At 47.7% G+C, this 144,179-nt stretch overlaps 1 protein-coding gene and 1 long non-coding RNA gene across 2 annotated transcripts; one reads left to right on the top strand and one right to left on the bottom strand.

The window, feature by feature from the left end:
- The first annotated feature begins 51,849 nt into the window (after positions 1 to 51,849).
- On the top strand, positions 51,850 to 141,731 carry CPLX2 (complexin 2). Its single transcript, XM_081513752.1, has 4 exons — positions 51,850 to 52,001; positions 136,412 to 136,530; positions 136,666 to 136,841; positions 137,600 to 141,731. The coding sequence occupies exons 2-4, from the start codon at positions 136,500 to 136,502 to the stop codon at positions 137,795 to 137,797; spliced, it is 405 nt and encodes a 134-aa protein (XP_081369878.1). The 5' UTR covers positions 51,850 to 52,001; positions 136,412 to 136,499; the 3' UTR covers positions 137,798 to 141,731.
- On the bottom strand, positions 112,376 to 119,237 carry LOC145514846 (uncharacterized). Its single transcript, XR_014060501.1, has 2 exons — positions 116,351 to 119,237; positions 112,376 to 115,620 (listed from the first exon to the last, which is right to left on the bottom strand). It is a non-coding gene; the product is annotated as an uncharacterized LOC145514846 (long non-coding RNA).
- Positions 141,732 to 144,179: the final 2,448 nt, after the last annotated feature.

Here is a 144,179-nt window from a genome sequence, read left to right as displayed (position 1 = left end):
AGGCCTGATGATGTTCAACTGCTTAATCAACCAACTCTGAAGCTAACTTTTCCTCTGGAAGTAAAATATGTGTTCTAACAAATATTCTTATTGCTTAAGCCAGTTAGAAATGGGGTTTCTCTCACAACCAAAAGAATTCTAACTGATACAAACACTGGTATTTTATGTTCCAGGTTCAGATCACTACATCAATACATCTGCCAAATGGTCCACTTGGTCTGTGATTATGCAGACAGTCCCTTGCAGATAATCAGCTGTAACAGAGAGTCCCATTTGTCAGCCAGTGTCCGTTGGTCTCTACTTCCTTAGGAACAGAACCTAGATTTCACTGAGGGTAGCAATGTGCCCAGTTAAAAAAAAAACTACATTTCCCACTCTCCCCATGTATGTAGGTGTGACCACATGACTAAGTTCTGGCCAATGATGTGTGAATGAAAGTGAATTGTGGGCATTCCAGGAAGGCTGCCTCAAGGAAACTGATTCAGCTAAAGTACACTTCTTTCTAACATCACATTTTATTTATTTGTTTCTAGTAGTCAGTGATGAAAGTGAAAGCGGCTCAGTCATGTCCAACTTTTTGCGACTCCATGGACCATGGACTACATAGTCCATGGAATTCTCCAGGCCAGAATACTGGAGTGGGTAGCTGTTCCCTTCTCCAGGGGATCTTTCCAACCCAGGGATCGAACCCAGGTTTCTCGCATCGCAGGAGGATTCTTTACCAGCTGAGCCACAAGGGGCTTCCCTCATAGGTCAGTCGGTAAAGAATCGGCCTACGATAGAGGACACCCCGCTTCAACTCCTGGGTCGGGAAGATCCACTGGAGAAGGGATAGGCTACCCACTCCAGTATTCTTGGGCTTCCCTTGTGGCTTGATGAATTTCTGGACCTTCCATACCAACCTTGCACTCCAACTTCTTTGACTATTTTATGTAGTAAAGTGAATCCTTGTGTGTTTAAGCCCCTGTTTCTTTGGGATTTCTGGTACAAACAGCCGCACCTAATCTTATCTGATACATATCTAATTGCAAATTCCTTGTTCTTTATCAAGAGGCTGATGTCTGCAAATACATAAAAAGGTGACTGAAATAATTTTCAGATACACAAAAGACCTAAGATTTAATATGATCTTTATTGACACTCAGATTCTCCAAAGAAACTTAGAGCTGTTGGGAGGGTGAAAATGGATCATTTATGTCATAAACGTAACTCAGAATCCAGTCCACACAAAGCACCCAAGCAATGACCTGTGTGTGCTCAGTCGCTCAGTCATGTCCAACTCTTTGTGACCCCAAAGACTGCAGCCCGCCAGGCTCCTCTGTCCATGGGATTCCCCAGGCAAGAATATTGGAGTGGTTGCCATTTCCTTCTCCAGGGCATCTTCCCAACCCAGAGAGCGAACCTACACCTCCTGCATTAGCAGGCAGATTCTTTACCACTGAGCCACCGGGAAGCCCAAGCAAAGATGACTTCTAGATTATTATTGTTATAGATAGTCCAGCCCTCTGATTTGATCCATGAGGAAATGGAGATCCAGAGAGAGGAATCAACTTGTCCAAATCATGTAGCTCAGCAGTGCAGGCAAGACTAGAATTCATATTTCGACACTCTTGCTTCAGAGGTCTTTCCCCTCTCCTAAGCCTTTTGCAAGGTTGGAAGCTCCACCACAGAGGCATTGTGCAAGGGGCCTTGGATGCCCACATCCTTCCAGGGACACTTCCTGCAGTTATCTTGGTCCATTAAACTTGCAATACCAAAACACCACAGTCTCGGTAGCTTACAAACAGCAGAAATTCATTTCTCAGAGTTCTTGAGGCTGGAAGTCTAAGATCAGGGTGCTAGCATGGTCAAGGGAGGGCCCTCTTCTGGACCACAGGCTTCTCAGCATGTTCTCAGAGGGAGGAAGGGGTCAGGGAGTGCTCTGGGGCCTCTTCTATAAGGGTACTAATCCCAGTCATGAGGCTTCCACTCGCATGGTCCAATCACTTCCCAAAGGCCCTGCTTCCCACACCCTTCCCCTTGGGGAATAGGATTTAACTTTGAATTTGGCAGTGGGAGTGGGGAGGGGAACACAAACATTCAAACAACAGCACCCCTCTGTAGGCAGTCAGCTCTGCTGAACGATTCTTAGTTTTCTTCCAAGTTCAGGATTCCATAGCTTTTTCAGAACCAGAATGAAGAAGAAAGATTGAAAGTCTTTCCTTCTCCCATCTGTGTCCTCTCCTGTCTGTTACCACAATGCCTATGAGTGAGTATAATGTGTGATGGAAATGAAAACAAAAGTGGGAAAAGCAAATAGTTGAAGCCTCAAATTTTACTGAAACCTAGAACACAAGTAGAGGGCAATTATGACCTCATTCCTCCTTTCTTTGTGGTCTTTGCTTGCCTTCTTTTCAATCACCCTCTCTCCTGTAGACAAGGCGGGAGCCATGTGGCTAACACAGTCATGGAAAAGGGTCTAGAGGTGTCAGGTCTCACCTGAAGACCTAAAGGGAAGACTGGAAGTCTCCAGAGGCTGTTTTGATGTTGCCTTCCAGCCAGAGGGTAGCTGTTATTGGCAGAACTTTATCAACATTTCCTTAGTGCTGTTAATAAGGCAGCCAGCTTTCCCCAAGCTGACGAATTTTAAAAGAAGCATAAAATAACTTTAAAAAAAAAAAAAAAAACCTGAAGCTGAAACAGTAATGAATGTTTAAAAGCTTGCCTCGTTTGAAGCTTCTCACTGGAGCAGATTAACCCATTCACTGATTAGGGATTCAAAAAAAATGATTATTAGCAGATTCCAAAAAGCATGTTAGACATTAAAATATCTTCAACCATTTAATTCTTCAAAGAACCCTATGAGGCAGGAATTGTTGTCACCATCCCCTCCAACCCAGTCGTAAATACAGGAGCTGGACTCACACGTGGGCTCGTGAGACAGCAGTGCACAACTTGGTATCCATCCTGGGCACGGCCGTGATCTGGTCCTTCACCCCCGTCCACTCTGGGATTCAGCCAGGACAGATGGCCCATTTAGCCTGCCCAAAGACAATCTTTTGTACTTGCCTGTCAGCTCACAAACCTTCCAGCTTGACTAGCAAGGTCAGAAAGCTCTTTGGGGGTGAGGAGGGAAGAGAAGCGGGTGCCGTAGGCATGGGCTTGGGCCGTCTCCTGCATCCTGGTTCCCATTGGCTCAGAGGAACAGGCTGCCGAGCCCCAAGAGAGTGAGGGAAAGCTGGTCTTGGTGGCCCCAAGGGCAGAACTAGAGACCCCAGAGAAGAAGCCTGCGCTACGTGCTAAGTCGTTCAGTCATGTCTGACTCTTTGCGATCCCATGAACTGTATCCCGCGAGGCTCCACTGTCCTTGGGATTCTTCAGGCAGGAATACTGGAGTAGGTTGCCATTTCCTTCTTCAGGGGATCTTCCCGACCCAGGGATCGTACCTGCATCTCTTATGTCTTCTGCATTGGCAGGTGGGTTCTTTACCACTAGCGCCGCCCACACAGAGCAAATCTGAGCTCCACAGAGGTTCAGCTTCTAGCAGAGCTATCCAAATACTCAGGAATGAGTTGCCTGTCCCTAGAGGTATGCAAGCAAAGGCCACCAGACTGCCACCTTCATGGAATGCAATGTGAGGGATCCTGGCACTCAGTGGTATCAAAATAACCCTTGTTCCAGGGGAATGTACCACAATCAGCATCATGCCCGCATGAACTGAGCACCTGCTCTGTCCCACATGCCCATCCAGTCCCAACGACCCTGTAGGTCAAGGTCATTGGACCTATTTTATGGACCCTCAGAGAAGATAAATGGCTTGTTCAGGGTTGCACAACTTGACACACGTCCTGTTGTCTCCCATACCTGTGCTTTTGCCACTCTGCATCCTGCTTGAAGTCAGTCCCATTGGTGGAAAGCAATCTTTCCATAGGGAAGAGAGATCCTGTCTTCATAACATCAAAAATCACTACAAGCAATTCAAAGTTAGCTATATGCCAGGCACTCTTCCATGCACTTTGCAGAAATTATCTAACTTAATCCATCTATGAAATTATCTTTCTCCATTGACTTATGAAGGAACTGACTTTCAAAGTTGAAGTCACTTGCCCAAGGCTACAGCTGCTGGCCAAGTCAGCCTGACTGTGAGCTTGAGCTCTGCTTCATTCTGATACTTATTGTTCAGGCAGGGCTCCTCTGGTGGCTCAGATGGTAAAGAATCTGCCTGCAATTTGGGAGACCTGAGTTTGATCCCTGGGTTGGGAAGATCCCCTGGAGGAGGGCATGGCAACCCAACTCCAGTGTTCTTGCCTGGAGAATCCCCATGGACAGAGGAGCCTGGCAGACTACCGTTCATGGGGTCTCAAAGAGTCAGACATGACTGAGTGACTAAGCACATTCAGGCAGGGGGCAAACCCAGCAGGCATGCATGCGGAGCAAGAGGAAGACAGCAGAGAAAGGGGAGGGGATGGGGCTGGTCTGGGGCAGCCATGTGAAAGAGCAGGGCTCACAGGGCTGATGGGAGGCTGGGGAGGTCACTTCCACACTCACACCAAGCCCGGCTGTAGGATGAGAGAGGCTCCCCAAGTTCAGGTGGTTTGTATGGCTAGCTGTGTAGCCTTAGTCAAGTCACTGTCTCTCTCTCAGCCTGGAATAGCCCAGAGTTTAAAGCAGAGCTCCAAACCCAGCAGAGATGAGAGGACAATTTGGGAAACTAAGGCAATTAGACAGAGTTATAAAAAGCTAGGTCCACTCACCAGTTTGCCAGATGGGAGTGCTTACTTATCCTCCGTGGCCTGGGGGCACTTGGGAATGGGATCCTACTGCTTGCAAAGCACTGGGTCCCAACTATTCAGAGAAAGAATTGAGGTGGTGGCCAGATCCCAGATATTCACGCACTTTGACTTTTTCCAGCCAGTACCTGCCAGGAGCCCCGTTTCCAGCCAGCTTCTACGGAGTTGATCTTCTGGGTCTCTTTCACTCATTTCTTTATTCATTGGGCACCACACCCATTCTAGAGTTAGGCACGTTCATCCAAACCCTTGCTGACTCTAGGATGAGGCTGTTATTCCCCATGGACCAGGTGAGAGGAAGCGATTTAGATATGGTCACATGGCTAGGAAGGGGGTGGGTTCTCACTCGAGCCCACGACCTTGCTGCCGCAGGGCCAGTCGCACCTCCCCGTGTCTGAGATAAACCCGTAACCCGGGGCCTGCTGCTGGAGCCATGTGCGTGCGTGTCTGAAGGCCCTGGATTTCCCCCCGTCCTGGCACCTGTCGCAGTTTAGCGGGTTACCATGGTATCGTTCCCCCCCAGCACCCAGGGCAGCGGGGACCACCATCTGTTTACACGGCTGTCAGAGGAATTGATGTCATACGAAATTGTCAGCTCAGCAGGATGAGAGGAGGAAGAGTGGGCGGCTCTGAAAGCTTCCAAGCCATCAAAACTCATCTTGATCAAAGCCATGAGCAAGTGGCTGCTCCCCTGGGGGAAACGGAGGGAAAAAAAAGGGTAGGCTGAGAAAAAAAATTTCCCTGGAGGAAGAAGCAGGTAGCAATAGTAACGGTTAGTATTATTCTTTCCATTTTTACACTCATTTACAAATCGTAAGCTCATTTTAGCATCTCACAGCCCTGGGAGATAGGTATCACTACTAGCTCCATTTTACAGATGTAAAATATACAACTGAGGCTCAGAGATGTGAAGAGCTTGCTCGAGGTCATAGCAAACCAGACGACAGTTTCAATAGGAAAGAGCTCCCTGGCTCTCAGGTTAAGAGGCTGAGAGTTGCTTATGGTCAAGATGAGAGGCAGACCTGCCACAGGGGGCCCTGCCCAGAGATGCCCTGGGCAGTTTGTCTGTAGACCATACCTGCAGCAAGTGGGAGAGAAAGGACATGAAGAGAACGGGCTGAGAACCGGGAGTCCCGTTCTCTAATTATAGCTCTGACAGAGCCAGTGCTGCAGTAGAGGACAGAGCGGCTGGTGGTTGCCCAGAGCTCAACTAAAAGGCATTAAATATCCCTAGAAATATAACTGGAGAGTGGAAATCTGTTCTTTTCTGCTCAGTATCTACCCCTCTTCCTCAGCCAACCTACTGACTCTCCTCTGGGAATCAAAATCCTCTAGCCCCACTCCACTGGGGTTTGTGAGAGGCTGACCCACCCTAATTTGGGCACCACGAAGCATCACCTCTAAATAAATCTTGACCAAGTATTTAAAAAATACTAATTTGAAGAAACTATTAGTCTGCTTAAGTGACCCCTTTTCTCCAGCTAGCCTAAGTACTTTAAACTCTGGTAACTTTGGAAAAATCCTGTTCCCTCTCTGGGCCTCAGTTTTCTCATCTGTAAAGTGGACACTCTCATTTGCATTTTGCTGATGAGGAAAAGGAAACAGTAAGGGGACCGAACTTGATCAACCCGCACAGTGGAAGGGCGAGGAAGAGCTTGGAATCTCCCGTCTCTCACTGGGGATCACGGTCCTCCACTTCCAAATAAGTAAAGGTTTTCAACTGGGAAGTTTTTCTTCCTCTAAAAACATATCTGTCCTTGTTGCTTATTTATTTTATACACCTGAAACTAATGTAATATTGTAACTTAATTATGTGGGCTTTCCTGGTGGCTCAGACAGTAAAGAATTTGCTTGCAGTGCAGGAGACCCAAGTTTGATCCCTCAGTCGGGAAATCCCCTGGAGAAGGAAATGGCTACCTACTCCAGGATTCTTGCTTGGAGAATTCCATTGACAGAGGAGCCTGGTGGGCCACAGTCCATGGAGTGGCAGAGATATACTTCAATGCAAATATATATTCATATGTGTACTTATATATCTGCACTTCTTAAAGACACAAACAGAAATATTTATGGGTGAAATGATATTAGGTCTGTGGTTTGCTTCAAAGTTGTATGGAAGAGAGAGCATGGATAAAGGTATAGATTAAACAAGAATAGCCAGGAGCTGTTGAAAACGGGGTAATGGATATATGATGGTTATTAAATACTTCTCTACGCTGAAGAAGCTGAAGTTGATTGGCTCCATGAAGACCTACAAGATCTTCTAGAACTAACAACCAAAAAAATGTCCTTTCCATCATAGGGGATTGAAATACAAAAATAGAAAGTCAAGAGATGTCTGGAATAACAGGCAAATTTGATCTTGGAGTACAAAATGAAGCAGGGCAAAAGCTAACAGAGTTTTGTCAAGAGAACATGCTGGTCATAGCAATCATCCTTTCCCAACAACACAAGAGATGACTCTACACATGAACATCACCAGATGATCAATACCGAACTCAGATTGACTATGTTCTTTGCAGCCAAAGATGGAGAAGCTCCACACAGTCAGCAAAAACAAGACCAGGAGCTGACTGCGGCTCAGACCGTGAGGTCCTTATTACAAAATTCAGGCCAAAATAGAAGACAGTAGGGAAGGCTGATAAGCCATTCAGATATGACCTAAATCAAATCCTTTACGATTACACAGTGAAGGTGATGAATAGATTCAAGGCTTTAGATCTGATAGACAGAGTGCCTGAAGAACTATGGACAAAGGTTCATAATATTGTACAGGATGTGGTGACCAAAACCATCCCAAAGAAAAATAAATGCAAGAAGACAAAGTGGCCATCTGAGGGGGATTTACAAACAGCTGAGGGAAAAAGAGAAGGAAAAGGCAAGAGAGAAAGGGAAATATATACCCAACTGAATGTAGAGTTCCAGAGAACAACAAGGGGAGATAAGAAAGCCTTCTTAAATGAACAGTGTAAAGAAATAGAGGAAAACAATAGAATGGGAAAGACTAGAGTTCGCTTCAAGAAAATTAGAGATACCAAAGGAACAGTTCATGTAAGGATGGGCACAATAAAGGACAGAAATAGTAAGGATCTAACAGAAGCAGAAGAGATTAAGAAGAGGTGGCAAGAATACACAGAAGAACTATACAAGAAATGTCTTAATGACCCAGATAGATTTCAATTTCTTGGGCTCCAAAATCACTGTGGGTGGTAACTGCAGCCAGGAAATTAAAAGACTCTTGCTCCCTGGAAGAAAAACTGTGACAAACCTAGACAGCACATTAAAAAGCAGAGACATCACTTTGCCAACAAGGGTCTGTATAGTCCAAGATATAGTTTTTCCAGTAATCATGTATGGATGTGAGTTGGACCATAAAGAAGGCTGAATGCTGAAGAACTGATGCTTTCAAACTATGACGCTGAAGACTCATGAGAGTCCCTTGGATGGCAGGGAGATCAAGCCAGTCAGTCATAAAGAACATCAAGCTTGAGTATTCACTGGAAGGACTGATGCTGAAGCTGAAGTTCCAATGCTTTGGCTACCTGATTCGATGAGCCAACTCATTGGAAAAGACCCTGATACTGGGAAAGATTCAGGGCAAGAGGAGAAGAGGGTGACAAAGGATGAGTTGGCTGGATGGCATCACTGACTCAATGGACATGAATTTGAGCAAACAGGAAGAAAGTGAAGGACAGGGAAGCCTGGCATACTATAGTTCATGGTGTCTCAAAGAGCTGGACACGACTTAGCAACTGAACAACAACAACTAATTCTGTATAGGTTTGATATGTCCAAAATAAAATGTTAAAAAATAAAAATAAGCCTCCTGGCTTGCTATCAGTGTGGGCTGCTCTGACATGTTTCAACATGCTCCACCATAACCTGGGACAGGGCCCAGCCCAAGGGAAGTGAAAGAAGTGTTCCTGGATAATTGATGGAGATAATCACTTGTGCTTTTTGCTCAAAGAGAGGTTTTTCTCTTCCTGCATCTCACACAAGTTGGCAACTTTGTGCTCCTTGACGCAGAGGGAGGCTGAGGCAGGGCAGGAGGCAAGGCTGCTTAGGTCTTCAGTGAAGGGCAGGCAGAATTTTATTGTCAAGAGAGGAGCGGGAGAGGCTTTCTCAGTCTGGACAGGGCTCCACCTTGACTAAGTCCCTTGAATCCCATGGGCAGCATAGAAACCTCAGAACCACCAGCGCTGCTGGAGCCAGGACTAGGGATGTCTCATCATGGTGATTGACAGCCACCACTGATGCCCACCCAGTGAGAGTGGGGATCCCTCAGAAGCTTTGACAAGGCCTAAGAATGTGTGGCCTTTGCCTTAAACCAAGGGGCAGGCTGCTCCTCTAATGACCAACACTGACCTGGTCTGTCAAATGAGTTGGGGGGTTGAATTTTAATTTAAACCAAGTTAAAGAAAATGAAGGAATATAGAAAGGTGTGCACCTGACAAGGATGGTAAAATAAAGGAAGAGGCTTTGGAGACCAAAGAGCAGGATTCTGACCTGGTGCTGCTGCTTACAGGCTATGAGACCTTGGCCAAGTTATTTCCCTTCTAGAGACTCAGACTCTCCACCTGTAATACGGAGACCACAGAAACAACACGATGGGCTTACTGGGAGGAGAAAGATGAGGGCATGCCCTGTGTGGTGCGAGACACTTGCCACTGCCTTCACCCTCCCTTACCCCACCCAAGCCCCCACCACCCTGCCTTTAAGAAGAAGCCATTTAAATGGAACAGTAATTCACATGCAGTCATCAGAGGCTAATTCAGAATTTATTTTTACTCCTTGATTGAATAACAGTTTAATGGCTGGTATCTCATTTTCTTGGTTGGCTACACAGAGTGCTCTGGAGTCTTCTGCACATAGTCAAGATGCCCCAGTTAAATCCATACATGAGAACAGGTCATCTCTAGAGTCAATAGCCCAGTTAAGAAGCATCTTGCCCCCTCAGTATCCACACAGCAAGGAGGATGAGATTCACACTGACAATTCTTGATTTCCCCCATACTTGCTCCTCTCCTGGACTACTCCATTACAGGAAATGGAACCCCATCCCCTCTCCCACCCCCAAGCATCCTTGGTTATCTCCCTTCCTCACATCTCCCCAGCCCATCCATCCCCAAGTCTTCTGACTGCACCCCAGCCTCCACCATCAGCTCTCTTTGCTCCATTTCCGCTCCACCTCCCAATTCAAGCCGCCATCTTCTATTTTCTAGAGCCTCCTCATTAGTTTCCCTGCTTCCCCTGTCCCCACTCCCTCCCTCACATGGCAGCCCGAGTTTTTTCCAAATATAAACCGAAATATTTAAAATATTAATCAAAATCCTCCAAAGGCTTTGTACTGGACTTAAAATAGAAGCCCACTCCTTATCCTGGCATACCAGCGTCTCCTATCCACTGTTCTGTCCTCCCACCTCATCTCATTGATCATGGGCCCATCTTTGTTCACTCAGCTCCAGCCCCTCTGGCTTTGTTCTGTCTTTTGAACACACAGGCAAAGCTTTTTCCTACTTCCAAGGTCTTTGTATCTTCTTACAGCTGCCTCCTTCTCATTCCTCAGGTGTCAGCTCAAAGTCCCCTCCTCAGAGAAGCTTTCCCTAACTGCTTCATCTAAAGGAGTCCTCTGACCCCCATAACTCTTTGTTTTTTAAATCAGCCAAAGACAGCCACTGTATATTGGCCCCTAGGTTATTTCTTTGAGACCTGTTAGCTCAAAAGCCCACCAAACTCAAATTTTTATACATCCACCAATTTTTAAAAACCAACAGGCAGATTTTAGTCAATTAAGGCCTGACTGATTTTCATACTCCACAAAACTGCACCTAGTATCTACTGGTCATTGACAAGAGAGGGCTTGAGTTTAAGACCAAAGCTACTGGGACTTCCCTGGTGATCCAATGGTTAAGACTCCATGCTTCCACTGCAGGGCGACTGGTTTCATCCCTGGTCAGGGAACTAAGATCCTGCGTCTTGCATGGTGCAACCAGAAAAAAACAAAAGCAAAAACTAAGCTACTATTGCTCTTCCGAAGTCTCTGATCCACGGATTCCTCACCCTGATGCTGAGTGATGCCATTTAGACTTAAAACCTCATCTCTGGCCCCCCAGGAGTTCCCCTCTGGATGTGGCCTCCTTGCCATGAGCCTCTGGACAGACTCCTGCTATGAGAGACTTCACACCATATGCAACCCTGGCTAAGCACCATGTTAGTATCTCTCACAGTCACATCTTTTTCCTTGATGAGGCCCAAATTTCTTAAACCACAAATACTTTTGTCCACTACTCTATTTTATTTTCTTCATAATACTTATCACTCTGAAATTACCTGGTTACTTGGCTTGCTTGCCTTTTGTTCTCCCTTATTAAAATGTAAAATCCATGTAATCAGTCAATACTGATTGAAAAGGATATTTGCCTTCACTAGTAATCAAAGAAATTTCAGGGTAAAGTAACGACAGGTTATTTTTTCACGTAAGTTGGTAAAATTTCTAAAGTTTGAGGGTGCTGCATATTGCAAGACTATAGGGGGAAGGGGTTACTGCATATTCAGCTAATGAGAGTGTGAATGAGCCCACCATCTTAGAAGGTAATTTCTTCAGCAAAGTACAACTAAAAACCCTGAATGTTATACATAAAACAAACATTAAAAGATGGAAAGGTGAGAGAAGACAAATTGGCTAGGGACTTCAGAATCCAAGGAACAACAGGATGGTAAGTTCTCCAGGGTTTTTTTTGTTTGTTTGTTTGCTTTTGCTTTGGTTTGGGGCTTTCTTGTTGTTTGTTTTGTTTTGTATTGTTTGCCTCATACACTCCAGACTTAGAGCTGAAGAAGCCAGCAACCAAGAAATGCCAACAAGCATAGATACAAAAAGCTCAGCAAAAGCTTGCTTTCTCTAGCCAGTGGGCTGGGAAAGGGACAACTGAGAAAGACAGAAAACTTTTAGACTCTATTCCAGAAAAATCATCGTTCCAGTCTCACCCATACCAACCAATCAGGGAGCCTAGAGTGACGTCTTCATAAGGCTAGAAGAATGTGCCCCAATCTGCCACCCCATCAACCCAACTGATGTCAAAGAAAACCAAGCAGGGGGCAGAAGTGAGCCCACACCCCACCCGTGATGTCACAGAGGCCATATAGGGAGCAGTAATACGGCACTCCTATTTCTACCACCCAGGAAGGTGTCAGTGGAGTCCAGCGTAGGGGTCTGGAACTTCCACACCCAATAAGCAGCAAAGAGGAGTTCCCACCACCTCAGGTATCAAAGAGGCAAGACAGGAAATCTGGACTTCCATCCCCATCTGGCAACTACACAATAGCACCTACTTTCTCTTGCCAGAGGAGTTTCAAAAGAAACAATCTAAAACAGAAAGTGTAACCAAGATTCAGAGTCTCATAACATAATACTGAAAATAACTAGGTTTTAATCAAGTCACTTATCATACCAAGAACTAGGAAGATCTCAAACTGAACAAGAAAAGGCATCAACAGATGCCAAAACCAGCATGAAAAAGATGTTAGATATATAACAAGGATCTTAAAGTAGCTGTCCTAAAGATGCTTCAACAAGCAATCATGAATATGCTTGAAGGAAATTAAAAAATAGAAAGTTGGAAAAAGGAATACAGAGCCTCAGCAAAAGGTAGATAACTATAAAAAAAACCAGATGGAAATTTTAGAACTGAAAATACAGTAACTGAACTTAAAAACAAAACTCAGTGGATGAGTTCAGCGGTAGAATTAGAGAACAGAAGGAAGAATCAGAGAACTTGAGAAGAGAATAGTGGAAATTACCAAATCTGAACAACAGAGAGAAAATAGTTTGAAAATACAATTAAAGGAACCTTGGAGACATATGAGATTATAACAAATATCTAACATTTACATCACTGGAGTCCCAGACAAAGACGAAATTTTCTGAACTAATCAGCTGTGGTGATAGTAATATCAGATAAAGTGACTTCATAACAAAGAAAATTACCAGAGACAGAGAAGGACATTATATAATGATTACAAGTCAGTTCAATAATAAGATAGCAGTTTTAACTGTGTATGCAACAAAAAACACAGCTGCAAAATATATGAAGTAAAACTGGATAAAACTGAAACAAAAAGACCAACTCTAATGTATATTTGGAGACTTTAACATATTCTCTCAATAACTGAGCAAACTATTGGACATAACAATTAGGCAGAAAATCAATAAGGATATTAAAGAGCTTAACAACAACAACAAACAGGGTCTAATTGACATTTATAGAACACTCAACACCAGCAGAATACACATTCTTTTCGAGTGCCCACACGTCATGTACTAAGATAGACCATACTCTGGGTCATTAATACTCAAAAAAATAAAAAGGCAAACAAGCAAAAAAACCAATCTCAACAGATTTAAAACAACTGAAATTACACAGAGTGTGCTCTTCAAACACAATGAAGTACACCTAGAAATCAATAACAGAAATATAGCAAAAAAATCTCTAAACATTTGGAAGATAAACAACATTCTTTCAAAGAATTCATGAGTCAAAGAGATAGTCTGAGGGTGTCAAAAAGTCCATTGAGCTGAGTAAAAATGGAAATAAGATATATCAAAATTTGTGGCACAGTTCAGGGTAAGACAGAAATTTATAGCACCAAGTGCTTACAATGGAAAATAAGAAAAGCCTCAAATCAGTAAGCAAAGCTCCTACCTCTAGAACTTAGAAAAAAAGAAAGCAAAATAAACCCCAAGTAAACAGAGAAAAGGAAATAATAAAGAGGAGAAATAAATACAACTGAAAATCATAAAAAAAAAATGGGGAAAAGTCAATGAAAGAAAGAGCTGGTTCCTTGAAAAGGTCAATAAAATTGACAAACTTCTGGCATGACTAACAAAGGGGAGAAGGGAGAATGAGGACTAAAGGTAGGGATATCACTACAGACCCTTCGGACATCGAAAGGAAGAGAACACTGTGACAACTCTTCACACATAAATTGACACCTTTGATAAAGTGGATCAGTCCTTGGAAAGCACATAGTACCTCCAACTCATCAAATATTAAATAGATTATTTGAATAGCCCTAAGGGCTTCCCTGATAGCTCAGTTGGTGAAGTATCCACCTGCAATGCAGGAGACCCCAGTTCAATCCCTGGGTCAAGAAGATCCACTGGAGAAGGGATAGGCTACCCACCCCAGTACTCTTGGGCTTCCCTTGTGGCTCAGTTGGTAAAGAATCCGCCTGCAACGTGGGAAACCTGAGTTCAATCCCTGGGTTGGGAAGATCCCCTGGAGAAGGGAAAGCTACCCACTCCAGTAGTATGGCCTGGAAAAGTCCATGGACTGTATAGTCCATGGGGTCACAAAAGGTCAGACAAGACTGAGTGACTTTCACTTTCAAAATTATTAAAGATATTAAATTCATAATTTAATATTAGAACTTCCAAAAATGGAATCTCCAGATCTGGACCACCAGAGGGTTTTACCAAACATCTAAGAAAAGTTAACATCAGTTCTCCACAATCGCTTCCAGAAAATAGAACAGGTGGAAAAACTTAACTCATGTTATGAATCTACTATTACTCTTATACCAAAATCAGATAAAGGCAGTACAAAAGTTTGTTAAATATAGACACAAAGAGCTTAACAAAATATTAGCAAATAGAATTTGCATTATATGAAAAGAATTATACACCAAAACATTGGTCTATATTTGAAAAACAATTAATAAAACCTATATGAACGGCCTAAAGAAGAAAAATCACAGGATATACCAACTGATCCAAGAAAGGTATTTGATAAAATTCAATATCCATTCATGATGAATGATAAGAACTCCCAGAAAAACAGAAATGGGGGAAACTTCCTCAATTTGATGAAAGCTTCTACACAAAATCAATAGCTAGCATTAATGTTGAAAGCCCAGTGTATGTTTTCTGCTAAGATTAAAAAACAAGGCCAAGATGTCTGATCTCATCACTCTTCTTATTCAACACAACGCTGGAAGTTTTAGACAGTGCAATAAAGCAAGATAAGGAAATAAAAAGAAGGCATGAGGCCAGAAAGTAATAAATAAAGCTGTCAGTATTTGCAGATGACATGATCATAATTTTATATGTAAACATTTCCTGGGCTTCCCAGGTGGCACTAGTGGTAAAGAATCTGCCTGCCAATGTAGGAGACACAATAGGCACGAGTTTGATCCCAGGATTGGAAGATCCCTTGGAGTAGGAAGTGGCACTCCACACCAGTATTCTTCCAGGGACAGAAGAGCCTGGCAGGCTACAACCCATCGGGCTCCAAAGAGTCAGACATGACTGAGCACACACAAGCACACAAATATTTCCAAGGAATTTAAAACAAACAAAAAACCCAAAAGGAAACCTATACCATTTTGAGTATAAATGAGTTTGGCAAGGTCACAGGATATGAGATAAACATACAAAAATCAATTGTATTTTTATATGTTAGCAATGCACACATGGATGCCAAAATTAAAAACACAATGCCAGTAAGAAACACTTGGAAAAAGAGAAATATTTAGGCATAAATCTAATAAAACATGTATGGAACTTGTGCACTGAAAATTATAAAATGCTGATGAAAGAAACTGAAGATCTAAATAAATGGAAAGACATACTCTATTCATGGAGTGGAAGACTTACTAGGTCAATTTTTTCCCAAATTAATATTTAAGTTTTTAAAAAAATTATTATCAAAATCTAAGCAATATTTTTGTGGATATAGATTATTCTAAAATTTATGTGGAAAGACAAAGGAACTGAAATAGTTAATGCAAGTTTTGAAGAGAAGACTAGACTGCGCTGGCGGCCCAGTGGTTACAGTGCTGTGCTTCCATCTCAGAGTTTCATCCCTGGGCAGGGACCTAAGATCCTGAGTGCCATGCAATGAGGCAAATAAATAAATAAAGTGGGAAAAACATTCTAGCTGATTTGAAGACTTATTATTTAACTATAATAATCAGGATTGTATGGTATTGATAGAGGTATGCAGTTCAGTTCAGTTCAGTCGCTCAGTCGTGTCCAACTCTGACCCCATGGACTGCAGCACGCCAGGCTTCCCTGTCCATCACCAGCTCCCGGAGTTTGTTCAAACTCATGTCCATCAAGTCGGTGATGCCATCCAACCATCTCATCCTCTGTCATCAACTTCTCCTCCTGCCATCAATCTTTCCCAGCATCAGGGTCTTTTCCAGTGAGTCAGTTCTTCGCATCAGGTGGCCAAAGTATCAGAGTTTCAGCTTCAGCATCAGTCCTTCCAGTGAATATGCAAGAATCAAAGAGGAGAATAGAGAACTGAGGAACACACCCACATAAGTACACTTAACCAATTTTTGACAGAGGTGCAAAAGCATTTCATTGGATTTCAACAAACAATACTGAAGTAATTGGACATCCATAGGAGAAAAAAAAACTCAACCTTAATCTCATCACTTATATAAAAATTAACTTAAAATGGATTTCAGTGTTCAATGTAAAACTATAAAACTTTCTGAAAAAAAAAAAAAGAAAGAAAAAATCTTCAGGGCCTAGAGCCAGGCAGAGAGTTCTTAGATTTGATGTGAAAAGTCAAATTAATAAAAGGAAAAATTTATAAGTTGGATGGATCTCATTAAAATTAAAAAAAAAGAAGTTTCTCTGTGAAAGATCCTGTTAACAGAATGAAAAGACAAGCTACACACTAGGAGAAAATATCACAAACTACGTATCCAACAAGGATGGGTATCTAGGGTAAAAGAAGTATATATGTATTATATATATATATATTTGAGAAGTTCCAATTAATATATAATAACGTTATATATACCATATAATATACCCAATCAGTAACGCTGAAGAAGCTGAAGTTGAACGGTTCTATGAGGACCTACAAGACCTTTTCAAACTAACACCCGAAAAAAAGATGTCCTTTTCATTATAGGGGACTGGAATGCAAAAGTAGGAAGTCAAGAAACACCTGGAGTAACAGGCAAATTTGGCCTTAGAGTACAGAATGAAGCAGGGCAAAGGCTAATAGAGTTTTGCCAAGAGAACGCACTGGTCATAGCAAACACCCTCTTCCAACAACACAAGAGAAGACTCTACACGTGGACATCACCAGATGGTCGACACTGATATCAGACTGATTATATTCTTTGGAGCCAAAGATGGAGAAGCTCTATACAGTCAGCAAAAACAAGACCGGGAGCAGACTGTGGCTCAGAATATGAACTCCTTATTGCCCAATTCAGATTGAAATTGAAGAAAGTAGGGAAAACCACTAGACTATTCAGGTATGACCTAAATCAAATCCCTTATGATTATATAGTGGAAGTGAGAAATAGATTTAAGGGACTAGATCTTATAGACAGAGTGCCTGATGAACTGACGGAGGTTCATGACATTGTATAGGAGACAGGGATCAAGACTATCCCCATGGAAAAGAAATGCAAAAAGGCAAAATGACTGTCTGCGGAGGGCTTACAAATAGCTGCGGAAAGAAGAGAAGCAAAAACCAAAGGAGAAAAGGAAAGATATACCTATTTGAATGCAGAGTTCCAAAGAATAGCAAGGAGAGATAAGAAAGCCTTCCTCAGCAATCAATGCAAAGAAATAAAGGAAAACAACAGAATGGGAAAGACTAGAGATTTCTTCAAGAAAATTAGAGATACCAAGGGAACATTTCATGCGAAGATGAGCTCGATAAAGGACAGAAATGGTATGGACCTAACAGAAGCAGAAGATATTAAGAAGAAGTGACAAGAATACACAGAAGAACTGTACAAAAATGATCTTCATGACCCAGATAATCACAATGGTGTGATCACTCACCTACAGCCAGACATCCTGGAATGTGAAATCAAGTGGGCCTTAGAAAACATCGCTACAAACAAAGCTAATGGAGGTGATGGAATTCCAGTTGAACTATTTCAAATCCTAAAAGATAATGCTGTGAAAATGCTACACTCAACATGACAGCAAATTTGGAAAACTCAGCAGCGACCACAGGTCTAGAAAAGGTCAGTTTTCATTCCAATCCCAAAGAAAGGCAATGCCAAAGAATGCTCAAACTACTGCACAATTGCACTCATCTCACACGCTAGTAAAGTAATGCTCAAAATTCTCCAAGCCAGGCTTCAGCAATACTTGAACCATGAATTTCCAGATGTTCAAGATGGTTTTAGAAAAGGCAGAGGAACCAGAGAGCAAATTGCCAGCATCTGCTGGATCATTGAAAAAGCAAGCGAGTTCCAGAAAAACATCTATTTCTGCTTTATTGACTATGCCAAAGCCTTTGACTGTGTGGATCACAATAAACTGTGGAAAATTCTGAAAGAGATGGGAATACCAGACCACCTGACCTGCCTCTTGAGAAATCTGTATGCAGGTCAGAAAGCAACAGTTAGAACTGGTTTCAAATAGGAAAAGGAGTACGTCAAGGCTGTATATTGTCACCCTGCTTATTTAACTTATATGCAGAGTACATCATGAGATATGCTGGGCTGGATGAAGCACAAACTGGAATCAAGATTGCCGGGAGAAATATCAATAACCTCAGTTACGCAGATGACACCACCCTTATGGCAGAACGTGAAGAAGAACTAAAAACCTCTTGATGAAAGTGAGAGAGGAGAGTGAAAAAGTTGGCTTAAAGCTCAGCATTCAGAAAACTAAGATCATGGCATCTGATCCCATCACTTCATGGCAAACAGATGGGGAAACAGTGTCAGACTTTATTATGGGAGGCTCCAAAACCACTGCAGATGGTGATTGCAGCCATGAAATTAAAAGACACTTACTCCTTGGAAGGAAAGTTATGACCAACCTAGACAACATATTAAAAAGCAGAGACATTACTTTGCCAATAAAAGTCCGTCTAGTCAAGGCTATGATTTTTCCAGTAGTCATATATGGATGTGAGAGTTGGACTATAAAGAAAGTTGAAGTGAAGTGAAGTGAAGTCGCTGAGTCATGTCCGACTCTTTGAGACCCCATGGACTGTAGCCTACAAGGCTCCTCTGTCCATGGAATTTTCGAGGCAAGAGTACTGGAGAAGGTTGCCATTTCCTTCTTCAGGGGATCTTCCCAACCCAGGGATCGAACCTGGGTCTCCCACATTTCAGGCAGACACTTAACCGTCTGGGCCACCAGGGAAGCCAAAGAAAGTTGAGTGACGAAGAATTGATGCTTTTGAACTGTGGTGTTGGAGAAGCCTCTTGAGAGTCCCTTGGACTGCAAGGAGATCCAACCAGTCCATCCTAAAGGAGATCAGTCCTGAGTGTTCATTGGAAGGACTGATGTTGAAGCTGAAACTCCAATACTTTGGACATCTCATATGAAGAGTTAACTCATTGGAAAAGACCCTGATGCTGCGAAGGATTGGGGGCAGGAGGAGAAGGGGACGACAGAGGATGAGATGGCTGGATGGCATCACCAAGTCAATGGACATGAGTTTGGGTAAACTCCAGGACTTGGTGATGGACAGAGAGGCTTGGTGTGCTGCGGTTCATTGGGTCGCAAAGAGTCAGACACGACTGAACAACTGAACTGAACTGAACTGAATATATATACATATCACTCTGTTGTAATTGTTCTATATCTCAGCTCTATTATTGTTAATATCCTGGTTTTGATACTGTACTATAATTTTGCAAGGTGTTCCCATTGGAGAAACTGATTGAAAGGTATATGGGATCTGTGTGTATCATTTCTTACAATGCATGTCAATCTACAGTTATCTCAAAATAGACAGTTTAATTAAAAAATAATTGTTTGTAGCATTGCTTGTATTCAAGGGAAAAAACTGGAAGCAGATTACATATTCTTAAGAAGGGGAATGGTTGTCTATAACATCAGCTCCATAAAATGGAATATTGTGTAGAATGTAAAGAAAAAAGAAAGAAAACTCTCACTGACCTGAAAAGCTATGTCGCAGAACTCTTTATGTAGCATGGTACCATTTATATTAACATTCACACACACACAGAGTGTGGCTACTGTGTAAATACCCACACCCTACATTCTCAATGACAGCAATATTACCAAGGGTCAAAAATCGATTTGAGGGAGGCTAAGAAGTCTTACCCTTCTTGTATATAAAGCACAGATATGCATAGAGTACATAGCAGATAAACAATATAGTAAAAATACTTCATGGGTGAGAGGAGATGTGTTCAGTATTTTTTTTTTTTTTTAGTATTTAGGGAAAAAAAGAAAGACTCTTTAGGGGGGCAATAGTGAAAAAAAAAAGTTAAGAATTCCTAGCCGAGATCAGTATTTCTCAATCTCAGCCCTACTGACATCTTGTGCTAGAGAAGTCTTCATTGTATAAGGCTGTCCTGTCATTGTAGCGTGTTTGGCAGCCTCCCTGGCTTCTACTCACTAGATGCAGGTAGTACCAACGCCCAGTTGTGACCATCAGAAACGTCCCTGGAAAGCACAATTGCCCCTGGTTGAGAACTACTAGACAAAGGAAGTCACAGACCAAACCCCAGCCGTGGGGCAGACAGTGCAGCAGGAGTGATGGATTCACAGCACTTTCATTTTTGACAAGGAGAATATATTCAGGGCTTATTTGTGTGATTAAAAATTAATTTTTCAAAAATGACTTTAACTGGGAAATGCAGTCCTAGAGGGAGAAAAAGACCGGAGAAGCCCTTGGACCTGGATGTAACCCCAGTCCATCCCCTCCTCGCTCCAGGACCACCAGGAAGCCCCTGCGCCCACTCCCACCCTCCACCCGCCCTGCCCCGGGAGCCTCTGTCTGCCCCTCCTCTCGCGTGTGCAGTCCCGTGCTGCCCTACTTGGCACCCGGATCCCCACGCTCAGGCTGCTCTCAGTCAGGAATGTAGTCTAACACGTACTCATCCCTAGACCCCATGGTCCTGTCGTCCAAGAAGCCCAAGTCACTCCCGCGCGCATTCAGAGTGCTCTGCTGTGATGCCACAGAACTGTCTCCCCACGCAAGACGCACACACCGTTCCCGGCTGTTCACAGAACAGAGTGGAGATTCCACACTGACTGCCCCTCACCCTCCACCTCTGTGCACCTTCCTCTCAGCTGGGCTCCTTCACCCTCTTAATCTGGTTGGCTTAGCAAATGGGAGGCACCAGCAAAGGATGGGGTGGGGAGGAGACGGGGGTGGGGATTGAGTCTCTGGCTTCCTTCCAGCTGCCCCCCACCCCACCCCACCCTTAGGCAGTGCTCCTCCTAGAGTCACAGCTCTGCTTTGGTTCAGTTTGGTTCAGTTGCTCAGTTGTATCCGACTCTTTGCCACCACATGGACTGCAGCTCGCCAGGCCTCCTTGTCCATCATCAGCTCCCAGAGTTTACTCAGTCTCATGTCCATTGAGTCAGTGATGCCACCCAACCAGCTCATCCTCTGTCATCCCCTTCTCCTCCTGCCCTCAGTCTTTCCCAGCATCAGGGTCTTTTCAAATGAGTCAGCTCCTCGCATCAGGTGGCCAAAGTATTGGAGCTTCAGCTTCAGCATCAGTCCTGCCAATGAACACTCAGGACTGATTTCTTTTAAGATGGACTGGTTGGATCTCCTTGCAGTCCAAGGGACTCTCAAGAGTCTTCTCCAACAGCACAGTTCAAAAGCATCAATTCTTCAGCACTCAGCTTTCTTAATAAACTCTCACATCCATATATGACTACTGGAAAAACCATAGCTTTGACTAGACAGACCTTTGTTGACAAAGTAATGTCTATGCTTTTTAATATGCTATCTAGGTTGATCATAGCTTTTCTTCCAAGGAGCAAGCATCTTTTAATTTCATGGCTTCAGTCACCATCTGCAGTGATTTTGGAGACCAAGAAAATAAAGTCTCTCACTGTTTCCATTGTTTCCCCATCTATTTGTCATGCAATGATGGGACTGGATGCCATGATCCTCATTTTTTTAATATTGAGTTTTAAGCCAGATTTTTCACTCTTCTCTTTCACTTTCATCGAGAGGCTCTTTAGTTCTTCTTCACTTTCTGCCATAAGGGTGATGTCATCTGCATATCTGGGGTTATTGATATTTCTCCTGGCAGTCTTGACTCCAGCTTTGCTTCATTCCAGCTTGCGCCGCAGCTCTGGTAGAGCTCCAGTAGCCATTTCTCCCTCTTGTCCTCTGTCCCCTGAGGGTGGTGACAGCCTCCCTGGTGATGCACCACCTCTTGTCAACCCTTTAACCTGGTCCCCATCCTGTGAACGTTTCCTTCACTGAGCCCTTTGCAGTTGTCCTCAGATTGTTCCTGACAAGGCCCTGATCTGACACACATAGCCAACCCCACAACTCAACTCTGAGCTCCCAGGGCATGAAAACTGTGTGTTTTCATTCTGCTTGGTTTTGTTTTTAGTCACAGAACTCCAGGGGCGGTCAGCACTGATAAGAGCTAGAACATGGGTACAGCTCAATGCAAGTTCACTGAATAAATGGATGAAAGAATGAAAAATAGGTGGATAGATGGATTTACCAATGGATGGAAGGACAAATGACCAGACAGATTAGTGTATGGATGGGAGGATATTCAAACTCTACTTTTGCAAACATGAATAACCAACAGAAATTCTTGAATATTCACAGCTTGCCAGGCATCACACCAAGCCTTTTATGTATCTTCACTCAACCTCCATGACCAGCCTATGAGACAAGAGTATCAACATGAGGAAAGGGAAGTTTGGAAGGGTTGGGTCGCTTGCTCAAGGTCACAGTTGAGAGGTGACAAGACTATAGGATTGAATCCCACCAGCCTCCAGAGCCTGCAATCCTGATAGCAAAGGGATATGGCTGGATTACTCCTCCAGGACCCCAAGGTCCACTGCTGTCCTAGGGATGGTCGCCTGGGCCTCTTCTGTACTATGCCTGTCCCCTACCTCCAGGCCCTGGGTGGTCCTTGCTCTTTAACCAGTGGGCCTAGCTTCAGTATGCTTCCCTCTGAAATCGCTCGTTACCCTGTCCACCCTGAGCGTCTCTGAGGACATCTGGCTTGCATGTGCAGGGTGCAGAGAGGTACCAGGCTGCTTCCACTCCAGCCAACAAGCCCTTGTTTATGTCTTGAGCAGGCAGGAGCTTTGCAGGTCTTTGGGCTTCTGCTCAAAGGAAAAACCTCCTCCCCGGGAAAGAGCAGCCTGGGACACCCGTTTCCTGTGGAGTTGCATCCTGGAGGTAAAAAGGCCCAGCCTAGGAGACACATGTCTCCTAGAGAAGGTGCTGGAACCTTCCCCTCTGAACGCCGGTAAACCTGGACTCCTGGTGCCTCCTGGCTGGGCCATGGCAAGAAGCAGATGGGAGGTCATCCACCTAAGCTGCACGGGTAGTAAGCAGTCACCACCCTCACACCCTCAGCCTGCCTTGTTCACCGGCTCACGTTTCCCCAAACCTTCCTGAGAACAGTTTGATTTGGCCATCTTTGTGAGGATTGCAGGGGTGCTTTCCTTCCCATCTGGCAAATTAGGAAACTGAAGCAGAGAGAGCTTCAGAGAGCTGGCAGAGGTCACACCGCAGGACAGAGGCAGGGTGGGGCTCAAGCCCTGGGAGACCCCTGCCACTCCCCAGCATCCCGCATCCCCCACTGCACCTGCTCAACTTGGTAGTGGAAGCAGCAGGCATTCTTTATTTCCTTCATTATTTATGCACGGCACGTTTGGAACAGGGCCCCTGGTGATTAAAGCGCCTCAGGACAGAAAAGCCGAGCTGAAACATGAGTGAAAACGTTAAGAGGAAAACAAAACAGCAGCATCCACAGGGCTGTCTCCAGGCAGAAGCACAAGAGAGCCGCTGAGGACACGACCTCATCCTGGCACCCAGGAGGTGAAGGCTTCACTTTGCACCCAACTTCTGGGTTTGTCATCCCAGGACCAAGTCAACCACCATCATCATCTACAATGGGAGCATGAGCCCTAAAGTTTTGGGATCAGACACACCTGATTCGTATCCCACTTTTGGCTATGTGACCTTGGGCAGATGAATCAGCCTCTCTGAGGCATGGTATGCTGGACCTTGGTTTCCAGGGCAGTTGGGGAGTATGTGAAATGATGCAGATGAAGCCATAAGCAAAAGACCTGCTCCACTATAGCCTCACTAGGTAATAGATTTCTGTTCTTCTTTTACATTCTAAAAAGCTCTTTAACCCACATTTTAGGGAAGGTGAGCATCCAGGCTCTGCATCAGGTGGTCTAAGAGGCAGCCTGCCTCCAACTCTAAATGTGTGAGTGGGGAGAAGTTTATATAACATTTCAAAGCCTCATTTTCCACGTTCTTCAGATGGCACTAACAGTAACCTCTATCCCCAGGTTTGTGTGAAATTTACACGTAATAAACTCTTAGGGGCTTGTCACAGTACCTGACATAGGACAAGCACTCCATAACTGTTATTAATATTTTCCATCTTTCCAACATGTCCACTTGTTAGTCAGGATGCATATTATCTCCCCTTTTTGCAGGTGATGGAAGGGAGGCTCAAGGAGGTGGGATGGTTTGATCAAGGTCACAAAGCCAGGAAATGGCAGGGTTGGAACTCTGCACTGGGCTCCTGACTCTAAGTCAGTGACAATCCGTGACAAGAGTCCTAAGGCGGTTCATTTCACAGGATCCTGTGTCCTTGGTGACAATATACAGCCTTGACCTACTCCTTTTCCTGTTTGGAACCAGTCTGTTGTTCCATGTCCAGTTCTAACTGTTGCTTCCTGACCGTTTTTGGGTTCCAAAATCACTGCAGATGGTGACTGCAACCATGAAATTAAAAGACACTTACTCCTTGAAAGGAAAGTTATGACTAACCTAGACAGCATATTAAAAAGCGTAGACATTACTTTGTCAACAAAGGTCCATCTAGTCAAGGCTATGGTTTTTCCAGTGGTCATGTATGGATGTGAGAGTTGGACTATAAAAAAAGCCGAGAGCCAAAGAATTGATGCTTTTGAACTGTGGTGTTGGAGAAGACTTTTGAGAGTCCTTTGGACTGCAAGGAGATCCAACCAGTCCATCCTAAAAGAGATCAGTCCTGAGTGTTCATTGGAAGGACTGATGTTGAAGCTGAAACTCCAATATTTTGGCCACTTGATGTGAAGAGCTGACTCATTTGAAAAGACCCTGATGCTGGGAAAGGTTGAAGGCAGGAAGAGAAGGGGATGACAGAGGATGAGCTGGTTGGATGGCATCACTGACTCAATAGATATGAGTTTGGGTAAACTCTGGGAGTTGGTGATGGACAGGGAGGCCTGGCGTGCTGCAGTTCATGGGGTCGCAAAGAGTCGGACACGACTGAGCGACTGAACTGAACTGTGTTCTTGGTCGGCTCTTGGTCGGCTCTACCAGAGCTGAAGACTGGAAGACACCTTGCTAAAAAAAAAAAAAAAAAAGCCTAGTACACAGCTTCAGGCTAATTTGGTTTCAAACCCTCTTTGCAGCTGTGTGACTGTGGCTGGTACACTTAGCCTCCCTAGTCTTCAGCTTCTCGTATTTAACTTGGCAGTATAATTACTGCCTTCCTCTTTGGGGTCGACATGAGCAGGAAATGACGATGGGGGTAAAAAGGACCAGCACCATGCCAAAGACACAGCAAGGCCTCCAAAAATGCCATCACTCCCTTCCCTCTCCCCATCAGTGCATCTGTTATTGCCTCCCCTGGGGCTCCTGGCACCAGCTTCGCTCCCAGCCAGAGGGACCGGAGTGACTGACAGAAACTGACATTCTGGCTGACAGAGCAGCTTCATCTCCATCAGCCTGTCCTCCCATCTCAGGCACCTCCCTCAGCAGCGTCCTTCCACCTGGTCACCGGCAGCTAACGAGGCCATGAAGGAGGTGGAAGAGCCAGCCCCGACTCCCCAGGTCCTGCCTCTCTCTTTCCCTACCTCTGTCTTCCTCCCAACTCTGACTCCTCTCTCCTTCCCCTCACCCCCCTTGAAACTTTCAAGGAAGCACCCTAAGGCCGCTGATGATGATTCAAAAATTATTAACATCAAAGAAGTACCAGATGACTTAATTCTACAAATTCAGGGGATTCTCACTCTGATCGAAGGATGCTGAGAATGCAAAGTCGAATAGGACATCACTGTGCAGTTGGGGAGCTCCTGAGAAAAATGATGCATCAACAGAATTGTACAAAACTAGAGAATGTTCCGTAACAAGAATTATAACACCTGTCATTTATTTACTAGGCTGTTTGTATGTGCTCCTGTTGAAGACCATACCTCAGGTTCAGAGGGTTTGTGAGTATTGCCCCAGGTCACACAGCCAGCAAGGGACAGAACTGAAATTCAAATTCAAGTCTGTCTGGTTTCAAAACTTGGGCTCCTTCTACTGCAAACCTATCTCTGGATGTCCAAAACCCAAAAGAGTTAGTGTACAATATGGAAAGTGAAACAGTGCAAATGACAGTGTAAGACTTTGCCTGGGGAGGGGGCAGGAAACACTTCACAGAGCATCCTCATGAACTGGGGATGGTGGAAGGATGGTGATTGTATATGTATCTCTCTATACCTGTGTCTGTATTTCTCCTCTTCTACCTCTGTATGTCTGTACCTACTGTCTGGTCTCCCAGCTCCTAAGCTCCCCGAACAAAAATGTCACCTCACTCTGCACTGTGTATGGTGACTATAACTGAATTCATATAGCTGGGGCTGGGAGTTGACTGGTTAATCAAAAAAGTCCATTAAAGCAGGAAAATAATTTAGATAATAAAATATATGCAGCCTGTCTTAGTCCAATCAGGTTGATATGACCACATACCCTAAATAGGATAGCTTATAAACAAAAGAAATTTCTCACCGTTCTGGACGTTGGGAAGTCCAAGATCAAGGTGCCAGCGCAGTTGTGTTCTCGTGAAGGCTCCCTGTCTGGATCCTAGCAGCACCTTCTGGCTGTGTCCTCATGTGGTAGAAGGGTCTGCGAGCTCTCTGGGGTCTCTATTATGAGAACACTAATCCCATTCATAAGGACTTGGGCACTAGGATTTCAACATACAAATTTAGTGGGGGGCGGGGGGTGGGACTCAAATACTCAGACCCATACTACTGCTAAACATGTTATTCTAAGTTAAAACATGTAAAATGTACATGTATCAGAAGAATATTTAGATGGAAGCCTCTGAGGCCTTTAAGAATAACCCTGTTGATAGAATTCTGCCTCTCTTTTCTCCATAAACTGTAGCCATAATATGTCTAACATTTACACTTCAGGCACTCTCAAAATGAAACTAGAAAAAACAACCTGAGTGCAGAATATTTCTGAATTTTTATGCTTATTTCCCTAATATTTTACAGGTATCTCACCGACATAAAATTGGACAAAAAAGAAATTTTAGTAACTGACCTTTATGGAGTGTTTCCAAAAGCATTCAACTAGTTCTCAAAGAAATAGGACTTCCCTCCCTATATTTTACTCGTATTGAACTCCTTCTTGTAATTATGTTCTTTAGTTAAATATGATATGAACTGATAAAATATGAATGCAAAAAAGACAATGTGGTTGTTTCTGTGAAAGCTAGGTTAAATACTAGGAAATACTCCATAAAAATGAGTTATTTCAAGGTAAAAATACAAATGGTTCCTGCTACACTGCAGCTCAACTGGCAGAGCATAAAGACTTGTGTCAACTCAACTGGAGAATAAGCTACTGGCCTTGGTTTTTGCCTGCCGCCATCTTCCGGTATTAGGGAAGAGTCGTTTATCGAGGTAGATAGTTAAGTGAAAGCCAGACACTCTTTTATACTTCTGACCGCCTTCCCACAGTGTCCATGCTGGGTGGGGACCTGTCCATGCTCTGGCCTGATCCTTCTGTCCCTTCTTCTCCCAAAAGGGAGGAAAGAACTAGCAGGACCCTACAACGCTGAATAGCCTATTTTTACCAGTGGGTAGGGTCCATGTGCCAGGAAAAGGCAGCTCACTGTCACAGCCATCTCTCTTCCTCTCACTTTCAGGGCTCTCAGCTCTTGTCTCCTGCCTCACACTAGCAATAGGAAGTCATCAGGGCATTTGTATGAGAGGCTGGAGAGAGAAGTGGATCTGGTAGAAGATGAGGCTGGGAAGTAGGAAGGAGGCAGGCATTTGTCTGGGAAGGTCCTGGCTACCAGGCTCAAGCATTTGGACTTTATCCTCCCGGCAACAAGGAGTGATTGAACACGAATCTGTGCTCAAGAAGGTCGCTTGAGCAGTTGACATAGAGAAGGGAGAATTAGAGGAGAATGGAGGCAGGGGGACCACTGAGGAGCCTGCCGCAGCCACCTGGGCAAGAGATGAAGAGGTTTACACTAGCCTGGGGAGTAAGGTGGGGTGGGGGTGCCCACGCCAGACCTAACAATGGATTAGACACAAGGAATGAGAAAGTCTCTGGTCATGCCCAGGTTTCTGTCTTGACCAACTGTCCCCACCCTGCCCCCAGTAAGAGGGGGACGGGAGGGGTGGGGGCAGACTTAGGGTAAGGAAGATGAGGGCCTCTGTGTCGGCCATTTAATACGCTTGAGGGGCAGCCAGAAGATTTCCAGAGATGCTCAGACCTACTGAGGAGATGGCCTCTTAGAAGCAGGGCTGTTCTAGCTGCTTAAATCAAGTGAAAGCCACTCTAGGCCTTGAGGATATTTGATTGCTCTTGCTCGATTCAATAATTGGCAGCAGAACAAGTACAGTGGGAAAAAACACGGTTTTGAGATCATCCAGATCTGGGTAGAAATTCCCAGCTCTGCTAATATGCATTCCATGAGGCTTTGAATATGCGATTTCATGTCTCCAAGCCTCTGTTTCTTCATCTATCAAGTGGAAATAAAAATACATCTTCATGGACTTGGTGCTGCACTGTCGTGTGCTTAGTTATTCAGTTGTGCCTGACTCTTTGCGACCCTGTGGACTGCAGCCTGCCAGGCTCCTCTGTCCATGGGGATTCTCCAGGCAAGAATACTGGAGTGGGTTGCCATGCCCTCTTACAGGGGATCTTCCCAACTGAGGGATCAAATCCAGGTCTCCCGCATTGCAGGTGGATTCTTTTCTTCATGGAATATGCTGAGAATCAAATGAGATCACGAATGTAAAGTTCCAAACTAGTACTGAGCACATAATAGTTGTTCAATAAATGGTACTAACCAGTCATTAGTGGTTTGTAGTCTAGAAAATGTCATCTATTCTTTTATTAATCCTACAGAAATCCGAGAGTTGTAATTCTAGAGTGATGGGTCTAGTAACTCCAAGGGATTTAAGATATTTATTCCTCTTGGTTCAACAAGATTTTCTGGGGCTCCCCTGGGTGCTGAAAATCTAGGATGAGCTTCCAGAGTTTGCCACGTTTCTCCCCACTGCACACACACATCCAAGCAGACAATCACAATCGCCAAGGGGGGTTCCCCTCGATTGTGTAAGAGCTCTCAAAGGCTGAGTTAAACAGACATTGCATGCTGGGCACTGGGCACATAGAGAATAATTGTGCCAAGCCTGCACCCTGGGGGCTTAGAGCCCAATGCTGGGTATCAGTGAGTCTTGAATGAGCTTTTTCTCCAGGAACCAGTGTCCACCCCCGCCTCAGGCTCCCTGCCCATGCATAATGCTGCCAGCCCATCTGTGTCCTTGAGGACATGCTGGGCTCCTGACCCAGGCAGCAGCTGGTCCACTACCTGCTGCCCCCAGCCCGGCACTGGTCCAACTCAGAGGCAGTGAGGACAGAGAAATCGAATCTGAGTGCTGGGAAGGAACGTGGAACTCATCCAGGCCATGGAATGTGCATCTCACTGACCCTGGAGCCAGAAAAAGCCTTGATTCTCAGAGAACTCGGCCCTCTACCAGCTCTGCGGGTGGTGGCAGGCACTTTTCACTCTAAGCTTGTTTCCTTATCTGTGAAAGAGACATAGTACATGTCTACTTCATAGGGTTACTGTAAGGATCGTGTAAGAGACACATTATTCGAACTATTTTGATTAGAAATGACCAACATTCATTGAATGCACGGAGAAGGCAATGGCACCCCACTCCAGTACTCTTGCCTGGAAAATCCCATGGACGGAGGAGCCTGGTAGGCTGTAGTCCATGGGGTCGCTAAGAGTCAGACATGACTGAGCGACTTCACTTCACTTTTCCTGTTCATGCACTGGAGAAGGAAATGGCAACCCACTCCAGTGTTCTTGCCTGGAGAATCCCAGGGATGGCGGAGCCTGGTGGGCTGCCATCTATGGGGTCGCACAGAGTCGGACACGACTGAAGCGACTTAGCAGCAGCAGCAGCAGCATTGAATGCAACTCAAGGGGAAAAAAATGAGGAGGCATTTATTGGTTCAAGGTGTAACTGTGAAGAGTCAAGGAGACATCTAACTTTAAAAGCCAGGCTGTCGAGTGACATCATCAGAAATCTCTCTCTGTTGCTTCCTCTCTCTTCTACTGTTCTCCAAAATTGCTTTATTGTCAAATAAATATTCCCTTGAAGCAACCCTAGACTTATATTCTACCAGCAGAGAATGTTTCTTTACCAATAATCTTAAGATTGGGAAGGGCTTTGCTTGGCACACTTTAGGCTAAATGTCTACTCTTCAAGCAATCACTGTAACCAGGGAAGTACCATATTTCCATTGGTCAAGCTTAAGCAGCGGCCATGTTTGAAACCCTGGATTCCAGGCTGGCTCAATCCCACCCAGTTCCAACAAGGACTGATGGTGGAGAAAAAAGTGTACAAAGGAAAGTGAGAAGGCTGTTATAGATAAGATAATTGTACTGGACATGTCAAAATATAGACATCAATAAACATGCGCAGGGTTTATTCATTTTCAACAAACAAGGTTAATTTTCATCATCAAAATCATTATTGTTACTATCACTGCCATCATTACTAACATCATTGTCGTCACTGTCACCCTCACAGGCACGTGATAAATCATACTTGCGTGCTGCTATGAGCCACTGCCCCCGTGTAGCCCCTTCTACAACTACTCAGGAAGAAGGCTCTTTGCACTCAGAGATTCTGAGAGCCCGAGGCTTCCCCTGTTTCCCTGCCCCCTGAAACTGTCCAGCCCCTGCCTTCATCTTTCTCCAGGTTCTAGGCAGATCTGCTCCAGAGGTGGTATGCTCTTGCCCAGCATCAGGTACCAGCTTTTACTCTCATCATATCCTCATAGCTGCGGCCCACTGACCACCATTCTACAGACCCAGTTCTGCTCCAGTTCTGGACAAGTCAGGAAGTTTGAAAGAAACCCAGCTGCACCCTCTAAAGCACAGCACACGATACCACGCTTCTCCCTCCAACTTTAGGACCTGTTTCCGTCACTGGAACTTATCCCCAGTCCCTAACCGACTATCTGCATTGGGTGAGTACATCAACAAACCTTTGGTTGCAAATAACAGAAAACCTCATTCAAATTGACTTTTAAAAATAAAAGGAATTTATTGGCTGATGGACATTAAAAATTTGAGAAGTATTTCAGGCTTCAGGCAAAGCTAGCTCCAATAGCTCGGTGACATTACCAAAGATCTGGTTTCTTTCCCTCTGTTAGCTCTATCATCTACAGTGCTGCCTTCATCCCAAAGCTGCTACCCTAGTATCCCCAAGATAGATTCAAGTAGCTCCCTAGGCTATATGTTTCTACTTTTATGACCAACAGGGAAGAACAGCTCTTTGTCACAGAATTCTTAGCATAATTCTAGCAAATTAATTCTGATTGGACCAGCTTAGGACCAAAGCCCATGCTTGGTTGTTGTAAGAGACCCATGGTGGGGTCAATCCCAAGCAAAGCACATATCTGGAAATTTGGAATGCTGTTAACATTGAGGAAGGGGAAGGTTGCTGGGCAGCAGTCAGATGATGTCCATTACTGGATATTTTAAAGAGCTGTGCTCAAATTGCCCCTGGAGGTGAGCCCAAGCTTTGCCTACATTCTTGGAGACATCCTGCCCTCTCTTTTCACTTAAACTCTCTTTTGGAGTTGGGAGCCAATTAGTTGAAATTCTTTATCTTCAGCCTGAGTAAAGAGCATTTTGAGTTTCTTTTTATTCCTCTTGCTATTTCTCTGTAAGTTTGAAATCATTTTCAAATAAAACTTTAAAAAAATCTATAGTGAATGACCCATGTTTTGCTCCCATAGGTTAAGTTCATATAATCTTGATATCTGCTTTATCTTTGCTGAGGGAATAATAGAAAAAGGGGGAGTATTCAGCAAAGCTGTTCAGAATGTTGGGCGCACTGGGAAGAAACTTCTAAGCTTTGGTTGGCTGGCTGTGCATAAAGGAACAAAAAAAGCAAAGCCTTTCAAACAAAGATTAAGATATGGGACCTCAAAAATAAAAACCTCCAAAGTGGAGCTAAAAGTTACTTTATCAGGGCCACATCTCCTGCCTCAGTTACCCCACTGCTTAATATGGGGTTGATGAAAAGGGACTGGCTTATTTTCCCCTTTTCCAGTGAAAGTGTTTGTAGCAGATATACTGTGCTCGCCTCATTATTTAGGTTGAAGGAAGAGGCATGTAACTTACCTGTTTAGTTCCCCAGTTCTTCGATTAAGAGGGGTGACACTCCAGCAACTGTACCAAGATCCTGCAGCTGAGGAGCCTCAACCACAGCTGAACCTGAGTTAGATGACGTGATTCAAGACCTTGAGCTTGCACCTAACCACATAATAGATGAGATTTAGGGATAGTACTAGTAGGAGTGAATATATTTTGCATATGGGAAAAACAAATGATTTCTGATTAGAGAGTAGACCATGGTGGTTTTCAAACATGACTCCAAAATTCTTTGACATCCGTCCCATTGAGAGCTTGGGTCTATGTCTATTCTTTGATCAAAGGCAAACTTAGCAATTGGTTGACCAACAGAGTATGGAAAAATTGACACTATTTGATTTTTAAAGCTAGACTAGAAAAGGTGTGCAGCTTCTGCCTGGTTCTCTTGAGATGTGCACTTTTGGAATCCAGACATGAGGAAGGCTGACCAGGTTTGACAAGGTCAAGTGGAGAGATATTGGGGCACTGTCAGTCCTCAGTTCCAGCTGAGTGCCCAACTGACCATCAGCACCAACTTGCCAGCCATGTGAGTCAACAGTCTCAGGGTTGAAGTCATCAGCCCCAGCCAAGTATCCCCAGATGATGCTACGTGGAGCCGAGACCAGCCTTCCCCCAAACCCTGCCCTAACTGTGGATTAGTGACCTAAATAGATGATTGTTTCTTATCAAACCACTAACTTTTGAAGTGGCTTATTATGTAGCAAAAGTAAGTGGAACACCATGCAAATGGATGCAAAGGCACTTCAAACGAGCATAATTTTGATATCAAAGTATTAAGAGACACCCTTGGGAAATTTTTTTTAATCCATGAATATTTGTTCAAAAATGAGCCTCTTGATAAATGTACTGCAAGAGTCAAGTGAAAGATAAAGAAGGTTGTAATGAGCTGTCCAATTTTACTGAAAAAAAAAAATAAACACCCTTAAATTCAACACCTGATTCAATTCTTATTTGTCCTTAAAGCCAACATATCGTTTTCATTATGACCTCTGTTTTGTTAAATATAGGCTATCATTCATTTTATTTCATTTTTAAACCCTTGACAAAGTCCAAATCAAATCTATTAGCCTGCATTTATTACTAAATGGTAGCCCCTATTTGAAGTGGTTCATGTTGAGTGGGGTATTTTTTCTGGTCCCCAGTTAATCTTGAGAAACCAAGATCCTCTTCAATTAGCTTGACCATCCCATGTTATTGCTGTGTTCCTTGGCTACCAGACTTGCTTTTTCCTTAGCACCATCAGACGAGGATGCTCCCTAATCTCTCAGGATACCCTCCCGCCGCCAGCCTGCCCATCCTTCAGTACATGCCCCAGGCCTTCCTCACGCCCACTGGGAAAGGGCACAGGGACAGCTGTCTCTTTCCACAACCCCACCATCACCTACAGTAGCTCATGCCCTACCCCCCCGGTCTGCTTCTCCATGTCTCTGCCTCCTTAGTTCTTAGTCTTTCTTTACCCTCTTCTCTGTGCTATCCTCAGCTTTCCTCTTCATTCCAGATGTCTGCTTGGATGATACCAGCCTCTCCCAGGAAATAACCCAGACCAGTTCCATCCAGTCCCCAACACCAGTTCACAATGATTACATTTCTGTCAGATTGGCCCCATTTACCACCCAGAGAAAGAAGTAACAGTTAACCATGCATTCGTTCTCAAGGAAAACTGAGATTGACAAGCTACACTGCCTTGGGGTAAGAGGTCTGTGAATTGGATTTCACATTAGGAAATTCCAAATCCAATCTTTTTTCATCAAACCTTGGGGACTCAGAACCAACTATATAGTGGTTAGAATTCTTTATGTTGAAAGTATCAGAACATCCAACTTAAACTGGTTTAAACAATAAAAGAAATTTGTTGCCTCACATAAATTGAAAGGGCAGATGTTGGCTTAATTTCAGGTAAGGCTTGGTTCAGGCTCCCAAATGATGCCACCAAGAATCTAATTTCATTCCATCTCTCCTCTCTGCCTACTATAACAATATCTTCATTTTAAAGCTAGCTAATCCCTTGTCAGAAGACATCTGTCAGTATCTTCAAAGATTACTAAAGTTCACTGGCCAACAGCTCAATATAAATCTCAGAAATGAGTCTTTATCATTACATTAATTCAGCTCCATCAGAGCGACCATAATCCTTCCCCCAACCCTGGTCCCCAATACACACATGCACACACGCACACACACACGCACACACACACACACACAGAGGAGCATAAAAGGATGCAAAGGAAAAAAATAAACACTTGTCTCACCTCTCAGATAATTCTGGAGATATCAGTATATGCTTTTTCAGCTTCTTAAAATATATGTTGTTGTTGCTGTTGTTCAGTGGCTCAGTCATGTTCAGCTCTGGAACCCGAGGACTGCAGCACGTCAAGTCTCCCTGCCCTTTACCATCTCTTAGAGTTAGCTCATACTCACGTCCACTGAGTCGGTGATGCCATCCAACCGTCTCATCCTCTGTCATCCCCTGCTCCTCCCGCCTTCACTCTTTCCCAGCATCAGGGTCTTTTCCAATGAGTCAGTTCTTCCCATCAGGTGGCCAAAGTATTGGAGTTTCGGCTTCAGCACCAGTTCTTCCAATGATATTCAGGACTGATTTCCTTTAGGATTGACTGGTTTGATCTCCTTGCAGTCCAAGGGGCTCTTAAGGGTCTTCTCCAGAACTACAGTTCCAAAGCATCAATTCTTGGCACTCAGCCTTCTTTATGGTTAAACTCTCACATCCATACATGACTACTGGAAAAACCATAGCTTTTACTATATGGACCTTTGTTGGCAAAGTGATATCTTTGTTTTTTAATGTGCTGTCTAGGTTTGTCATAACTTTCCTTCCAAGGAGAAAGCATCTTTTAATTTCATGGCTACAGTCACCATATGCAGATTATATACACACCCACATATACATTTGTACACAATAAAAATGTTATACATACTTCATATTATACAAAATGTTTACTATATACACTCATTTTGAACTTTTCCCCATGTTAATATTCTTTTACCATATAATTTCTAATAGTACCATCTAATTCTGTCCCTGGATCAGTACATCTTTGCAGGCTTTCTAATCACCAGTGTTTTTATTTAGAATCTCTAGCTAATGCTTTAGTTTGCTATTGTCAAAAACCTTTATAAAATTATTGCTAATTTTATGAGCCATGATAATGACATTATGGTTATTGGTAAAAAAGGAAGAAAATGTTCTTATTGGTAAGAGGCACAAGCTAAGTCAAACGGTAAGATTCTAGGACTTGCTTTAAAATACTCCAGGAAAAATCAAAATTAGGGGGACAGTAGATGGAGGTTGCTGAACAAGAGAAAAAGCGTTGAGTCTTGTTGGCCCTGGTTGGCTGACTTCCATTATGTCACTGGCTGATCCTCGTGTAATTTCTATGACGAAGGAGATGAAAGATACTGATGACACATGAGATGAGAGATGAAAGCTACTCTTATGAAGGGGAAAGTAGATGTTGGATGACTAGAAATTGACTCCAGACCACAAGTCCTACACACTTCCTGAATGGAGCGTGTATTAAGGTACTTAACCGCCCCCAAGGTGGTGATAACAATTTAAGTCTCACACTTTTTCACGTTTTACCATGTTCCTTTCCATTCAGTACCTTCTTGGAGCCTCACACTTCCTCTGAAAGGTAAATACTAGTAACCCAGTTGTCCAGATGAGCAAACAGATATTCAAGCCAAGAATACATGACAAGTCAGCAGTGGAGATAGACTTGAACTCCTAAATTCTATATTTTTTCATGAAAGTGCCACTGACTTCTTACAAGATAAATTTCTAGAAAACCAAATTCAAATCTGCCCCTAAATGGCAAAACCTGGTCCAGGCCTAAGTTCTTGGTCCTTGTCCTCCCCTCAGTACACAAATATATGCACTGTGACAGCCAGTTTTATGTTTATGATTCTGAAAACCCTGAATTCCACCATCTGTGAGTCTAGGGGATGATATGTCCTGCCTTAAGGCCCCCTGACAGCTCTGTTTCCCATTGGGCAGTTTCACTGCCAGTATCCAAACCAACTCCACTGGACTCCAGTCCTTTCTTCTGTTCTTGCCTTTACTCATTCAATGTTTATCGAGTATCTACCTAGACCCAAAGACCTCACCATAGCAGTCAAGCTCCCCCACTTCTATTTCTCTGACTCCCCCTCTGACCACTTTCCCTTTGCTCACCCCAGTCCAGCCAACTGGATTCCTCAGATGTGCCAGGCACACTCCCACCCCAGGGCCTTTGCAGTCCCGGTTCAATGCCCACATGGCTTGTTCCCTTGCTTTCTTCAAGCTGTTGCTTAAATAGCACCTTATTAGTGAGAACTTCTCTGACCCACCAGAAAAAATATTAAAATCCCCAGCACTTCGTAACTCCATCTCTGCTCAAAAATTTCCCATAACAATGTCAAATGTCTTACTCATATATGTGTATTGTGTATCTCCCTTCCCATGAGAGAGTGAGCACTTCAAAGGCAGGGATTGTTTTGTTCATTGATGGATTTTAAATATCTGAAACCATTCTTGACACATAGTATATGTTCAGTAAATATTTGTTGAAATAATGAATTCTATCAATATAGCCATCTCTAGACATAGATGATACCAGCCTCGTGTCTTCTGACATCAGAAGATACGGACGAGACTCTCCAGGGGAATCTACTTGGAGCTCTTCTGGCTCTTAAGGTGCTCCTCTTTCATCCCCATCACAGAGGGAGGATAGGGTGGTACCCAGAAGGACACTGACTCCAAAGATACCTTCTCTCTTTCTCTCTTTCAACCTAAATCTTTTTATGCCCTTAAGTTTGGCAAAACTTGCTTCCAAATGCTTTGGCCACCAGATGTGAAGAGCCTGATGCTGGGGAAGATTGAAGGTAATAGAAGAAGGGGACGACAGAGGATGAGATGGTTGGATGGTATCACTGACTCAACGGCTATGAGTTTGTGCAAGCGCCGGGAGATGGTGAAGGATGGGGAAGCCTGACGTGCTGCAGTCCACGGATTCGCAGAGTCGGACAGGACTGATGAACAACAACGACGATGACAAACTTGCTTCAGAATCAATTAGTATGTCTTTCATGGGTGGACTGGTACCTCATATTGCCCAGGGGTGCTTGGCACCTATATTTTATTTCTGGCTTTTGTGGTGTCAACAGACACTGAGCTATAACAGGCCATCTCAACACCCTGTGATTCAACACATCATTGAATTTTCACAAGGACCCTGCAACACAGATGTTCTTATCTCTATTTTGTGGATAGGGAAACTGAAGCTCAGAGAGTCTACCCTCTCTGGTCTCTGAACCCAAATAAATGCTCATGAAGTACTTGTCTCTCATTTGCCCTGGAGAGCTATGGGTAATGCTGTCTTCAGGCCCTGGATGCCACCCCCAGCCAATGAGTCAGGGTCTGATTGTCTGCTGATTTCTCTGTAGGACTCTGCCTCCCACCCAGTCATTAGAACATTCTCTACCTTCCAACCAGGCAGTGCCAGAGAAGTTGCTGACCCCGATCAGCTGGACTGCTTGTCCATTGCTGCAATAAGCAGCTTGGTGGGGAGATAAATGGATGTGATTATTAGCTCAAATGAGGCTTAGGGATTATCTCTGGATTTTCTCTATCCCTATGGCAGACACAATGGAGAGGGGAGGGACTGTGATTTCAGGAGCCAGGGGAGGGGACTAAAGTACCTTGACTTGAATTGTACCAGCTTGAGGGTGAAGTGGGTTTGGGTTTGGATCCAAGCTCTGTGACTTTGAATAAGTCAGTTCACCTCTCTGAGCCTATTCCCTTTCTCTGTACAGGCAGGTGGAGACATACTCAGAATGTTCTTCTCCACCAGGAGAAGATGACTCTCAAAGTTCTGGTTTGAAGGATTTTAAGAGCAAGCTGAGTTTCTATTCAAAACAGCAATAATAATAGCAACCAACATTTACTGAGCTCTTTTTATATACAAGCACTTTACAGGCATACTACCATTTAATCCCCTCGATAATCCTAAAAAATAGATCCTATTTTATTCTCACTTTAGGTATGAGGAAACTTGGTTTCATGTGGTTTTTCCAATGTCACAAATTTCATAAGGGATAAGACCAAGCCTAGAACCCAAGTTCTATTCCCCTAAACCAAATTTAAACCCTCTACTAAATGCCTCATTTTCATGTGCCACAAATTCTGTGGAATTGTTCTGACATGGGCTTGAACTGGCTTCATTAGTGCAATCTTTTTTCAATCTGATTAAACTATTTTTATGAGGACTGACTATACTATGAGCCCCTCTGAGTCCCTATTTCTTCCTCTGTAAACTGAGGGTGATAATACTTTCCTTCAAATGGCTGTTTTGGGTTGAATGAGATAAGTGCTCAAGAAATATCAGTGTTTCTCCTTTTCCCCTCAAAAATTAGGAGAATTTCCCTCATAAATTGATTTGATGAAATAATGACAGCTGGGATTTTAAGAACATCAATAAAAATAGGAAAATAAGTCAGGCGTGAAACTGATAATGTTGGGAATTTTCATGTCACACAACACTACAACTTTTGAGATGCTGTTCACAGCACTAACAAGAGTTGGATGACGTGGAAAGCAGAGTGGAGAAGGTGTCACTCTCACTGAGTCAAAAAACGTTCCTTGAGCCACTTTTTCCAGCACTGTGCGCTCAGAGATAAAAGCAATTGACTTGCTCTCATGGAGAGAGCAAGTCTTATATTCTGGTAAGAGACACAGAAAACAAATGTTTCAAAGGGCAGTAAGTGTTATTGAAAACAAAACAAGGTAATCATATAGAATGTAACTTGGGATGAGAAGGGGCTATTTTAGAGAACATAGGCAGCTAAAACTTCCCAGAGAAGACATTTGTAAAAATGTCTGCCTATCGAGGAATTCTCAACAATGGAAAGAGTTGAGGTCCTGAGCTGTGAATGAGAGGTATATATTCAAGGAATGAAAAGAAACTGTGCAGCTGGTGTGGAGTGAGCAAGAGGGTAAGTGGTGGAATAAAAGGATTGAATAACAGATAGGAACCAGATCATATGAAATCTTTAAGGTTATGATAGGAAGTTTGAGTTTTATTCTGGATTCAACAGGAAAGATGTATTAGAGATGTAAGAGGCTAATAACTTGATCTGTTTCATACTTTTAAAAGCCACATTGGGCCCAAACAAATATGAACACTTGATTTATGACAAAGATAGCATATAGAACAGTGCAAGAGAAAACGGTCTTTCTTTAAATAGATGGTGCTGTGTCAGTGGCGTAGCCATACAGTCAAAAAAATTAATCTTAACCCCTACTTCATACCGTGACTAAAATCAATTCTCTGAGGGTTGTAAATCTAAATATAAAAGATAAAGCAATAAAGATGCTAAAAGATAACAAGGAGAATGTTTCCATGATCTTGAATGGGCAAAAATTTCTTAAACAGAACACAAAAAGCACTAACTATAAAGGAAAATTTGATAAATTAAAAATAAAGCTAGAAAATTTGTTCCTCAAAAGGTACCATCAAGAGAGGAAAAAGGCAAGTCACAGGCTGGGAGAAGATATTTACAATATATGTAGCCTGAAAGGATTCTTACCCAGATACGTAAAGAATTCCCATAAATCAATAAGGAAATGACAGATAACAGAATAGAAAAGCTGATAAAAGAAATGAATAAGCATTTCACAAAAGAAATTTTCTAAATTATCATTAAATATGTGAATAAGTACTTTATCAGCCATTCAAATTGAAACCACTGCATATTAACTGCATGCATAGAATGGCTAGAAGTAAAAATAGTTGACAATGCAGAGTGTTGTCAACGATGTGGAGCAAGCAGAACTCTGAAACACAGCTTTGAAGAGCGTGAATTGGTATCCCCATTTTGGAGAACTTTTTGGAAATAACTACTAAAGTTGAATATATACACACACCTCACACATTCATTTCATTCATGGGAATATTAAAAAAAAAACTTACCTATATGTATCAAAAGATCTACACAAAATTTGGAAACAACTTAAAAATCCATCAACAAATTGAGATATAGTCATATAGTGGAATACTTGTTGTTATTCAGTCCCTAAGTCATGTTCAACTCTTTGTGACCTCCATGGACTGCAGCACGCCAGGCTTCCCTGTCCTTCATCACCTCCTAGAGTTTGCTCAAACTCATGTCCATTGAGTCGGTGATGCCATCCATCCTCTGATATCCCTTTCTCCTCCTGCCTTCAATCTTTCCCAGCATCAGGGTCTTTTCCAATGAATCAGCTCTTTGCATCAGCTGGCCAAAGTACTGGACTTTCAGCTTCAGCATTAGTCCTTCCAATGAATATTTAGGATTGATTTCCTTTAGGATTGACTGGTTTGGTCTCTTTGCTGTCCAAGGGACTCTCAAGAGTCTTCCGTACCACATTTTGAAAGCATCAATTCTTCAGCACTCAGCCCTCTTTATGGTCCATCTCTCATGTCCATGCATGACTACTGGAAAAATTATAACTTTGACTATCTGGGCATTTGACAGCAAAGTGATGTCTCTGCTTTTTAATATGCTGTCTAGGTTTGCCACAGCTTTCCTTCCAAGGAGCAAGCGTCTTTTATTTTTATGGCACAGTCATCATCCACAGTGACTTTGGAGTCCAAGAAAATAAAGTCTGTCATTGTTTCCACTTTTTCCACATCTATTTGCCATGAAGTGATGGGACCAGACGCAGTGATCTAAGTTTTTTGAATGTTGAGTCAACTTTTTCACTCTCTCTTTTCACTTTTATCAAGAGGCTCTTTAGTTCCTCTTTGCTTTCTGCCATTGGGATGGTGTTATCCGCATATCTGAAGTTATTACTATTTCTACCTGCAAACTTGGTTCTGGCTAGTACTTCAACCAGCTTGGCATTTTGCATGATGTCCCACTCCAGTACTCTTGCCTGGAAAATCCCATGGATGAGGGAGCCTGGTAGGCTGCAGTCCATGGGGTCGCTAAGAGTCGGACACGACTGAGTGACTTGACTTTCACTTTTCGCTTTCATGCATTGGAGAAGGAAATGGCAACCCACTCCAGTGTTCTTGTCTGGAGAATCCCAGGGACGGGGGAGCCTGGTGGGCTGCCGTCTATGTGGTCGCACAGAGTCGGACACGACTGATGCGACTTAGCAGCAGCACTCTACCTAGAGGTTAAATAAGAAGGGTGACAATATAGAGCCTTGACATACTTCTTTCTCAATTTGGAACCAGTCTGTTGTTCCATGTTTGGTCCTAACTGTTTCTTCTTCACCTGAATACAGGTTTTTAAGGAACAGGTAAGGTGGTCTGGTATTCCCATCTCTTGAAGAATTTTCCCTAGTTTGTTGTGATCCACACAGTTAAAGGTTTTAGCATAGTCAATGAAGCAGAAGTTTTTCTGGAACTCCCTTGCTTTTTCTATGATCCAGTTCAGTTGAGTTCAGTTCAGTCGCTCAGTCATGTCTGACTCTTTGCGACCCCATGAACTGCAGCATGCCAGGCCTCCTTGTCCATCACCAACTCCCGGAGTCTACCCAAACCCATGTCCATCGAGTCGGTGATGCCATCCAACCATCTCATCCTCTGTCGTCCCCTTCTCCTCCCACCCCCAATCCTACCCAGCATTAGGGTCTTTTCCAATGAGTCAACCCTTCGCATGAGGTGGCCAAAGTATTGGAGTTTCAGCTTCAACATCAGACCTTCCAATGAACACCCAGGATTGATCTCTTTTAGGATGGATTGATTGGATCTCCTTGCAGTCCAAGGGACTCTCAAGAGTCTTCTCCAACACCACAGTTCAAAAGCATCAATTCTGCGGCGCTCAGCTTTCTTCACCGTCCAACTCTCACATCCATACATGACCACTGGAAAAACCATAGCCTTGACTAGACGGACTTTTGTTGGCAAAGTAATGTCTCTGCTTTTAAATATGCTATCTAGGTTGGCCATAACCTTCCTTCCAAGGAGTAAGCGTCTTTTAATTTCATGGCTGCAGTCACCATCAGCAGTGATTCTGGAGCCCAAAAAAGTAAAGTCTGACACTGTTTCCCCATCTATTTCCCATGGAGTGATGGGACCAGATGCCATGATCTTAGTTTATGAACGTTGAGCTTTAAGCCAACTTTTTCACTCTCCTCTTTCACCTTCATCAAGAGGCTCTTTAGTTCTTCTTCACTCTCTGCCATAAGGGTGGTGTCATCCGCATATCTGAGGTTATTGATATTTCTCCCGGCAATCTTGATTCCAGCTTGTGTTTCTACCAGCCCAGCGTTTCTCATGATGTACTCTGCGTATAAGTTAAATAAGCAGGGTGACAATATACAGCCTTGATGTACTCCTTTCCCTATTTGGAACCAGTCTGTTGTTCCATGTCCAGTTCTAACTGTTGCTTCCTGACTGGCATACAGGTTTCTCAAGAGACAGGTCAGATGGTCTGGTATTCCCATCTCTTTCAGAATTTTCCACAGTTTATTGTGATCCACACAGTCAAAGTCTTTGTCATAGTCAATAAAGCAGAAATAGATGTTTTTCTGGAACTCCCTTGCTTTTTCAATGATCCAGCAGATATTGGCAATTTGATCTCTGGTTCCTCTGCCTTTTCTAAAACCAGCTTGAACATCTGGAAGTTCACGGTTCACGTATTGCTGAAGCCTGGCTTGGAGAATTTTGAGCATTACTTTACTAGCATGTGAGATGAGTGCAATTGTGCGGTAGTTTGAGCATTCTTTGGCATTGCCTTTCTTTGGGATTGGAGTGAAAACTGACCTTTTCCAGTCCTGTGGCCACTGCTGAGTTTTCCAAATTTGCTGGCATATCGAGTGCAGCACTTTCACAGCATCACCGTTGAGGATTTGAAATAGCTCAACTGCAATTCCATCACCTCCACTAGCTTTGTTTGTAGTGATGCTTTCTAAGGCCCACTTGACTTCACATTCCAGGATGCCTGGCTGTAGGTGAGTGATCACACCATCGTGATTATCTGGGTCGTGAAGATCTTTTTTGTACAGTTCTTCTGTGTATTCTTGCCACCTCTTCTTAATGTCTTCTGCTTCTGTTAGGTCCATACCATTTCCGTCCTTTATCGAGCCTATCTTTGCATGAAATTTTCCTTTGGTATCTCTAATTTTCTTGAAGAGATCTCTAGTCTTTCTCAATCTGTTGTTTTCCTCTATTTCTTTGCACTGATCGCTGAGGAAGGCTTTCTTATCTCTCCTTGCTGTTCTTTGGAACTCTGCATTCAGATGGGAATATCTTTCCTTTTCTCCTTTGCTTTTTGCTTCTCTTCTCTTCCCAGCTATCTGTAAGGCCTCCTCAGACAGCCATTTTGCTTTTTTGCATTTCTTTTCCATGGGGATTTTCTTGATCCCTGTCTCCTGTACAATGTCACGAACCTCTGTCCATAGTTCATCGGGCACTCTGTCTATCAGATCTAGTCCCTTAAATCTATTTGTCACTTCCACTGTATACTCATAAGGGATTTGATCTAGGTCATACCTGAATGGTCTAGTGGTTTTCCCTACTTTCTTCAATTTAAGTCTGAATTTGGCAATAAGCAGTTCATGATCTGAGCCACAGTCTGCTCCTGGTCTTGTTTTTGCTGACTGTATAGAGCTTCTCCATTTTGGCTGCAAAGAATATAATCAATCTGATTTCGGTGTTGACCATCTGGTGATGTCCACGTGTAGAGTCTTCTCTTGTGTTGTTGGAATAGGGTATTTGCTATTGCCAGTGCGTTCTCATGGCAAAACTCTGTTAGCCTTTGCCCTGCTTCATTCTGTACTCCCAAAGCCAACCTTGCCTGTTACACCAGGTGTTTCTTGACTTCCTACTTTTGCATTCCAGTCCCCTATAATGAAAAGGACATCTTTTTTGGGTGTTAGTTCTAGAAGGTCTTGTAGGTCTTCATAGAACCGTTCAACTTAAGCTTCTTCGGCGTTACTGGTCCGGGCATAGACTTGGATTACCGTGATATTGAATGGTTTGCCTTGGAAACGAACAGAGATCATTCTATCGTTTTCGAGACTGCATCCAAGTCCTGCATTTTGGACTCTTTTGTTGACCATGATGGCTACTCCATTTCTTCTAAGGGATTCTTGCCCACAGTAGTAGATATAATGGTCATCTGAGTTAAATTCACCCATTCCAGTCCATCTTAGTTCGCTGATTCCTAGAATGTCGACATTCACTCTTGCCATCTCCTGTTTGACCACTTCCAGTTTGCCTTGATTCATGGACCTAACATTCCAGGTTCCTATGCAATATTGATCTTTACATTTATGATCCAGTGGATGTTGGCAATTTGATCTCTGGTACCCCTGCCTTTTCTAAATCCAGCTTGTACATCTAGAAATTCTCAGTTCATGTATTGTTGAAGCATAGCTTGAAGGATTTTGAGAATTACCTTGCTAGAATGTGAAATGAGTGCAATTTTCTGGTAGTTTGACCATTCTTCAGCATTGCACTTTGGGATTGGAATGCAAACTGACCTTTTCCAGTCCTGTGGCCACTGCTGAGTTTTCCAAATTTGCTGGCAAATTGAGTGCAGCACTTTCACAGCATCACTTTTTAGGATTTGAAATAGCTAGCCGGTATTCCATCACCTCCACTAGCTTTGTTCTTAGTAATGCTTCCTAAGGCCCACTTGAGTTCACACTCCAGGATGTCTGACTATAGGTGAGTGACCACAGACACCATTGTGGTTATCCAGATCATTAAGATCTTTTTTGTACAGTTCTTCTGTGTATTCTTGCCACCTCTTCTTAATATCTTCTGCTTCTGTTAAGTCCTTGCCATTTCTGGACTTTATTGCACCCATCTTTGCATGAAATGTTCCCTTGGTATCTCTGATTTTCTTGAAGAGATCTCTAGTTTTTCCTCTATTGTCTCCCTCTATTTCTTTGCATCATTCACTTAAGAAGGCTTTCTTGTCTCTCCTTGCTATTCTTTGGAACTCTTCATTCAGATGGGTATTTCTTTCCCCCTGTGTAGTGGAATACTACACAGTGATGAAAAGCAACATGTTGCTGACAAAGGCAACAATATGAATGAATTTCACAAACATGGTATTGAGCAAAAGATGCCAAATACAAAACACATGGTATATGATTTTATAAGTCAGCAACACTCATCTATAGTGTCAGAAGTCAGACATGCGGCTACCTTTGAGGTAGAGTAAGCAAGTAATAACTGAGATGCCATGAAAGGGACTTCCAATGTTCCATTTTACTGTCTGGATGCTGGTTGCACAGTTGTGATCACTCTGTGGTGATTAACTGAACAACTGTTTTCACAATTTTTGTTCTTTTTTGTTCGGGATAAGCGTTTTAAAGATCACACTTGGGAGCAAGAGTGGAACCAGGGAGATCAGTTTAAAAGCTTTTGCAATAGTCCATGAAGAAGATGATGATGGGGAGGACAAGATGGGATGTGTTGAAGAGGGAAAGAAGTAGACTAATACAGGATTTATTTTGGTGGGAAAGCTTGAATGATCTGCTAATGGACTGGATGCTGAGGAGAAGGAAGAATTTAATAGCGGCCCAAGCAGCTGAGTAGATGTGGAATCACTGGCCTAGATGAGGAAGACCAGGAAAGGAAACAGCACCACTAGTTGTCTTCATATATTACCTCGCTTATTTCCCCACCAACCTGCCTTAGTGACTACATTTATCCCAGATTTACAGAAGAGGAAACTGGGGCTCTCAGAGATTAAATAATCTTCCAGGCTTACACAGGCAGTCTGGGAGGAAACAGAATAGGAAATTTTGAATCTGGAAGACAGTCAGGTATATTGTTGGAAACTATAGACTCAAGTCAAATAGCCAAAGTTTGAGGTCTGTCTCTGTCAGGCAAATCTCATGACCTCTTTTTTTCTTCATCTCAGTCATACCTACCTCACAGGGTTAATATATGTCAAGGGCTATAAAGTGAAAAGAAAAGTGAAAGTGTTAGTTGCTCAGTCATGTGACTGTCTACTATTCCATGGACTGCAGCCTGTGAGGCTCCTCTGTCCATGGGATTCTCCAGGCAAGACCAAACCAGGGATCAATCCTGGTATCCCACACTGCAGACAGATTCTTTACCATCTGAGCCACCAGAAAAGCCCCAAGTGATATAAAGGAACCTAATATAAGTCAGTCATCTGTAAGTTAGCCATTATCAGGGTCCATGTGGACATCCCAGAGGGGTGGAGAAACAGAAGGTAGATTTTGGTTCTTGAGCCAAGACTGAGTTTCATTAGCATGGTGATTGCCCTTTAAAACACTGAAACAAACAACGTCATGTAATGTTATTGCCACATAATAGAGACCATCGGGACCAAAATTCAGGAGCCAAAAGACATAAAGAGCATACAACAGAGGAAATCCTTGCTTGGCTGGGTGTTGGCTGCCTAGGTGCCAATTTTCTTTTTGGTATGTTAGAGAGGAAAATTGTTGCAATTATTCAGCGACCATTTTGGATAACTAAATTCCAACCTCTTGAAGGTGCCTGGAGGTAGGCGGCCATAGGTTTTCATTTTCCAGAGTCAGTAGTTCAAAGAATTCTACACTGTTGGATTAAGTGATGCTTCTCATCACTTCTCTCTTACTTGAATTATTGCAGCAGCCTCTAAACTAGATTCCTCCAATTTTTTCCTCTTCAACAGATACTTACTTACTGAGCTCTTACATTGTACCAGCTTCTCTGCTAGGTACTAGGAACAACAAGAAAAGCCCAAGGATATGGGGCCCTCATGGAGCTTCAGGTCCACATCACTCTAGAGCAGTATTTCTGTTAGTATTATAGAAAGCACTTTGAAAATTATAAAGGACTTATCCAGTGTTGTTCTTGCGAGATGATCAAAGTGATGATGGCAGTTATTAAAGAAGAGCTCTTGCTTTTCAATGACTCTCTGCTGCCTGTAAGGTAAAGGCATACAGTCAAGTCCAAAGTGCATTCCAGACTCATTTCCCATCTCTCATCCCTTCCATCAGCCTTAGTCTCCATTCACACCAAACCAAGTCCCTTAATTTCCATACTTCAAGGATCTTGTATATTCCATTCCCTCTGACTGAAATACTTTGCCTTCTGTCTGCCTAGAAACTCTTAATCCTTCAAGACCAAATCTCAACCTCCCCTCCCCATGGACACCTTTCATCCCTTCTTCCTCTCCTTCTGCCACACTCTCTACAGGAGTGCTTCTCAAAGGGGTTAAGATACGATAGAATGACCTAAAGATCATCTTCAAATTTCAGGCCATCCCTGCTCACCAGACATTCAGATTCAGTAGGTCTGGGGTGAATAATGGCTAAGAATTCAGGCTTTGAGTCAAACAAACGTAAGTTAAGCCCCATCTGAGCCATTTACCAGCTTAACGACCTTAGCCAAGTTAGTCAACCTCCCTAAGGTTCTGTTGCATGCTAAGTCGCTTCAGTCGTGTCCCATTCTTGCAACCCCACGGACTATAGCTCACCAAGCTCCTCTGTCCAACGGACTTTCCAGGCAAGAATACTGGAGTGGGTTGCCATGCCCTCCTCCAGGGGACCTTCCTGGCCCAAAGGTTCTATTAGTTCTGAAAAAAATGGGGATAGAAATAGGTAAGAATGATAAATGGAGACAACATGTGTAAAACACTTAATATAGTACCTGATACCTGGAAAGGACTGAACAAATTGAAATTGTTATTGAAAAGAATTTCAGTTTATTCTGCACCCAGCAGCCTATTCATTTCTTTTCCAACTCATCCATCTCCAGGTTGAGAACCACTACTGTTATTCATAAAAGTGCACTGAAAATTGTTGAAAGTGTTAGTTGCTCAGTCGTGTCTGACTCTTTGAGACCCCATGGACTGTAGCCCACCTGGCTCTTCCATCCATGGGATATTCCAAGCAAGAGTACTGGAGCGGGTTGTCATTTCCTTCTCCAGGCTCCATGTCTTAGTTTTGATCCCAGCACACAGCACAGCACCAGGAAAGTCATCACCACTTACAAGCTGTGTGATCTTGGTTAAGTGAGTCTTCCTCTTTTGGCCTCAGCTATGTTTTATGTTGGGGAGAACAATCTCTACCAGATCAGGTTGCTATGAATATCAAATGGGATTTTGGGTATGAAAGTGCTTTCTATGGTATGGAGAGGGGAGCCAATGTGGTGAAAAGAGACTGTGCATATCTATGGCCCTCCACTTCCTCTTCTTCCCCATCCCACAGAATATCAGTGTAATCTTCTTTCCTTAAATATTCTTGGTTAATTTACACCTAGTGAAGATTGCATAATGACCTGCACAGTAGCTAAAATCTTCCCAGGGAGAAATGGACTATAGATGCATTGGTATGAGGTAAGTGCCCCTCGGATTGCTAATCACTTAAAATACTGCATGGAGTAAGACATTCATGATATTTGCCCTAGTCTCAATTCCAGTTGAAGGAAAGCCAATGATCAGCAAGAAAACCTACAAATAAAATAATGTCAGAATAATAATTAGTAAGAAAAATGAAGCAGACAATGTCAAAGAGTAACTCAGAAAGCAAACATTAGTGTGGCCAGTAAAGGCCTCTTTAGGAGCAAGACATTTGAGGTGAAACTCAAAAGACAAAAAGGACTCAGATCAAGGTTCCAAGGGTCCAAAATAGAGAAAACAGAAAAAAAGAGTTTTTTTTTTTTTTTAAGTTTTAAAAGACAGCTTAGTGGAACTGGATCCTTCAGTCACTCTGGTTTGCTCCAAATGGGACCTACTGGATATGTGGCTCTTACCTATGGGTTTGGCTTCTTCCCCCTGGCTGGATAGGAGATGCACCCTAGGTCTAAATTTTACTCATGGCTTCATATTTTCAGAGCTTCCAGAGAAGTCTACTAATCTGCCACACCTTAAAACTAGTTGGGCACGATCTGTATTTCACTGGTATGATTAGCTACAATATCCGTTCCCTTTCTGGGAACTACAGATCAGATACTATGCTACAAGTTGATGCTCTGACTAACTTTCAGCCCTTAACGCTGAACAAATACAAATTAGAAAGGTGTTTTTACAAAACAGATTGGCCTTAGATATTCTCATGGCTGCACAAGGAGGAACTTGTGCCATTATTCATACCCAGCTCAGTTCAGTTCAGTTGCTCAGTTGTGTCTGACTCTTTGCGACCCCATGAACCGCAGCACACCAGGCTTCTCTGTCCAACACCAAATTCCGGAGCCCACACAAACTCATCTCCATTGAGTCGGTAATGCTATCCAACTATCTCCTCCTCTGTCATCCCCTTCTCCTCCTGCCCTCAATCTTTCCCAGCATCACGGTCTTTTCAAATGAGTCAGCTCTTCGCATCATACCCAACATGAGTACTAATGTTATTCACTTTACTAAACACATGAACAAGATGATTCAGACTATGGATTCTCCTGAAGCCTCAGTCACCTCACTTTGGGAAATGTTAACTAGCTCCCCATGGTGGAAAACTATCTTAATTGTAGTAATTCTACTTGTTCTGTTTTTGCTATTTGCCTTACATCTGTAACTGTAAAACGGAGTTTGTTTCTAACCGTCTGAAAGCTTTTAGGTTACAAATGGTTGTCCAAGCTCCTACGAGTGCCACAACTTCCTCCAACTATTACTTGGGGCCCCTGGATCAGAGACCCTCAATATGAGGGTTAGGAGAATATGTTGCCTCAACAATTTGGGGACAGCACCCCATCATAGCAGGAAGTAGTTATGGAATGAAACGACTCCCCTTTCCCTTGGCAAAATAATTCTCCTAAAAGAAAAGGGGGAAATGAGAGAGTCAATTTCTAGGCAGGTTGATAAGAAGTCCAGGGGTCCCCGAGGAGAGAGGGGTCTGGGGTTCTCAAGGAGGAGGAAAGGACAAGCATCTTTTTTTCTCTACATTCCTTAGTCTTAGTAACATAAAACATTTTTTTCTTTGAGCCCTGAACTGATGATTACACAAGGAACAACTCAGTTTAAACTCTGTACTAAGGATTATATAACAACAATGTATCCTCCTTGAGGACAGTTTCTCCTTCCTGAAAACCTTCTGGCTAATCCTGTTATCTTAAAATGTAAATTATGGGAGTGGGTCTAGTAAGATCTTTACTTGAGAATTTCTTTTGATTTATTGTAGTAACCAATTTAAAAATTATATAGTTGCCTTGCTAAGACTAGCAAGGGGGCACTCTCGGTCCCCCTTCTGATGTCTATGTCAGAAGCTTTCTCTGCCCCTTGTCTTACTTTAATAAAACTCTGCTACACAAACACACACACAAAAAGAGCAGCTTGGTACAAAACAGAAGTTGCTGTAGGTGAAATTACTGAGTCAGGGAAGAGTTGATGGTGATGAGGCAGGAAGGCTAGGCAGGGATGCTGCCATGTGGAACTTTGCAGGCTGTGATTTTATATATATATATATTTAATATATACATATATGTATATATTACTTTCCTTTATAAGATTGCTCACTTGAATATATATTCATATGTTGAATGAATTATATTTTGATAGAGTCAATATATATGTATATATATTCAAATGGGCAATCACATGAAGGAAGGGAAGTTACTTTGACCTGTTTGTCATGTGTGCGTTCACTCAGCATATATAATTCAACTATTCTATTGTATATCAATCACCATGCTAGGAGACAGAGATACAGAGAAAGACAAAATATGAAACCAGTTTTTATGAGCCTGGTAACAGAGGATATAGATACATAAGTAATTACAAAACAGTGTGACAAGAAGTCTAGTAAAGGAATGTAGAGGCTGAGGGAGCTTAGAAAAGAGAGTTGATTGTGCCTTAGAGGTTAGGGAAATTTTCATTAAAAATGAAGACACTGTGACTCGCAGACAAAGCATAAGTAGTAAGGGGGAAGAACGTTTCAGCCCAAAGGAGCAGCAGGTGCTAAGGCACTGCAGTGATCCTGTTCAGAAGGAATGCTCATTTGTCCTGACAAGAACACAGCTGGGGAGGAGGCCCTTGGTCTTCCTGGTAAAAGATCTTTAAATTCCACACCAAAGAGCTTATATTTTACTATTGATGCTAGTGCTCAGTAGCTCAGTCGTGTCCGACTCTCTGTGACCCCATGGACTGCAGCCCACCAGGCTTCTCTGTCCATGGGAATTCTCCAGGAAAGAATAATGGAGTGGGTTGCCACGCTCTCCTCCAGGGGATCTTCCCAACCCAGGGATCGAACCCAGGTCTCCCGCATCGCAGGCGGATTCACTGTCTGAGCCACCAGGGAAGCTTGTATTTTATTACAGATGTAGGATAAATAGGGCAGGTTAGAAAGCTCTCTCTAAGGAATGGTAGATGATGGACTGGAGTTAGGTACTAAAGGCAGTTGGACCAGTGAGTGGAGTTTGCAGCAGAGCAGGTACAAGATCTGCATTTGGTCGCTGATCCCAGAAACGAAGAGGGGAGGGAGAGATGTTTCCAAAGCAGGATGCCCTTTGTCCCTTAAGCAACAGGACCCTGCTGTCTCTAAACTTCAGACAGAAATGACTCTGGGGAGCTCCCCCATGCCTCCCTCTGGGTTACAGACACCTCTGCTGGCGCCCTCTCTCGTCCCCGTCGCCAGCCCCCGCCTCCTTTCTCAGGAAGCTTGGGTCTCCCTGGGAGCGGGTCTGCCCTTGGGGGAGGCCTGTCGACTCGGCGCCCTGCAGCCCGACGGACATTCGGGGCGGATCGAAGAGGGGCTCGGCGCTCCCTGCGTGCACATGTGCTAGCCCGGGCAGGAGGGAGCGCCTCCGCGGAGGAGTCCAGGAAGGGGGGCAGGGAGAGGCGCTCCAGAACCTCGGTCCCGGGCTCCCTGGTCGGCCGCGGTGGAGCTGCAGCTTCCAACAGGTTCGTAGAACTCGCGCTCGCTCTCCGTTGCGGAGCCGCCACCTCCTCTGCTGGAGCAGGTTCGCGGGAGAGACCCTAGCCATAGGCCCCGCGCCGCTGAGCTCCCTGAGGGCGGCTTCCTCCGCCCTCCTTCCTTCTCCGGGTAGCTCTGCGCTGCCGCCGGCTCTTCCGGGGCGAGGCGGAGGGCGCCACGGGCTCCAACTCGCTTCAGCACCACCTCGGGGACACCTCCCGCCCCCCGCCGCGTCCTCTCCCTGGGGTCAGCTCTTGCACAGGCGAACCGCGCCCGCCTGGCAGGCTCCTCTAATGGTTCGGTCTGGGTTCAGTACCACGGTCGCGGAGGACAGTCCTCCGCCCCCGCGGGCTCCGTTCCCCGCGTCAGCACCGTAGCGGCGGACAGCTCTCGCCGGGCGCCAGCTTCCTAGCGAGCCGCGAACAAAGACAGGGGGCTGGCTGGGGCCTCCCGCGTTCCTTAGGAGTAGGTGATTACCTCCGTGGGGGTCTTTCGACTTCCCCCAGAGCAGTGCCAGAGGCCATCAGGGGAGGGGGCCTAGTCATATTCGCGCGTTTCTTGCCTTGGGTCTGCAGTTCGCCAAGGCCTGGCGATGCAATGGCGGGACGCAGCTGGAAGTCGGAAGGAGGATGGGAGGGGAGCCGGGCACAGAAAGGTCCCGGGCTACAGTTGGGCAGGTTGGGCCTAGGCTAAGAGGAAGGAGTGCGCCGCCTCCTCTTTCTTCCAAATCCCCACCTCCACGCTAGCTCCCTCCGCGGACTTCCATCGGAGAGCCTAACACAGATGCCTACGGCTGGCAGCTGCAATCACTGACTCCGACTGTCCCCGGAACATCCCTAGAAAGTGTGAGGCTGAGTTTCCGTGGGGGGAAGGGGGCCGAGAAACCGCGGGGAAGCCTCACGAAGCCGGCGGCTACACGCTCCCCCTCCCTCCTGCCTAGGGTTCCGCCCCCACCTCCAGAGTGAAGCCCGCAAGGAAAGAAGGGGGAAGGAGGGGACCTGGGCAGCAGGTTGTGAAAATGGCTTGACTCTGAGAGGTTGCAAGTGGCACGAAAAGAGGATGGGAAGCTGAGAGTTTCCCAAACAGGGAGGCCAGTTCGGCGACAGGAGATCAAACGTGGAAGAGGAAACCTTTCCTCTGCTGAAGCAGGGAGGGCCCTGGAATCACGTGATCCTCGCTGACTGAGAGTCTCACTGGGAGATGGGAAGATTGAGCTTAGGGGGCAAAGGTAATTTGCCCAAGGTCACTTAGCAATTTTGTAGAAAATTGAGCCTAAACTTCAGGCTCCCCAAATCCTGGACTTCTTGTGTAAGACTGATAGAGAAGTCTTAAAATACCAGATGTGCAGAGAAAGGCCAAGTAGTTTTAGTTGAGTCCAAATCTCAGCTCTGTCATTTACTAGCCTGTGACCTTGGAAGTGACCTTCTGAGAAGACAGATTCAAAGTACCCACTTGTAGTGAGGCTTTAATGAAATACCTATATAATGAGATTAGGGCAGTGCCTGGCACATAATAAGTGTTCAAAAAACAATAACTACTACTCCTGATATTATTCCCTCTGTAAACATGTGCTAAGGACTCTTATGTGCCCTGGATGTGAACTAGGGAGACAAAGGAGTGTCCTGAAAAGGACACAGACCGGCACAAGAAGCAGAACAGTAAGCAGTTGCGATACGATATGATATGTGCTGTAATTAAGGTGAGTATGTGGGGCTGTGAGATCACAGAGGCAGGAGTGATGAGCTGTGAGGAGAGGAAGAAAACTACCCTGAACACATGGAACTGTGTGTAGAGGCCTCAAGTGGGAAATCACAGCCGTCAAGGTGATGTCACTGTGACAGAGGGTCCTTAGGATGGGCACTAGGAAATGAGAGTGTAGAGAAAGCTGGAGTCAGTCTCCAAAGGCCCTTTTGTGATGAAATATTTCAAACATATTTTTTAAAAATAGAAAGAACAGTATAATAAACCCCCCACATACCCATCATCTAGCTTCAACATTTGGGCAATTTATTTCATCTGTACCCACACCCACTCTCATCACACATACATGTACAAACACACACAAACACAGACTTATTTAGAAGCAAAGCTAAGACATCCTGTCATTTCTTACAGAAGGATTTTTAACATCAGCAACAACCTCTGCCATTCAAATGCCATTCCACCTTAGAAGTCACTAACTCGAACCATGACTTTCTCTTCCTAATGTCTTCTGAACATTCCTGTTCCTTAGTATAAAGTTTTGAGAGAAGCCCACACTATGGTGATAAGCCACATGCTTTAGAGAAACTATTTTAGGAAAAGCAAAGGGTATATCAACTCTCTACAGATTTGCCAAGCCAGAATAATTTCTACTACCTATACTGTGATGAGAGGCCAGTGACTACTGGCAAAGCTGATCAAAAGACAAATAGAGCCCCATAAAGAAGAAGAAGAAAGTGAGATTCCCTTTCAAAGTCATCTGAATCATAAGCTCATAAATATAGAAGGTATGAAGTCAAGGAAATCATTGATTTGGAAATCATTCAACCCAACAGCCATATTTTACAGATGAAGAAGGCAAGGGACAGAGATGGGGAGGAATGTATCCAAGTTTCTAGAGGGCTGAGACCAGAGCCAAGAACTTTGAACTTAAAAATCAAGAAGTTCTATTCAGTTCTCCATTTTGCCCCAAAGATTAGACCTTAGAGTTTCTCAGTCCCTCCACTTGAGATGCCATTTCCTTCCCCATCTCAAAGAAGCTGGAAGGAAGAGGCAGAAGTAGGGCAAGAAGGGTCCTTTCTGGTTCTCAAGAGGATGACAATGTGTGACAATTGGTCTCTGAGGTACCCTGACACAGCTCCCTCTTATATCTTTTTGGAGAAAGTTGAGGATGATGGTACTTCTGTTCTGGCTGCTGCACGTTAGCAATAGCTCTGCAGTCAGACACCTAAACCTTAATTCTGTGCATTTGTGTCCATCCTGCCTGCTTTAACCAGAATCATGTGAAGACTTCCCATTTGCCCTGAATTTGGCTGCACATCCCTCTTGGCTACAGATAGCCACGCCTTTGGGGTGTTAAATGAGTAGCGTTTGGCCCACGCCCTGGCAGCCCTCAGCTCTTGTGCCTTCCTGGAACATGATGTCTCTCCTGTTATTGATGAAATGTGATGGCTGTGATGAGTGTGTGTTCTCCCACTGGGCTCTGGGCACTTCTCAAGTCAACATTTTTGCTTTGCAGGGATGTCCCTGCCTGCAAAATGGTGAGGGCAATATCTCACAAGTTTCCTTGAGTCTTAGTTGGACAAATTAAAACATGTATAAGAGGTTTAAGCATCCCTGATGAAGAAAAGTCAGCAGAGAATAGTCAATAAAGTGGCCTTATTTCTGGGAGTATGATTGCAGGTAAGACATAGGAGGGTAATGAAGATCATGAATTTCAGCTTGTGAAATTATCCCAGCTTTTAGCTTGAGATGAGACCAAATTAGATAAATTATATTATATCATCCAGGCTTAGTTGAATTGTAGCTCCCCAAAGAGACCTTGGAGAGCATCTACTCTTCCTTCAACATGAAGGAACATTGAGTGGCTATTATATCAGGCACTGTTCCATGTGCTGAGCAAGACACTCCAGACCCCTGCTCTCATGGGGCTTACAGACTTGGAATAGACACAGTCATTAACAATAAGTAAAAGGCAAATATGAAAACATTTAAGCAAGCAAACAAACAAACAAACAATAGGGGAGGTCTGTCTGCAGTGGTGACATGGGACTGAAGCCCAAATTACAAAAAAAGTCAGTCATGTGTGGATGTGGGGCAAAACATTCCGGGCAGAAGAAATAGCTCAATAGAGCATTTATTGTGAGCCTGGACTGTCTGCAGACAGACAGGAACCAAAGTGGCTAGGAGCCAAGTGAGTGAGAAGGAGAGTGGCAGCAGGTAAGCAGGCGTGGGCAGGGACCAGACCATGCAGAGCCTTCTAAGTGCAATGGATTGTCACTGGATGGTTCAAGCAGTGGAGTGATAGAAACTAGTTTTGTTTTTAAAAGCTGCCTCTTGTTGCTGCACGGAGAGTGGATGATCTGGGAATGCTGGTCTGGGCAAGAGGGAGCAGAGAGGGTGAAACACAGCCTCCCCCACTGAGATGCTCAGCATCCAACAGAGAAGAGAATACACAGACCAGAACAATAGTATTCCATGGGAAGGGCTACTGTGGGGAGATGTGCAAGGCATCAAGGGAACCAGAGACAAGAAGAACTCATTCAACCTCGGAGACATCAGGGAAGGCTTCCTGGAAGTGGGCAATGTCTGTTGAATTGTATCTAGAAAAGGAGATAGTAGGATTGGTGTCCGAAACAGGCAGAGAGGGAATATAGTGGCAGTGGGATGCAGGGAGTGGGTGCCAGCCTGCCTGGGTCCATTTAGCAGCTGTGTATCCTCAAGCAAATTACCTACCTCTCTGTGCCTCAGCGTCCTCATCTTTAAGATGGAGATGAGAATTACAACACATTTCAAGGTGTTTCTGTTAGGATTAAACAAGTTAAATTATGTGAAGCATTTAGACAGTGTCACTTAGGAAGTGACAAATGAGTGTTGGTCAAATAAAAATGCGGCCAAATGGAGGTGGGAAGGCAGGGAACATGTGCTGGGAAAGTTCAACTAGAGCCCAACAGTGAGGAGCCTTGAAGATCAGGCCAGGGAGGCCCATCTTGGTTTGCTTGTTTTTTGTCTGCAAGCCAGTGGCTGTTATGGCTGCTCTGGGTCTCTGTTGGGGCACTCGGTCTTTCTCTAGTCGGGGTACGTGGGCTTCTCCTGTTGCAGGGCATGAACTCTAGAACATGTGGGTTCAGTAGTTGTGGTGCATGGCCTTAGTTGCCCTCAGGCATGTGAATCTTAGTTCCATGACCAGGTCCCCTACTTTGGAAAGTGATTCTTTACCACTGGACCACCAGGGAAGTTTCCCATCTTGCTTTTTTTTCTTTTTTCTTTCTTTTCTTTTTTTTTTTTTTTGCAGTGAGAAGTCATCAAAGTCTCCTAAGCAGGGGGGATTAGGGGTGGAGAATAAACTAAAACCCAAAGCCCCAGAAATAGAAAGGAACCTACCCAGAGTCACACAACCAGTTACTAGATACTGTCATCTGTCTCCCCTACAGATCCCCTATTGTAGGAGGTCAAGGACAGTATGTATTTTATTTTGTTCTCCATTATAGCCTCAGGGTTAGAAGAATGCCTAGGATATTCTCAGTAAATATTTGTAGATTCACTGCTGAACCAGTGAACAAATGGGGCAGGGAAAGTCAGAGTCCTTGAATCCTCGAGAAGGTCAGGGCATTTTGGACAGTGGAGAAACTGCTCTCAGGAAGATAAACTCCTGAAGATGTTGCCTTAGGGGCCTCAAGCCCCTCCAAACCACAGCTTCCTCTGTGACAGAGACACTGCTGCCCACAGTCCCCCAGGCACCCCCCTCAAACTGCAGCAAGCAGTGCTGCATGGGGTTCAGAAGTTAATCTTGGTAAAGTGCCTGGAAGATGAGAACCGTTCCCCAGACATTCAGTGTGGTAATTGCCAATGCAGAGAAAATGTATCTCTCCATTGGCAAGAAGCAGGACTCTATGTTCCACAAAAACCAGCCATTAGAATTCCTGTCTCTGACTTGTCAGATAGCTGTGACAGCCGGGCAGGCAGGTAGGGTCTTGCAGTTCAAGCAGCAGATGGCAAGACACTCAGAGGCACTCAGATCCAGTTTTCACATTGCTGACTGCCTCCTCCGAGCAAGGCACGGAAGTGGGCGCTTCTCCAAACTGGAGAGAACCCCAGCGCCAGCCCTTCCTAACTGGGTGAACTTGGGCAAGTCCTTGCACCTCCCTGAGCTTCAGGTTCATTAGCTGTGAAGTGGGGACACTATAGCCAGTCCGCCCAGGCCGTTTGACCTTTGATTCTGACAGTGTGGGCTTAGGGTTGTACTTCATTTCACAAATGTGGAAACTGAAGCTCGGTATATGGCTCATTGATCCCTCAGTACTTACTGAGCAACTGTGATGGGCCAGTAACTCTTGTGGGAGCTGGAGAGTCAGTGAAGAATAAAACAAAAACACATTCTAGTGAAGACAGAGGAAACAAGCGAGTAAACAAATATAATTCCACCAAGTTATATAAGTGCTAGGAAGGAAATAAAGGAGGAAGTGTGCTAAGGACAGTGGGGCTGTTTATGTAAGGCAGGTTGGTGAGGCTTGACGGAAGAGGCATTGAAATCAACATCTGGATAGGGAGAAGCAGCTGGCCAAGAAGCAGGTGTCCAGGCAGAAAGTGCAAAGGTCCTGGGGTAGGAATAAGCCTGATGAGATCACAGGACAGAAACCTACTGAGCAAAGGGGAAGGTGGTAGAGAAGAGGGCAGAGCTGGCAGGGCCTTGAAGACTGGTTGAAACAGAGAGGTGACAGAATCTAACTTCTGAGTCATTTACCTCCATCACCCTAGCCATAAGGGACCTGATGTGACAAAGCCCACATCAGAGAGATCCCTGGGCATCTTCATGCCCACAGTCCCCACTGCTGTCTCCAGAGCAGGTCAGCCAAAGGGCAAGCAAAGTGATGGATTCTCCTGCTGGGAAATAAATCCATCAGCTGGCTGGCTGCCGGGTGGGCACCGCAGTGCCTCGCAGGCAGCATCCTAATGCCACAAGGCAGGAGAGGGAGGGAGAAGACACAGGGCCAGCCCAGGCTGGGGGGTGGCAGGTGGGAGAGGCACCCGTCTTAGGTGCAAAATGTAAGGGGATGCTAAAAAGCTCAGCCATCAACACAAATATCGTTTTGTGCAATATTTTTTAATAAGATTAATGCAAAAAATCTATGATGGTTAAAATACAAAATATTTTCAAATAAAGACAGGATTCCAAAAGAGATCAAAAGATGAGTCATTCATGTGCAGGATGTAATCCTGACCCTCAGATGCTCACTCCCCTACAGAGACACTTCCTGGGCCAGGGCCCTGTTCCCACAGGGAGCTAGCATCTAAAACTAGTCTGTTCTTGAAGAACTGAAAGAAACAAACATCTCCAAACAGGGACTCAGAGATCACCGCTTGCTTCAGTTGTGGAGACAGAGCTCAAGCAGGGACCACGCAGCTTGGAGGCACTGCTAGGCCCATAACCCCCAGGACACTACATTAGTCAAGCAGTTCAAACCCATGTCTTGTACATGGTGGGATCCTGAGCAGGTCAGGCAAAGGGCAAGCAAAGTGATGGATTAAGTAAGGCACATTGCCTCTCAAGCCTCAGTTCCCCATCTGTGACTCTGGGGCCAATTAAACCTGATTCCCAGGATTCAATAAGATTAAGTCCCCTGGTGGCTCAGAGGGTAAAGCATCTGCCTGCAATGCAGGAGACCCGGGTTCGATCCCTGGGTTGGGAAGATGCCCTGGAGAAGGAAATGGCAACCCACTCCAGTACTCTTGCCTGGAAAATCCCACGGACAGAGGAGTCTGGTGGGCTACAGTCCAGGGGGTCGCAAAGAGTCGGACACGACTTCACTTTCACTTTCACTTTAAAGTCTTCTAGGACCTAGCTGGGCCTTCCCCGGTGGCTCAGTGGTAAAGAATTCGTCTGTGATGCAGAAGACGCAGGAGATATGAGTTTGATCCCTGGGTCAGGAAGATCCCCTGGAGGAGGGTATGGCAACCCACTCCAGTATTCTTGCCTGGAAAATCCCCTGGACAGCGGAGCCTGTGGGGCTACAGTCCATAGGGTCGCAAAGAGTTGAACATGACTGAAGCAACTGAGCACGCACGCACGGGACCCAGCTATTCCAAGTGTGATCACAAACCAGGAAAGTCAGTATCTTCTGGGAACTTACTAGAAATGAGAATGTGCAGCTGCTTCCCAGACCCGTGGAATCAGAATCTGCATTTTAACAAGACTCCCTGGGAGGGGGTGGCATGCTTGTGAAAGCCTGAGAAAGTGTTCAATTCTTGGCACTTGGAGGACGCACAAAAAATGACAGGGTTGCCCCAGTACCCACCAGACCCTGAGTTAGATCCTGACCTGAGGCAAGAGGAAAAACCCAAGATGGAGAGGAGAGATGCTGGTGTGGCCACCTCATTAAATTTTGAACGGTCAAGTTTTGAAGCCAGGGAGTCTGGCTGAGCTCCTTCTATACTTAACCATGGAGGCCCTCCCATTTGTTCACCTGGAAAATGGGGATAATAATAGCTACTTTATTGATTGTTGTGAATATGAAATTGTTGTGCTAAAGATCACTGAATGCTTGCTCTTGTTGCTGGTGGGGTGGGTAGCATTTAATACATCATTACTGAGCACTGTCCATGTGATGAAATAGGTAATATTCATATAGCTCTTTGTCATTTACAAAGCACTTTCCTACATACCATCACCTGACTCTTAACCCTTTGGGTGAGATAGCATTTATAGAGGAAAGTACTCTAGGCTCAGCAATGTGCAGTGACTTGTCCAAACAAACCAGAATTTAAATGCCTGGAGTCCAACACTAAAATCCATGCCATCATCAGAGCATCCAACCAACAACCACAGAAAAGATTAAACACTGGAATAACTGGAATAAGACAATATTATACGCTAGAGATGGTCTTGTTCAATCTCCTTACTTTACTGAAAGGAACGCTGAGGCCCAGGGAGTGGAAGATGCTTGACCAAGGTTACTCAGACAGAGCACCAGCCCTGCGGTCAGAACACAGCTCACGAGGTTCTCAGTCCAGGGCCTTGTCCAGTGTCCAGACCCACATCCTTCATCACATAGGCCAACCTCCACCTAATCAGCCCAGGGGTGCTGGCAGCCAGGGTTGCCAGGCAAGTCCAGTGGACAGGAGGGACCCCAACTCCTCCTTCCACTCCAGCCCGGCCAGAATAGGGGAGTGCAGAGGCTGGAGTTGCCAAGGTGAAGCCTGCAAGGTTGCTAGGACACATCTTGGGAGCAGTCAGGTGGCAGAGGAGGGCTCAGCTGGGCTGAGGCTGGGGCAGAGATGAGGACCTGACACACTGGTCCTCTTGGAGCTGCGGAAGGACTTCCAACTCTCCAGGGTGGATCAGCCAACCGGAGGGGTGACTCACAGAGAACCCCACATCTCTGTCCTAAACACAGAGCCCAAGCCTGGAGGCTGAGTGGCTCTATCCTCTACCCTGCGCCTCATCAAACACAAGCCTTGCTGCTGACTCCTCCCATCCCCCAACCGCATCACCTCTCTCCCAGAGGAGCTCTCTAGAGCGCAAAGCCAAGCCCTGCAGGGCCCTCCATGATCTTCGGGGTGAAGCCCACACCCTGCTAAACTGAGCCCCCCAACCTGGCACCAACAATCTCCCAGCCTCATCTTTCTTTCTCCCCAAGGCTCTAGCCAAACCTAACTCCTCCAAGTGCCTGGGAAGACCATGCTCTCTTGATGACTCTGCAGATATTCCCTCTGCCTGCAAAACCCTTCCAGCCAACTGTCCTCTAAGCCTCAGCTCCAGACTCTTCATCTCAGGGAAACCCCCTCACTGTCTCCTGGCGGTGTGTCTCCTCTGAGCAACACCCCCTCAGGTGGCTGTCACACCGTATTTTAACTATCCATGTTCCTCTTTGGGTCCCAATTAGGTTGTGAGCTTTTTAACACCTCAACTCTAAAGAAAACTTGGTTCCAACTGTGCAAGATTAACACTTGTCAGAGCATTTGTGCCCTCCTCTGTGATGAGGAGTATGACCTTGGCCTTGCCAGGCTAATGAGAAGATTAGAGATTGTGGATGTGAAGGACTTGACACAACTCAGTTACACTGAAACTGCTGTCAGCATCCTGTTGCTTATGTCAATAACATTAACACCCAGCGTAGAGGGCTCACTTGTAAACCTGTGCCAAATGGGTCCCTCACCTGCTCAGCGAATATAATCACCATGGCAGGAAAGCTCTGGAAAGAGCAAAGCCCCATTCAAGTGTGAGTCATAATAACTCCAGTAGTTAACACACTTGATTCCCACAAGTCCCTAGACCTGTGTCATCCCAACACACTCTCTGTCTACCCCTTACTCACTAAACAAAATTTATTAAGTACCTGCTCTGTGCCAGGCAACATGCTACCTCTTTGGGACTCAGCAGTAGGTAGACATGAAGCACTTGATTGCAACACCTACATTTCTCTCCTTGCCACCGCCCCCCCACCTTTTTTTTGAAGTACAGGTGATTTACAATGTTTTGTTAATTTCTGCTATACAACAAAATGATTCAGTCATACACATACTCTGTTTTTATTGTTTTCCATTCTGGTTTATTCTAGGGGATTGAATATAGTTCCCTGTGCTGTACAGTAGGACCTTGATGTTCACCCATTCCGAATGTAACAGCTCATATCTACTGACCCCAAACTACCTATCAGGGTCAGACTCCCAACTCAACATACAGACCCTGTTCAGAGATGCTCCCGGCAGCCAGCAGGCCCCAGCCAAAGACCCCCACCCCACCCCACCTCACCAGTGAGGAAGAAGTAACTCTGCCCTTTTGCCAATCCAGCTACTAGCTTTAAATTCAAATACTGTCAGCCTCCCCAGAGCAGGCAGCCTGCCTGCCCTTTTCACTGTGGTGTTACCAGCGTTTAGAACAGGGCCTGGCATAGTCATTCAGCCTCTTATTTACTTGTTCATTCACTCACTCAGCAGATATTTATCAAGTCCTGCTAAGTGCCAGGCTCTGGGGACCCAGCAGCAGGGCCCTTCCTCTCTTCGCTCCTGTCTCAGTGGAGGCCTTGAGGGGGCAGAGGGAATTCTGTTAGGAGAAGATAGTGCCGGGAGCTGTTGAGACCCCGCGGGTTAGGTGCTGTGCTACCCAGGGTGGTCCCAGAAGACCGCCAATAACGTAAAGGGCCTTCAGTCGGCTGACCTATTGGAACCCCTGACCTGGGCCAACCCCCATCCCCAGCTCTGTTGCCAAGACCGGAATCTCCACTTCAAGTGTCACAGCAAGCAGGACCCTGGCAGTGGCAGGAAGAGAAAATATTCGAGGAGGAGGTGACAGGTTGTACTCAGGTCCCTGCAGTGGCTGAGGCCTTGGTGTCCAGCCCAGAGAGGAGCTGACTGCAGCAGGAGAGCCAGGGTGAGGGCTGCAGGGTCTTGCCCGGCTCCATACTCACCCCTGTGCAAACCGGGCAGGTCAGCTCCCCTTCCAGTCCCTGTGTGCGCACCTATGACGTGAGAGTAGAATGTCGACCTGGTTCTTCCGAACTGTGTGAAGGCAGATATAGCAAGTTTGCTGAGCATTGCTCGATCGACAAATACTTACTGGGTCCCCTTTGCCTTTTTAGGTATGTCTGGTACCGCCTAGAAGAGAGCCGAGGAAGGTAACTAGGATTTCAGGGGCTACCATGTAATAGAAATCTTCACGGGCATTATCTTATGTAACATCACCACCAATAATAAGAGGCTTCCCTGGTGGCTCAAACAGTAAAGAATCTGCCGGCAATGCAGGAGACCCGGGTTCAATCTCTGGTTGGGGAAGATCCCCTGGAGGGGCGCGTGGCAACCCACTCCAGTATTCTTGTTGGGAGAATCCCATGGTCAGAGGAGCCTGGGGGGACTACAGTCCACAGAGTCACAAAGAATTGGACATGACTGAGTGACTAACACTAATATCAATTAACCAATAATAATAACAAGCACCTATATGGCACTTAATATATGAGGTTGGTGCTATTAGTAGCCCCATTCTATACAGGAGGAAACTGAGGCTCAGAGAAATGGAATGGATTTCCCCAAAGCCAGAATTCAAACCCAGATCTGACTGACTGTAAATCCCATCCATTGACACCAGTCAAAAATCACAATGAAGCCAGAAAGCACTGTGGTCAGTGGTACCGCAGCAGCATTGCCTGAACCGGTGACTAAGACGGATGGCTGCTGTCAGGAGCAGGTGAGGTGGGGTCAGGGTTGGGTCTCCTGCCAAGCAAGACCCCATCCTGAACTGCCCAGCCCTTTGCCAGAATCCAGAGGATCAGTGTGGCCTCAACAGAGGCAAGGGCTCATCTTTCAGAGCGGTCTGGGGAGGGGTGCCCATTCAGGAAGCCGCCCCACCCCCTGCAGCCCTCTCCCCTCCGCCCTTACCACCCTCTCTCCCGCTCCGGGAAGTCTGTGGGTCTCCAGCATGCTACCTGCTCTGCCTGGTAACTGAAGGCTCCTGCATCTCAGCTCAGCCAGGAAGCAAAGGTAAGAGTGCTGTCCGGGCTTACGCCCATAAGTGGGGTTCAGAGCGCCCCCACTCCTGGTGAAGGTGGCTGTGACATTACTTCCCCTGGTGGTCACCAAGAGCACTCTTCAGTGGGAATGAGATGGGCCAATCTGGCAATGTGTTAGAATGGCGCTAGCTTACATTACAACAGAGAAGAACTTCTCTGTATGCGCTACCTTATTCAATGATGACCCTCCCTTCCCCAAAAACACCTTGAGGTGTTATCCCCAGGTTACAGATGAGGAAACTGAAGCAAGGCAAGGACGTCCCTGAAGACGGACAGCTGCAGGTGGCTAAGCCTGAGTTCCTACCCTCTTTTTCCTGTCTGTATCCCCAAGTGCTCTATGTACCTTTTAGGTGGTTGGTATTTGTTTGACAAGTGAATGAGTGAACAAATGAATTGCCTAAGATCAATGGCAGGGCAGAGCAGAGCTGGAAGCTTACTCTCCTCTCACTCCCAGTTCCTATGCCTTTTGTTGAGCTTCTGCGTTGGTGAGCTTAACACTCCCCTCTGCACCCCCACCCCAGGATCTCAAGCGTCTCATGTGTGATGTTCATTACCCCCACCCCCGCAGCAGACAAAAGGATGAAAGGTGGGCCAGTCAGCCTTGGTTCCTCTTCCAGGTGGCCCCCAAGCTTGGATCACACCCAGCATCCCTTCATCCTTCCACCTCGCCTCTTCCTCACCACCCACTACCAGTAATCCAACGTGCATAGTTGTAAACTTGTTTCTTTAAATAAACAGTCTTGAGTTTCATACCAAATAGTCTTTTAAGAGGAGGAACGTCTCCAGGCCACCTCGTATTTAGCATACACTGAGCCACATATTTGCACAGAGAGAGTGTGTGTGGATATAGAGATCGCTTGATCGCTATAGATATCATTGCTCATCCAGATGGGAGCTATTTATGATGCTGAGTCACTCGCAGAGAATGCCACTGAGGGATTCCAGGCTGGGCTCTGAGCCCCAGCATCACAGACCTCGTGGCTCTTTGCCTCATCCTCACTTTTCACAAATGAGAGAGACAGAGACAGAGTGGTCTCTCCCACCACAGTGCAGGGACAGAAGGAGACGTTTTAGCCAAAGTATATGCAGATTTCTCATAACCAAGCCCTATTCCAGATCCTCATCCTCCATCCAGGACACCACAACCCTTTCATCTAGTCCAATTTCTTGATTGTATAGGAGCAGAAACTGGGAGCCAGAGCGGGAAGGGGCTCGCCCAGTGTCCCACGGCAAGTTGGTAGTGGAGCTGGTCCCATGGCTCAGACTCTCTGATTGCTGTCTGGTGCTCCCTTCCACCCCCAGCCACCTTCTTCGGTTTCTCTCCGAGGTCATGCCGTCTCACAGGAGCTTCTCTGTAAACTTAGAGCTGTTCCTCAGCGTTCCCTTTCGTGGGCTTTTCCAAGAGGGGAGCTGAGTCTGGCTCGTTTGGATACCCACCATGCTTAATGCAGGGCCTGTATACACTAGGGGCTCAATGCTAGTCCACCGGCTGTTACATAAGACCAAACTTAGTACCAATTCCTGGGGAATCCTAGTTCTCTGTTTGAAAAAGCACCCATTTATCTCCACCCTCTCTTTCTTGTCTCTAAGCCAGTTCTCTATCCATGCAAAAATAGACTCCCTCCCACTCACCACCCACCTCTGCCCAGTTCTATAATGAATCAATTTTATTAATAGGCTTTGGGATGAAAACTTAACGAAGGCTTTTTGTAAAAGTCACCCTTTATCTCCGTATATAGTTCACTTCTCAAAGCATTCTACTAAACTGGTCAGGTGGGATTTTGCCTCACATAAAATATTCATTAATCCACTCTTTTCCTCTATATAGAATGTGTTTGTTTAAGCATTCAGGGATCTCTATCCTTTATTATGGATTCTACTCAATTGTTCTAAGAGACAGTGGGATGAGACAGAAAGAGAACAGGCTTTGGAATTAGGACTGAGTTACATCCTGGCTGACCACTTAATGGTTCTGCATCCACACTGATTGCTGTGAGAATTAAATGGTATAATGGCTGTAAAGTATCTGGCACATAAAATGCTCAGTACATGTTTGTGAATGAATAAATGAATGAATGAATTACTCAGGACTCTGATGAATAAACTATCCTACTCTGAAGTGTGAGAGACCACTGACTCTGCAGTCTGAAGTCTTGAAGTCAGACAAGTCCAAGGGCAGTTTGAAAAGTCTTGTGGCACCGACCACAGGGATTAAGCTACTGGTCGGACTGTCTCCAAGCCAGAAAGGGACGTTCTTTCTGTGGCCCCTTCGGAAGGTATTCATTTCCTCAGGAAATTTTGTGCTGAATCTAGGTTCAAAATAGAAAGCTCCTTGAGAGTAAAGATTGTGTCTTGTTGTCAGATTCCAACTTTTCCCAAACAAGAGCTTGACTCAGGGTAGTAAGACAAAGAGATATTCGGTAAGCATGCACTGAGGTATGAGTATGCAGTAATTATGCATTGGACTTCGAGGAGATCAATCCTAAAGGGAATCAACCCTGAATATTCATTGGAAGAACTGATGCTGAAGCTGAAGCTCCAATACTTTGGCCACCTCATGCAAAGAGCCGACTCACTGGAAAAGTCCCTGATGCTGGGAAAGACTGAGGACAGGAGAAGAAGGGGATAACAGAGGATGAGATGGTTGGATGGCATCACTGACTAAATGGACATGAGTTTGAGAAATTCCAGGAGATAGTGAAGGACAGGAAAGTCTGGTGTGCTGCAGTCCATGAGATCGCAAAGAGTTCAGACCGAGCGACTGAACAACAACAACAAATGCATTGAGTTGGGTTGAATTGAGTAGAATTAACTTGAGTTGACTTGGCTTGAACTGACTTGTTTTGCATTTGTCAATGGACTCAAATTAAGGACTACCAAGGGAGAAGCTTCCTAGAACTTGAGCCTGATTTAGACATGGTCCGTCAGCACAGGGGAGACCCCAGGTGTGATGTTCTGGGGACATTCAGAGACTTCCAAAGACGGAGGCATTTCAGAGAGGACAGGGCCATTGCCAAGACTGAGGGAAAAAAGTAGTCAGCCTTGGCTTGGTCGGGGGCACCACAAGACTGAATGTCCTTTAGGAATCTTGAAAACTTATTGGCACTCTATGAGGATCTTTCCATATTTTAGGGCAACAGAGTCTTCTCTTCCTGGGAGACAAAGGACTTTGGGGGATACCCGCTTCAGTGGGAGGTGGACTCTAGCTTTGAGGGGCCAAATCAACTCCACCATAAGGGGAGAAAGCCTGTGGCAGCCAGCAGTTAGGCAGAGCCCCCATACTGCAGATGCTGGCAGAGGCGTAAACTGGTCTTCCTGCTGGAGTGAAGGTTTGGGGTTCTGAGGGAGTATGAGTCTAACTCTAGACTTCCATCAGGCAGTGGTTACTAAAGGGAGCAGCGATGCAGGAACATTAGTGAGTAATCAGACAAGCCGTCTGGCATTCCAACATTGAGGTCAGCCGGCACTGCTGGGGCCCCTTTTGCTGGCTCTGTCTCAGTCACCACCCATCACAGGATGTGGCCCGGCATCTGAGGGAGAAAAGAACTGAGGGCACACATGAGACTCAGGTGAACCGTGGCTGCTCCAGCCTTTATTCTGTTAAGCTGTGCCTGTGACTCCCTCTCCCACACTGGCTTGAGAACCCATCAGGGGCGCTGCATCTGTCCTCCTCATCCCCCCTGTGCCGTCTGAAGATCTGGGTACAGGGTAGACATCAGTGTTCAATGAGTGAATAATTAGGGCAGAGTAAGGCTTACAGTGCCAGTGGAAGATTTCAAGAGGGAAAGATGGAAAATTTCAAGATTTCAGGATGGCAAAAGCCCAGGGTGAAGACATCCAGCCAGAAAAGATAGCATAGATGCAAAAGTTGTCCCTCAGAAGTGTAGCTTATAGGGAAGATTGGACTAAGTAGAGTCAAGAAAGGGTGGTGCAGTGCTGGCTTAAAATCATGTTCCTCAGGGTACCTGGCTTCTGAGGCAGACTCTCAGGGACCACCATAGGATGAGTTTGAGCAAGGAAAATTCCCATGACCCACCCTAGACCATGACATTCAAATTTTAAAAACTGCAATTTTATCTATTTTATACATTGGATTGGGCTCCCCAGGTGGTGCTAGTGGTAAAGAGAACCCATCTGCCAACGCAGGAGACATAAGATGCAGGTTCAATCCCTGAGCCCGGAAGATCCCTTGGAGGAGGTCATGGCAACCCACTCCAGTATTCTTGCCTGGAGAACCCCATGGACAGAGGAGCCTGGTGGGCTACAGTCCGTAGGATCACAAAGAGTTGGACACAACTGAAGTGACTTCGCACACATGTATATTGGGTTTCCATACATTTTCATTTTTAAAGGATTCTTTGGATTGAAAAAAATCATTTGGAAAACACCAATGTTGAAATAGTCTAGGCATCTGCATTAGACTGTCTGGATGCCAATCTCAGCCCCTAGACTTTCCACCTATGGACATCAGCATGGGGCCCTTCTGAGCCTCCACATTCTTATCTGTAAACCATCCTTCTTCCAAGGATATGTGAGCATTAGCTAAGATGCTGTAGTATTTCCCAAAGGCTGGTGCACGTGTGATTGATGGTGTGTGTGATGGTTTTAGGTGGTATAGTGATAAACATTTATTATTTTAATAGCTCACAATTGATGTATGTTAGAAAAATATAAGCAGCATATTATACTCCATGATTTATGGAAATAATATAGCATTTCCTTTTAAAATAAAATTCTGTGCTTTTTGAAAGCCAAATCGATTTAAAGAAAAACACTAAGTAAATGAACAGCACTGATAACAGCACAAATCATGAAGGTGATACATAAATGACTGGAAAGTGGCAAAATTTGAAATGATGTATATAAAACAACTATCATAGTGCCTGTCGTTTAGGGAGGGCTCAAAATGGTGAATCCTTATGCCTTTCTGTACCTTGCTGGGATGGCTCAGCCTAGAACCAAAGCTCTCCACTCAGGCAAAGTAACTGTCCAGGCCATGTCAGTCTGGAATCCAGTGTTTGATGGGCATGGGACAGGCAGCAGTGGTCAATTTCATGCAGACAGCAGTGGTCAATCCCCAGACAGCAGCAATTGTCGGGTCCTGGCAGGCAGCTGGCCACAGGATCTTGAAGCAGACAGAGACTGCTGAGGCAGCATCCACGGGTGCCAACCATGAGTGGCCTATGAGATTACTTGGAGAGTTTTTCAGGCACAAGTCAAATACCCCGGGAGAGAGTTACTTCCTTTTCAGCTGATTCTATCAAGGAGGAAGTCTCAGTTGGAGGGTAGCATCTCCTTGAGGCCTCTCTAATGCTTGTTGATCTTCACTTCCAAGACAAGAGACCCAGTCTTCAGCTGCCAAGAGTGTCTGGCTGAAAATGAGTAACAATATTGTCTTTTCCATGTATTTTTTACTATTACTTTCCATGTATAGAACACAATACATTCTGTTTATGAGAAGGATCTCATGTTCCCTTTTCACATACATGTTTTAAAGGTTAAAAAGGGAGTGTGTTACTTTTGTTCAGTATAAAGGTTATAAAAGTACAAGCAGGATAGAGACATAGAAACAGGTAAAGGTAGTCCTTGACCAAGAAAAAACCCAGCCTGGCGGAGGCAGAGCTCCAGACTCCAGGCCGGCCCACAAGCAGGATGTCTTCTGACTTGGCCACAAGCTTTGGGGCAAGCATTGTCCTGGGGAGGGCAGAGGAGGCCACATCCTGAGAAAGAGTCAGATTGCTGGGCAGATGACTCTGAGCTGCCAGGCTGCCCAGGGTAGCAGCCAGATAGTAGTCAGTACAGCTAGGGGTGACCCCAGAGGGTGGGCCTGGGAGGGATCCCAGGCCTTTAGTTCCTAGTGAGACTGGGCCTGCAGAAGATGGCTCTGACAGAGGGGGAGGAAGGAGCTGAGGATTGGGAACAGGTAAGGCCTGACTCCACAGCCTGCACCAGCTAGGTGTTCAGGGGAAATCTGGTGTGAACCCAAACCATTCATACCAGCCTTTGAGAGGGGCTGGGTATGAGTTAGGGTGTGTTGGTAGCAAGCAACAGAAACCAATCAGCCTCACTCAAACAGAAGCAGGGATTATTAAGAGATTATCAGATAGCTCCCAGAATCAAAGGCCAGGCTGGTTGTCAGACCCAGGAAAGGATCAGGGCCGGAGCAGACTAGGAGTTTGGGAGCAGGAACTGAAGTCATTTTTTCCCAAGTTTCCCTTTGGGATACATCAGCCACAACTGTTGTCTCCTCTTCGCCTCAGTCTTTTCGTGATTCACAGCCCCAGGAGGGGCACAAGCTGGCCTGCCATGTGTCCCGTGTCCTCCTCTTGACCAACAGAGAGCATGGAGGCTTGATTAGACTCACTCCAAGTTTGAACACCGAGGAAGGGATTGTTCTCAAAAAGAAAGTCAAAGGACTATTACTAAAAGGAAGAGGAATGGATTCTGGGCAGCCAAAACCCAGTAGCGCATGTCTTCTACAAGGGGTGGAGGGGTGGGGTGCAGGCCTGACTCTCTGAGTCATAAGGGGGCTTCCTTTGTCCCACCCTGGCTGGACCAGGGTTCATCTCACTCTGGGGTCAAGGTCAGCTGAGGCAGGAGCCTCTTGTGCTTCCCATGAGGAGCTCCTGGAGCCTCTGATGGTCTGGGAGAGGGAGGTGGCTAGACAAGCCTGGCTCATAGCTCTTCAGACTTTTCATGGCTGAAAAGGATCTGCCGGGTTGAGAAAGTCTAATGAGGATTGCTTACTCAGGGGTTGCAAACCGAGCTGTCTGCTGGCTGGCAGGGAGCAAATGCATGAAGGTAATCGAGATGACCTGAAATAGCCATGCCTGTCTAGAGGGGACGCCACTGCCAGCTCCAGCCAGTTATTGGAGCTGGATGTTTTTGGGGGATGCGGGGCTGAGCTGTGCCTTCACTGTGGTGCATGTGCTCTTCACTGTAGCATGAAGACTTTGCCTAGCTGCGTATGTGGAGGCTTCTCGCTAGTTGTGGAGCATTGACTCTTGAGTATGCAGGCTTCAGTAGTTGTGGCAGGCCAGCTTAGTTGCCCTGCATCATGTGGGATCTTACCTCCCTGACCAGGGATTGAACCCTCATCCCCTGCATTGGAAGGTGAATTCTTAACTACTGGACCACCAGGGAAATCCCTTTATCCTGAGTTTTTAAAGTGAAGCCCCACATCCAGAATTTTACGAGACTCCTCATTTTTAAATAGTAGTAACATTTAAAATACCATGCTGACCAAATGGTACAAACCACCAGTTTGCTGCCATTGGACTAACTTCTATTCATCCACTATGACCCAGCTGAGAAGGGACTTCCGTGACTTGTTCCTCCTTCCACTTTCTCCACCCTTTCTTTGGATTCCTTGTAGATGCTGTATTTCTTCTTGTCACAGTACTGACAACTCTGCATTATAAAAACTCATTTGTTTTCATCTGCTGTCTCGTCAAGGGTGAGGACACCCACCATGTCTTACGTCTCTTCCCAGCACTGTGCCTGACACATAAGCGGTGCTGTGGCATTGCTGAAAAGGGGGCTGTGGGGACTGCGTTTGTCAAGGTGGCTAGGTTATTCAATAGTAACAAATTAATCCTGAAGTCTCTGTGGCTTAATGCAACATAGGTTTGTTTCTCTCTCCTGTAAAGTCTGCTGTGGGACCTGCAGCTCTCCAGGCAGCTTCTTTCCGAGCGGTGACTCAGGGAACCAGACTAGCTCCATCATCAGGGAGCAGGGGGAGAGAGCCAAGGGAGAACTCACACCCACTCTTATAAACCTCAGCCTAGAAGTGACACTCACCGGCTCTCTTCACAGCCATTGGCCAGAATGAGGTCCATGACCAGTCTCACTATAAAGGCCTGGAAATATGGGTGGAAGGCAGCCAGGGCCCGTCATTCACAGGAAACAATGGGACTCTTAAGGTCACTGCATGGAAATACCTCTTAATTTGTGACATCCAGAAAAGTAGGAAAGAAGTAGGGAGAGATTTCATTAGCTTGAGCTTTTTTTCCCAATCAGTAAACACTAGGAACTGGAAATCAAATTGGTGGAAAGTAGAAGTCAAACACCAGTGAGCAAACCATTTATCGTGAAATCACATCTGGGCCCTTGGCATCTCATCTGAGGTCTGTGATGGCCTGGGAATGATTGCCGCTACTCAAAAGGTCTCTCTTCTGTGATCAAATGCCAATGCATTCAGGGATCCTGACCCTTGCTGCCACCCTTGGCCAGAAACTCAGCCAAGGTGGGTCAGTGGGCACCCCCAGAGGCTCAGAGACACACATCATGTCTTCTACAGGCTGGGCACAATGCAATCGCAGATATTTCCATGGAATGGGATCACAGGATGGTAGATATGCTCTAGAAAAAGGACAAGCTTTGGGAGCCAGAAACACCTGGGTTCAAATTCTAGCTCTTTCCTAATAAGTTAAATTCCAAGCAAGACTCTTCACTTCTCTGAACCTCAGTTTCATCATCTTGGAAATGGGGACAACGGTAACACCTTCCTCCCAGAACAATTGTGCAAAGTCTATGAGGTTACACATGTCAAGGGCCTGGTACACAGTAGTACCTCAACTGACATCATTTCTTTTTCCCCACTGGGTTGAAAGGACTGACTCTAACCTATCAATAGCACTCCTGAGTGCGGTCAGCGAGTTCCCATTTGTATGCCTCTGTTGATAAGAAGTTCACAATATGTCTGGCCCCCAGCCCCCCAGCATCCTGCTCCATTTTTGAACCACTCCCATGGTATTTGTGATGAGAGGATCTGATGTCCCTGGGGACTAGAGTTTGAGGGAAAGGTGCCTGGCCCAACTCTCCTCTTCAGATGACTGATCACTACCTCTGCCCCTAGGAGAAAGTAAGTGCAGTGAGAATGAAGGAGGTGAGGGTTTCAGAGAAGGGGAGTATGTGTCCATTTCCAGCTTACAGACAGAGGACAGAGAAACTCATCACACGGGAGACAGGATTCCAGAGAAGAGAAATATCTGGAAGACTGTCACAGGACAATGATGGGGACCTAGCCTGGGATTAAATGAGGGAAGCTACAAGGGAGCCAACAGGAGTTCAAAATAAGAATGAACATTCCTTTATTCATTTCGCAAACATTCACTATCCTCTATGTCAGGCTCCATGCTCAGCACTGGAGCCATGAATCAGCCATAGGCTCTGATATTGGGGAAGATCATGTGATAATAATATTAAACCCACATGATGGGATTTGCTGAGATAAAGGGGAGCATGGGGACTGTGAGAGCTCAGAAGAGGGGTCCCAGGCCCACCTGGAGATGAGAGATTTAGGAAAGGATGAGGAGGTGGGCAAAAATGGGGATGCTAGGCAGAGGGGCAATATAGGAAAAGACACAAAGATAAGAAACATCCTGGCCTGTGGAAAGACCTACACACTGTCCTGCTGCTTAAGGCAGGGAGCGATGATCGGGTAGCCGGAGCAGGCAGCAGAGGGCCTGGAACGACAGCCTCAGAGCTGAGACCCTCCCCAGACCGGGAGGGAGGCTTGGAAAGGTGAGAGGCTTTGTGGAAAATTGTTATTGCAATACAACCTATATTCGTAAAAGTGGTCATATCATATATTTACAGCTCAATGTATTTTCACAAAACGAACATACCCCTATAACCAACCAAGAAACAGAAACTTAAAAGCAGCATACAAAGCCCCCTTCACTCACCTTCTCAGACACCATCCCCCGCAAAGGAACCCCTGTCTCAACTTCTAACCCCATTGATTAGCTGGCTTGTTTTTGAACTTCATGTAAATGAAATCATGCAGTGTTTGTGTCTGACTTCTTTCAATCAATATTATGTTTGAGATTCTTTCATGTTGTTGCATCATGTTACATTCTTTCACAGTGTTCCTTCTCATTGCTAAATTTTATTCCATTGTGCAACTGTACCAAAATTTGTCCACTGTTCTTGTGCTGATGGGCATTCAGGTTGCGTTCATCTTGGGCTCTTATGAAAAGTTCTGCCATGTAGACTCTTGTACGTGGCTTTGGATCAACATTTATCTACATTTCTGTTGCATTTATGCCAAGAAGTAGAATCAACGCATCCTAGAGGATGCAGGTTCCCCGTGGAGAACAAACATTTTTGTCCAAAATGGTAGTCCAAATTTACAGTCCCTCCTGTAGTGCATGAACAGTCCAGTGGCTCCATATTCTCATGAACACTTGACATTTTCTGACTTTTCCATTTAAACCATTCTTGTGAGAATGCACTGATTGTAATTTGCACTTCCCTGATGACTAGGGAGGCTGAAAACCTATTTGTAGGCTTGCTGGCCATTTGACCATCATCTTTCCTGAAGTACTTATTCAAGTCCTTGGGAGGGAAGAGACAAGGTCTACGTTGCATTTCAGAAAGTCATCTTGGGTGGCCAAGTAGGATGATAGAGATGGTAGAAGTAGGTTCTCTGAAATTTCTGGGTGATACCAATGGCATCTCACTTAGGTACTGGACTTCATCTACTTCCTCTGCTTCTTCAAATGCCTCCTTATCAACCTCTCACAGATGAGGTGACTGGGATAACAGGGAGAAATGACTTGCCCAAGATTTCACAGTTGGGGCTGAGAGTGAAGCCCACAGATGGGGGCCTCAGATCCTCAGTTCATTTCCTCATCAGTCTCAGACTAGAGTGGGAAGTTGTGGGAGAAAAAAAAGAATAGGAAAAAAAAAACCAACAGAAAGAAAAGTAAACAGACAACTACAAAGACACTTATCTCACTCATTTTACACAAGAGAAGATTCTCTCTCCCTTTCCCCTCTTCCTTCCTCCTTCCTCCCCAGAAGTCCAGCAGAGGGGAGCAGCCATCAGAAGCCGAGTGCCCACCAACCCCGATATTGTGTTGGATGCCCAGTGACGTGAAAGGAGGAGCGAGGCCCACCTGAGTCGGATCCCAGCCTTCTACTGCTCACTGTTGGCCCCAGACCAGTCACTTTACCTCCCTGGGCCCTAAGCTCTTCGTCTGATTCAATACCGCCTTCCTCAGGGCCTGTGGAGGGGACCCAGCGAGCCAACTCCCTGCCTGGCGTGAGGTAGCCCCAGTCTAGGTGACACATGCCCAATTCCTTCCCTTGAGCCTTCCAGGAATGGGGGCAGGGCTCCCCATCCTGCCCACTGCCCCGTTCTTTGACTCCTGCCTTCCTGAGTAGCAGGAGCAGCATCCTTCTGTCTCCTGCAGCAGCAACAGGCTCCCAGAGGGGTCCCTCACTGCTGGAGAGCAGGTGTGGCAGGGGCAGGAAGAGCGCCCCTCCCCTTCCACCAGGAGCTCCATTTCCCCACAGCTGCCCACACTCGGGCTGACAGCCACACAATTAACCCCAGAAGGGCTTTTCTCTTCTCAAGGGCTCTCAGCTCAGAGCCCAGATGCCTTTATTTTGGGAGCCTCGCTTGGTAAAGTGCTTTGTCAATGCCACCTCCAAGCAACCCTCCCACTCCCAGCACACACACACACACACCACACACCACAGTACCATCCTGCCTGTCCTTCCACTCATTAATCCACTTGGCATTCAGTGAGCATCCCAAACACTGAACTAGGCATTGGGACACCCACAAGGTCTCTGTCATCAGGGAGCTTTCCCTTCAGGGGAAGAGATGGATAATAAACAAGCAGATGGGTACTGTAAATAGGATCACTTCAGATGGTACTCAGAGCCATGACATGGGGAAAGGGGAAGCTTTGATGGAGGGGGACAGGTGGGCAGAGCCCCAGAGCAGAGTGGGAGAGTCATAGGCCCACTGCCTGCAAGGGTATGTCCTTCTCTGGTTTGGGTTCCAAACTCAACTCCTGGAGGGAAGGGTCACACGGCAGCCACCACTGTGGGGAGGTCCCAAGACATTGCAACAGAAGATTATAGCTGCTGCTGACCCCCAGCTGCTTTGTCCCCTCCCCTCCACCCAGCTCCTTCAAAGTCTGCCTACTCTGGGCCCTAGCAGCAGGGAGAGGGTCCTGGGAATTCTTTCTCGATCCACAGCTTTTCCCTACCCATCCCATAGGTTGAACCCTCCAATCTTACTGGATTCAGAGAAAACAGTCTTTTCTAGTTGGTTCCCCCAACATAGCACCAGGGGCAAGGCCAACTGAGCCCCAGTCAGCACCAGCAGCTCCTCCTGGCTCCCCACACCCAGGACTCTCTCTACATCTCTCCTTCTCAGACCCCCTCTTCTTTCTGTCTTTTACCCTCTTGCTGACTCATTCTCTGTGGGTCTGTCTCTGTGTCTCATTTTGATCCCCCCCTCCTCACCATCTCCCTGCCACTCTAATTCACATCTTAAATGTATGCCTTTTTTGGACATTAATTTACTTCAAATACTGATTTTTTTTTTTTAAATGCATTGAGCCCCTACTGGGTGCCAGGCATGGGGCAAGGAGCTTGGGTCTAATCAAAGATGAGTAAAGCATGCACTTCCCTGGAATGGAGATGAGTCATGCACTTAAATAAGTGAAATGGGGAGACTGTAAGTGACCAATGTTATAAAGGAGACACAGATAGGGGCTGAAGGGAATCAAGCAGAGGGGTTCCTGGGGACTTCATGGAGGAGGTGACTTTTTAGTCAGACATTAAAACATGGTCATGTCATGGAGTGTGGGCTGACTGTGGGCAGGAAGACTGCCTCCTGTGGGCTAGTGGCTCACTGTCCTCCTTATTTAATCTCCAAGAAATCCTGAATAAAGCATGGACTTTGTGTCTGAAAGACCTGGGTCTGAGTCTCACTGACACAACATTCTGAGCTTTCATTTCATCATCTGTAAACAGCCTCCTAGGGCTGTTGTGAAAATCAAATAAGACAAAGGATGTGAAAATGCTTTCCTACTGTTAATGAGGCTCTTTACCATTAATGAGGGCTCTTCTGACTGCAAAGGACAGAAATCCAACTTAAAATGGCTTAAAGAAAAAAAGAAAAGTCTGACATGGCTTGTGTCTGGCACACTTGGACCCAGAGATTCAAATGATAACCACAAGCATCTCTTTCTGCAGCTCTTGGGTCTGCTCTCCCATATACTGGCATCATTCTTAGGCATGCATTCCCCCTCTGAGTGGCAACACAGCAACCACCTTCCCCTAGCTGAGTCAATCTAGTGGAAATAGGATACTACCAAATTTCCAATGGGGATTGAATCTCAGGGAACTGATTCTTAGTCCATCTCTATAGCCAGACCAGGGTCACACACTCACCCTGGAGCTGGTGATGATGTGATCCTCCCACCCAACCCATGACTATGAGTGGGAAAGGGGTAGGTCCTCCCAAAGAGGCACTGTTACACTGTTATAAGTAGGGGTAACGGATATCCTATTTTTTTTTACTCTAAAGGGTTGTTGTGTTGTTATGACTTTTGACTTATCCTAAGTCGTGTCCGACTCTTCAACCCCATGGACTAGAGCACGCCAGGCTTCCCTGTCCTTCACTATCTCCCAGAGTTTGCTCAAATTCACATCCATTGAGTTGGTGATGCCATCCAACCATCTCATCCTCTGTTGCCCCCTTCTCTTCCTGCCCTCAGTCTTTCCCAGAATCAGGGTCTTTTCCAGTGAGTTGGGTCTTCGCATCAGGTGGCCAAAGAATTAGAGCTTCAGCTTCAGCATCAGCCCTTCCAATGAGTATTTAGAACTAATTTCCTTTAGGATTGACTGATTTGATCTCCTTGCTGTCCAAGGGATTCTCAAGAGTCTTTTCCAGCACAATTAGAAAGGATAAATTCTTTGGCACTCAGCCTTCTTTATGGGGTAATGGGTACTGGGTGTCAATTCACTTGGGTAATGGAGACAAAGAACACAGAGGAAAAGAAGATGTACTCTTCTTGTCTCTCAGGTCTCAGCCTAGTTGTCAGCTCCTCCAAAATTCTCTCTGATCCCTCAAGGCTGTATAGGGTACCATCACGACCACCACCCTCATGGTACAGCACCTTATGCTTCCCTTACCGTCATACTCATCACATTTATTATAACTTTCTATTTACTTGTCTGTTTCCTTCACAGTATTGGGAAGAAAAACACAGTGCCTGTCTTATGCGTTATGGTAGCCTTCATATTGACAAATGCTAGACACTTAGTAAATAGTGGATGGACGGATGGATGATGGATGAATGGATGAGTGGTTGAATGTAGGGACGATGGATAGATGGTTAGATGAATGGATAATGGATGGGTGGTTGAAATGAATAAATGAATGAGTGGCTGGATGAATAGATAAGTGGGTGGAGGGATGGATGGATGAAGATGGATGGAAGAATGAAGAGATGGATGATTGGCTAGATAGATGAATGAATGGTCTGGAAGAAAACTAGTAGGACAAGTTTGGGATGTGCTAAGCATCCTGCTAAGCTGCCTGTGAGTACAGCGATGTCCCTTAAGCTGTTGACAGATGAACCTGGAATTCAGGAGGGAGGTCTGGGGTCGAAATAGAGACATGAGAGCTATCAGCCTGGAGATGATTATGGAGGCCTTGAGAGTCATCAAGATCACGAGGGAGGGGGCCGGAGGGGGCGAGTGATGCATGCAAGGTCACACCCATCACATCAGTGACACTTGCAATCAGGGCTGTGCAGTGTCAAGGTCTGCTCTCATTTTTTCACTCCAAGGGAACCTGGCCACTCCTTGAGGGGGGCAGCACAGAGTTAACATCTCTCCCTTCTCCCCTCCCTCGCCCTCCTCCAACCACTCAGCCAGAAGGGAGCAGCTGCCCGGGAGGACAGAGAGACAGATTATGTAAACTGTGATTGCCACCCACAGGAGGAGGAGGAGAAGGAGAGTGAATAGGTATTGAAATGCGCTTTCAATAATGCATGTCCTCCTCCGCAGAGGCCCCAGGGCTTGGTGAAGGAGAGAAGAGCCTTAAAGGGACCAAGCCTCTGGTCCCTAGGGACAGCCCACACACACCCCAGCCACACAGTCCTCTGTCCACAGCTGGAGGGTCCGTGGATGTCGGGGGTCCTCAGCTTTTCACCATCAAGGACACTTCCCCCCACCCCACCCCGGTCCCAGGAGATTTGAGCTTTTAAAGATTCTGTTTCCCAAACACACTGTATTTAAGTCATGATTAATTCATTTTTCCCATTTTTTATTAATCAAAGACACTTAACCGCCAGTCAGAGCTTTGTTCAGCAAGAAGTAAGTCATGAGGATATCACTCCAACCCAAAGCTGAGAAATTTGACAACATTGTTAGCCAAACCCACCTTGCTGTTAGAAAAAAAACCACCTTCTCTCCCAACCCCCATTCATTACTGTTTTTGGAAAATGGAGCTTCCTAGGTGGCTTGCTGGGTAAAGAATCTGCATATAATGCAGGAGATGCTGGTTCGATCCCTGGGTCGGGAAGATCCCCTGGAGAAAGGTGTGGCAACCCACTCCACTATTCTTGCCTGGAGAATCTCCATAGACAGAGGAGCCTGGCGGGCTAAAATCCATGGGGTCACAAAGAGTTGGACACGACTGAAGCGACTGAGCACACACGCACACGCAACTGGGGTACAGGGCTTCTGGCCAGCACGCTCACTTCACAGAGCAGAAAACTGAGACCCAGAAAGATGAATGGACTGGCCTGCAGTCTCAGAATCAGTGGGAACTGAAGGCTGAGGTCTGACCTCTCCAGCTTCAGTTGATTTAGAACTTGGCAGTGAGATCGGGATATGGAAGTAAGAGGATGACAGGGGGAAAAGCCTCCTAGCCAGCACCTTCATTGGAACCCTACTATGCACCTGACCCAGTAGATATATTCTCCTACTTGATTCTCACACAATGGCCCTGAGAGGAGAGATTACTATACCTCGTTATGCATATGAGGAAATTGGGCATCGAAGAAGCTCTGTGGGTTACATAATCCCCTTGGCTGGAAAGTGAAAGATCAGGATTCCAGCAGGTTCTCCCATTGACTGTGAAATTCATACTCATTCTACCTCACTGGTCTAGCTGGGAGGAAACAAGGCAGCCATTCAGGCTGGATCTCAAGTTCTGCCCACCTCTTACCAACTGCATGATTTGGTTAATGATCCTATCTCTCTGAGCCTCCATTCCTTCACCTGGGGAACTAGGGTAATATCTTGTTCCTTGAGTGATTGTGGAAGGTGAGAAGAGACAGTGGATGTTCAAGACTCCAGCGCAGACCTTGGGGTACAGCATTTGGAACTGGCTTCTCCTTTCCTATTCCCTTTTATTTGTTAAAAATCCAAACTGACAGAAGTCAGGGTGAGAGATCTGATTGTTACATTTTGGGGCATCTCCTAGACTTGGGATAAGAAAAGTATTGCTCTGTTCTCCCTCTGTTATCAATTAAATGGACTGTCTTCCTCTGGTCCAATAATTCTAAGACAAGAGCCAAGTGTGGGACTAGGCTCTATCCCTCCAGTGTGAATGCTCTCCTGGCCATCACCATCTTATGCCATATCTGGTTTTGTTGGTATCAGGTCAAGATATCTTGAAAATTCCACACACACCCCACCCTCCTGGAAACCCCATTTATTTCCCTAAGTGGAAATCTTAGCTCCCAGCAGCTAGAGAGGGTGACCTCCTAGACCTGCCTGGACAAGAGAGAGGTTGAGCAGTTGACTCCCTGGTCCCTCCCACCCCAAAATAGTTTTAAATGATTAAGTTCAATAGACATGGTAAGTAGGACGGAACACTAAGAATTCCTTGGGCAATATGCAATATATCAGAGATTTGTGAGGCTCCTCCCAGTGCAAGCTGTGAGCTGGATGGTGAGGACTCACGGATGAGTGGGACCTGGCTCTGCCCTGAAGGAGCTCCCAAGCTAGAGGGAGAGATGGACACAAAGACAAGCTAGGACCACCAGGCAGTTTAGAGATTGTGGTAGAACTCTGTGCAGGGTGTGGGGGCCCAGGGATAGGTGGGGCTGACTGAGCAGGGAGAGAAACATGGGGAAACTTCACAAAAGATTGATGTTTATGCTGAACCTGGTATAAAAGGCAATTTCAGACAGTGGGACAGATGGAAAGACAGGGCCATGGGAGAACATTTTAAGGAGGATTCTAGGTTGTATGAATGGAAGAGGGTGGACAAAAGGAAAGCTGTGTTGGGTTAGGTTAGATAGTGACAGGTCTTGAATGCCATTGACAGTAGTAATGGATTCCAGGCTTTGGCAATGGAGAGCCATGGCACAAGAGTGTCTGTGATCAGACTAGCATTTTAGAAAGAGCTCTCCATTTGTAGAAGAAAGATTCACAAGGACAAAACTAGAGGCAGATGTTTTGAAACATGAGTGACAGTTCATGTAAAAATCAGAGGGGCCTTGAACTAGGCTAGAGAGGTTTTTTGGAGGGTGAATGTATTGGATTTTATGGTTGATTGGATGTGCGGATGAGAGACAGCAAGAAACCTCTCAAGATGGCACCTTGCTTTTTGGATCCTACCTGCCCCTCTACTCTACCTGACCTACCAATCTCCAGGCCAACTCAGGTTCCCAAGGAAGCTTGGAGAAGGATGACTTCCTATCAGCTATCTTCCAAAATTGAAGAGGAAGTTTAACTCTTGTACTCTCCTACTGGTCAACACACCCCCCAGTTGCAAGTGAAAGAAACTCAGTTGAAAGTAAATTTAGCAAAAAGCACAATTTATTGACATATGTGATGAGAAATTCAAAGGATGATTGGCTTCCTCCCTAGCTGAATCAGGCAACTCGAATCATAAGAGCAGATCTCAGTTTCGCTCCAGGTCTTGGCTCTTCTTTCCTTTTGTGTTTGCTTCATGTTCAGTCAGCTTCTGGTCCCTGCAGTTCTAGACTTAGAGCCCACTAGCTTAGCAACCCACCACAGAAGGAGGCTTCCCAACAGCTCCAACATTTCCAGCGCTGAGCCTCATTGGCCTCTCATGGATCACATGCCCATCCTTGAACCAATCACTGTAGCCCAGATGAAGGAGTGGCGCTGATTGGCCAAATTCTGGCCATGTGCCTTCTACTGGAGCTTCAGGCTGCCAGGCTCGTTCTAGTTAAACTGCATGAAAGGAGACTGGAAGAGGAGCTGTTCCCCCAAAGGAAATGGGGGTGCCTTACTAAAGGAAAGGGAAATGGGTGCTTAGTATGCAAAACTACCAGCTTCTGACCTCCTTTCCATTGCAGCCTGGAGCTATACAGAAGGGCCACCATGCCTTCCGGAGTTTGGCATCTTTATTAGATCTCGTACCCAGGCCTGCTCAATACATCTTTAAGGTCTTGTGCTTAAAGGAGATGTGCTTGGCCTTTTGCACATTCAAAGTAACAACCAACTGCAACTATTCGTTCATGTAGTCATTGGCTGCCCATGTGCCCTGGCCAGCTCTGGCTGCTGTGGGTGATGATGGAAAGACTCAGACTCTTCCCCAAGTAATTCACAGTCTATTTTAAGTATAATTCTCTGATAATTTAGTACAGTCAGATTTACCCTCCAAAAATTACATTTCACTGCATTTTTTTCCCTGACATTTGGATTTTACTTTTGGGTTAACTGCCTCACATGAAAATCACAAATTGAAAAGGCCTTTGAAATTCCCTTTTTACTTCTGAGTCAATTTTGTCTTTACTAATAAAAAAAAATCTAGTTGTTATTGCATTTATTGAACATTCTCGTTGAGGCAGCCTCCGGTGTTTTCATGATTTATTCTTTGGAAATCTAGATATGAGCCTTGACAAGGTGTGGTGGTCTCTCCACAGACTAAGACGGTAGAGATCTGTCCTGTTAGATCAGGGGAAAATTGGAGACCAGACAACACAATACTGGTGGCATGTGATGCCTATTGTCAAATATCTACCTGTGGAAGCAACACAGTGTTGATCTTCAGGGCAGAGGTTCAAGTGATTGGGGAAAAGATTTTAGCTCAGTGTGAATGAGAAATATCTAAGGACAGAGCTATCACAAAATGAATAAGCTGCTATATAAGGTAGTGAGCACCTCATCCATGGAGGCATGTAAGCAGAAACTTTTGGATAGGAAGTTGTACCAAAAGATTCAGACTCTTCCAACTGGGAGATTCCTGAACCACGTGTTGAGTTCTACCTTAGTCATTGTCTTACAGTGTGGCTTTGGGTGAGGTCCTGCCCCTCTCTGAGCCTCAGTGATCTAGATAACTCTGTATCTTCTTCTTCATCTAAATGTCTTGTCTCAGGTATTCATACATGTCTCTGTATCCTCAGGCAACTTCTGTCCTATGTACATCCCAAGGCTCCTAGTGCCTGAGAAAAGCAGGCCAGCAAACCTACAGGTGTGAAGCACCTTCTGTTTGTAGACACTCTGTGATTCATAGCCAGGGGGAAAGGCAGGTCTGTGGAAGGAAACCAGCCCCTGGGGCAGAATGTATCCCACACACCTGACTTGGCCTCTAGCATGCATCATCTCTCTCACCCAGGATGGGCCCTCCACCCACAGATCATTTTGGGAACTGGCCTCATCCCACCAGATCAGGCAAAGGGCAGAAGAGGCTAATGCAGAAACCAGTGTCATGGAGGTAGAACATTCCTTCTACCTTTTGATGAGTGGTCTTAGGCTTCTCTCGCTTTTCTCACTTCTCTTCTGCTCCCTGCAAGGGAGGCATTACTATCCGCAATTTCTTGGGGATCTGAAGTTCAGAGAAACTGCCAGTTGTAGAGGATCAGCCAGCAAATAAGCAGTGGAGAGGGCCCTGGAGGAGGTCCACATGTCTTGCACCATGCTCCCTGCCCAAGGATGCTTACCAGCTCACCTCCCAGAAGGAAGTATCCGTTCCTCCTCGGAAAGGGCCCCTTTGCCAGGATAGTGGGTGAGAGACAGACCAACACCGCCAGTCCCTCTGTCAGTGTTTGCCAAAGGATCAGGAAGAATAGGCAGGCCTGGAGCGACACCTGCCCTCTGAATTCTGCTGGGCCTGTTGGAAAGGCTGTTGCCCTCTCTGGACTGACCTCGTCCCTTCAACACTAAGGTCTAGGATTCCACTATCCAAAGTCTCCTCACTCCCAAGTCTCCATCTGGGTGGGGATGATGTCTTCTGGCCACATACAGGCTGACAGAGTATTTTCCATAGCCTGTTGACCCAGAAATGACCCTGAGACATGGACAATAGAGGTCCCCCAGTACAGATGAAAAAACAAGAGACCGCATCTTGTGCCCAAAGACACACAGTCAGGAAGACCCAGAGAAGGGGATGAGGCCCAGACCCTTGACAATCTGATGGTGACTGCCTAGAACTCACAGAGACAGAGCTCAGGACCTCAGTGAGGAGAGCAAGGTAGGGTGGCATGCAGGGAGAGAGGACCGGAGAGAGATGATTTGTCCTGTTTTTCAGGTGTAAACACTGATGCTCGGAGACATTAAGGGATTCCAGGTCATAGCCAGGGAGTGGCAGAACCCAGGTATAAACCACTGTCATGCCACCCCCAGGAGGTGTGTAAAGCCCCCAACCAGGGTTGCTGAGCCAGTGGCCTTCCTCCAGGAGGGACAGGTTTAGTGGTGAAGCACACCCCAGCCCTCACCATCAGATACACTCAGCCTCTGCCTCTTGGCCACAGCCCACAGCCACGACCAGGGAGGCTGGGCAGACGTGCTGGAGGTCTCTCAGGGGTACTTTGCACACAGCAACATAGACAGCAAGGAACAAGTAAAATCCAGTCTCTGGAGTCCTTATTCCCCAGGGCTTTCCTGGAAACAGCAGGAAGCTATTTTAAAAAGCTGCATCTGTAGGCAGTAACCTGGGAGATGGGTCCCCTGCCCAGTCTTCAGCCCTGTTGGTGGGAAGCGACGCTTATCCTGCTCATTGCTCAGCCAAGAGGGCCACAGGGCCCCCACCTGGCCCAGGCCTGGGAGAGAGGACAGGGGGACATGTCATGTGCCAGGGGAAGGGCCGTGTGTCTCATTCAAAGCATCCCTACCCTACCAGCTGGAAGGGGCCTCTGATTCCTCAAAGGCAATGTGTGTGTGCTTGCACTCCAACATTCGTGGGTATCAGTGAGACTTTGCATCTGTTGAGTACTGTAAAGTCGAGTCTTGTGTGTCTGGGGGTGGTGTGTGTCCACGACAGCCCAAGTGTCTCTGTGTCTTGTGCAAGTGTGACATGCAGGTGGGTGTCTCTGTGCTTCTGAAGGTCAGTATGTTGATGTGAATCTGTGTGTGTGTGTGTGTGTGTGTGCACGCGCGTGTACGTGTGCACGTGTGTGTCTGGGTAGGCTGTATCTGTTTATTTCTGTGTGTGGGTGTGTATACACATGAGTGTTTATGAGTGTCTGTCAGTCTCCAGGAAGCCCAGAAGGTAAATGTATGTAATTTTAGATGCTGGAGGAACATAAGCTATATCTTGAGCTCAGCCCCTGCTATCCCCATGGCTTAAGTCACAGAAGGAGAATTCAAAGCTCGGAGAAGGAAAGGGATTTGACTGACGTCAGGCAGCAGAAGAGAGGACTGGAACCCAGTTCCCTTCTTCCCCATTAAAGCCTGTCTATGCAATCACACCAGACAAGCTGCATTTCCAAGGTCAACAGCTGCTCCCCCCCTGCCCCCATGCAAGCTGAGTCCTTCATCCCCACTGGGCTTTGAACTGGCGACTGAGAAGGAAGAGGTGTCCAAGCACAAGCGCATCTGTTCTGGGCTCCGAGCAGACCATTCACTAGGATAACACACCCTTGATTCGGGGAGAGAGCAGGAGCTGAGCTGACTGGCTACTGAACCCTGGGCCCCCAGAGATCCTGAGAGAGGCTCGATGTTGCCTGCCCCAAGGAGGCTGCAGGAGGTCAGGCAGGCAAACCAAAAATTATGACCTGGGGTAAAAGTGCCTGCTTTTCTGCACAGAGGCAGGAGCAAGTGATCCTGCCCGAAAGGTTGAGCAAAGCTAGTGAGGAGGTGACACTTGAGTTTGGATTGCACAGAGGCAATGTGGTATGTCAGTAAGAATGTCAGACACTGAAGAGAAGGCGCATTGCAAGCTTGGGACACAGCCTATACAAAGGGATCTTATTTACATCCTCACACTTTATTCTAGCCAGACCCAGCGCCTTCCTGATCCATCCTTACCCTCTGCTTAGTCTGCCCTCCACCTCTCTCCTGTGCTCCTATATCTCCACCACCAAAAACCTACTCGTTCCTTCAGCAGATGTGTCCTGGGCCCCAAATAGGTGCCTGGCCCTGAAAGTGGTACAGGAGGTAGAGATGGGAATTGAGAGCAGTCCCAGACTCAGAGCAGAAGACTCAGTCAGCCAACTGCGTCTCCTTGTTTTCTACGTGCCTGGTCCTGTGCTCAGCGCAATGAGGGATGAGAAGACCATGGGGAAGAGGAAGGAAGCTCAGTGAGGACCTTGCCGTGCCAGGCGTGAGTCCCCACTACAACCCAGAGACTTAAGTCCTGATGGCCCCATTTCTGGAAAAGAAAGGTGAGGCTCAGAGAGATGAACTGACTTATTTGAGACTGAGCACAGTGTGTAGAGTCAAGCCAGGTCTGTGGGACTCTGGAGTCTGGGTTCTTTCAGCCAGGCCCAGCTGGCTGTCTGCATGACCGGGGACATAGGCTTTGGAAACTGCTGCTTCTGCTGTTCTTTTGTCTGTACCCATCTCTAAGCTTTCAGCTATGTTCCTTTTGGAAATGCCAGTCAAGTCAGTAGTAGGGCCTTAGGCAGTAGGGGGTTTATTTGCCCTTGGGTTCAAAGAAAATGGGATCAAACGTCCACCTCTAAGGAGCCAAGGTGGGCACAGAAGATTTGAGGTCAGAGTACATGGGGAGGACTCAGGGGACATGGCTGGACCTCCTAGTTTTCCATGCCTTCTATTAATAAGGAAGCATCCCTGCCCAGAACCCTTCACTACTCAGACTAAGAGAGGAAGTGCACACGGAGAGGACCCAGCAAGGCCACGCACGGGAGACTCTCAGCATTCTGCTTGCTTGGAGTAAGCTCTCCATAACATTAGCTAAGAAGAAAACGACTAGCCCACATCGCGTGTCAGCCATAACCTTTTGTAGGTTTTCAAAATCTTATTTATGACTGAATCTTCACAATCTGCCCCCCTGTGATTAGGAATGGCCACCTCCATTCACAGATGACAAGCACTGTCTCTGTGGAGATGAACAAAGCATGGCCCTCACCCTCAAAGAATCATAGTCAAGAAATGCAAACACACAGGGGGCCTCTAGGGTACTCAGAAGCAGTGTGTGCTCAGTCATGTCTGACTCTTTTGCGACCCCACAGATTGTAGCCCGCCAGGCTTCTCTGTCCATGGGATTTCCCAAGCAAGAATACCGGAATGGGTTTCCATTTCCTTCTCCAGGGATTGAACCCACGGCTCTTGCATCTCCTGCATTGACAGGCAGATTCTTTACCAGTAGCACCACTTGGGTAATCTATCTGTGATAGATTGAGGGTACTCGCGGCTGTGATAGAAAGAAGCATGGAGAGGGAAGATAGGGGCACATGAAGGACTCCTTTTCCAACAGGGAGAATTAGGGAAGGCTTCCTGGAGGAGGAGACCTCTAAACTGAGAACTGAGGGTGAGTCAAAGCTAAGCAGGAAAATGTGAATAGGAAGGAATGATAAGCGATAGAACAAAGCTTCTAGTCCAAAGCCCAAGTTCTACCCCCCTCTGAGAAGTCTTAATGCAACAGTTTTCAGATGGGTGTGGTCTGAAAAGCTTTGGCAACAAGAATCTGAGGTAGGGATACGAGACCAGAGAAGGGATAATAGATCTCATCTCCAGAGTCAGCTGGTCCCCAGACTGGTGAGGACTCTCTTTAGCCCTTCCTGTCGTAACCGGGCCTTTCTTTGGAAGCCCCACCCAGGCCCTGTGCTGAGCTGCTGCCAGCCTCCTGCTGCCTGTTCCAGTTCTCCTGCTTCACATCTCCTTTCCTGGTGAGCTGTGAACTTCTCAAACCTGGAAGTGCAGGCTTCTGCAGGATACCTGGCTCCAGCCCCCATCACAAACCAGTGCTCCTCCCTGGAGCACCACCCCTCCAGCAGGCCACAGTTTCAACACAAGATTTCACTTTGGGGTGAATCCTACAATATTTTCCAAACCAACAGCATTTTGGCATGTAATGGAGATGGAGAGGGAATCACTGGATCTAGAGATAGGAAGACTCACCTTTGAAAGGTAGTTTTGCCACTTACACAGCTTGGGAAGTCATCACATGGCTCTGGGCCTCAGTATCCACACAAATATAAAATCAGACAATAACATCAGCTGCACAGAATTCTGTGAAGAGTCAGATGAGATGATGGATGTGAAAACTGCTCATAGACTGTTCAGAGGTATGCATATATAGGGGCTTCCCAGGTGGCTCAGTGGTAAAGAATCCACCTGCCAGTTCAGGAGACACAGGTTGGATCCCTGGGTCAGGAAGATCCCCTGGAAGAGGAAATGGCAACCCATTCCAGTATTCTTGCCTGAGAAATCCCATAGACAGAGGAGCCTGGTGGACTACAGTCCGTGAGGTCACAAAGAGTCGGACGTGACTTAGTGACCAAGCATGGGCATATGCACATGAGGTGTTATTAATGCTGCGATTGTGGGCATGAATAGTGATAAATGCTCATTCATTCAACAAGCATTTATCAAGGACCCATGTGCTAGCCGCTGTGCATCCTGCAGTGAGCCGAGTAGACGCAGGATTTGCCCTCAAAGACTTCACCATCTGGGACAGAGATAGCGACAGACAAGTTCAGTATAACATGATTTGTGCTTGGTTGTGGAGAGGCACAGGGGTTAAGGATAGCCAGGAGAGTCAGCCAGCTCAGCATGGGAAGTCAAAAAAAAACTTCACAAAAGCGAGATCTCAGTGGTGTAAGCTAGGGCAGGGTCAGGGAAGAGAGCTGCAGACAGAGGCAACAACATGGGCGAAGGCCAGAAGGTAGGACCAAGGGGTCAATTTGGGACATCGCAGAGTGAGAGAAGTTGAAAATTAAGCAGAGCATATCTGCTTTCAGATAAGATCAAAGTTAACTATATTATGTTAATGTCTTTTAAGCAGGTTGCAAACAATTTGATTTTTTTTTTTAAGTAAAAACAGAAAACCATGACATGTAAATTCAGATGATATAACAACTGTCAGAGCCTGATGCAGCCCAAAATAAGAATTCAGGTCACAAAATATTGCTGTGAGCATCAGGTGTTTGTTCCTCAGCTCCTAGCCAGCTGGAAAGGCAGGACCCGTTTCCTTGTAATGCCGACAGAAGTCCTAGGTTTCATTCGAATTGGCTTGTTTAGGTCAGAGATCCCCAGCCTCCAGGATCTAATGCCTGATGATCTGAGGTGGAACTGATATAATAATAATAATAGAAACAAAATACACAAGAAATGTAATGCACTTGAATCATCCCCAAACCATCCCTTCCCACTGTGGAAAATGGTCTTCCAGGAAACCAGTCCCTGGTGCCAAAAAGGCTGTGGACTGCTGGTTTAGGTCACGTGGCCTCCCTAAACTAGACGGATGCAGTGGTCTGACGAGCTAGACGCGGGTGGACAGCGGGACTACGGTGGTTTCCCAGACAATACAGCAAGGGGCGGTTCTCAGAAGTGGCACAGAAAACAAGGAGGTAAGGATAATGGTAATGTCAAGACAGTGGACCCAACTGGAAGTTCTTTCCCCTTCTATTCTGTTTAAGAAAACTCAGCTGTCCCAGGAGGCATTCCAGCTTTGGGTGCCATATTTTCTCTCAATTAATTTGATCCTTGCTGTGGCCCTTCTGAGGGCATTAGCATTCCCATTTTACAGATCAGAAAATGGAGGCTTAGAGAGATAAAACTGCATACCCAGGGGCCCAGAGACTAGAAGGGGCAGATTCTAGATTTGAGCCCTGGTGTCTCTGAAGCCCATTTTTATTGCACATCAGGCTGCCCACAGGTCCCTCTGCTCCCCACATACTTCAGGCATATTTTCTGGCCCCAAGGAAAACTTGAATGCCATAGCCTTCTTGGCTGCACTGGTTTTCCTGCTCAGGTCATTCCCTGCAACTCTAGAATCCAGAGCCCACTTGTGAACAGCTGTGTTCTGGGTTCTGGTCTCCTGACTGAAGAGGGCAAGTGGAGAGATGGGGCCCAGAAGTGGGGTTCAGCCAGAGCGAGTTACATGTGGATTTTGTTCAAGCCTCCTACCTGCTACTACTGTCCTCCACAGCCTGAAAGACAGAGCCCTGGAGCAAAAACCAGGAAGCAAACAGTAGCAATCACTGCCATCCATACCTTCCTTTAAAGTTTACAAAGCTGACTTCTCAGCCGATCTCCATCCTGCAAGGCAGCAGAGCAGGTACCAGCATCATGCTCATTTTACAGATAAGGATCGTGGTCACGGCTGGAGGTGAACCCAAAAGTGGTGGAGCCAGAGCTTGTGTTCACATCTCCAGGGTTCCACGTCCCAGAGTTTTTCAGCTCTCCGAAAGCCTCTCCAGAGGAAACCAGACCCAAGCTTGGGATCCTGAAGAGTGGATGGGAAGGAGACCGTGGTTCACGGCTTGGGTGCCACGGCCAGCGTTTTCTCACATTGGGTCTCATTCACCCCCGACTCTGAGCCTGCAAAGCACACATCATTGTTCTGAGGCTTGGAGAGGAGCACTGACCTGGCCAAGGTCAGGCAGCTAGGAAGGGAAATTCAGACCCCAAACCCTGCTATCCCATGACCTTCACTTGGCTTTTATTAAGACCTCCCTGCAACTGCAGCACGACACCCTGGGCTCCCACATCAGGCAGGGGCTAATTGGAAGGCAGAGCGCTGAAACTTCCCGCTCGGTGTGGCGCGGCCCCGCCCTCCCCCTCTCCACCTGGAGCCAGGGCCATCTGTTCCCTTTTGTCGGGATGCAGGGGAAGATGAAACTAAATTTAAATACTAATAATACTTAACATTTGTCTGGAAAATGTTTTGCACACTAATTGCTGATTAATCCTCCCCAGGCCCCAGAGAGATTCTGTCTTTATATCCCCATTCGGCAGACGGGCTGATGGGACCCAGACCAGGAGGCTGGAGGGTGAATTGGGGGCTTACTGAGCCAGAGTCTAGTCAACCTCCATCTCTGCTCAGCACGACGGAGGTGGGTGAATAAATTCATCCAATTCATTGTTGCTCCACAGCAAACAGTAAAGCTGTAGCTGGATGCAAATTGACTTGGCTGTCTACCAGCTGCCTGATCATGGGCAGCCCCTGAACCCCTCTGAGCCTTGGTTTCTTGCTCTGTGAAATGGGAATAGTGTTCCCTTTTGTTTCAGCTAGTCATTCACCACTGTTTGCTGAGCACCCAACTTGCTGGCCAAAGGCCAGGCCCTGGGAGTCTGCAGAACGTGATAGACAAGGTTCCTGCTCTCTTGTAGCTGGTCCGCATCTGACTGCGGAGACAGATCAAGAAGATAATCACAGCTGGTAACAGTGAAGTTGTTAGAAAACAAATTCATAAATGTGTTTTTTTAAACCACGATACACCTCTAAATTCTTCTGGGTGATAAAGTTGAAACCACACTTCAGATGGAATTTGAACCCAGCCAAAACTCAGATTGGGAGTTGAACTCACTGTCTTTTAGTTGAAATTGCTCATCTGTGTCAGGACTTACCAAAGCTCAAGTTTTAACATCTCAGCGCAGAAGGAATTCAGTAACAGGTAAAGAGATAGCTAAGAAGTGGATTTATTTAGAGAGACACATTCTGTAAACAGAATTCTGTCCATCTCAAAAGATGAGAATGGCCCTGAGATGGGAGGTGGTTAGTTTTGTGGGCTGGGTACTTCCATAGGCCAATAAGTGGGAGGATTGTTCCAAGTGGTTTGGAGAAGGGACAGAGATGTATACGAATTGGGCTACTGCCCACGTTTTGGCCTTTGATGGTCAGCCTCAGAACTGTCATGGCTCTGGTGGGCGTGTCTTTAGATGTAATGTATTACAATGAACATATAATGAAGTTTAACGTCCGCTGGAAGTCAAATCTTCTGACATCTTTGATCTAGTTGGTTCTAACCAGTTTATGCCCTATCCTCAAGGGCTATGTCATTCTTTTAAAGGTTGTGCCTTGCGCTCTTCCCTCCTCATTCTTTTTTTTTTCCCTCCTGTTTCAAAATGACTTATTTTTCTTGTAATGTTCATCTAGAAATTAGGCTTCCCTGGTGGCTCAGATGGTAAAGAATCCGCCTGCAATGCAAGAGACCTGGGTTCCATGCCTGGGTCAGGAAGATCCCCTGGAGGAGAGAATGGCAATCCACTCTAGTATTCTTGCCTGGAGAATCCCATGGACAGAGGAGCCTGCTGGGCTACGATCCATGGGGTTGCAAAGAGTCAGACATGACTGAGTGACTAACACTTTCACTTTTTCCCAAACTGGAAGGAGGGGTCACAGTGGACAGAATCATGGGCTTGAGAATTTTGTTGGAGCTGGGTACACCCTAACATATCCTGGCAAATCCAGGGCAACAGCAGCTTCCCACTCTTAAATTCCCAGGTAGGAGTCAGCTGTTTCTAGCATTTTCCATATCGCCCCTCTTTTATCAATCACCTTTACACTTTCCCAGGGTTTCCAGAGCCAGGCCTTTCTTGTGGAGTCGGGGGGTGGGGAGCACGTGGTTTGCCAGCTGTGTATTGTGAAACACCAATATTCAACAAGAGGACCTGAGGTCCACCTCTGGGATGAGAGGGGACCTATGCAGGGGTCTCCAGGCCCACAATCACCCCAGACAGCAAAGTTATTCTAACGTTCTTATCTATTTTCAAATTTATCTAAAAAGAGAATTCCATTTCTGTGAAAGAGGTTGAATAAATAGCCATCTTTGTGGAGATGACCCAGAGTCAGGAGACCAGGATTTAAATTCAGACATATCGTTTAATAGCAAATGACCCCTAGCAGGCTGGATGCTTCGCCTATAAAATGAGTTTGCCATCTGACCAAAAGAATGAGACCACATGGAGACAAACCCAGTGCAATGCTTGGCTCAGTGGAGGCTCTCATAAAGCTTATTTAAACCTGAATTTGTTCCCCCTGGGTATTTGCTGGTGCTGCTAAGTCACTTCAGTCGTGTCCGACTCTGTGCGACCCCATAGACGGCAGCCCACCAGGCTCCCCCGTCCCTGGGATTCTCCAGGCAAGAACACTGGAGTGGGTTGCCATTTCCTTCTCCAATGCATGAAAGTGAAAAGTGAAAGTGAAGTCGCTCAGTCATGTCCAACTCTTTGAGACCCCATGGACTTCAGCCTACCAGGCTCCTCTGTCCATGGGATTTTCCAGGCAAGAGTACTGGAGTGGGGTGCCATTGCCTTCTCCGCCCTGGGTATTTAACAAGCTAGAATAGAGCTGAGTCGCAATGTCCGACTTCACCACCAGCTGAACCCTGCTTGAAAAGGTCATGTTCAGTTCAGTTCAGTTCAGTCGCACAGTCGTGTCCGACTCTTTGCGACTGCATGAATTGCAGCACGCCAGGCCTCTCTGTCCATCACCAACTCCTGGAGTCTACCCAAACCCATGTCCATCGAGTCAGTGATGCCATCCAACCATCTCATCCTCTGTCGTCCCCTTCTCCTCCCGCCCCCAATCCTACCCAGCATTAGGGTCTTTTCCAATGAGTCAACCCTTCGCATGAGGTGGCCAAAGTATTGGAGTTTCAGCTTCAACATCAGACCTTCCAATGAACACCCAGGATTGATCTCTTTTAGGATGGATTGATTGGATCTCCTTGCAGTCCAAGGGACTCTCAAGAGTCTTCTCCAACACCACAGTTCAAAAGCATCAATTCTGCGGCGCTCAGCTTTCTTCACCGTCCAACTCTCACATCCATACATGACCACTGGAAAAACCATAGCCTTGACTAGACGGACTTTTGTTGGCAAAGTAATGTCTCTGCTTTTAAATATGCTACCTAGGTTGGCCATAACCTTCCTTCCAAGGAGTAAGCGTCTTTTAATTTCATGGCTGCAATCACCATCAGCAGTGATTTTGGAGCTCAAAAAAATAAAGTCTGACACTGTTTCCACTGTTTCCCCATCTATTTCCCATGAAGTGATGGGACCAGATGCCATGATCTTAGTTTTCTGAACGTTGAGCTTTAAGCCAACTTTTTCACTCTCCTCTTTCACTTTCATCAAGAGGCTCTTTAGTTCTTCTTCACTTTCTGCCATTAAGGGTGGTGTCATCCGCATATCTGAGGTTATTGATATTTCTCCCGGCAATCTTGATTCCAGCTTGTGCTTCTTCCAGCCCAGCGTTTCTCATGATGTACTCTGCATATGAGTTAAATAAGCAGGGTGACAATATACAGCCTTGACGTACTCCTTTTCCTATCTGGAACCAGTCTGTTGTTCCATGTCCAGTTCTAACTGTTGCTTCCTGACCTGCATACAGGTTTCTCAAGAGACAGGGCAGATGGTCTGGTATTCCCATCTCTTTCAGAATTTTCCACAGTTTATTGTGATCCACACAGTCAAAGGCTTTGGCATAGTCAATCAAGCAGAAATAGATGTTTTTCTGGAACTCTCTTGCTTTTTCGATGATCCAGTGGATATTGGCAATTTGATCTCTGGTTCCTCTGCCTTTTCTAAAACCAGCTTGAACATCTGGAAGTTCACGGTTCACATATTGCTGAAGCCTGGCTTGGAGAATTTTGAGCATTACTTTACTAGCATGTGAGATGAGTGCAATTGTGCGGTAGTTTGACCATTCTTTGGCATTGCCTTTCTTTGGGATTGGAACGAAGACTGACCTCTTCCAGTCCTGTGGCCACTGCTGAGTTTTCCAAATTTGCTGGCATATCGAGTGCAGCACTTTCACAGCATGACCTTTGAGGATTTGAAATAGCTCAACTGGAATTCCATCACCTCCACTAGCTTATGAAAAGGTCATAAGATCCTCAAAACAAATTCACACCATTTATCAAGCCTGTAGCTCCAAAAATTTTGGTTACCCATTCATTTAAAAATAGGAAACACCTCTGTCTTTAGTTTAAGAGCTTCATGTCTAGCCTTCCACAGAGGGTGACAAATCAGCAGAATTCACGGCAGGGCGAAGTCAAGGAAGCTCACACCAGCTGCACCTTCCCGATGCCAACTGTGCACTTAATTCTGAGATACAGCAGGTCTGACAGGGTCTTGCCTCTTCTGCATTAGTTGGTGCCAGAGAAAAGGATGAGTGTGGCCAGAAAGCGAGGCAACTGTCTGGTAGTGATGTCTGGGAAATAGCCGGTTTCCACACATGTGGGGAAGCAAGAGGGATTACACGCGGTGTGACAAGACTTCTTTCTATAGCACATTGAGCTCCAAGAACCTCCTCTGCGCTGGGCACGAGGGTGTCATCTTGGGTCATCATTACAGTTTGACAGAGAAAACCGGGACCTGGGAGAGTGGGTAACTCACCAGCCTCCCGCCCAGCAGATGGTGGAGCTGGGATTCGAACTGAGGACTCTAACTGGAGAGGCCGTGCCAGAACTGCTTGAAAGTAGAGACAGGAAAGGTGTTATATTTGGTCACGTGAATGATTCCAGAAGCAGAGAGTTTGAAGTGGAAGGTGAGACTCAAGACAGTGGCTGCGTCCCACCCTACATCTTAGACCCCCACTTGATCAAATATCCCCCCAAACTGCAAACCTGCGCCTGGATACAAACACTCAGAGGCCCAGTCGGAAACCAGGGCTGCAAGGTGTGTACTTTGCACAAACCCAAGCAGATGCACTATAGGCTTACCCATGTGCTTACGTGGCTTCAAACACAGCGACACACAGAGGCCCTCCCAGGGAGCAGTCACACGCATGGAAATAACCCAGACACACAGGAGACACACGCCAGGAGCACACAGCCGGAACCTGTGGATGGAGACAGCCGGGGCGTGGGATTGCTGTGTGCCTGCGCCTGCTGTGGACAAAGCCCTGATCTGATCTTTAGAGTCCAGGGACCCCAAGCCTCCTCCTCCTCCTCACCCCACCCCTGACCCCCTGCAGTGCCAGAGCATTGAGGTCCTGCCTCGGCAGGGACACATGGGCAGCTCTACTGCAGAAGAGGCTATTGGATGTGTGTTGCTCAGGGGGGCCGAGCTGGGCAGGTGAGGGGTCTCCCTTCTACACCTTAGGTCAGAATGGCGTGGTGATTAGAAACACAGACTGAGTGGGAATCCAGGTCCCCTCCTCCCCTGCTGTGAGCGATCTCAGACCAGTCCCCCTTCTCTCTGAGCCTCAATTTTCTCATCCACAAAATGGGAATTTGACACCTACCTTGCAAAGTTTTAGTGAGAAATGATATGAAGTATGTAGAACAGCTAGCAGGAGCTGAATAAATCTGATTACCTTTCCCTGACCTTGCCCTTCCATTGCTCACCGCTCAATGCAGCAGACAGACAGACCGACACCATTCAATCAGACACAGGCATTTCTCCCCTAGTCCCCTTTTCCAGGAGCCAGAGAATTATGGAAAAGACAGAGATCCAAACTGATCATAATTGTCTCACAGAGAGTGCTGGGAAGGAGGGGATACAGGGCACTCTGGGAGCTGAGAGGAGGAGATGGCAGCGAGGCTGCCTAGAGGGGCGATTCCGGGGCTGCCTTGCAGGGTGGTATGACGGGGCCACGTACAGTCAAGAGCAGCTGGTCCCCTAGGGCCCCCTCATAATCATTTCCTTGATGACCCCCAGCGTGGCTGGGTACTTCATACACATGTTTCTGTTCACTGAAGCAACGCTCCCAGCGATACAGGCAGGCAGCTATTATTATCTCATCCTACAGAAGAGGAAACCAGGAAAAGGGGTGTGACCTTCTCGAGGTCACTGAGATCTGGGCCAAGCCTGACTCCAAAACCTATGCTCTTCCCCTCCATTCCCCGCTCTTAGCTGCTGTCACAAAGGGCCCCCCACGACCTGACTATCTTCCTCCCCGTTCACAGGAAGTCACCTGACATCCTCCCGAGCCGACATCTCTTCGAGCGCTTGGAGCCTGGGGAGGGATGGCCATGGGGTTGTGCTCCCAGCCTCTCAGCCCTGCTTCTCTGGCCCTGCCTGGCCCGTGGTCTCAGTGGCCCTTCTTGCCCCACTGAAGTGCCAGGCTGTTCTGCAGTGGCCCGGGCAAAGGGCCTGGCCTTCGGGGGTTGAGGTAGCCTTTCTGAGCCCGGGATCTGCCAGCTCTGCCTCTCTAAGATTCTTGCAGCACATCTGACTTGTGGTCACTTCACAGAGGAGGATACTGAGGAAAGTACACCCAGAAGTCCCAGAGATGAGGTCCAGAGGCCCTGGGGAAACAGTGGGTCTGAAGGTATAAAGACCCTTCTTAACTTATCCAGGGAATCGGAATTCATATCTCCGAACAGCAGCCAGCCCTCAGGCTGAGCTGGGACTGAGGCGGGCTTCCCAGGGAATGGGTTCCCGAGAGAGGCGAGTCTCCCAGCAAGCAGGGTCAGCCAGCCGGTGACCGGGGAGATCAGCGGGCCGGGGGGACAGCGTCACTGTCTGGCAGGCAGTCTCTGAGTCAGCCGGGCAGGGGCGGCTGGTCAGACAGTGACGGCAAGCCAGCCCTGGCTCACACCCTCCTCCGAGGCTCCCTCTCATCTCCACCTTCCTCAAGAGTCTTGGGAGGACTGGCCAAGCTCAGCTGTATCACTGTGGCAGCCTGACCTTCCTCAGCTCCTGATGAAGCCTTGGAGCACCAGCCAGAAAGCCCTGAGCTGTAAACAGTGGTGCTCAGGAGCATATACTGTGATCTCCGTCCCTCTCTCCCTCCCCGCCCGCCCATCCATATACGCGGGTTCATGCACACTGTGTCATGTCACACACGCGCTTACAGAGTCATGTGCATCCACAGAAGCACACATCCAGGCACACACAGCTGCAACACATACGTGTGTACACACACCCCCTCACCAGAGCACACACACCACCTCCTATCTGCTCGCATTTTTGTAATGGAAGCACTCAAATGTCTCTGCCTAAATCCATCACCTAAAGGACTGAAGAGACCTTTCAGGGGGAGAAGGCTGTCCCTCCTCACCAGCAAGAGGTTAACGAGAGATCAAGAAGAGCAAGCCAAGGGATGGTTGGCTCTGCAGGCCCCAGCGATGAGCCTTCAAAATTATGGGGGGGAGGGCACTGGGCAAACCAGCAATGAGAGGGTTTGCAGGAGCCACGGAGCCCTCGGGAGGCCCCACCCCGCCCTCCACCCCTGAGAGCTCCATTCACCACTCCTCCGCGCAAAAGGTCTGCTTTACTGTGTTCTCCTCCAAGGGCTTCCTGGTGTGGCACGTTCAGCCTCACTTTTGACCTCAGTTTCCTTGTCTGTAGGACGAGGTTAATGAGCCTTGTTATTAAGAAAAGGAGGTGGGGTTTACATGCAATGCTGTCTCCGGAGAGTTTGCTGACTGAAAGCTCTGTCCAGATGGAGCTCTTAGTGGGCAGCAGGGTTTTGGGGGCGGGGCAAAGAGGAACAGCCAATGGCTGTGTCGCAATTTTGAATCATAGTGGGAAGGCGGTGGGGAGAGGGTGGGGACCACCCAAGATAAATAGCAAGGTCTTAGCACAGGGCACTATATTTGATATCTTTTAATAAACCATGATGAAAAAGAGTATGAAAAAGAATGTATGTACATATGTATAACTCATCACTTTGCTGTACACCAGAAGCTAACACAACGTGGTAGATACACTTCAATTTTAAAAAAAGGAGAATAGTGATTAGTAATAACCAAACAAAAACTTCCTGTAAATGTTTATTAAAAAGTCAGATGTATGGTACTCAGATAATCCTGAGTCAAATTAAAAACATTTTTTATTCTGAAATTTCTTTAACATGAAATAAAGTATTTGCTACTAAAAAAAAAGAGAGAGAGAAAGAAATGGAGGTGCCAGAAGGCAAGAAGCTTCTGTTTTCTTCTGACAGGAAAATGAGTGTCTATCTCAAAGAATTGGTCATTTATTCACTCAGCAACCTTTATTGAGCTGCTACTGTGGACTGGGTGCTGGGTTTATGGAGACCAACGGGGCCAGACAAGGGCCTGTCTCAAGGGGCTTCTGTCTAGTGGGAGAAGACAGCCCACAAGCACACAGATAATGGCCCCATTGACAATAATTGCTGGGAAAAATAAAATACAGCAATTATCTCCAGTGACTAGGAAGGTAGCTTGTGGATAGGAAATACCAGAGAAGACTTCTGAGGGGGTGGCCTGAAATTGTTTTGCCATCTGAATGGAAAGCTACCAGCCGCGTGAAGGTAAAGGAGAAGAACAGCCCAAGTAGCCAGTCAGTTCAGTTGCTCAGTCGTGTCCGACTCTTTGCGACCCCATGGACTGCAGCACACCAGGCCTCCCTGTCCATCACCAACTCCTGGAGCTTGCTCAAATTCATGTCCGTCGAGTTGGTGATGCCATCCAACCATCTCATCCTCTGTCATCCCCTTCTCCTTCTGCCTTCAATCTTTCCCAGCACCAGGGTCTTTTCCAAAGAGTCAGTTCTTCACATCAGGTGGCCAAAGTATTGGAGTTTCAGCTTTAGCAACAGCCCTTCCAGTAAATATTCAGGACTAATTATCTTTAGGACGGACTGGTTTGTTCTCCTTGCAGTCCAAGGGACTCTCAAGAGTCTTCTCCACCAAAAAAAAAAAAAAGAAAAGAAAAAGAGTCTTCTCCAACACCACAGTTCAAAGGCATCAATTCTTCGGTGCTCAGCTTTCTTTATGGTCCAGCTCTCACATCCATACATGACTACTGGAAAAACCATAGCTTTGACTAGATAGACCTTTGTCAGTGAAGTATTGTCTCTGTTTTTCAATATGCTGTCTAAGTTGGTCATAACTTTTCTTCCAAGGAGCAAGTGTCTTTTAATCTCATGGTTGCAGTCACCATCTGCCATGATTTTGAAGACCAAAAAGATAAAGTCTGTCACTGTTTCTATTGTTTCCCCATCTATTTGCCATGAAGTGATGGGACCGAATGCTATGATCTTAGTTTTTTGGATGTTGAGTTTTAAGCCAGCTTTTTCACTCTCCTCTTTCACCCTCATCAAGAGGTTCTTTAGCTCCTCTTCGCTTCCTGCCATAAGAGTGGTGTCATCTGCATATCTGAAGTTATTGATATTTCTCCCTGCAATCTTGATTCCAGCTTGTGCTTCATCCAGCCTGGCATTTCACATGATGTATAAGTTAGATAAGCAAGATGACAATATACAGCCTTGACATACTCTTTTTCCAATTTTGAACCAGTCAACTGTTCCATGTCCGGTTCTAACTGTTGCTTCTTGACCTCATACAGATTTCTCAGGAGGCAGGTAAGGAAGTCTGGTATTCCTATCTCTTTCAGAATTTTCCACAGTTTGTTGTGATCTACACAGTCAAAGGCTTTGGTATAGTCAATGAAGCAGAAGCAGATGTTTTTCTGGAATTCTCTTGCTTTTTTGATGATCCAGTGGATGTTGACAATTTGATCTCTGGTTCCTCTGCCTTTTCTAAATTCATCTTGAAAATCTGGAAGTTCTCGGTTCACATACTGCTGAAGACTTGCTTGGAGAATTTTGAACATTACTTTGCTAGTATGTGAGATGAGTGCCATTGTGCAGTAGTTTGAACATTCTTTGGCATTGCCTTTCTTAGGGATTGGAATGAAAAGTGACCTTTTCCAGTCTTGTGACCACTGCTGAGTTTTCCAAATTTGCTGGCATATTGAGTACAGCACTTTCACAGCATCATCGTTTAGGACTTGAAATAGCTCAGCTGGAATTCCATCACCTCCACTAGCTTTGTTCATTGTTGATGCTTCCTAAGGCCCACTTGACTTCGGACTCCAGGATGTCTGGTTCTAGGTGAGTGATCACACCATCGTGGTTATCTGGTTATCTTATAAGACCTATTAAGATCTTTTTTAATATAGTTTTTTGTGTGTATTCTTGCCACCTCTTCTTAATATCTTCTGCTTCTGTTAGGTGCATACTGTTTCTGTCCTTTATCATTCCCTTCTTTTCATGAAATGTTCCCTCGGTAGCCCAAGAGGAGGGAATAGCAAATGCAAAGGCCCTGAGGCAGGAATAACTTGTCACACCCAGAGGAGCAGACTGAGACCCCGTGATACTGTGAATGCGTAGAGAAGTGGGGAGTAGAAAAGTGCATCTTCAGAGGAGGGAATTCTATAGACACATTCTGTAGGACAGAATTCCTACAAGATTCTGTAGGACATTGAGGAGGACCAAATGGGGCTTTTGTCAATTGCAGGGGCTGAAAAGAGGCGTCTCTGTTTGGGAGCTGGGTTGTATTTTTGGAAAATATTGTTTCAATGCAGTAGCCCCTGGGAGAGACAGAAGAGGCTGGCATAGACTCAGAGACAAGGTTTGGTGGGCTTCCAGAATCCCCCTCTGCCTAGAATATCTCCGAAAGTGATAAGTTCTTAGAGACAGCAACCCCAACCTCTGCGACTCCCGGAGGCATTACCAACGCCCTGAACAGGGTGTGGCTGCAGAGGCCATGGCCAACAGCTCACTCTCCTGAAGGCTTCTCATTTTAACTTCTCAGCAATCCTGTGCAAGAGTCACTAGCAGATCCCTTTCCTGGAACATAAAATTTAAGCTCTAAGATGTTAAGAGGCCAAACACTTCTCAACACCTTCACTGTCTGTCTCTCCCAGGAAGCCACCCACCTACCCGCTTCTAACCCATTGACCCCCATTTCAGGTCCCTGCCCTAATCTGTTCTCTACACACTACCCAGAGAGGTCTTCTTAAAAGGCATTTGGACCTGTCCCTCTCCTGCTTGTAACTCTACAAAGATACACTACACTCACACTAAAATCCAGTCTTCTCTGGGACCCTCATGGCCCCATGTGGCCAGTCCCTTGCTGGCTTCTCATGGCTCAGTTCCCCAAACTCCCACTGCTGTAGATCCAGCCACACTGGTCTCTGTCCACTGCTGGAAAGCACCAAGCTCATTCTTGCCCCAGGGCCCTTGCACTTGCCTCTTCCTCCCTTTGGCAGATTAGCCTGTAGTGCAAATATCACCTCCTCGGGAGGGCTTGCTTTCTGAAAGTAAGCCCTCCCATGGCGCCTCCTCCTCAATCCCTGCTCACTGTCTTCAGAGCACTTATCACTGTCCGACATCACCTTATCTTTTCTCTGTTTAGGTGTTGTCTGTTGCCCCTGCTAGATGGAGAGCCTCCTAAGGGCAGGGCTGTCATTGGTAGGGCCTGACACACTGCCTGGCCCAGAGCAAGAGCCCAGGGAAGATTACTGGGATGGATGGATAGACCTGTGTCCAGGGTCACCCAAGCCTTTGACCCTCTAAGGCCAGAGATGGTCTCAGGGACCCAGGACTGGGAGGGAACTCGGGATGGGCGGTCCTAGTTGCAGGAAAGGGGAGTCACCTGTGACTTCAATTTCTGCAGCCCAAGTGATACAAACAGCCAGTCTCCTGGCTCACTCCTCCCCCTCCTGAAATCACTGGGACCAGACCTCAGGTGGGGACAGCAATCCTCCTGCCACAGGACTCCCTGTCTTTGTCCTCCCTTCCCTTTGAGGCTCGCCTTACAGTTACTTGCTGGTGACCGTGTCCTCCCCAGGGGTGGGCACAGGACCAGCACTAGCCATTCGGGACCCCCAGAATCCCAACCCGTGACTCCGCAGGGCAAGCACGACACCCCAGTGCTCCACACCTGTGTGTTCCCGGGGGGCTCAAGGGAGCACGTGGTCAGCCTCGCGGTGGGGTAACGTGACCACAGGGCTGGCTGGGGAGGCCAGGGACCCAGGCTCCAGGCTTCTCCACCCACTTCTAGCAGAGTGACCTTGGGCGGATCAGTCCCTGCTCTGAAGCTCAGTTCTCTAGTCTGCAAAAGGAAAGAGGTTGGATCCAGTGATTTTTGAGGAATCTTGCAGCTCCAAAGAGAAAGAGCAAAGCCAGTCAGCCCACCTCTCTGAGCCTCAGCTTCCTCGTATACAACATGGGTAGGGGGCACCTCTGGTCTTGGGGGACATTGAGATGACTCAAGGAGGCCGTGGTGCCAAGGACACAGAGGAGGTTCCAGATGGGACCCTGAGTACAGAGACGGAGAGACACGAGGCTGGAGGGGGCTGTGGGTGCTGGCAGAGGAGGTGGGCCCGTCCCAGGCAACATGGAGCCACCACAGGAAGCTTCTGAGCAGGGAAGTGATATGATAGGAGTATTTTAGGAAGATTCTTCTGGCAACACAGCACAGGTTGGGTTGGAAGAGCTGTGTGGAGGAGTGTGAGCAGGATTTGTGCCTAGAAAACACTTATAAGTGAGCCCCCCACCTCAGCCCTCCAGCATCCGAGACAGTTTGAGAAGCAGGCTGGGGCTGGGGTTTCTTCTTCCCCCACCCACCTTGCATTTATGGCCCCAGGCTAAAGGTCTGCTCCCCGGAAATTCTCCAGCTGGCTACCCTCCTGAGCTGCATTAGCCCCTCGGCAATGACAAAGGAAATGGCAGCCTGGAGAAGGAAATGGCAACCCACTCCAGTATTCTTGCCTGGAGAATCCCATGGCCAGAGGAGCCTGGCAGGCTACAGTCCATAAGGTTGCAGAGTCGGACTCGACAGAGCGACTTAGCACCATGATAAAGCACTTTCCTGCACATCGCCTTTGGCCAGCCAGTCCATCTCAGAGCGGCAGCTGAAGCTGGGGGGCTGGGGTTTGAACCCAGGTCTATAGGACATCGAGTTCAATGCCCCTCCATGCAGTCACAGAAACTCGAAGTTGGTGGGGGGGGAATGGGCCAGTCCCCGGAACCCTGAGTCTCCGATAGGCATTCTCTGCCCTCATCTCAGTCCAGGGCAGGATTAGACAGAGTGGAAAGCCTTGCTCAGCCCAGGGCCCTCCACTCCAGGAGAGGCACCAGCCAGCCTATACAAAACGTGCCTGGATCCAGATCAGCTCCATTACTTGGTACCAACCACAACGGAGTTAACCCCGGCTTCCCCAGGCCTGATTAGTAAGCAGCAGAAAGAGCTGCCTACAGCTGAGCACCATGGAGAAGAGGGCGCTTCTGGCCCAGCCTGGGACCCTCCCCAAACCCTGTGCTTGGCAGTTCCCTGTGAGGCTCAGGTCTTCTTGCAATTAGTGAGGTTTCCAGCCAGTGATGCTGTCAGCGTGGCTCCCAGCCACCACTTGGCAGCCACCTTGCAGGGCTGATAATCACTGCTTGTTCATTCAGTAAGCTGTCTTCAGTGCTTGCTGGACACCAGGTCCTGGACGTGGCCCTGGACGTGGCCCTGGAGACCGAGGGACTTTTAGACAGATCCGAAGACTCTTGAGAGTCCCTTGGACTGCAAGAAGATCCAAACAGTCCATCCTAAAGGAGATCAGTCCTGGTTGTTCATTGGAAGGACTGATGTTGAAGCTGAAACTCCAATACTTTGGTCACCCCATGCGAAGAGTTGACTCATTGGAAAGGCCCTGATGCTGGGAAGGATTGAGGGCAGGATGAGAAGGGGACGACAGAGGATGAGATGGTTGGATGGCATCACCAACTCGATGGACATGGGTTTGGGTAAACTCCGAGAGTTGGTGATGGACAGGGAGACCTGGCGTGCTGCAGTTCATGGTGTCGCAAAGAGTCGGACACGACTGAGTGACTAAACTGAACTGAACTACCCTCACACAGCCAATAAGTTGGAGGTAGAGGAGGGAAGCTGCAGAATGGTAAGTGTATGATAGGGGTGCACAGCCAGCTTGCAGAGACAGGGGTGCCTCATCCAGCCAAGGAACTCAGAAAGGCTCCCCAGGGCCCACCACACCTGCTTACAGAGCCAAAGGGCATGGGGAGCCAGGTACAGAGAAGGGCGGGGAAGAGGGAGGAGCATCCAAGGCTGAGGCACAGTGAGAACCCAAGGACAGGACAGACAGATTGCTGCTCATGGGGCTCACAGACTCGGTGGTCAGGAAATGTGTCCAGATGAAGTGGTGCTGAGCTGAGCCAGCCTGGGAGGTAAGTGAGCCAGGTTGACAAACAAGGTGTCCCAGGCAAAGGGAAGAGTCAGGTGCCCTGACATAGAGGCAAGAACAAATGGGATGTTTTCAGGAAATTGCAGGTAGTTCAGGGTAACTAAAGGAGAGATGCCAGGGGCAGGGGGGTGGGTGCAGGTGGATTAAGACCCTAGAGGGTCACAGGGACTAGATGGCAGAGATCCTCATCCACCACATGGAGGAGGCAGGATTTTATCTGGAAAGCAGGGAGGAGCTCTTGAGAGCTTCTGTGTAGGGGGGTGACACTGATCAAATCTGGGACAGGGGCGTGGGGGGACTCAGGGGACCAAAGTCCAGCTAGAGAGCCGGAATGACAGTCCAGCCTGGTGCAGAGGGTCTGGTCACATGGGGTAGCCTGGTGACAAGTTGGATGGTGGGTAAAGCATGCAGTGACTCAGCGGAGGTGCAGGCAGCAGGGTAAGGACACAGGTCCAAAGTCCATAGACCACCAGCTTCTACTCCCACGCTCCTACCCCCAAGCCCCTCAGCTAATAGGACCATGACTCCTACCCAGGGCCACCAGGGTGCTTTGTGTACAGGTTACTTAACCTCCTCATGCCTCAGTTTCCTCATCTGTAAAGTGGGAATGTCATCTGCCAGTGAATGGCAGGCTGGGATTTGAACCCTGGCCATTAGCCCAAGTCTACATTCTAAACCACCCCACTGTCTCCCGGTTGTCCTCTTGTTGGCAATGGGTGAAACAGGCGGCAGGACACAGCAGTGAACAGAACAGAGGAGGTTCCTGCCCGTGTGGAGACTGTATTCTAGCTGGAGAGATGAGTAATAAGCATGTAACCAAATACATCTAAACAAAGATAAAATCATTTCAGACAGTGGCAAGTGACATGAAGACCATTAAATGGAGATAGGAAGTGATGGTCTCATTTAAATAGAATTTAGATAGAGTAAAAGAGGGGCAGCCTCTGAAGAGAGGATGTTTGAGGCAAATATGAATATCAAGAAGGAGCCAGTCAGGTGAGGATGGGGGGGAACATCTGCCTAGGTGTCCTAGGCAGAAGAAACAGCAAGTGCAAAAGTCCTGGGGCAGCAATAAGCTTGACAGCACAAGGAAGACAAAGAATCGGTATGACCGGAGTAGAGTTAATGAGGGGCAAGTGGCGGGCAAGAGGGCCCAGCTCACATGGGGGCCTTGAAGAGCCAGGAAAGTCTCAGGACGTCATATTTCATTCTAAGAGTAGATGTTTGTTTTTTTCAAGCTAATGGAGGGTTTTAATCAAAAGCATGCAATGATCTAATTTGCAGTTTCTCAGGATTCCTCCGCATGCCAATCAGTGCTGCAGAGCATGCTATAACCATGTCCACATTTCAGCAGGTACCAACAGAGAACAAAAGTTAGTCAGCTCTCTTGTTTTGGTGGGGCTGAGCTATTTGTTGTCTCCAGCTACCTCCAGGTGGCTGTTTGCAGCTAGAAGTGGTGTTCTTAGTCACCAGGCAGGCCAGCTACTCTGGAGCCAAAGGAGAGGGAAATTCATAGGAATGTGTGATGGTGAGATTCATGGCACTGGACCTTAGCCTGTATCTTCCCAGGACTGTTCCCACAAAAGCCCAGAATCTTCCTTAGGCCTGGACACATCTATCCCTCACCTCATGCACGCGACTTCATGCATGCAGCCAAACCCCATGCTAGAGACTGGAAGTGCAAAGACAAATAAGACTTGACCTTGAGGAGCTCCCAGCCCAGTGGGGGAGGTACAAACACTGGAACAGAGGCTCTGGCTGATGTAGGCAGCCTGGTCCGTGGGATGAGGGAAAGCTCCTGGAAGAAGGGTCCTGACTGGGGACCTTAGAGCAGAGGCCCAGCTCTGGCGCCACCCTGGGCTGGGGTCAAGTTCCCATATTCCCTCAACCGTTCCGTGGCTCCACTCCTTCTGGGAGCTCCCCTCCTGGCACCCTTCTGGCCAATAGGTGACGTGCCAGGTGTACAGCGTCAAGACAGTGCCATGCACCAAGACAGCTCTCAGTGAACGCTAGCCTCTCCCGGAATATTAATAAGGTCACTCCTTTAGAGGGAATGAACTTGTGAGCTGAGCATCAGAAGCACGGCTTTGCAAATGTCCTATCTGCCTAGTGAATCAGGGGTTCCTAGTGCCCCACCACCACAAACACACACACACACACACACACACACACACACACACACACACACACGTGTCGCCCTTGGGGGAGGCACTGTCTGTGTAGCAGCCTCACCCTTAGCAGCTAGATACACCAGACATGCATCGCAAGTGAGGGACCTGCACTGATACGGATTAAAATACTCAAGTTTTCAAATTTTTAAAAGCAAATTAGAGGGGATCCAAAGAGCTCCCCATAATAAAGTCACGCTCAGAATGACCTGAGGGCAGCAAGATTTGTGACCATGGGGACAGAGGAAGGCGAGAGAACTCCCATGCCATCGCTCAGGAGAGCCGCTCTCATTTGGGCTGTGGGCTTCCCTGGTGGCTCAGATGGTAAAGAATCCACCTGCAATGCAGGAGACCCGGGTTCAGTCCCTGTGTCAGGAAGATCCCTGGAGGAGGGCATGGCAACCCACTCCAGAATTCTTGCCTGAAGAATCCCATGGACAGAGGAGCCTGGTGCACTACAGTCCATGGGTCACAAAGAGTCAGACACGACTGAGCGACTAACACTTTCACTTGACTCAAAGGCAGCTCTGGACAGACAGAAAGAGTGAGCTGGCAGGTGGGTGAGGGGGCGGCAGACAGCCGCAGCCGGCACAGTGAGCATCCGGAGGTCCGCTTTCTGGGTGGAAATTTCTGGATGTTAGTGGACGGGTAGCTGGAAAGGCAGGCTTGGGCTGTGCTGTGAAGGACCGTGACAGCCGGGGCAAGGCACTCAGGCTCCAGCTGACACTGCAGCATTTCCCAAAGCACACGCCTCAGAACACCCCTCGCCTTGATGTCCCACACCGGAAAGTCCCGCGCTCAAATAGGCTTTAGAAATGCCAGGCAGCTATGTGGCTTCTTAGAGAAGCATAATCCAAACAGCACATCAAAGGCCCTGAAAATTCCTGCAGGGAACAATCTGTTTGATTTCATTTGGCCCAGCAATCCCCACTCACCTGACCGAGGGCTCCCTTCCTCACAGAATCCCTGTGGACACCTGCACGATCCACTTGAAAAATGCCAGCGGAGAAAGGAGTGAGTTGTCAAGTGTTTTGAGCAGGGTCAGCACTGCGTGGTCAGAGCCCAGCGCACAGGGGGGCTGGGAGTCGGCCTCACGCAAGGGCTGTGGAGGGAGGTGGGGCTGAGTGAGCCAGGCAGCAGTGGGGAGACACGCCAGGCGGCGGGGCCATGGTGCAGGGGGAGCTGGTAAGGCCTGAGGAGTCCACGGGGAGGAGGGAGGGGCGGAGATGGCATTGGGTGGGTAGTCCAGACTCAGAGCTGGGCATTCACACTGCCCGGGGCTTTGGGCTTGAGTAAACAGGGAGATGGCAGAGCCGCCACTTAACGACAGTTCTGATGGTAGATGTAGGAGTCCAGTTTGAGGCACCTTGCACGGGACGAGCCTATGGGCAGGTGGCTGTACCCCTCTGAAGCCATGAGCCTGTTTTCTCGTCTCTCTGAAGCCACCCTCGGGTTAGGGAGCCCCAAGCAGGCCTTCCCTCCTCTCCTCGGGAACTGAGCACTCGGTCGATCCCTGTGGTTTAAGTGGGGAGCCCCTGTATGAAAATACTCCAGAGCCATTCGCTCCTACAGTAAACATTTGTCAGGTCCTCCCTGGGCCGGCCAGGCTCAGCCCAACACCGCAGAGACTCTGCCCTCCCTGAGACGAGCCGCTGTGCCAAGTCACCAGGCAGGCAAACAAGAGCCATCTGGGAACCGGCATAAGTCCCAAGGAGGCGGGGACCAGCTCTGCCCAGAGAAGGAGACGTGTGTCCTGAGTCACGAGCCATCCTAGGAGGAGGAAGGGCACCCCAGGGAGGAAGCAATGGCAGCTCGAGGTGCAAAGAAAGGCTTGGAGAAGAGGACACCCAGGACCAGCACAAGATCTCATCACAAGAAGTCACTGCATGGCCTGGGCCTTAGATTTCCCACCTGTGCAACGGGTATAACAACCCTCATGGTAGGCTCCTCTGTAAGGACCACAGAGGAAGGGCTGTGATCCCCTCTCATCCACTTCCCAGGCACTCCCAGGCCCTGCGCGGAGATGAATGAGGCAGGGGGTGGGGGAGTCACTGAGATGAGTGACACTTGAGACCCAGGTGGGTTCCTTCACGCTGCTGTCAGCAGAGACCTATTTTTTGCCCTCCAGTGCTTGGGAGGTGGTTATTGCTGGAAACAAAGCAGAGCCTGTCCTCAGCTCCCAGGGGCCCGGTTCCACATGTGCACGTCTGGCAGCCGCGCTGTGGTCCTGGTGCCAGTCTGAGGCTCCGTGGGCCGCTCGGGAAGAGGCAGATGTATTTTGACAAGCCTGCCACAGCTTCTACAGCATCCTGAGTCAAAATAAGCCCTTCTCATGGGCAGCCCCTGGGACCGGGCTATTTCTGCACCACGTTCCGTTTTCCCACATGGGGGAGGGGGGCGGTGGGGGGCAGGACTCAGCAGCAATGGTTCCAGCTAAAAACAGAAGCTGCCTCAGCCGGAGCCCACGACACTCCCCTCTGCAGAGACATCGGCTCGTGCCTGTTGTGAACTCCACAAGTCTTTCGTGTGGGCACAAACTCGGATAATTTCCCTCGAGGGTATGGGCAGTCCAACCTCAGAAACACTTCAACAACCTTCCTATCTCAGAGGGTCACAAATCATAAAAATAAGTCGTTCCGTGTGTACCAAACTTTGCCAGTGACAGTGCTTTCTTGCCCACACAGCAACTTGATGAGGTGGCTGCTACTGTTCCCTTTTGTTTTGGGGGGTATTTTTGGCTATGCTTGCAACTTGAGGGATCTCAGTTCCCTGGCCAGGGGTCTCCTCCCGGGGCCTGCCAGTGAAAGCACCAAGCCCTAACCACTGGACCACCAGGGAATTCCCTGTTGTTCCCATTTTAAAGATGAGCAAATTGAGGCTCAGAGAAGTGACCTGACCCTGGAGGACATGAAAGAGAGAAGATCTGAGTTCAAGGCTGTCAGAGTCTCTAGATGAAAAAAAAAAAAAGCCTGTGAGAGAGGAAATGGAATTGCAGCAAAGGTGGTGGCAGAATTTTAAATGAGATTTGATTGGGATAAAAGGGCAGGAAGGCACGCCACCTGAGTCCCCGCTCACTGTGCCAGGCACCATACAAAGTCACTCTGACACACAGCATCTCATTTTAATTTTCCAAACAGTCCTGGAAATAGGAACTGTCGTCCCCATTTTCTAGATGGGGAAACCGAGGATCACAGAGACAAAGAGCCCTCCCGCTTGGCTACAGGGAAAGCTGTTTCGACCTGGGGCCTTTCCTCCAGCAACCAATCTGCAAGGTGGTGGCTTCCTTGGTGCTGGACAGAGGGGAAGCGAGGTGAGCAGCTGAGGTGTCTGCTGGTATTTTCCAGGGCCCAGAAGCCTGGGTCCCCCGATGACTGCAGGTCCTTCAGGAGGTACCCCGTTAGAGAGCAAGTCGCTGGCTGAGTTTACTCCTCTTTTCAGTTCTCTTTCAGTGCTTCATCGCGCCTGTGAGACAGTCTCGGGCTGAGTCCTTACAATTCTCCAATATGAGCCCTGCACTGTCCTCAGCCATAGGGTGCACCAGCCCCCCGAGCACGGAGCTGGACACCCGCACACAGTTCCTTTTCCTTGTGTGTATGCACGCTGTTACCCCTGTTACAGCAAATGACACTGGTTTTCCAGTGTGAAGCGGCAAGTTGAGGTTTCCTTTTTAAGTGAACGCAGTGAAGGGTTTTATTTTTGCAAGTGAGTGGAATTAGAGGGTGACGTTAAGTAAATAGCAGAGGTGGTATATAGATGTGACAGACCTGTGAAGGTGCTACTCCAGCGGCTCCTCTCCTCTGGGCCGGCCTGGCACCAGCCCCATGCGGTGTCACTGGAACTCACTGGTGGGGCCCCTGAAACGCCAGCTCCATCACTTCCCCTCCTGCAGAGCGGGCTGGGCTCAGGGCCTTGTTTCTCCTGAGCCCGGTGCCAGCACATGCCCCCACAGGTGGGCCGACATGTACCTGTCTGCTGCCCCCTGAGATCACCACGGAGAATGGGGATGGCCCTCGAGGGAGAACCATGAAAAGAGAAACTTGGAACCTCAAAGAGGCAACAGTACCACGCAAGTGACTGTCCACCTGAACCCTTCTCCCACTGAAATCCAAGTTCAACCTTCTTGAGGAGAGCACAAGGGTAAAGGGAGGTATGGAACCACTCAGCCAGAGCACAGGTCCAGCTGCCGCGCACACGCTGGGTGATGCTAAGCCAAGAGGCTGCGTGGTCCACCAGGCCCCTGCTCTGCAGGGTGGGGCCGTCACAGGGCCCACTTCCTAGGGGTCTCGAGAGGGACACCTGAGTTCACGCAGAGGAAAAATTGACAGCAGCCCTGCAAGTGGCTTGCACCCCACCCCAGGTATGGTGCCTGTTATTCAGTGTCAGACCCCAGCTAGGCAATTTCCAGGTGTTATGCCAAAGCTGACATCTGCCCTGCAACATGGGCTCGGAGAAGTGCAGCCCCTTACCCCAGGTCACACAGCCAGCAAGCACTGGGGCCAGGGCAGGAACCCAGGCTCTCCAGCTTAATCCAGTGCCCTTTCTACGGCACCTCTGAGCTCCCCCCACCCCCTACTCCCATGCCCTCAGGGTTCCCCACCCGCCTCAATGCTCAACCCTCCACTGACCTTCACAGTGAAGATGCTTTTCCTTTCAAGAGGGCAGAGCCAGGCCCTTTTAGCCCCCCTTCAGCCTTTCTGCTACTCCTCCTGCCTTCCAACCCAGATCACCTTCCCCCATTAAAGTCACTAGGAGAGCAAGCTCTCTTTTGATTGCATGCAACAGAATCTCAGCTCTAAACTAGAGAAGCAAAGGAGACCATATAACCTCTCTGAGCTTGAGTTTGCCCTTAAGTATAAGGGATCATCATAGTATACAAACATACATTTGGCATAAGGATCAAATGAGGCAATGCATGTTAAAGCTTCAGAGCTGAGCCTAGCAAATAGTAAGTGCTCATTATTAGTATTATTCCTTGTATCGTTGTTGTTATTATTATTACTGCTACTTGAGGGATGATGGTTGGAGACACTGCCCCAGTCTCCAAAGAATGCACTCTCTGGTATATACACTAAGATAAGTAAGCATCCAAGGTCACAGGTACCCTCCACTAGAGTGAACTAGGATAGAGCACGAGCAAATTATGCAGTGTCAGAATGATACAAAACCGCAGTCAAATAGGTACACAGTGATCCAGGGCCACCGTGGGAGCGAAAAACTGCACAATTCATTTATTCAGCAAACATTTACCAGGCACCCACCAGAGGCCAGGCACTGTGCCAGGCATCAGCGCTGCAGAATGGCCAAACAGACGTCATCTCTGCCCCCGTGGGACTCCCACCCAGTAGAAGAGATAAACCTGGAACAAATCATTATTGAAGTTCAGTGGAGCTAAGAAGAAAAAGTACATTGTGCCATAAAAATGTCTGCTAGGAAACAGAGCTTAGTCTGAGGGTGCAGATGGGAAAGGCTTCTTTCTCATTGGAAGTGGGGATTAAAGGGGATCAGAGGAGAAGCAGGGAGAGCAGTTGGATGAGATAGGAGAGTAGAGATTATAAGAGATTATTTGGGGGCTAAAACCAGCCTTCTATCATAAGGCAAAATCATCAAGGTGTCTCGAGTCAAAATGCCTGAGGTCTAATCCAAGATCTGCCATGTACTGGCTGTGAAACCTTCACCAATATAATAAATCTCTCTGAGCCTCAGTTCCTTCATCTGCATAATGGGCACCATGCCAATAATCTCACTGGATTAAATGTAATAACATACATGGAATAGTTAGCACAATGCCAGTCAATCCTATTTTAGAAATAGAAAATGGTAAAAAAATCAATCAAAGTAATTTAAGGACAAAAAAGGATTGTATTAGTTTGTGTAGCTGAAAAATTCAAGAGTACCAGATTTCAGGAAAGGCTTGATCCAGGAGTCATGCAATATCACGAGGGCTCGGTCTCTCTCCCTCTCCATCAGTTCTGCTTCTCTTTGGCATGGCTTCCCTCTGAGGCAGGCTCTTTCCACACCATGACCCTGCAGCTCTAGGTTCACACTTTCTCAGCTCAGTAACTCCAACAGAAAGAGAAGTTTTCTAATATTTCCAAAACAAGCTTCAGGACTGAGTGTCCCTGAACCATCTTGAGTCATATATCCATCCCTAGGCCTGGGTTATGTACCAATCCCTAGAGCTTGAGGGAGAGAGGACCAGAGGACTCCATCCAAACCACATGGCCAGAGAACAAGGGAAGGGTGGATCCTCAAAGGGATACTAAGATGCCGAACAGATAAAAGCTACAGGACAAGATAAGACAGCCATGTCTGCCACAGAAAATACACAGAGACACGGGGTAGCTGTGCTACAGCAGTTGGTGGCACACTGACCATGCTCAAAAATCTCAGTGCCACCTCAGCCTGAGCCTAGTCATGGAGTGAGTGCCACCCCCAGGGAGATACCCTGGGCCCAGAGAGGTGAGCGCCGACTCCAGGACCAGACAGGTTGCATGCACATCCTTAATGGCAGCTTCTGGCTGTGTGACCTTGACAACTTTCCTGTCCTGTCTCTGCCTGTTTCCTCATCTGTGAAATGGGCGTAGCGGTAATACCTGCTAAGGTGGTTGCGCAGCATAAACAAGGTAGCAGGGATAAAGCACACAGCAGCTCAGTCAGGTTGGCTCCTGTCACTGTCATCATTCCACAGGTTCTGAACCTCAGGGGTCATGTGGAGTCACCCCTCCCCACAGATAAAGCACCTTCCCCCCCTCTTTCAGAACATCCACCAAAAGCCAGTGAAAGGCCATATTTGACCTTCTACTTGGTGAAATAGATGGAAACATGAAACTCTGGGGCAATAGGAAATCTAAGTAAGTAGATCCTGTAATCTGGGGGAGTCTGCAGCCAGCCCTTAGTTAAAGTGAACTTCTAGGAGGGGGCATCAGAGAACCCTGGACTACTCTGGCTACATCCTCCCAGGGACTGATCCTATAGGTGTCCTAGTGTATGCACCCTGATCTACACCCCTCCCCGACCCAAACGTCTAGGAGGCAAAACTGATGAGAGAAGCAAGAAAAGAGGTAAATCACTTTTATGAATCACCCTGAGCATGTCCCACACTCAGCTGTGGCCTTGTTTACAGATTCTCATTTGATCTAAATCATGAACGTTAGTTACCATCCACCACCCAAGCTTCAGGTGAGGAAACTGAGGCTCGGAGAGGTGAAGTGACCTGCCCAAGGTCACTCAGCTAATGAAGGAAAGAGCTGGGACCCAGTCCAGGCCTTTAGACACAGTGTTTCAGCTCCCGCCATGCTCAGCTCTGAACCACAGAGGGGAATCTAACAACCAGGCAGCCCTAATCCAAAGAGAGAGCAGGTTTCCAAGGAGAAGGAGGAGAGGTGTTGGGAACATGCAGTTATTTACAGGATGCCGTGTGGGTTGTTGCAGGAGAGAGGGAGCCGTCCTGAGGTGAGGAGGGAACAGGAGGTGCTAGGTCCTCGGTTTCCACATCAAGAGCCTAGAGGATCACGCCAGTTTTTCTGGGAGATGGAGCTGGGAAAGGAACTAGCGTGCACACGGGCTCGCACTGCGCCTGGAGCACAGATGGATTTTGGTGGCTGTGATCTCCCTCAGGGGGGACCCAAGGGGACTATGGCCTGACCCCAGGGACTGTGGGCCTCGGATTCCCTGGAAGCAAGGGAGGAATCTGCTTAGATCTGCAACAGACACTCTCAGTTCTCCCAAAATGGCAATTTGAGAAAGAAATTACCCCGGCTAATGAGATCAGAGAACTTGGGGCTGGGGACAGCAAAATTCAACCAGAGACTTCTCCATGAGTTTGACCTGACCCTTGACCTCCTAGCGAATGACCCCATCCCAGCTGAGTAACACCCTGGCCTCTCACTGTGGCTGACAAGGACCCAGAGGACCACCCATCTTTCTACCCCTGGCTCCCTGCACTTCCACCCACCCGGCTCCTTTCTGTTCCAGGAATAGGCCACTCTCACACTCAGCTCGGGGTGGGGGGGTCCTTCAGCCCAAATCTGCTGCCCCACATCATCCCACATTCAGGCCAAGCTCCAGTGTCATCCCCAGAAGCCTTTCCCAGACACCCCCACCCCATCTTTCTTTCTCAAATCTCTCGTTATGTTCCGTCAGTGCACTCGCCACTCTCTGAAATATCTGTCTTTCCATTTACTTGTTAATTGCCTCACCACGCCTGCCAGAAACACTCCGCAAGGCAGACACCTCTTCTCTTTTGTCCACCGCTCTTCCAGCACCGAGACACACCCAGCCCTGAGCAGATGCTTGGGGAACCATGTTACCTGGATGCCAGTCTTTCCAAGGCAGGGATGTGATGGCTAATTCTAGCTGCTGCATGCCTCCATGTGCCAGGGCCTGTACATGCACTATCTCAGCTCTACAGTGCACCTTAAAGAAAGTGACAATGCCCCTCTTAGCCGATGAGGAAACATAGGCAAGACAGGCATGTCCCACGTACACAGTGCCATTCCCTCGGGCCAGCGTTGGTGGGGAGCCATCACCACCTCTAAGCCCGAAGGGCAAGGAGGGAGTAGTTGTCAAAGCTGGAGAGGGTACATACGTGGAAAAGACCACTTGACAGGATCAGTGGCCTTCAGACAAGGGTCACTCTCATTTTGCTCTAAACATCCTCCAAACTAAACATCCTGCCAGTAACTCCCATTACAAAAAAAAAAAAAAAAAAACCCAACCAGAAGCTCAAGGGCAAAGAGAGTCTGGTGATTGGTCCATATGGATGAGCCTCATGGGCCCAGAGCTGGGCAGGGAGGGGGAGGATGGATCTGGAGGAGCAAACAGAAGCGAGCCCACAAGGTTGCCTCCCAGAGGGGCTGTGGGAACCTCTGTGACACTCCAGCTCTCCCTTCCTGCCACAGTGACCCTGGAAGCTGCATATCGAGTTGGCGGCATCATCAAGGTGGTAGAACTTTCCTTGAGCCTCATCAACCTTGCATAGAACCTCCTTCTCCCAGCCACAGCTCAGCATGGTCTGACTACTATAGTCAGAAACAAAACAAGATAAAACAAAAAGCTAAAGAGAGGTGCCCTAGAGGCATTGCAAGGAGAAAGGCAACTTTTGAAAAACCTTTACAAACTAATGACTTAGGCTCAAGAAGCTTACCCAGGACAGTAGACCTTGAAATGATGCAATCCAAAGACACCAAAAGTCACCTTGAGAAGGACTGTGGGGACAAGAATCCAGGGCCTTTCACATCCATCAAATGCAAAGAGGTCAGATAAAGGACCAGCAAGATGCTTTCTGATCACAGTTCTGGGAGAGAGCACAGAGATGAAAAGGAGAAGTCTGGAATATCTGAGGGAGCCTTGGTGTCAGCCTTGACTGCGGAGGACCTCTGGGAAATTCTTGTTCCCAAATTGCTTTTTGGAAGTGGGTACACCAAAGGTGCTGTTCTGACAGGCAAATGCTCCAACTCCAATTGACAAACGAGATGCAGACAAATCGCCAGAAAGAGATGGCACCTGCCCAAGAAAGCTGATGCCACTCGAGGGTGAAATTGCAGAGCTCTTGGCCAAAAATATGTGCATTTTTGAGGGGATGCGGATATATGAACTGGAATCTGTGGGTATCAAGTTTGGGCTTTGGCAATGTGACCTCCTTCTCTCGCTGAAATAAACAGGACCCTGGGGACCATGTTGCACTGGTGACAGAGACAGAAAACTGGGTCCAGGGTAAGCAGCTCTTTCCTTCCTGGGATGTGAGAACATTAAACAGAGGGTCCTTCCAGGGTCAGAGCCTGCTTGATTAGAAGTTTTCAGAAGGAGGGGACATACAGCTCCAACATCACAGATTCCAGCAAAATCTCTCGCAGGTGGCAAAGGTAGAAGCCTCATTCAAAACAATTTAAGGAGAAGATGGCATTTACTGATCACATAATGGAAAAGTACATGAGCAGATGATGCTTAAAGGCACATCGAGATCTGGACACTCAAACACTGTCATCAGGAATTTGTCTCCTTCCCTTCTCTTGGCTCTTCTGTCCTCTGTGTTGGCATCACCCTCAGGCAGGCTCTCTCTGGGTGGTGACAAAAAGGTCCAGCTGCTCAGGCCCACATTCTGCCAACCTTGCAAATCCCATAGAAATAGAAAGCTTCTTTCTCATTGGTTCCTACAAAAGTCCCAGAGCTGACTCTCATTGGCTTAACTTGTGTCACTTGCCAACCCTGAGCCAGTCACAGCGACCACAGCTAATAGTGCTCACTGGCTGGCTGTGGGTCTAATGCCCACCCAGATCATAAAGTCTAAAAGCAGGGGAGAAAAAGATGTCAAAGAGATGCCAAACAGGCCAAAATGTGCATCACCACAGCAAATGACACCAAAAACATCCCAATGACAAAACACCATAGTGATGGGGCCAAAGCCTGGAAGGGACTCTGGGGGTTATGTGTATGGACTAAGAAATGCGAAAAACAAAAAAAAAGAAGTGGACAGCGGGGAGCACTACAAGATTTAAATGAGGATGCTAGCACTATTATTGTGGTCTGTGGCCCAGCAAGGAGCCTAGGTCTCCAAGTTCCGACACCTAAGATGAAAGTCTTATGGCCCACAAGCCGTTTCAACCGCAAGTGGTAGGACAATGCAATGCACAGATTTTGCCTCTGGAAATAGTCACTGAGCATTCACAGTGAGGAAGTTCACTGTTTGATGTTGGGGATTCAGGAATGAGCAAGACACATTCCTTGTCCTCAAGCAGCTTACACTCCAGTAGGAGAAGACAACCAAGGATATATAAACTAATAGAGGAACAAAGTGAACATGAGAGTGTGGAGGGGACTGCAGCTGGGAGCGGCTGGCGGAGGAGGCAGAAGGCAGATCAAGGGAGGCCCGCGTGAGTCTGGACTTGCTGTAGCCAGTAGTGAGTCACCGAAGGTTTTGGAGCATAGGAGTGACACAAGCAGGAAGAGGTTTCATCGGCTTTATGGAGCCAGGTAAAGTCCAAAGGGGAGTCACAGAGATGATCAAAGGGCTGGCGACAGGTCTGTGGAGGGAGATGACAGAGTGAGGACTGGAAATATGAAGGCCAGGCCAAGACTTGATCCAAGTCAGGCAAAGGCACACCCTGCCTTCTGACACTGCACCGAGCTGCGGATGGAGCCACATCACGAAGTCACAGAGGATGTGGCTTTGTTTAACCCCTATGGGGACAGGTGAGTGTCACACAAACAAAAAATGTCATTTATGTCACTGGGACCCCCTCCCCCTGCACCCCCACAAGAGGGGGCATAGGCTGGAGGTGGGGAGTAAATCACTAACAAAGAGGTCCCGGTAGAGTTCTGAGCAGTCGTCATAAAGGAAAGCTGAGGGGCACCCGGGGGTCTGTGGATGTTCGATGTTGGGCCCTGAGGGCCTGCTTTGAGCCTGACTCTCCTCTAGTCTCTGAGCCCAGAGACAGGGGCAGGCTTCCCCTTATTACCTCACAGCCCGAGCGCCTTCTGAGCTGAACCCAGCCCTGTGTTTGTTTACTGGAGCAGCGTTTGCTTCCCCCATCAGACAAGACAGAAGTTTGTGAGTTGTTTTTTTCTCTCCGTGGTATCTCCAGGACCTACAGGAGTCCCTGGCCTGTTGTAGATGCTTAGTACATATTTGCTGACTGAATGAATCCCTCACGCTCAGTGAGTCCCCCCTCCTCCAAGGGCTCAAAATCTAGGGAGAAAGAGAAGAAAATCAACATCCAATGTAAAATCTCAATGGTTCCTCAATGAGGAGGTCTATGTGGGAACACATAGGCCACCCCGGACTCAGCCTCACTTTCCAGAAGGGTTCCTTTCTACTTCAGCTGAGCCATGCCAGTCAAAGTGGAATAGAGCAGGCAAGCCTCCACCGGGAGCAACCAGCATGGGCAGAAGTGCAGAAGCTCCAGGGGACGGGCAGCACAGATGGCATTCGTGGAACCGGAGAGACCGTTTCTGATCCTGGAGGGCTTGAAGGACCAATTTAAAAGATTTGCACTTCCTCCTGAAGGCAATCAGAAGACATTAAAGGATTTTTTGTGTCAGTTAAGATCTTTTTGTTGGCAAGAAAAGAAAAAACTAAACCAGCTTTAAGGAGAACAAAAAGGGAAGGGGTGGTTATTGGCTCATAAAAATGATAAGACCTAGGAGAGCTCTAGGTACAGCTTGAGCCAAGGGGGGAAAAAGAGGTCACCAGGCTAGGGTTTTTCTGTTCTCCTTTTCTTGACTCTACTGGCTCTGAGATGGTCCACGTTCTGAAGCTCCTCATGGTAGCTCTTGGGAAACCCGATTCATAGAGCTCAGTGAAGCGAAAGAGAGTCCGTGTCCCTTAGTTCAAGTAGTAATTCCAGAATCGAGGGTCTCTGTAGCCCCGACTGGTCTGACTTGGGTCCTGGGATTATCCCCAAACTGATCTAGGAAACCAAGGAGAACGAGATGATGATTGGTTTAACCTAGGTCATGTGATCCGTCCATGGCTCCAGAAGAAATACATAGGCTGGCTCCTCCAGAGCTGATGGCACGCGCGGGAGGAGTGGGTGCAAGGTGGCAAAATAAGCTGTGACCACCATGTGTTTTGAGGAGGAGACTGATGCATTCAGGCCATGTTTTAGAAAGCTATGGTTCTCCTACAGATCTGGAAGCCAGTTAGAAAGTCAACGTGCAGGGAAGACTAGAGGCAGAAGCAATGGTGAGATGCCAGTGTGAAGAGCCAGGTTGAGCCAGACTGAGCAGAAGTGAGCCAAGGACTGAGACAGAGGGGGGATTTTTTTCATTTAAATCCTCAGGGCCCTGACTTACAGCCCCCATCACCTATAATCACCTCAGATTTGGAACACTCAGCCCCATTAAGGACCAGCCTGTGGCATGGTCCCCATATAGGTGCCCTAGCAGGGTCACCTATACTCTGGGACCAGTTGCCCCAAAGCTGCAGATCTTGGCTTGGTTGCCAGAAACCCACCTCGTCCCCCTCTGAAAACGTGGCCACCTGTACAGACATACCAAGTTTCAATGCTGCTGATGCTGCCACTTCTCAGCTGTGCTACCCTACACAAGGCACTTAACCTCTCTGAGTGTGAATATCACTACCTGAATATAAAGTGGACATGGTGACATTTAAGGTACGGGAGGCGTCGGTGTGGGGATTAAAGTGGATAAAGATATGAATCACCTACCACAGTGAGAGATTCAGGATATGAAAATTCCTTCCTCTTCAAAACCTTCAGCTTTTCCCTGGTTTCCTGTTCCCAAACCTTTCCAACCCCTTGCTTGTTTGCCAAATAAAAGGTGTTTTTTTTTTCCCTGCCAGAAAGAAACAACTGGAGGTTGAGTGGCACAGAGGGGCCATTTTTAGATTTGTGGGTGGAAAATTCTTCATGTTCTCAGGCCCGAATTTAAGCCCCCTCTGGACTTCCACCAGGCAATTCCCACTTGAGGGCATGGTATTCCAGCCCCACATGTGCTGGAGAGGAAGCCCAAGGAGGGGTAAAGACGTAGAAGAAACACCCTCCCTCCCCAAACCCAGTTTCCTCTAAGCTTCCAATTCTCCTTTCTCAGCCCAACTTGACCAAACTCAGGGGACTCGTGATGCAGAGTCCTCTGACCAAGAAGTTCATAAAAGGCGGCTTTGGCTAATGATCACACTGCCCCAAACACCAGAAGAAATTCCCACCTTCCTTGGGTGTTGGAGGGAAAGAGGTTGACACTTGCTGAGACTGTGCTGTGATCCCTAAGCACTGCCTCGTCTGAGTCTAACAGTCGCCCTGGGAGATCGGGATTGTTAACCCACTTCACTGAGAGGAAACTGAGTCTCAGAGAAGAGCCACTCTCTTTGGAAAGGGCAGAGAGCTGCTGAGATTTCACCCGTGTCTCTATGTGACCAGAGCCCATCGCTGTCCCCTTCCTCGGTGCCTCTCTGCTGACTCGCACAGCCCCGGAGCCGGCCTCCCTGTCCTTCCCTGCTCTGGGCTTCCAGTCCCATCTGGCTTGCAAGCTGTGTGTTTTTGATTCTCCTCCTCAGAGCTGCCTCTTCACTAGGATAGCACTTGGTATGTTGTCTTATCATTGACTGTTGGTGGGCATCTCTCCCCGCTCACTCCTGAGTGCTTCAAATCAGAGCCTCTGATCTGAAAAGATCTTGAGCGTGTGAATTGGTCCTGCGTTATCTCTATGGGGAATATTTGCATCTCTAGTTGTAGAATCAAGAGGAGAAGAGAAACTCTGCAAGTTCTTATCTTTGTCTGCCTAGGAGACTGCCTGGTGTCAGAGGCCTTCCACACATGTTTGATAAATGAATAATTGAGTGAAAAAGACCCACCACATAGCATTGTCATGAGCTGAAAGGGTTGATGTCTATAGCATCCCTAGAACAGTGCTTGGCGTGCTGGAGGTATTTTAAGAATGTGATGCTGAGTTACAACTGGGAAGGAATACTTCACCAGGAGTTAGGGGTTTCATTAACTTGCCGTGTGGCATTGAGAAAGTCCCTCCCCCTTTGGGGGTTTCGGTTCCTTCATCTGTAAGTTGAATACATTAGGTGAGATGATCAGAAATGTACCTTTTCAGTGCTGCTGAAATGCATGTGCTTTTTAATGCATGTTTAATTTCCTCCCTTCACTCCCTGCTCCCCGAACACACTCACACACACCCCATATGCATGCCAGTCAGGCTCCAAAATAGCATTCTGCTGCTCCTCGGCATTTTCTGTCTTTCATTTCCTTGACCAGAAGCTCCATGAGGTTACTAACCATTGTTGTCCATGTTCCTCAGCTATGACTGCTTTAGTAAAACAGCGATAATGTCCCCTCAGATTCATTTTCTCAAGCAGCAAAATCTGTTTTGTGGGCCAGGGTGTGCTGGTCCTAAATGGAAAGTAGAAGTCATTTCCAGCTCACTTGCTCCGTAAACACAGGGGTTCCATCGGCCACCTTTGCACCCAGATGGAAAGAACATTTAACTTCACAAATGTAGGCAACACCATGGAGGCAACCCTGCAAGAGACAGGGGGGAAAGCCTTCTGTTCCAAAAGGAGCAGCGAGGCTGAAAAAGAAAAGTTCCTCCTAGAACAGGACAAAATCACACTGTAGGGTCACTTTCAAATCCACAATTCAAGACATTATTAAAGTTGTGAGTGCATGTGTGTGATTAGTTGAATCTTAGCTTGAAAAATATTCTATGATTCCTTGCTTCAGTCATTTTTTCCCTATAAGACCCAGGATCATATGGTAGTCAGATTCTATTGACCCCAGACAAGGATGTTTCAACTAGTGTGTGTGCTTAGTCACTCAGTCGTGTCTGACTCTTTATGATCCCGTGGGCTGTAGCCCATCTGGCTCCTCTGTCCATGGGGATTCTCCAGACAAGAGTACTGGAGGGGGTTGCCATGGCTTCCTCCAGGGGATCTTTCCAACCCAGGTATTGAACCCAGGTCTCCCGCATTGAAGGTGGATTCTTTACTGTCTGAGCCACCAGGGAACTAGCGCGTGTATCCAAAACACCTGGGGTCTTGGTAACCAATGCAAATTCCTGGGTTCCCATCTCTAAGATTGTGGTCCATCCACATGGGATGAGCCCAAGTCTGCAATCTTTTTAACAGTTCCTCCCATCCCAGGGGATCTGAGTAGGAGGTGACCACTCTTGGACATGCAGTGTTTAGACAGCCTGTCACTCTGGATTCTGTGATTCTAAATGCGATTCTAAAATGGCCTTTTGCTTATGATTCTAGCATTCTGGAACTCTTATTCTGTTTCTATATGCCTAAGAACAAGATTCCAAGGTCTAAAGATTATCTTTCTGAGTAAAGGTTTTACATGGAGGAGGGGTAAAGGGACCAAGTGTCATGGGGTTAGAGGGATATTCTGGAAGGGGGACATTCTGGAAGGGGGACTTCCTGAGGGCACAGACCACAGGTTGATGCTCTACCAATCTGCCTAAGCAAGTCCAGGGCTAGGACTCAAAAGAAGAAGCTTTGCAGAGTGCATTGGCTGGCTCTGGGATGACACAAGCATGTGGGACAATCGGGGAGATTCCTGATGGACAGAGAGATCCAACCATGTCCCAGAGAGCTGGAAGGGCTGAGGCTGGAGGAGTGGAGGCAGTAGTCAAGCAGAGAGCTCAAAAAAGAACCTGTGGCAAGGGAGGAAGGATTCACCCCAAAATATCCTCCCTGTGCCTGTGCTGGATGGTGGGGGATGTGCAGACTGGTTTGGCAGACATGAAAACGTAAGGTTTCAGGAAAACCCAGGGCGAGAGGAAGCCAACTGTGTGGGGATATCCCAGGGTACAATGTGTGGGCTGAAAGAGGACTGCCTTGACAGGCTAATGAGTGCCTGGATCTGGGAGGGTGGGCATGGGAGGAAGGGTAGCGGGGGACCTCTGAGGAGCTGGCAGGCAGATGCTGGGCTGGGGAGGAGCTCTGAGTTGGAGAGCAGGGTCTGGAATAGAGAGGCTTTCCTCAGAATGTTCCCACACACATTCCACATGCCACCAAAGGATCAGAATTCAGCTAAGGAACCTGGGATCCTTTTCCTGAGAAACAAAAGTAGAGGATGGAGAAGGAAGCCAAAAGTTTCCAGCTTCCCAGATGGGGCAGGCTGGGTTACCAAGGGTTTCTCTGGGAGTGGGAGAATGGAAAAGAAAGCATCGCTCATCCTTGGTGACATGTTTAGGCTGTCTGCCTGCACAGTTGTGATGACACACTCCTGGCTGCACATACAAGCCCCTCTGTCCCACACAGGGACAGTGACACATGTGCCAACTCACTGTGACACACTTAAACCTGCACCCTTACCATCAGTGATGACATCATTTCACACTGATGCTAACACACGAAGTGTCATCTCTCACGGACAGGAACATTTAGGACATCCATCATTACACAGAAATGATGACATGCCCCAGAACTTTTGCACCTGGCATGGTCTACATAAAGGGCACCCTCTGTGGCTATGCACAGCACACCCTGCATTAAGTTCAGTTCAGTCACTCAGTCGTGTCTGACACTTTGCGACCCCATGGAATGCAGCACTCCAGGCTTCCCTGTCCATCACCAACTCCTGGAGCTTATTCAAACTCATGTCCATGGAGGTAGTGATACCATCCAACCATCTCATCCTCCATTGTCCCTTTCTCCTCCCGCCTTCAATCTTTTCCAGCATCAGAGTCTTTTCAAGTGAGTCAGTTCTTCCCATCACGTGGCCAAATTATTGGGAGTTTCAGCTTCAGCATCAGTCCTTTCAATGAATATTCAGGACTGGTTTCCTTTAGGATAGACTGGTTGGATCTCCTTGCAGCCCAAGGGACTCTCAAAAGTCTCAGTTCAGTCACTCAATCGTGTCCAACTCTTTGCAACCCCATGGACTGCAACACGCCAGGCCTCCCTATCCATCACCAACTCCTGGAGTTTACTCAAACTCATGTCCATTGAGTCAGTGATGCCATCCAACAATCTCATCCTCTGTCATCCCCTTCTCCTCCCTCCTTCAATCTTTCCCAGCATCAGAGTCTTTTCAAATGAATCAGTTCTTCACATCAGGTGGCCAAAGTATTGGAGTTTCAGCTTCAGCATCAGTCCTTCCAATGAATATTCAGGACGAATTTCCTTTAGGATTGACTGGTTGGCTCTCCTTGCAGTTCAAGGGACTCTTAAGAGTCTTCTCCAACAGCACAGTTCAAAAGCATCCATTCTTCGGTGCTCAGCTTTCTTTATAGTCCAACTCTCACATCCATACATGACCACTGGAAAAACCATAGCTTTGACTAGACAGACCCTTGTTGGCAAAGTAATGTCTCTGCTTTTTAATATGCTGTCTAGGTTGGTCATTAACTCAAGAGTCTAGCTGCATATAATACCTGTGCATTACACCCAAACCATCACCCAATGCCATCATCATATTTTACTATAACAACAACCCACTTAGCTCTATACGAAATCACATACGCACACCACAGTCACTTCAGATCAGAAGGGGTACACCACCACACATGGAGACAGACCCACAGCTGCCCTGCTGGTCCCTGTATCCCCCACAGGGATGCTGCCCACTCCCACCTGCACGGTGTCCAAAAGTGGGCACACACACACATGAAGCTTTGCATATCTGCGGGTTTGCCTTCACCCTGTGTCACTCCACGTTGAAGGAGAGAGACTGGGAGGGACCCTGACCTCACAACCTGACAGTGATGGTCCCCCAGCCTTATCAGGGACAAGAGGGGAGACACTTACCAGAGGAGTAAGGTGGCCTAGAGCTTCCCTGTGCACCACCCCCATAGTTCTGGTCCTGCCTCTGGCATGCAGCCACCCTCTCAAATCAAGACCAACTCTGCTCCTCCAGGCTCCAGCTAGAACGGCAGGATGTAGAGTCAGCATCTGGAGCATTCAAATGGCTCCCTGTGCTGACCAGCTCAACTCCTAGCTGAGGTCAGGGCCAGCTCAGCAAGACCCTCCTCATCTCCCACATGGCAGCCAGGGTGCCCTTGGACGGAGGCAGCTGAGGGGAAGAAATGGGCTGACCTTTGGACAAGAGACATTCTTGCTGATCACTCTTATAGCCTGTGACAGTTGTCACTCCTAGCACACTGTTCCTCAATCTTCACACAAAGTACTGACATTCGCTCTCTTGATAGGCTTCTTAGTGAGCATTCAAGACATGTACATAATCATTTTAAAAAATCTGTTTAAATCTGGCCCCCTGCCCCAGCCCACAGGGCCCATAAATAAAAGTACAAATTCAACACTAGTCAGGGTAAGACACCTTAAGCAGAGCCACATTCATATTTTACCAAGTGACTCTTAGAAGCTGTCTACAGAACAGGCTCTGCAAGGTCCAAGGCTCGAGGTGGGGTGTGGGGACTTCAGCAGGCTGGATTAGAGATGCAGGAGATGAAGGAAATGCTGACAGCCCACATGACATGAGGACCCCAACCTGAGTGTGAATTCATAGCAGTTTTTTTTTTCAAGCGAGAAACTGGAGAACAGGGAAGATGATAAATGTCAATGTAAAAAAATATATCGGCAGAGCAAAAGTTACATTTCCATAGGCTGTGGGATGTGTCATAAGAGAAGCAGCCCAGCTTGGTGGAAGGCCCCTGGAGCTCAGTGTCATGCAGTCATGGGCTGGAGTCTTGGATCTGCCAAAGACTCACTATATCTCCCTGGACCTTGCCTTCTGTATCTTGAAAATAGGGGTTTGTGTGAACTAGAGGAGAGAATGTACTTTATGCAAAGCACTGAAGTGATCACTTAAGACATAATTGTGGCCTGATGGTCATATGATTAGTTATAATATAATCAGTAGGAAATGTTCACAATATTTAGCAACATTCTGGCAGTTATAAAAGAGTTTTTGGAAACCATGTCTACTGGTTCAGTGGTAACAATGAACAGGAGCAAGTATTCATCTTTTTACCATCTTTTTTGACAGGAAGCATCAAAGGCTAATATCATGTCTTAATCGTTCAAAGGATAAAGCCACCAAAACTTTAGTGAGCTGCCCTTTTATTCGCCAGTAAGATTTTCTGCAGCTAGACATGACTCATGTCAGCTCATGCAGTTTTAATAGGCTCATAGAAACTGGAGCTCAAAGGGGGTTTTAGCTGTCACTTACCACCCACTTGCTATCTTCCAGGGATAGGGAACTCAGCACCTCACATGGGCAGTCCATACTGTGGTTGTACAGCTCCAGCTGGTAGAAGGTTCTTCCTCCTAGAGCTTCTGTCTGCCTTCCTTTACCTTTCCCCCATTGCCCTAGTTCTGTCATCAGAACTGGTAAAAACGATAGTTCTCTTTTTTCCCTTGCAATGGTCATTTATTCATTCAGCAACCATTCTTTAGCTCCTGCTCTGCCACGGGTGTGCTAAGTGCTGGAATTACAAATTGAGCAAAACTTGCCAGTCCTTGAAGGGCTAATCCCACTTAAGAACCCTCTCCTCCAGGTAAAAAGCATCCTCAAATCCCTCAACCATCCCTCATTTAACCTGATTTCCAGACACCCACCACTTAACCACCTGCTCCTTTTCTAACCATATTTGAGCATACTAAAGTCTATCTTAAAGTGTTGTGACCAAAATTGAGCTTAGTATTTTTCTGAAAGCTAAGTTGGATTTTTAGCCCAGTTTAGTCAACATCCATGTCAAAGGCGATGCCCACTGTGGAAAAAGCCAAATAGTAGCTAGAGTGCTGCCAGCCAGATCCACTCACTGAGCTTCTGTTCTAGGAGAACAGGGAAAAAGGAAGGGAGAGGAGAGAGGAGGACTATGACTCTTGAAATGACAGGATGTCAGATCTCTCTGCCCAGAAGTCCCCTCCAGGCATTAGTGGCAAGTCTAAGTCACTCTAATCAAACAACCTCCCCTCTGCCCCCTCCATTAGTGTCTGCCTCTGAAAAAGGAAGAAAAATTTTAAATGAGCCTGCTGATGGGCCAACACAGCATGGAATGGAAAACTCAGCCATAAAGGAAGGGACTTCCCTACACCCAGTCTCACAGCCTGTAAGGGGAAAACAGAGATAAGCTCCAGAAGGTGACTCTGTAGGTGAGGAAAGTAGGTCTACCAGTGACTTCTGATGTGTGTGTGGGGTGGGGTGGGGAGGTGGTCCCGCATTTTGAGGTCTTTGCTGTCGACATGAATAAAGGAATAGTCCCCTTTTATTGGAATAAAATCATGCCTCCTGCCTTTCCCAGATCCTGTCCTTCTGCTGCTCTCCCTTCTTGGAAGGAAGCCATCCCCTTACAGAGGCAGGAGTCATCTCCACTCTGACATAACCCTGATTGATGCATAAACTCCTGCAAATCTTTCAAATGCCTGGTGCAAGGCCCCTCCTCTCTGAAGCCATTTTCCTACACATTGGGCTGGATTAAAGGAAGCATTTTGGAGCCAAAAGATGCAAGCAGAATAGAGAGGCTCATAAGGAGAGAGTCATAAAATGAAAAGATGAGTGTGAGGAGAGGAGGAAAGAAAGGCTGGGGGTGGGGGGCGGGCGGGCAGCATATGTTGTCCTGCATCTTGGTAGTCCCTTTTCTTTCCTAGGCAAAGGAGAGAAAATGTGGCCTTCCAGAATAAACTTTGCCAAAGAATTTCTTATTTTTATTCTTCATGGAATATCAGATCTAGAAGGTCCTAGCAAGTGACTTGCCCAAGGTCCACAGCGATTTTACAGCAGTTTTCTCCCTCTGGGTCCATGTGGAATGTTCCTTACTGCCTATGAAGGCCTTGCCCATACGACCCATCAGTTTCCTGAGTGCTCGCGTAACAGGACAGGATGCTGAGGGGCTGCAAAGATGATCTGACGGTGGTCCTGTCATCCTGTAGGAGCTCACAAGCAAGAGGCAAGCAAATAGAGAAACAGGGGTGTGCCTGGGGGTTGAGCGAGTGCTGAGGCGAGTGTGATCAGTTCTGCCTGGAGGAATCAAGGTGGGCTTTCCTGAGCAGTGGATCTTGGATTTCTGCTTTAAAAAAAAACCCCTCCCTCCGTCTCCTGACCCGCACTACCCCTTGGAACACTGAAGGAGCAAGCTTGCCGTCCTAAAGCTCTATCCTAAATCCCTGCAGGAGGGATTGCTGGGGTGTCTGGGGGAGAAGGTGGAAGGGGAGGTGGAGAAGGAAGGAGAGGGGAGATTTTTTTTAAGAGAGGGGAAAGGAGAGAGAATGGGAAAGGGAAAAGGAGGGGGAGGAGGAAGAGGGAGGGAGGGAGGGAGAGACGGAGAAACAGAGAGAGAGGGAGAGAGGGGGAGAGAGCCAGAGGAAGAAGAGAGGGGGGAGAGAGGGGAGAGAGAGAGAGATTTGAATTTCCCATCTGGAAGGGGAGCGGTAGCACGTCAGGGCCTGGCTGACGGGCGTGATTGGAGGGCGCCTCCGGCAGCCGCCCTCGGCAGCGCCCGCGGCCCCAGCTCACCGGGCGGAGTTGCACGAGGCGGCAGCGGGAGCTGGAATCGCAGGAGGAACTGCTTCGCTGAGTTCGGCCGGAGCCCTGCAGTGCTCAGACAGTTGCGAGGACCGCCAGGTCGGTGCTGGCCGCGGGCCGGGAGGGCGGAGCCGGGCTGTGGGCAACAGGGTCTGGGCTCTCGCCTCGAGGCCGCAGCGCAGCCAGGGAAGCTGCGGAGTACCGCTTTCGGGGGGACAGCTCGCCACGACTACCCGGGCGCTGGAAACGGAGGCTGCGCGGCCGCAGCAGGGACACCCCCGCCCCGACCCCGCCAGGGCACGCTCGCGGTGGTGCTGAAAGGACAGCTCCCCGCGAGGAGGGGACGCCTGCAGGCGGGAGGGAAAGGCTGCGAAGCCGTAGCCAACTGGGAAGGAGGGGTGGGTCCCTGAGCCGGAGACCCTCCGGCAGAAACCCAAAACTGCCCGGCTCCCGGAGAGCCGGGACCGCCCCGAAGGCGGCGGGCGACTCAAGTCTTGAACCTAGAGAACAACTTCGAGCTCTTGGCGGAGGGATGGGGGCACGTCAATCTAAGCTACTTCGGGTTTGTGGTTAACCTGGAGACCGCCAGGGCCCTCTTCACCCAGGAAGAGGGAGCCCCCCACCCAACCCGCCAAGGGGTACGGTTCGGGTATCGGAGTGAGTCAGAGGGCGGCGGGAGTGGGGCGGACAGACCAACGGTGGTGGGGAGGAGAGCCTACACGTCGACTGGGGGTGGGGGATCGAGAGGACTCTATTTGTCATGGGAGGAGGAGGAGCCGGGGTTGAGGCTGCCCCTGTCCGCTGCCTGGGGTCAGTTAGGACGGTCGCCGGCCCTACTTTGCCCCCTCCTCAGCAAAGTTTGAGACCCGGCCAGGTCTTGAGGTTGGAGCTCTGAGTGTTGGGGGGCGGTTGGGAGGGGCGCTTTTCAGTGGCCAACCACGAGCTCCGGGTAGAGCAGCCGGCTACGTTGATCTCCGCGGGGGACCGATCGAGGGGCGCCAGGATTTCTGTCCCCCTCTTCTGCTGGGAGAATTACGAAGCCCCCGCCTCTTCCGCTTTTCTCCAGGAGCCAGTTGCTTACCCATTCCCACCCTCCACTGCTCCTTTCTCTCCCCTAGTGCTCTCCCTTCTAGCATGGGGTGGGGGTGGGGAGGGGGGTAGGGGGACATCCCTTGTCATTGTACCGCCATTCACATAGAGTCCCCCGCAAAAAGCAAATGAGTGTTGAATCGAGTTGCAGTGAATATGGCCCGGACATGAGCTATTAAAGGGGAGAAAAAAAGAAAGAAAAGAAACAAAAACGGATAAACAGTCACAAGGACAAACACTGCAGGTGCTCGAGTCTGCTTGTCAGATAGCGGGGCCCAGTCCTAAAAACTGCCTGGGGCTAGATGGTCGAGCCTGAGGAGGTGCCTCAGCTGCCTTCGGGCTGGGATGGGTTGGGAGAGTCTGGGAGCGGAAGCTGAAGGCGCGTGCTGCATCCCGGGCGCGCTAAGGGCAAGGAAACCCGGTGCTGCAGCAGCATCCCTCCCCCACCCCTCCTTGCATCCCCTCCCCCAGCCTAACGTCCCCTCTACCACCACCACCATCGCCCTTCCCGCGCAGGGATCGACCAAGCTTCCCGCAGACCCGCTGAGGAGCGCCTCCTGGCGGTCTGGCCAAAATCATCAACTGCAGGCAACCTGCCGGACCTCAGCACTCCTCCAGGCATATGGCAAAATATCCACACACACGCCTGCATACACGCTCACGCAGAATCACAAAGATGCCTAAGTTCAGACACGCAGGAGCATACCTTGAACGGGTACACTCTCACATACTCGCCAACACACAACATTCAATTCAATCCAGCAAACATGTCCTGAGGCTCTACCATTAGCTAGGAGAGGTTGTAGATTCTGGGAAAGAAAAAAAAAAAAGCACAAGATACAAGCCCTGCCCTGGGAAGATTTCAGAGTGCCTGGGAAGGAAATGACGCATAGGTGGACAGAGTGCATGATCCAGACAGGCAGGGTTGCCCGAGAAAGTGCCATGGGTCTCAGAAGAGGAAGACTCCATCACATTTCACCAGGGATATCTGGGAAATTTTATGGGAAGAGTGATGTATGAAGGGAAACTTTGAAAATTAATGCTGCTGCTGATGGTGATGATGATGACAGCTAATATGTACTGAGCACCTACTATGTGCCAAGTGCTGGACTGATCACTTTATTTGCATTATTTCATTTAATGCTTACAACATGAATTGGGCATAGGTGTTATTGTCCCCATCTTACAGATGAGGAAAGATGAAGTCATTTGCTCAAGGTCACCCTAAGTTGAGAGGCCAGGGCTTGAACTGGCAGAGATGAGGCTAAGAGGTTCCACGGCTGTGGAAATAGCTTGAACAGATGCCCAGGAGTTTCTGGAAAGGATACATGTGGCGGTATAGCTGATACCGAGCCACATTAAAGGAATGGGAAATAAATGGTGAGGCAGGCAGATGCTAGACTGTGCAGGACTTGAAGGTCAGCACAAGGACTCTAGTTAGTTTAACCAGGCCATGGGGAGCCATTGCAGGGTATGTTTGCATGAGCACATCTGCCCTTTAGGAAGATTAATCGGACAGCCTTGTGGAGGATGGATGAAAGGTAGGGAAGGGATAGAGTTAGAGGTTATGTGCAAATTCAGAACACTGAGGCTCTGAACCAAGGCATTAGCAGCCATAGGACAGGGGATGTGTGGATGCAGGAAACACTATGAAGCTATAATCCCTGGACTTCTCCCTCAGAAGGCCATCCCAATTATAACTTGCCAATTCCCTTTGCGGTATTTGTTCAGCGTCTACCTCCCCAGCTGACTGAATGCTGTGAGACCAAATGCGATGACTCCCTTGTTCCCTGCCGCAGCCCAGCACCCAGAACAATGCCTGGCAGACAGAAGATGCTCAAAGAACATTTGTAGTGTGAGTGAGTGAAGGGATGAATGAAGCATTCACTGACTCTGGAGTTTTCCACTGAGGCCATGGAAACAAGGCATGCTAAGGAAAAGGTGGTTGGTGGGGGTAAGGGGAAAAAGAGGTGAGGATGAGACTGAGCTTTGGATAGATCCAAAATGAGACTATCTAGCAGAGAGTTAAATGCACAGGTTTGGGGAGAGAGAGAAGGTTGAAGAAGGGCATAAACCATTAAGGGGAGGTGAAAGTTCCCGGGGAGACAGTGGGGGAGGGAGGGGCCATGGAGGGGAGTCAGCAGAAGACAGAGGAAGACCATCTGAAAAGTAGGATGATGACCACAGGAGGGCTGTGTCACGGAATTCAGGAGATTCAAGAAGAAGGTTGAAAAAAGCAGAGTGAGTGAAAGGGGGGGTGAGGGGTCTTCACTGGCCTCTGATGCTGCAGAGGGATGGAGGAGGAGGGGGAGGAGGGCCATGGAAGCACTCCTGTGTCCGGTGATCAGGAGGACTCTGGCAACTCCGGCCAGGGCAGCTTCAGCGGCAAGGGCAGCAGTCACACGTCTCTGATCTCACAGAGACAAAGGGTTTGACTCGGAGATGGAAAAGTGGTGACACCAAGGGGAGACCACTTGATCGCAAAGCCAGGAGGCAGAGATTAAGAGAGAGATGGGAGTCAGAGCAGGAGCTGGAGAAGGAAGGGGATGAAAGACACCTGTGGAGAAGAGACTGAAGGTGTGAGAGAACAGGAGTAATAAATGGATCAAGGAGAAGATGCAAAGAGAGAAACTCTGAAGCTAAGGCAGATGGATAGGCTTCGGTGGGGGTGGGGGGGAGGGAGACTTTTCTCCCTTGGGAGTTGGGGGGGCGGGGATGCAGGAGTTTACACTACCAAAACATTAATTGTTTTGATAATGATACCATTTACTGAACTTCCATCCTATGCCAACTGCATTCCATAGATTATTTCTAAGCCTTCAAAAGGGTATTATAATCCTCACTCTATAAAGAAGACCGAGACTCAGAGAGGTTATGTCGATTATTCACTATCACACAGCTAAAAAGCGGCAGATCTGGGATCTGAGTCAGATGTGTCTGACTGCAGACCTCCTGAGCCTTCAGGTGCACCACACCGCACAGAGTGAGAAGGAAATCACCTGCTGAGAGGGATGAGGAAGGAGTAGGTTGGGCCTTAAGAAATTGGTTAGGGAGAGTCTCACCAGGGTGAAGAAACAGCTCAGCAGCTGAAAGGGCCGTGCTGGGAGTCAGCCGCAGGACCTTGGTGGTGGACCCAAGAAGCTGGGCTACATGATCCCGGCAAGCTGGGAGTATGAGGCACCTGGAGTGACAGGGGTGTAGCATGGAGAAGACTCCAGTCCTTGAGTTGATTGCTTTGCATGCAGGGTAGTGGGCGGTGGTAATCAAAGTTTTCTGAATGAATGCAGAAAACAGAGGAGTCTGGAGAAGGAGATGGTTTGGTGATAGAGAGGTGGCATGTTGAGTATGCGTGGTGCCATGGGACACTCAGGAGGAGGCATTCAAGAGGGAGACAAGTGTATTTCTTGACTAATTTGCCTATTTCACACACACACATGCGTGCACACACACACACTCACTCACACGCACCCCCAAATGTAATCTGCACAAGGCCAGGACTTAGTCTGTCTTATTCACTGTTATCTACCCAGTGCCTAACACACTGCCTGACAAGCAGTAGGTGGGGCTCCACTAATGCTTACTGGATGACTGAATATGTGGTCTGGTGCCCAGATGAGATGTGCCATAGTGTTAGTGCCCATTAAAGCCCCTGGAAAGGGTGAGTTCCCCCAGAGAAAGATTAGAGACGAAAAAGAGATAAGGACCGAGGTCAGAGTCCTGGAGGACTCACTTTGAAGAGACAAGAGGAAGAAAAGAAGCAGCAAATGAAGGGAGGGAAGAAGGAGCAGGAGGAGAGGAAAGAACGGAGTCACAGAAGCAAGAAAGGAGAGAGGTTTTGAGGAGGCAGTGGGGTGGGGAGCAGTTCAAATGCTTCAGAACCGCTTCAACAGAAGAGCTGGGAAAAGGGCCCAGTAGATCATCTGACTTTGGAGAGAGACTTGCCAGATCAGCAAGTTAGGGATGAGGCAGGAACTAAAGCCCAGGTGCCCTGTGGACCAATTTGAAACATCTCAAATTAGACTCCTGCGTCCTCTACCACCACCTGGCAATTCCTTGAGCTGCATGTAAACACACAGGAGGAACCCAAGAGTTCCTGAAATCATTTGATTATTATTCGTTTCCTGTTCTTAGAAATGCAGTCTCTTTACAATATTTTTAGTCAAATGAAAACATCTTGATTGACTGAGCTGAGCCGCCTTCAAACTCAGAATTCTGGATCAGGGTGGGTTCTCCTGCATTTCCTGGAAATCCTGTTCCTTTCTGGAGTGTCTTTATAAACATGCAGTCAGAGATGGCTGACATTAAGGAGGACCTGCCACACATCAGGCACCTGACCAGTATCTTATCTTCCCCTTCTAACATCAGTGCAGGGTTAACCTGTAACACTCCTTCATTTTGCAGGGAACAAGCTGAAGCTTTCCCAGGGAGCCACAGCCAGTGAGGACTGGGGGTGGGCGGGGTTGAGGGGGGCAGGATTTCAAACTAGGTGTGTCTGACACCACAGGCCCTGAGGGTGGTTTTCAACTCCATCACGACTTTCTCTCCTCAAAACAACCTATCAGGTGATCTGATCATGTAGAAGTCCTCAGACAAACTTCTGGGACCCATTGTATGAAAAGATCTCAGTCTGTCGATATGTTTTCTCATTTTGAAAGAAATGAGGCAAATCCATCATCAGAAAACAGCCAGTGACCTTGAACTCAACCTGGTTGTAATATCCGGCCTGACTCCTCTGCCATCATTTCCTAGGATCCCTTTATCCTCCTAGCAAAGCATAAAGACCCCAAGGCTGTGTAGAATAAAAGGCCTCAGGGAGTAGGTCTGGCTTCAGTTGACCATCAGGGCACACAACACTTTGATTAGCTCATGGACTTCCCCCTCCACACCTGAGAAAGAACTTGTGGTGGATTTGCCTATGAAGGCAACAGTAAAACTGAACAATTAAAATAAAAAGAAAGTGTCTGAGAGTTAGAGCATCTGGGTTCAAATTCTCAGGGATGCAGGAAGAACAGCGTAAGAAGGAGGCCAAGGGTAGAGAAAGGCTCCAGGCTACCCCTCCACTCCTACCACTGTTGGAATAGTTCCATTTTTATGTGTTTTGCATAATGAGATTCCCATTAAGATTTTATTTGGAGAAAATCTTCTGAGGCAAAAAAATAACAATAAAAAATATAATAGAAACTGAAAGTTGGTGATTTAGGAAGAAGGACAGGAGGACTAACATAAGGTGAGTGCTTACAACACCCAGTGCTTGGTACTTTAACAGCCTAAGCCCCAAGAAGATTACCATGTCTCCAACCACCTATGCATAATTCAAAATAAAAATCAGTATTAAGCTATAAAACACAAAACTTACATGTATGATACAATAAAAATAACTTATTTCTCCATTTGTCTAGTTTCAGAAGTCTGGATATGTTCAATATAAGCTGGCGGTTCTCATTTTTCCACCTCTGATTTGCTGGGGTCCCAAGTGCAAGCTCACTCCTCCTAGGGCTTGATGCAGCAACCCAGGCTGGAATTCTCTCCAGTCTCCACAGCAGCCCTGAGAAAGGAGGCACTGCCATCTCTGTCTTACAGAGGAGGGAACGGGGGCTCAAAGAGATTGGATTACTTGCGTGGAAGCCACACAGTAAATAAGGAGTTAGGGTGGCAGTTAGAACCCAGCTCCACCTGCATCCAGATTCTGCACTTTCTCTAGCTTTCCTGGACTCAATCAAATTAAAACAATACAGACAAGATGAAGCCTTTAAAATATGGATCAGAAGTCATTTGGCAGCATATATGTGCCTGGCACAGGGCTTCCCGATAGCTCAGCAGTTAAAAAAAAAATCCATCTGCAATGCAGGAGACACAGGAACCATGGGTTGGATCCCTGGGTCAGAAAGATCCCCTGGAGGAAGAAATGACAACCCACTCCAGTATTCTTGCCTGGGAAATCCCATGAACAGAGGAGCCTGGTGGGCTCTACAGTCCATGGGGTTGCAAAGAGTGACGGGACAGGACTGAGGGACTGAGCATGCTCACGCACTCATGCCTCGCACAAAGCAAGTGCTCAGGAAACAGCTCCTTTCCATCCCCTTTCCCTGAAGCAACAAGCACTGGGTCTTAGCCTTTAACTGACGGTGCCTGATGCTGAACTAGAGTGAGGCGTTCCTCTGTCTGACTCCACCATCCTGCCTATGCAGAGGCCTCGCCCATCTGACCTCCAACTCCTCTTTTTGCAGGTAGCCACATCGCCCAGAGACAGGCCTGCCTGGAGCGCTGCATGCAAATTCAGCTGCTGGCTAGGGCACACTAACCCGTGTTGTAGGCATGGACTTCGTCATGAAGCAGGCCCTTGGAGGTGAGGCCCTAGCCCTACACCCCATTCCCCCCCTGCTACCCAGTCCAAACCCAGGGGTCTCAGTGCTCCGGACCTCCCTATGCCAGCCTTGCCGCCATGACTCCGCCCTCTTCCTCCCCCACCGCTCCCCCACAGGGGCCACCAAGGACATGGGGAAGATGCTGGGCGGAGAGGAGGAGAAGGACCCTGACGCACAGAAGAAGGAAGAGGAGCGGCAGGAGGCACTTCGGCAGCAAGAGGAGGAGCGCAAGGCCAAGCACGCCCGCATGGAAGCCGAGCGTGAGAAGGTCCGGCAGCAGATACGAGACAAGGTCAGCACCACCCTCCTGGCCATCCTGGAGTGTAAGGGGTAAAAGAGGTCCCCCACAACCTCGGGTTTCCCTGAATCCTGGTGCTCACCTTAGCCCTAGTTCTCTCTGAGCCTCACTCTTTTCATCAGAAAAATGCATGTCACAGAACACCTCCCTCAAGGACCATTTTGGAGATTAAATAAGATAGTGCACATAGTAAGTGCTCCCGAATGTTTGCTGCTATACGTCCATAACCTTGTACCCGAAATCCTGGAGACCAAACAAGTTTGGAATCCAGAATTTAGATATTTGGGGGAAGGACTATAGTGCCCTGAGCACTGTTATGTGTCGCTTCTGGTGGGTTTGCAGCTGCCACCCTGTGCCAAACAGTTCAATACTTGTCTGCTTGCCCTGCAGAAAAATAAGGCTCTAAGTTGCCTTGCATCAGTTCAAGACAAGTTTTTGTCACCAAAATTTGGCCCCAAGCATGTGGGAGACCCTTCAGCTTTCAGATCTTGAAAGATTTCAAACAAAAGCAGAGAAACTATGTGGGCAGGTATTTATTTTAAAAGAAATCCCATGCATTGTCTCTCTCTTGTTAAAAACCAACAGAAGACAGGCACAGTCCCACAAGGAAGATGCCCCTATGCCCATTTTACAGATGAGAGGCCTGAGGCTTAGCAAGTTCCCATGGGCTGCCCCAGCTGCACGTGCATGACCGTGAGACTCAGCTCTCTCCTCGCCCTGTTCACGCTCCTCTCCACCCTTACCCTCCCCAGTATGGGCTGAAGAAGAAGGAGGAGAAGGAGGCTGAGGAGAAGGCGGCCCTGGAGCAGCCCTGCGAGGGGAGCCTGACCCGGCCCAAGAAGGCCATCCCGGCAGGCTGCGGGGACGAGGAGGAGGAGGAGGAGGAGAGCATCCTGGACACGGTGCTCAAATATCTGCCCGGGCCGCTGCAGGACATGTTCAAGAAGTAACCGGCCCTCCCCCCACCCCCGGCCCCATCCACTTGTTACTTTTCTTTTTTATTTTTTTTTGGTTCTTTCTTTTCTTTTTATTCTGTTAAGTCTCAGTTCTGAAGGGGAAAACCTCAGTTGGCCTCTGCCCCACTTCCCCGGCCAGGGGCTCCTCCCCCTCAGCACTCCTTCACGCCCCCCTTCATCCAGGGTATCCCGCCTCCATCACCTCACTCCCAAGTTGCTTGAAAAGAAGAAGACAGCTTTTCTCCAACAGGAGGTGCTGAACCCAATGCAGGAGGCACTGGAGGCCCCCTCCAGAAGCCTAAGGTCTGTGCTGCTGTGGTAATCCCCATATGTTCCTTCATGCGCCCCACTGCCAGGAGGACCACTGTCCCCAGCCAGCCAAAGCAATGACACATTCCAGCCCTGCCCAGCATGCTGACCTTTGGCCTCTAAATCCCCGTGGGCCTCCAGGTCAGGGCAGGGGTTGAGTGGCCTGGTTCTGAGAAAGGGAGTCAGGGTAAGTCTGCCCTGTCAGGGCCTAGCCTGAGGCTGGCCTGCTCCGTTGTGGCCAGGCCTGGGGCTGGGCAGGAGGCTGGGGCTCTCCTTCTTGCCTCCCTCTAATGACACCCAGTCCAGGAGCACCCCTTCTGCACCCCCACCCAAAGAGGCCCAGCCCCTGCCAAGCCAGTCCCTCCAAACGGATCCTCTATGGACTTTGACTCATCTATGGAGGGACCCCAGGGTAGGGCAGCCCCTTGTTCCTCCACCAACTCCACTTAGGTCTGGAGCCCCACTGCCAGGCTGGGCCCAGCTTGCCCAGCCAAGGGGCTGCCCAGGCCCCCCAGAAAACACTTGGAGCCATTGGGCAGCAATGGCCATGCCATGGGACTCCCCCATTGGTGCAGCCGAGCTGCCCCCATGCTTAACCACCCCTCCTCCCCACATTGTCCTGTTCACGGGCTTCCAGGGCTCCACAGTCCCCAGGAAGACCACTTCTGACCTTCCTGGCCAAAGCCCCAAGCTTTGGGGGAAAAGCCAGTTCCCACTTGACAGAAGGTGTCTGTTCATTCATCTCACTGGCCAAGGACAATCTCTCCTCTGGGATGTGAGACGGACATTTGTTCCCCCATCCCAAATTTTCAAGGCCTCCTTCTCAGTCAGTTGTGTGAGAACAAAGGAGTCATGGAGCACATGAGAGAGGAAAGTGTGTGTGTCCAGCCATGCATGAGTGGGCATGGCAGAGACTGTATCAGCAATTGTGTGTCCAGAGGTTATACACATAACCCTATGATTACAGTGTCTCGAGATTGTGTGTGTGGTAGTCATCATCCCTGTGTCAGAGACCCATGTGTGTTAGGCAGCCTTGCATATGTATGCTTGTTTGAGGTGGTATGTACGAGTTGAGATTGTGTCATGTGTGCGAACTAACCATCTCATATGTGTTTTACAGCTTGCGTGAGTTAGCTCGTCTCTGCAATTGTTTTCAAAAATAGTGTATATATCAGGAGTGATAAGAACGTGTTAGATGTTGTAAAAGTATGTGTTTGAGAGAGCTGTCAGATATGCTGAGACTATTGTATGCGTGTGTGTGGACTCTGAAAAAGCAGTTGTGTGCTGGATGTGTGCTTGGGGAAAAGGAACATAGGTAAGATGACTGCTCTTGGACCCAAAACCACTAGTCACGGGTGGCCACATCCAACAGGAGACCTTGTCCTTGGCCTGGAGTCCTCCTGCCCTTGGGGGGTTCCTGCCTGAAGTCCTCAGAAGTCCACTGGGGCAGACCCAGGCAGTGCCCCAAGAAGCCATGTTGGCCCCCACCAGGGCCTACCCCAAAAGCAGGGGCCAGGGAGGGGGCGACTTGCCTGCCCCGAAGCCCCTGCCCCATTGGCCCCAGTTTGCATTCTGCAAGTTTTCCATCTTAGTGAATTTATGCTTTTATTTCAGAGACAGACATGTGTCTTCTCTGTCTGTTTCCAATAGTTAAAGCCATATCAGTTAGACTGCAATACTTTAAAGACAAGACAAAACAATCCGTATGTTTAGGGAACCAGAAAAGTCCCCCAGTCTGTCCCTTCTCTGGGGAGCAGGGCCTCAGCAGCTCCAGTCCCCTGGACTCGCCTTCTCCCCCACCCTCCGCTGTGCCCTGTGTCCTGCCCCCGGGGGCCTGTCTCTGCCTGTGTCTGTGATGGGGAGCCACCTTGCACCCCTGCTGTCTGCTTGTCTATTTGTGTCTGTTATCCTGGGCAGGATGGTCATTCTCAGGGGCCCCAGGGGCCTGAGGCAGAAACAGGTGGGGTCCAATCTTGGGGCCCCAGACCCCCCCAGACCCTGTGTGTAGGTTCCATCTAGATGCAGGGATGGACCCCAGGTGTTTAGAAAGGTCTCCCTCTTGACAAGGGCTCACAGACCTCAAAGGTGGTACCAAGGCACAGAGAATGAGAGATGGGCAGTGGAGACCAAGACCCAGGGAGCTTCAGATGAGCAGGGGAACCTAACCATGCATGCAAGACATCCCAAGCAGGCCTGAGGAGCACCAGACCCTCAGAGGGTGTCCCTCACAGTCTGCACAGCCCCTCTGCACCCCCAGAGTGCGCTCAGGGCTTTTCCCACAGGAGAGTGCCTTCCAGGCTGTCTGGTTTCAGGCTGGTGCACATCCCAGACTCCTCCCGCCTGCTTCTGAGCTGCAGGACTAGAGGTCTTTCTGGAGGAGGAGACAGGGGAAGAATTTCTGCTGGGGCATACACCTCCAGGGGATGACTGCTGGGTCCAGGGAAACACGATGACCATCGTTCCTGACACAGACCTCACTGTGGAGAGAGGCTAATGTGTGACCAGAGAGGATGTCATGGGCAACACACCTGTGAGGGTACGGAGTATTTGTGGGGCGCTCTAGCAGAGAATGGATGGCCCCATGAAGTGCATGGGGCGAGAAGGATGTGAGGGCCACTGACGGGAGGACGAAGAGCATATGTCACACCAAATGGGGCTGTGTGCATGCGACATACTTAGGAGGCGGGGCAGGGAGGGAGGAACCCCACAATTCACACGTACACACACAACGCACAAGGGAGGCATCCCCTAGCTAGGAGAAAGGAAGGAGCAACCAGTGCCCATGAGCGAGAACAGAGCAAAAGGCCAGGCTGCCAGGGAAGGCCGCCTCCTTGCTGTGCGCCTGGGAGCTGACCACCGGAGAGCAGAGAAGGGGCTTATCTAGGTCTCCTGTGCTGGACACTGGGGAGGGCTAGGCTTTCCACACAGGTGCATCCTCTGATCCAGGTCCGGAAGGTATCCTTAACTACGAAGGAGGCTCCTCCAAGCGCAAGGTCAAGAGAGCCTTTCGGCTGTGAGAGAGGGTGAGAGCCAGAGAGAGAGAAGGGGACAGAATAACTTCAGCTCAGGTCCCTTTCAGATGAGACAGCTGGTGAGCAAGACAGCATCCCCAAAGGCTCCTGGCTAGAGTAAAAGGGGGGCAAACCACCAGCCCCAGGAGCCTCTGCAGCCCAGCTGGCAGGGTTGCCCACCACCACCACGCCACTGCTCCATCCTGCTGGGCCCCTCACGCCCTTGACTTGAGGGGCCTGGGGGTCAGACCGGCAGTGAGGACATGCCTCCCCCTGACAGCCTCCGCTCCCTCCCCACTCCTGGGTCCCCCCTGTCTTCACTGGAAAGAGAATAAGAGGCGCTCCTCTGGCCCTCGGGTGGGGAGGGGGGTCCTAGTGAGACCCAGTGAGGACGACCATCCTACTCGTGTCGGGGAACCCCTTTCCCACATCTGTGCTGTGTCCTTGTTGCTCTGCTTCCTTTAACTGTGTCAGTGCCTGGGGGGAGGGGAGGGGCACCCCTTCATGCCCCCCTGAACCTGACCAAAAGCCATGGCTGTTGCTCCCCCTTTGTATGACGCAGATGCTAAGATGTACCAAACCACCATGACACAAAAGACCTTGTACAGTAGCGCTTGGTCTGTCTGTCGTCTTCTGTCCATCGGCGCCACCTGGGCTACATGGGACACCAGCTGAGATGAGGGGGCCAGCCCATAGAGCTGGAGAGGCCCCAGAAAACCTTCCATTTTACCTTCACTTCTGGCCAGGACATTTCAGCAATGACCCCCAGAAACCAGCTGAGGCCAGAGTGAGGGCTGGCTCCAGAGATTCAGGGCCATTCACATCCTGCCCTTCAAAACCAGCTGGCAATCCCAGGACCTGGTGGTTCAGCCTGACTGTAAGCCCCACACCCCATCTCTTGCCACCCTTTCCCACAAGTTCCTTGGGTGTGGCATCCTGACACAGAGTCAAGTCACATGGGTGAGCAAAACTCCATCACTGGTTGTCCCACCAACATTGATGGAGCTTCTACCTCTGCTAGGCTGTGTGCAGGAGGCCAGGGACACAGAGAAAGAATGCCATTCAGCATTGCTCCTGTACACAGACATATGCCAGGCCTTGCTGAGGAGTCAGGACTAGACCACCTTTGGCTACCCCTTCCCCACATAACCCTTCCTTAAGCTAAGCCTCTTCTCTCTGCTTGGATAGGCACTCATTCCCCACACCCTGGTCTCCTAAACTGTCTCCCCATCACCCCATCCCTCCTAAAAGACTCATCTAAAACCCAGACTTAGCCATGTCACTCTGCTGCGCAACACCCTTCAGTGGTTTACAGGGCAACATCACCATTGTCAAAACGGCCATGTGTGATACGACCCCTGCTGGCTAGGTCTGACCCCACCTAACTGTGCTCCAAACACCACCCCCCCCACTAGTTCCCACACATCGCATGCTGTTTCATGTTTGCCTATTCTGTCCCCTCTGCCTGAAATGAACGATACCCCTACCCTCCCTAACTTCTCAAGACCCAGTTCCACTGTCACCTCCTGCTTGACACTGGAAAAGACCCTGATGCTGGGAAAGATTGAGGGCAGGAGGAGAAGGGGATGAGGATGAGATGGCTGGATGGCCTCACCGACTCGATGGACATGGGTTTGAGTAAGCTCTGGGAGTTGGTGATGGACAGGGAGGCCTGGTGTGCTGCAGTCCGTGGGGTCGCAAAGAGTCAGACACGACTGAGCGACTGAATTGAATTGAACTGATTAGTTAGGAGTCACAGCCTCCAACCACAGTTGCAGGGAAAGGACTGCACAAGGGTACAAACACTGGGACAGGGATCACTAGGGTCATCTTAGAGTGTGCTCCCACAGAGGCCGAGGCAGCCCCTTCCCCACACAGGAGCAGGAGTTGAGCAGGGCTTCAGTGGAGCCAAACCACAAACTTCTTCCACCCTGGGTGACAGGGAAGTGTCTCAGAGCAGGGCAGGGGCCAATGGTATGCTCTCCTGGGGCTTCTGCAAGACTGAGGCCATTCTCAGAGCTGCAGTCGAGGTTCCGAGCTCCTTCCAAGGTCTGGGAGTTGGAGAAAAATGGTCCGGGAGGGCTTCTTGCTTCCCTGGGAGTCCATCCGCGTGCTCCCCCAGTATGGCAGCCAGTGTCCCTCCAAGGCCCAGGTCCCTCCTCAGTAACTAACAGCTCCGGCATTCAGATGTTTATTCTCTGCCGCCCTCTCCTCTCCTTTACCACAGACGCACCCCAAAGTGCCCTGGTGGGAAATGTCAGCATCCTCTGACTTTGGGCCTTGAATGTCTTGTCCTAAAGAGTCAGTTAAATAGTCCTTACTGTGCTCCCACCACATGCCAGGCAGCACTAGGTGGTTTGAGGTACCAAGAACATCAACTAACAGCCTTTCCATCCAGAAATCTACTCATTAGTGGAAGAAGCGGACAGATAAACAGACCAATTACCCACCTAAATATTTGCAATGATTCAAGCAAACTCCGGGCACTTGAGGAAGGGTCCCTGGAAGAGGCGACATCTGAAAGGAGTCTTAAATGAGGAAGAGTCAAGCTGGTAGAGAAGGAGGACCCCGCAGGCAAACAAGCTGGCATTGCCTGACATGGGTTGTGTGAGTAGAGTAGGAAGAGGTGAGCAATGTCTACAGGAACTTGAGTTCTTGGTGAAAAGCTGAGAGTCTGGGGACATCAACCAGGGTGGGATGTCACACAGTGGAGCTTGGGCTCTTCCTTCAGGTGGTGGGGAGCCCTTGAAGGGTCCTTAGAAGAGTGTGACCTGATCAGATTGAGGAAGACCATTACGGTTGTGAAGAGGATAAACTAGGAGCCTAGGGAGGAACTGGTGCAATATCAAGATCAGGGATGGCAATACCTGACCTCAGGCAGTGGCAAGTGAATGGGGAGAAGCAGGTAGACCAGAAGGCCATATAAGAGGGAAGCTTGGCAGGACTTGAGACTTGGAAGGAGGCTGTAGGCCAATGCTCATGTCTCCATCTGAAGTATTAACAATTCCATTCTCCAAGATCTAGAATGGTGGTAGGAGACAGGTGTGGAGGAAGAT

Source organism: Giraffa tippelskirchi, chromosome 7 (assembly GCF_054371585.1).
Source record: "Giraffa tippelskirchi isolate mGirTip1 chromosome 7, T2T-mGirTip1v1.2.pri, whole genome shotgun sequence".
NCBI lineage: Eukaryota > Metazoa > Chordata > Mammalia > Artiodactyla > Giraffidae > Giraffa > Giraffa tippelskirchi.
Note: the sequence above shows the minus strand (reverse complement) of the source record. Positions and strands in the feature narration are given on the sequence as shown.

Excerpts from the sequence above, each read along its gene's own strand:
- CPLX2 (XM_081513752.1), top strand. The coding sequence starts at position 136,500 with ATGGACTTCGTCATGAAGCAGGCCCTTGGAG. Across the intron at positions 136,531-136,665 it reads CATGAAGCAGGCCCTTGGAG|GGGCCACCAAGGACATGGGG; the intron begins GTGAGGCCCTAG and ends GCTCCCCCACAG. Across the intron at positions 136,842-137,599 it reads GGCAGCAGATACGAGACAAG|TATGGGCTGAAGAAGAAGGA; the intron begins GTCAGCACCACC and ends TACCCTCCCCAG.